The sequence below is a fragment of the Macaca mulatta genome, chromosome 11 (assembly GCF_049350105.2).
Source record: "Macaca mulatta isolate MMU2019108-1 chromosome 11, T2T-MMU8v2.0, whole genome shotgun sequence".
NCBI classification, from domain to species: domain Eukaryota; kingdom Metazoa; phylum Chordata; class Mammalia; order Primates; family Cercopithecidae; genus Macaca; species Macaca mulatta.
The window spans coordinates 8829855-8947696 of NC_133416.1; the positions used below are offsets into that span (position 1 = coordinate 8829855).

Sequence of the window (117842 nt, forward strand, 5' to 3'; positions counted from 1 at the left end):
GGGATTACAGGCTTGAGCCACCGCGCCCGGCCTCCTGGCTAATTTTTGTACTTTTGGTAGGACAGGGTTTCACCATGTTAACCAGGCTGGCAGTGAACTCCTGACCTCAGACGCTGTGCCCGTCTAGGCTTACTAAAGTGCTGGGATTACAGGCATGAGCTACCACATCCAGCCAACCTGGCTTGTTTTTGTATCTTTAGTAGAGACGGGTTTTGCCATGTTGGCCAGGCTGGTCTTGAACTTCTGGGCTCAAGTGATTCTCCCAATTTGGCTTCCCGAAGTGCTGAGATTACAGACATGAGCCACCATGCCGGGCCAGCATAATAGACACTAATGGCTTAGTATGTAAGTGTGGATTTCTATATCCACAGAGAGGGAATGAGGAAAGGAAATCAGATCCTCCATAATCAGAAAAACTCAGCAACTTGTTTTCAGTTTTAAAACAAAGGCCGGGCATAGCGGCTCACGCCTGTAATCCCAGCACTTTGGGAGGCTGAGGTGGGCAAATCATGAGGTCAGGAGATCCAGACCATCCTGGCTAACACGGTGAAACCCCGTCTCTACTAAAAATACGAAAAATTAGCCGGGTGTGGTGGTGGGCGCCTGTAGTCCCAGCTACGTGGGAGGCTGAGGCAGGAGAATGGTGTGAACCTGGGAGGCGGAGCTTGCAGTGAGCCGAGATTGCATCACTGCACTCCAGCACTCCAGCCTGGGCGACAGAGCAAGACTCTGTCTCAAAAAAAAAAAAAAAAAAAAAAATTAAATAAATAGTTGGGCATGGTGGCTCATGCCTGTAATCCTAGCACTTTGGGAGGCCAAGGTGGGCAGATCACAATGTCAGGAGTTCAAGACCAGCATGGTGAAACCTCGTCTCTACTACAAATACAAAAATTAGCTGGGTGTGGTGGTGGGTGCCTGTAATTCTAGCTACTCAGGAAGCTGAGGCAGGACAATCACTTAAACCCAGGAGGTGAAGGTTGTAATAAACGGATATCATGCCATTGCACTGCAGCCTGGGCGACAGAGCGAGACTCCGTCTCAAAAAAAAAAAAAAAATATATATATATATATATATATAAAAATCTAATGTGATAATCTTTTTCTGTTATTTGAAAAGCTTATTCCATTATTTGTTATAGCTTATATAATAAGATTTGTTTCTTTCATTCTATCATCGGTTTTCTATTTTGTACTGCTTTTTCTGTCTTTCTTCTCTTTCTAACCCCTTTCCTCTCTTTTAAAGGTGGTTGATTGTGTGGTATGTGCCTGTAATTCTAGCTACTCAAGAGGCTGAGGCAGGAGGATTGCTTGAGCCCAGAATTCAAGTCCAGCCTTGGCAACATGGCAAGACCCCATTCCCTTTTTTTTTCTTTTTTTGAGACAGAGTCTCAGTCTGTCGCCCAGGCTGGAGTGCAGTTGCACAATCTTGGCTCACTGCAACCTCCGCCTCCTGGGTTCAAGCGATTCTCCTGCCTCAGCCTCTCTAGTAGCTGGGATTACAAGTGCATGCTGCCACACCTGGCTAATTTTTGTATTTTTAGAAGAGACAGGGTTTCACCATGTTGGTCAGGCTGTTCTCGAACTCCTGACCTCATGATCCGCCCACCTTGGTCTCCCAAAGTGCTGGGATTACAGGTGTGAGCCACCATGCCCGGCCAACCCCATCTCTTAATAAGGATGGAGGCCACTACTACTCCTGCTGCCCTCCTTCCCCCACCCTGCCTAGCTCACAAGACAGGAGGCGAGAGAAAGCAAAAAGTTGGAAAAAAAACAAAAGTAAGGTAAATAGCCAGACAACCTTGGCACCACCACCCGGCCCTAGGAGTTAAAAAAAGTAATAATAATAACATCAACCCCTGACCTAAACTACTTGTAGTATCTGTAAATTCCAGATGCTGTATGAAAAAAACATTGTAAAACTTTTTGTTCTGTTAGCTGATGCGTGTAGCCCCCAGTCACGTTTCCCACACTTGCTCTATTTATCACGACCCTTTCACGTGGACCCCTCAAAGTTGTAAGCCTTTAAAAAGGCCAAGAATTTATTTTTTGGGGAGCTTGATTCTTAAGACGTGAGTCTGCCGATGCTCCCGGCTGAATAAAAACCTTTTCCTTCTTTAATATGATATCTGAGGAGTTTTATCTGAGGCTTGCCCTGCTACATTAAAAAACAAACCAAAAAAAAAAAGCTGGTTGGTTTTTCTTTCATAGTTTTTTCCCCCATGTAAAATATTTGGGATTTATCATCTCTAAGGCTTATTCATTAAATAGTGATTGAGTTTAAGCGATTCTCCCACCTCAGCCTCCTGAGTAGCTGGCATTACAGGTGCACACCACCAACCCCAGCTAATGTTTTTTTCTCTTCTCTTTTCTTTTTCTTTTCTTTTCTTTTCTTTTCCTCTCTCTCTCTCTCTTTCTTTCTTTCTTTTTTGAGACAGATCTCCCTCTGTCGCCCAGGCTGGAGTACAGTGACACAATCTCAGCTCGCTGCAACCTCCTCCTCCCTGGTTCAAGCGATTCTCCTGCCTAAGCCTCCTGAGTAACTGGAATTACAGTTGAATGCCACCACACCCAGCTAATTTTTGAATTTTTGTAGAGATAGTGTTTCACCATGTTGGCCAGACTGGTCTCGAATTTCTAACCTCAAGTGATCTGTCTGCCTTGGCCTCCCAAAATTCTGGGATTACAGATGTGACCCACCGACCCCAGACACATATTTCGTGTGTGTGTGTGTGTGTGTGTATATATATATATATATTTTTATTTTTATTTTTATTTTTTTTTGAGATGGATTTTTGATCTTGCCCAGGCTAGAGTGTAATGGCGTGATCTCGGCTAACCACAATCTCTGCCTCCCAGGTTCAAGCAATTCTCCTGCCTCAGCCTCCCAAGTAGCTGGGATTACAGGCATGTGCCATCATGCCCAGCTAATTTTGTATTTTTAGTAGAGATGAGATTTGTCCATATTGGTCAGGCTGGTCTCGAACTCTCAGGTGACCCACCTGCCTCGGCCTCCCAAAGTGCTGGTATTACAGATATGAGCACCCTGCCCAGCCTAATTTTTTGTATTTTTTTTTTTTTTTTTTTTTTGAGACGGAGTCTCGCTCTGTCACCCAGGCTGGAGTGCAGTGGCCAGATTTCAGCTCACTGCAAGCTCCGCCTCCCGGGTTCACGCCATTCTCCTGCCTCAGCCTCCGGAGTAGCTGGGACTACAGGCGCCCGCCACCTCGCCCGGCTAGTTTTTTGTATTTTTTAGTAGAGACGGGGTTTCACCGGGTTAGCCAGGATGGTCTCGATCTCCTGACCTTGTGATCCACCTGTCTCGGCCTCCCAAAGTGCTGGGATTACAGGCTTGAGCCACCGCGCCCGGCCAATTTTTTGTATTTTTAGTAGAGATGGGGTTTCACCATGTTGGCCAGGCTGGTCTTGAACTCCTGACCTCAGGGGATCCACCACCTCCGCTTTCTGAAGTGCTGGGATTCCAGACATAAGCCACCAAACCTCGCCTCGTATTTCATAATTTTGACTACTTTGAACTCTGAGTTGGACTGGCATTCCTCCAGAAAAGATTTATGTTTGCTTCTCTCAGTTGTTTAGAACCTGCACTAACCTAGAACCGCTTTAAGTTATATTTTCTGTTTGTAGATTTTTAGTCACACAGGTAGCATAAAATCAGACAACAAAACTGCATGGGGACCAATGTGTAGTTAAGAATTCTTGGGCTGGATGCAGTGGCTCATCCTCGTAATCCCAGCAGTTTGGGAGGCCGAGGCAGGTGGATCACGAGGTCAGGAGTCCGAGACCAGCCTGCCCAACATGGTGAAACCCCATCTCTACTAAAAACACAAAAAAATTAGCCGATGTGTTGCCGCATGCCTGTAATCCCAGCTTCTCAAGAGGCTGAGGCAGGAGAATCATTTGAACGCGGGAGGCGGAGGTTGTGGTGAGCTGAGATCAAACCACTGCACTCCAGCCTGAGCTACAGAGCAAGACTCTGTCTCAAAACAACAACAACAACAACAACAACAAAAGAATTCTTAGCGAGGTTTTTTTTTTTTTCCTCTTCTGTCCAGCACCAAGGTGAAAAAGCAAAAGACGACTGCTGTCTTCTGAACCATGGTTTTATCTCATGTTCATCCTTTATGCAGGGATCTCCTTTTAAATTACCTAGACTTTATCTTGTGGCCTCCACACTCTGTGACACCTTCCTGGGAAAACTCCAAGATCAATGAAGCTTCCCAAATCTGTGAAGAAGGAAAAAGCTACAATGTTTTAAAAAGAGAGATGATTGAGAATTTTCTAAATTTTTGTTGTGTGTACATATGTTTTTAAAAGTAGCAAAATATTTAAAAAGCAAGATGGAAAAAATTAAAAAGTAAAAGGTCTTCTCAATAAGATCTCTTTGCATTATTCAGAGGTAATTTTTTTTTTAATTTTTTTTTTTTTTTTTTTTGAGATGGAGTCTTGCTCTGTCACCAGGCTGGAGTGCAGTGGTGCTATCTCGGCTCACTGCAAAGAGTTAATCATTATTAACAATTTATTCAATATCCCTTGAGAAACTCTCTATATTTACATAAGCCTACATAAGTAAGATTCCTTTTCTTGTCTTCCTTCTTTTTTTATTTTAACAAATGGGGACATATTGAAGATGCTGTTCTCTAACTTCTTTTATTTACTCAGTGACACATCATGGATGTTGTAGCACCAAATATCTACCTAATTATGCAGAGTATCTGCATAGTACTACATTCCACGGACATTGCAAAATTTATGTTTACCAGTTTCCTATCAGAGGATATTTTGGTTTTATATCTTTTCTTTCCTTTTTCAAGATAGGGTCTCTCTCTGTCACCCAAGCTAGAGTGCAGTGGTGTGACCTGGGCTCACTGCAACCTCGACCTCCAGGCTCAAGTGTTCCTCCTGCCTCAGCCTCTCAAGTAGCTGGGACCACAGGCATGTGCCATCACGCCTGGCTAAATTTTTTTTTTTTGAAACGGAGTCTCGCTGTGTCGTCCAGGCTGGAGTGCAGTGGCGTAATCTCGGCTCACTGCAACTTCCGCCTCCTGGGTACAAACAATTCTCCTGCCTCAGCCTCCTGAGTAGCTGGGAACACAGGTGCGTGCCACCATGCCTGGCTAATTTTTTGTCTTTTTAGTAGAGACGGGCTTTCATCATGTTAGCCAGGATGGTTTCAATGTCCTGACCTTGTAATCTGCCCGCCTCAGCCTCCCAAAGTGTTGGGATTACAGGCATGAGCCACTGCGCCCGGCCTACATACCTGGCTAAATTTTATTATTTATTTATTTTTTTTTTTTGAGACGGAGTCTCGCTCTGTCGCCCAGGCTGGAGTGCAGTGGCCGGATCTCAGCTCACTGCAAGCTCCGCCTCCCGGGTTCACGCCATTCTCCTGCCTCAGCCTCCCGAGTAGCTGGGACTACAGGCGCCCGCCACCTCGCCCGGCTAGTTTTTTGTATTTTTTTAGTAGAGACGGGGTTTCACCGTGTTAGCCAGGATGGTCTCGATCTCCTGACCTCGTGATCCGCCCGTCTCGGCCTCCCAAAGTGCTGGGATTACAGGCTTGAGCCACCGCGCCCGGCCATACCTGGCTAAATTTTAATTTTTTTGTAGAGACTGGGTCTCCCTATATTGCCTAGGCTGGTCTTGAACTCCTGGCTCAAGTGATCCCTCTGCCTCAGCCTCCCAAAGTGCTGGGATTACAGGCGTGAGCCACTGCACTCGGCCCTCTCTGTGTTCTTCACCACCTCCTCTTCCCTTCCAAGGCCACCACTAACTCTGTCTTCTTTCTCTCTGTAGAATGGCCTATTTTGGAAATTTCATATAAATTGAGTAATATAATATGTGGTCTTTTATGACTGCCTTCTTTCACTTTTTTTTTCTTTTTCTTTTTTTGTTTGTTTGTTTGTTTGTTTGAGACAGAGTCTTGGTCTGTCGCCCAGGCTGGAGTGCAATGGCACAATCTCCGCTCACTGCAACCTCTGCCTCCCAGGTTCAAGAGATTCTCCCTCCTCAGCTTCCCAAAGTCCTGGGATGACAGGCTTGAGCCACAGCACCTGACCAATTTCCTTATTTTAAAAAATGAAATTTGCATGTAATCCCTGAAACGTATCCTAACTCAGCATTCAACCCTATCAAGTAACACAGCCTAGAGTAATCCAGAAAGGGCAGCTAAATTCACTTACCTGCATTTGAAGGTAGGTCAAGGTCACTGGGTTCCAGGTATATCCTGGGTCACAGCAAATAATATTAGTGATTATGAGCAAAACCAAGTAAGAATGACAGGGTTAGGCCAGGCATGGTGGCTCACACCTGTAATCTCAGCACTTTGGGAGGCCGAGGCGGGCGGATCACGAGGTCAGGAGTTGGAGACCAGCCTGACAACATAAGGAAACCCCATCTCTACTAAAAATACAAAACTCAGCCAGGCATGGTGGCAGGCACCTGTAGTCCCAGCTACTCAGGAGGCTGAGGCAGGAGAATCGCTTGAACCCCGGAGGCGGAGGTTGTAGTGAGCCGAGATAGCGCCACTGCACTCCAGCCTGGGCGACAAGAGCAAGACTCCATCTCAAAAAAAAAAAAAAAAAGGCCCGGCACGGTGGCTCACACCTGTAATCCCAGCACTTTGGGAGGCCGAGGCGGGTGGATTGTATGAGGTCAAGAGTTCGAGAACAGCCTGGCCAACATAGTGAAACTCTGTCTCTACTGAAAATATAAAATTAGCCAGGCGTGGTGGCAGAAAGAGACTCCGTCTCAAAATAAAAAAAAAGAAATACAAAAATTAGCCAGGCATGGTGGCAGGAGCCTGTAATCCCAGCTACTTGGGAGAATGAGGCAGGAGAATCGCTTGAACCCGGGAGATGGAGGTTGCAGTGAACTGAGATCCTGCCATTGCACTCCAGCCTGGGCGACAGAGCGAGACTCCGTCCAAAAAAAAAAAAAAAAGCCAAAAACGAAAACAGGGTTCCGCAGCTGCCCACGCCTGCGCAGTGAAGGGGACTCGCGGGGAAGACAGCGCGGCCCAGACCCAGCCTTTTGCAGGGTCTCCAGTTTTGCAGCCCTACCCCCAACCCCCCCAGTCCGAGCCTCCTGAGGCGCTGGGGCGGTGGGAAGTGGGTGATCGCGGCCGCAGCGCCAAGTCTGGAGCTGGCGGGCTCGGTGCTCGCTGGGCGCAGGGCGGCGAACTGGAGGAAGAAGGTGGACGTTGCTGAGAACCGCAGTTTCAGCCACGCCAGTGCAGCGAAGGCCCGCGATCAGAAAGACAGATTTGTTACTAGATGATTCATCGGTGCCATTCTTTGGGTATCTGTAGCTCATGATGAGAGAGGACGGCATGATGAAGGCCGACGGCGCAGAGCCTCACCTGCAGCTTGGCTCTTGCATCTTGCAGCTCTGAAGCCCCAGGCCCAGAGACGCTCCCTCCACCTTTTCCTTGTCTTACTTGCCCAACCCTGGGCAGGCGACCCCCTGGCCCAACCTCAACCAACTGGGACCACTTGGAACCTTGGCCAAATTTCTGCAACAAACACTTGATTCCAAAAAGAAGGAGGGGGGCTTCAGGGTTGGGGACAAGTTTTACCTTGAATTTTCTCTAAAAGCCCAGGTGGCTTTGGGAGGTTTGGAAGGGGGAAATCCCCTCAACCAAATCTCACTATTATCTACGCAGCCATCTGACACTTATTGTGCTAGTTATCAATTTACTGTCTGTCAGCTCCGAATTCATCCCTCAATACCTGCTTTTAAATGGATGGAATTCCTTTAAGCATTTCCTTTTTAGAGTACTAAGAACAATGCTTTCTCAGTAGATGGTGCTGGAAGGATACTCCAGGATGAAGGGGGATTCTCTTGCTGGTTCCAGTGGCTGCACCATAGGTCAGCAGTACAGATGAGAGGAAATTTGGTGGTGACCTGCCCCAGCCATGCCCTGGCCTGGTGGTCACTTTCCACAGGGATGCCACATTCCAGGCCTCCTACCCCTCTGGTGCGACTCCCTCTGCACATCTGCATGTCTGGTCACCAGCTGTGTGTTCCCTGCTTGCCCAGGGCCTGAACACCAGCACTGACCCAGGCAAACCACCACACTTCTCTGCTCTCCCGTGGACTGCAACTCTACATTCTCCAGTAGGGCGTGCACCTCAGTTTTGAGGAGATGGCAGTGGCCTTCCTTCCAAGTATGTCCTTTCTTGGATAATCTCCCTCAGCTCTAGGAAACTGCATTTTATCTTACATCTTACAGTTTTATTGTAGTTTGGTACTCTTTATATTAACCTTTCCCTGTAAAAACAAAACAACAACAAAAAAAGTGTGATTTTTGTCTTCTGATAGGACCCAGACTGATACACGTAATAAACATCAATTAGGGCTCACACCTGTAATCCCAGCACTTCCGGAGGCTGAGGTAGGTGGATAACCTGAGGTCAGGAGTTTGAGACCAGTCTGGCCAATATGGTGAAACCTCCTCTATACTAAAAATACAAAAATTACCCGGGCATGGTGACCTGCACCTGTAGTCTCAGCTACTCCAGAGACTAAGGCAGGATAATTTCTTGAATCTGGGAGGCAGAGGTTGCAGTGAGCCGAGATCGCCCCACTGCACTCCAGCCTGGGCGACACAATGAGCTCTGTCTCAAAAAAACCCAAAAACCAAAAACACAACAACAAAAACCACACAAAAAAGTCAATTAAATGTTAGATAGTGTTCTAGGCATGAATAAGACAACAAAGTATGCTTCTTATGACACTTATATTCTACAGAAGTTGTTAACTAAGACCTAATTCATAAGATAGATTCAGTCATGAGAAACGGAGGCAGAATATTCCAAGCACCAGGGGACAAGTGCAAAAATAACCTAAGTGATAATGAATATGATGTATATGACGACTGGAAAGACAAATGGGGCTTGACTTCAGTATGCAAGGAGGACAATAAGAGGTGAAATTGAAAAGGCAAACCTTTTAGGTAGGGTAACTGTAACAGGGAAGTTTTGAAAATGAATCAAGGCAGGCTGGGTGCGGTGGTTCACCCCTGTAATCCCAGCATTTTGGGAGGCCAAGGCGGGAGGATCACCTGAGGTCAGGAGTTGGAGACCAGCCTGGCCAACATGGCGAAACCCCGTCTCTATTAAAAATACAAAAATTAGCTGGGCGTGGTGGCATGCGCCTGTAATCCCAGTTACTCAGGAGGCTAAGGCAAGAGAGTCACTTGAACTCAGGAGGCAGAGGTTGCACTGAGCTGAGATCATGCCATTGCACTCCAGCCTAGTGAACAAGAGGGAAACTCTGTTTCAGAAAGAAAAAAAAAAAAAAAAAAAGAAAACGAAAATGAATTGAGGAAATTTAAACTGGGACCTAAGGTCACTAGATTTGCTAGTCATGGTGAAGGAGTCTGGATCTTATTTTAAGTGGTAAGGTGTAATTGGAAGGCTTTAAGCAGCAGAGTGACATGATTCAATTCTAAAAGATCACTCTGCCGGGCGCGGTGGCTCAAGCCTGTAATCCCAGCACTTTGGGAGGCCGAGACGGGTGGATCACCAGGTCAGGAGATCGAGACCATCCTGGCTAACAGGGTGAAACCCCATCTCTACTAAAAAATACAAAAAACTAGCCGGGCGAGGTGGCGGGCGCCTGTAGTCCCAGCTACTCGGGAGGCTGAGGCAGGAGAATGGCGTGAACCCGGGAGGCGGCGCTTGCAGTGAGCCAAGATCCGGCCACTGCACTCCATCCTGGGCGACAGAGCGAGACTCCGTCTCAAAAAAAAAAAAAAAAAAAAAAAAAAAAGATCACTCTGGGCTGGGCATGGTGGCTCACACCTGAAATCCCAGCAATTTGGGAGGCTGAGGTGGGCGGATCACTTGAGATAAGGAGTTCCAGACCAGCCTGGCCAACATGGCGAAACCCTGTCTCTACTAAAAACACACAAATTAGATGGACGCGGCCGGGCATGGTGGCTCACACTTGTAATCCCAGCACTTTGGGAGGCTGAGGCGGGTGGATCACCTGAGGTTAGGAGTTCGCGACCAGCCTGACTAACATGGAGAAACCCCGTCTCTACTAAAAATACAAAAAAATTAGCCAGACCTGGTGGTGCATGCCTGTAATCCCAGCTACTCAGGAGGCTGAGGCAGAAGAATCACTTGAACCCAGGAGGCAGAGGTTGCAGTGAGCCGAGATCGCACCATTGCACTCTAGCCTGGGCAACAAGAGCGAAACTCTGTCTCAAAAAAAAAAAAAAAAAAAAAAAATTAGGCGCGTGTGTTGGTGTGTGCCTGTAATCCCAGCTACTTGGGAGGCTGAGGCAGGAGATCACTGGAACCCGGGAGGTGGAGGTTGCAGTGAGCCGAGATCATGCCACTGCACTCCAGCCTAGGCGACACAGCGAGACATCATCTCAAAAAAAAAAAAAAAAAAATTGGTGATACAGAGAATAAATCATAAGAAAGCAAAGGTGGAAAAGAGGGAGCTATGACAATTGTGGAGAGGTGGGGTGCAGTGGCTCACGCCTGTAATCCCAGCACTTTGGGATGCCAAGGTGGGAGGATCATTTGAGCTCAGGTGGTTGGAGACCAGCCTGTGCAGCATAGCAAGACCTCATCTCTACCAAAAATTAAATTAGCTGGTGATGGGTATGGTGGCACTCCCCTACAGTCCTAGCTACTGGGGAAGCTGAGGTAGAAGGACCCCTTGAGCCCAGGGGGTCAAGGTTGCCAGTGAGCTGTGATTATGCCACTGCACTCCAGCCTTGGTGATAGAATGAGACCTTGCCTCAAAACAAATTAATAATTGTGTACTCACCAGGCACTTTTGGGACAGTCAGGGTATTTCATCTTTTCATTCTTTCTAATATGCACAATTTCACGGTGTAAGGAACATTTTGGGAATACGAAGGGCTTTATGGAGCACATGACTGGGGTAAATAGAAATAGAAAAGGTGGCTCCTCAAATATTTTCACTATGTGGAATGTCAGAACTTATAAATGAAGGCATGGAGGTGTGAATGAATGTGGTAATGGGGAAGATGTTTTATATAAAAAGGAGCTAAGAAATAAATGGTAAGTCAAACTGAAGAGGTAGCAGGGATCTTGTCTTAGAGGGGTTACATGATCCACTAGGGGGGTTAAGTTTTCTTCTGTAGTTAACTGGAAGCTATTGAAGGATTATTTATTTATTTATTTATTTTTGAGACGGAGTCTCGCTCTGTCGCCCAGGCTGGAGTGCAGTGGCCCGATCTCGGCTCACTGCAAGCTCCGCCTCCCGGGTTCAAGCCACTCTCCTGCCTCAGCCTCCCTAGTAGCTGGGACTACAGGCGCCTGCCGCCACGCCTGGGTAACTGTTTTTGTATTTTTAGTAGAGACGGGTTTTCACCGTGTTAGCCAGGATGGTCTCAATCTCCTGACCTCGTGATCCGCCTGCCTCGGCCTCCCAAAGTGCTGGGATTACAGGCGTGAGCCACCGTGCCCGGCCAAAGGATTTTAAGTAGGATAGTGATATACAGTCCGCCTTCTGTATCTGCAGATGCAAAGAACTACAGATGGAAAATATTTGGAAAGAAAGACAATACAACAATAAAAAACAATACAGTTTAACAATTATTTACATTGTATTAGATATTAAAAGTAATCTAGAGATGATTTAAAGTGCATGAGATGATGTGCATAGATTATTTGCATTTAAATCATCACAATAATAATTACATGTTTTTCTCTTTTTTTTTTTTTGAGATCGAGTCTTGCTCTGTCGCCAGGTTGGAGTGCCACCACGCCCAGCTAAGTTTTGTAATTTTAGTAGAGACGGGGTTTCACCATGTTGGCCAAGATGTTCTGGATCTTTTGACCTCGTGATCCGCCTGCCTTGGCCTCACAAAGTGCTGGGATTACAGGCATAAGCCACCGCGCCCAGACTATGTGCATTTTATGTAAGGGACTTGAGTATCCCTGAATTTTGATATCTAAGAAGGCGTCTAGGAACCAGTCCCCTGGGGACAGCAGGAACTATTGTATGTCACAAGGATGCCCTGACAGCAGTGTGGGATGAATTGTAGAGAGCAAAGACTGGAGGAGGAAGGAAGCGGAAAGGAACACAAGAGAAAAACAGAAAAAAACAAAACAAAACTAGTTCTCACTGGGGAAAGAAAGCAACGTAATTCATCAAGTATGAAAAGCAAGGCACAAAGGCTTTTTCACTTAATCTGCATAGTAAACACATATTGCTATTCTCTTTTTTTTTTTTTTTTTTTTGAGACAAAGTCTCACTCTCATCCCCCAGGCTGGAGTCTAATGGCACAATCTCGGCTCACTGCAACCTCCACCTCCTGGGTTCAAGCAATTCTCTTGCCTCAGCCTCCCGAGTACCTGGGAATTACAGGCGCCTGCCACCACGTCCGGCTAATTTTTTTGTATTTTTAGTAGAGACAGGGTTTCACCATATTGGCCAGGCTGGTCCCAAACTCCTAACCTCAGGTGATCCACTTGCCTTGGCCTCCCAAAGTGCTGGGATTACAGGCGTGAGCCACCGGGCCCAGCCAAATATTGCTATTCTCTTATATGTATGAGACTCTAAGAACAGAGTCTCATATGAGTATGAGGGTCTCATACAAGTCTCAAGGTCACAACAGGTACTGAGTAGTCAACTCAGGATTTAAAGCAGATTTTGTTGTCATAGGAACGGCAAATAATAATAATAATAATAATGTGTCCGTGATGTCATGTACACTCAGAATTTTTATTTTAAAACAAAGAATCAAACTAACATTAATAATGGAAAATCCATCTGGAAATATTCACAGTCTTCTCAGTGAGGAATAGGAAAACAATTTCCCTGCCTTACTGCCAACCTGTTTGAAGAGCCAGAAGTTGACGTGAAGTTGGAAGGTCACCTTTCCAGCTAAACCCCACTCCATAGCTAGGTGCATTTTTATTCAAAAGCTCCATGAGCAGAGGCAACAGTGAGAACTGAGAACCAAAATACTGTCATTGGCAAGGGTTTGGCTAAAGGTTCTGAGACGTGTAAACACCAAGAAGGGAAAGGGAGATTGAGCAACATATGAAAATGGGGCTGTAGGAACAAACACAGAGAAAATAAGTCACCAATAACGTACTTGCACCCAGAGCAAAGTGACAGTGCACATACATTCATCCTCTCAAGTGTGGCTACACTGCACATTGACTCATGCTATCTCAAACGTGGTTTATTGGAAAGATTCAAGTCCCCTAAGGGCACTCGGCATCGGACCACAGTGACATGGTAACAGACATATGCAAGCGTGCCGTGACCCTAAAGCCACAACACACTGTAGATAATAATCGCTCAGAAAAAAATCCTCTCCCAGAGCTAAAGTTACAAATTCCAAGTTTGCTGTAAACATTCTTTGGGGAATTCCTTTAAAGGTATGAGTTAAAATAAAACAGAAAATCAACACCTAAAATCTCCTAAAGAACAAAGTAGAGAAATAATGAATCTCTGCCAAGAACCAATTATTTTAGGTTTCTCATTTGGATGGCTCTCCCACAAGATAGGTGGCAGGATTACTTCAAAAGTCATGAGACTACTACAAGAAGAAGGAGTTATTTCGTCCAGTGAGGGGAACAGGCTTTCTAGAAATCACTTTCCCTTCCCTCAACTCTGTCCAAAATTAGAACCCATCAACTGCCATTAACTACAATGCCCATATTAGTTAATAATCCTAGATTTCAAGTACTACTACATGTAAACTATTACCTTAAATTTCCAAAGGAAATCAGTAGCTTTATTAAATAGGCATACAACTTTTCTGAGAAATTAAAGAGTTTCCATCTGAAAGACAGAAACTGGTAGTGGTAACATGCAGACCTCAGGCACCACATCATTTACCCTCCAATAATGAACTACATTTCTCCCTAAATTCTACTTATTGCACCTGAACCTCTCCAGCATCAAATCTTCTACTCTATAACCTCTCTTTAAACACCTCCCTCTAATCTTAATTTCCTTCTGTTTTTATTATTTGGCAAAATTACACTTAAAAAATAAATATTTATGTAATTAAACCAGAGGATGAAATAAATAAGACTCAAGTTAATTTGCCGTGTAGAGCTGTATCGAAGTGAGGAAGGTGCTCTTACATAAACCCCCTCTGCCTTCCACACTCATATGTGCATCTGCTTCCTGGTTAGTCTGAGCTTGGGGGAACTGCACCTTACTTTTCTTCTCCTGTATCCCCTAATGCGGCAATATTAGAACCCAAGGGAGGAAAAGCTGGCAAAGTTGTCATATGCCAAGTGGCCAATCCCTCCTGAAATGAAGGTAGGTTCACTCGGTCTCTCCTAAGCAGAAGAGAATGTCCAGGAAATAAAATCTTTAGAAAGCCATTGAAAATCCAACAAACTCCAGCCTTGGGGTGCTCATGGAGTGCGTGGGACGAGAAAGGAATCAAGTGGCAGCATTCAGAAGCAATCCTGGGTTCATCCTGATGAGGTCTCTCCTTGTTCAGGGAGAGATGGCTTTTCCCATGCTGGGAGGGAGGTGGAAGCGGGCATGACTTAGACATTGGTGGTGGTCTCCTTAGGAGGCTGGATGCTGTTCATCTCCATGACGGCGTCCTTCCCAGATCTATTTGCACCTTGCGCCTGCCCTTCAAAGGCCCGTGTGATATCCTCAAAAGTCCTGCCACGGGTCTCAGGGACTTTGAAGAAGGTAAAGATCAAGAAGGTAATGAGGAAGCCAGTGAAGATAATAAAAACGTAGGCTCCTAAATAGTGCTAGTGAGAGGACAGAAGAAAGGAAGGTTTTTATAAAAATCTGGTCATTGACAAACTCAATTTCCTTCACATTCATATTTCTAATATGCTTCAAGCTATAACCTTTCCATATTTAATAAAAACAGAGGCTGGGCACAGTGGCTTACGCCTGTAGTGAGCTGCACCCGGCCTTGAGTATTATTTTTAAAATCTGTGTTTCTGAGCTGGGTGTAGTGGCCATGCCTGTAATCGCAGCACTTTTAGAGGCCGAGGCGGGTGGATCACTTGAGGCCAGGAGTTTGAGACCAGCCTGGCCAACATGACAAAACCCTGTCTCTACTAAAAAGACAAAAAAAAAAAAAATTGCTGGGAGTAGTGGCATGCACCTGTAATCTCAGTTACTCAGAAGGCTGAGGCAAGAGAACCACTTGATCCCAGGAGGCGGAGGTTGCAGCGAGTCGAGAGTGAGCCACTGCATTCCACCGTGGGCAGCAGAGCAAGACTCCATCTCACATAATAACAAAATGAATAAAGTTCCCAGTTTTGCCATCCCATTTCAATCTTTCCTGCTGTCATTTTTTTTCCTATGTGTTATTGAAAATCTGGTTTACAGCCCTTGATGTCCAATCTTTCATGGCATCAGTAATTACAGTAGTCCCCAGTTACCCACAGGTTTTTTTTTTTTGAGATGGAGTTTTGCTCTTGTTGCCCAGGCTGGCATGCAATGTCATGAGTTCCATTCACCGCATCCTCCGCCTCCTGGGTTCAAGTGATTCTCCTGCCTCAGCCTCCCGAATAGCTGGGATTACAGGCATGTGCCACCACGCCTGGCTAATTTTGTATTTTTAGTAGAGACGGGGTTTCTCCATGTTGGTCAGGCTGGTCTCACACTCCCGACCTCAGGTGATCCTCTCGACTTGGTCTCCCAAAATGCTGGGATTACAGGTGTGAGCCACTGTGCCTGGCCACCTTTTTTTTTTTTTTTTTTTTTGAGATGGAGTTTCACTCTTGTTGCCAGGTTGGAGTGCAATGGTGCCATCTCGGCTCACTGCAACCTCTGCCTCCCGTGTTCAAGCAATTATCCTGCCTCAGCCTCTCAAGTACCTGAGATTACAGGCGCTTCCTGCCATCACACCCAGCTAATTTTTTGAATTGTTAATAGAGACAGGGTTTCACGATATTGGCCAGGCCGGTCTCGAACTTCTGACCTCGTGATCCGCCCACCTCAGCCTCCCGAAGTGCTGGAATTACAGGCGTGAGCCACCTCACCCATCCTCTTTTTTCTTCTTCACAATTTTATGGACAAAAGATACATTCTTAGGCTGGGCACAGGGGTGCATGCCTGTAATCCCAGAGCTTTGGGAGGCTGAGGTGGGAGGATCACTTGAACCCAGGAGGTTGAGACCAGCCTGGGCAACATAGCAGGCCCCCGTCTCTATTTGTAAATTTTTTTGTTTTGTTTTGTTTTTGAGATGGAGTCTAGCTCTGTCACCCAGACTGGAGTGTCATGGCAAGATCTTGGCTCACCACAAACTTCACCTCCTGGGTTCAAGTGATTCTCCTGCCTCAGCCTCCCGAGTAGCTAGGACTACAGGTTTGTGCCACCACACCTGGCTAATTTTTGTATTTTTAGTAGAGATGGGGTTTCACCATGATGGTCAGGCTAATCTCGAACTCTTTTTTTTTTTTTTTGGAGACAGAGTCTGGCTCTATAGCCCAGGCTGGAGTGCAGTGGCGCGATCTCGACCTCGGCTCACTGCAAGCTCCGCCTCCTGGGTTCACGCCATTCTCCTGCCTCAGCCTCCTGAGTAGCTGGGACTACAGGCGCCCGCCACCGCGCCTGGCTAATTTTTTGTATTTTTAGTAGAGACGGGGTTTCACCATGGTCTCGATCTCCCGACCTCGTGATCTGCCCGCTTCGGCCTCCCAAAGTACTGGGATTACAAGCGTGAGCCACCGCGCCCGGCCAATCTCGAACTCTTGACCCCAAGTGATCCTCCCGCCTCCGCCTCCCAAAGTCCTGGGATTACCTGCTTGAGCTACTGCGCCCGGGTGCAATTTAAAACTTATGGATTGTTTATTTGTGGAATTTTCCATTTAATACTTTTACACTCAGGTAACTGAAACTGCAGATGAGGAAGGACTATTGTATTATTATTATTATTATATATTTTTTGAGACGGAGTTTCACTCTTGTTGCCGAGGCTGGAGTGCAATGGCCCGATCTCGGCTCACCGCAACCTCCGCCTCCTGGGCTCAAGCGATTCTCCTGCCTCAGCCTCCCGAGTAGCTGGGATTATAGGCATGCACCACCACGCCCGGCTAATTTTGTATTTTTAGTAGAGACGGGGTTTCTCCATGTTGGTCAGGGTGGTTTCTATCTCCCGATCTCAGGCGATCCGCCTGCCTCAGCCGCCCAAAGTGCTGGGATTACAGGAGTGAGCCACCTCCCCCAGCCTGACTACTGTATTAATGTGTATCTTCAATATGTCAGCCTAAGTAGGCTGGTTTTAAGACAAGGTGAGTGGGACAGGCGCGGTGGCTCACACCTGTAATCCCAGCACTTTGGGAGGCCAAGGAGAGCAGATCACCAGGTCAAGAGCTGGTGACCATCCTGGCCAACATGGGGAAACCCCCTCTCTACTAAGCATACAAAAATTAGCTGGGGGTGGTGGCGCAGGCCTGTAGTCCCAGCTACTCAGGAGGCTTGGGCAGGAGAATTGCTTGATCCCGGGAGGTGGAGTTTGCAGCGAGCTGAGATTGGGCAACTGCACACCAGGGCGAGACTCAGTTTCAAAAAAATATAGATAGATAGATAGATAGATAGATAGATACATAGATAAGTTGAGTTTACTTACAGCAGCAGAGGGGAAGAGCAATCCGACTAGGAAGTTGGAGGTCCAGTTGGAGCAGCCGGCCACTGCCATCGCAGCTGGGCGGGGGCCCTGGCTGAAGAGTTCGGCCACAATAAACCAGGGAATGGGGCCTGGTCCAATTTCAAAAAAGGCCACAAAGACCAAGATAGCCCCAATACAGACAAAGCTCATCCCATTATAGGTATCCTGTAAGAGGAAGGAACAGAGAAAATTAAATTTAAAGACAGTGTAACCCAGAATCTAGGTTCCCAGAGGCAACTAATGGCAAGCTCCTCTTGTCTCTGATGTACAATACGATGAGTGGCTGTGGAATCAATAGGCTTGGATTTATTTCTGTTTTTATTTTTTGAGACAGGGTCTTACTCTGTTGCCCAGGCTAGAGTGCAGTGGTGCTATAACAGCTCATTGCATCATTGATCTCCTGGGCTTAAGCAATCCTTCCACCTCAGCCTCTCAAATAGCTGGGACTTCAGGCATGTGCCACCACACGTGGCTAATTAAAACACAATTTTTTGTTTTTCTTTTGTCTGGGCACTGTGGCTCACGCCTATAGTCCCAGCACTTTGGGAGGGTGAAGTGAGGGATTATTTGAGGTCAGGAGTTGGAGACCAGCCTGGCCAACATGGTGAAACCCTGTCTCTACTAAAAAACACAAAAATTAGCTGGGTGTGGTGGCGCGTGCCTGTAATCCCAGCTACCAGGGAGACTGAGGCAGGAGAATCAATTAAGCCTGGGAGGCAGAGATTGCAGCAAGCTGAGATGGCGACATTGCACTCCAGCCTGGGTGACAGAGCAAGACCCTGTCTCAAGAAACAAACAAACAAAAAATGTACTTTTTTTTTTTAGAGACAGTTTCTTGTCATGTTGCCTAGGCTGGTCTTGAACTTCTGGGCTCAAGCAATCCTCTCACCTTGGCCTCCCAAAGTGTTAAGATGACAGGAATGAAGCACTGCGCCCAGCCAGGCTTGAATTTTTGAATCCCATCTATGTGATCTCATATATATCACTTTGTACTGAGACCCTGTCATCATCTATAAAGTGTGATTACCTTGATATTATTTTAAGAATTAAATTAGGCCAGGCATGGTGGCTCATGCCTGTAATCCCAGCAATTTGGGAGACCGAGGCAGGTGGATCATCTGAGGTCGGGAGCTCGAGACCAGTCTGACCAACATGGAGAAACCCCGTCTCTACTAAAAATACAAAATTAGCTGGGCGTGGTGGCGCATGCCAGTAATCCTAGCTACTGGGGAGGCTGACACAGGAGAATCACTTGAACCCAGGAGGCAGAGTTTGCGGTGAGCCGAGATTGCACCACTGCACTCCAGCCTGGTCAACAAGAGCAAAACTCTGTCTCAAACAAACAAACAAAGAATTAAATTAGATAATTTATTTTATAGACTCTAACAATGTTCTATAAATGTAAGGATTCTAACAGTTTATCTCTAGTTCTCTGAAGACCCACGTTTCTTAAAAACTCTGGGCGTCCTGCTTCTCTCCTCTGACTTTGTTGACAAACTGCAACCTTAACAACCCACCCCTTGTGTCACAGAAGTCAACTGTAACCTCTCCTCCTTTCCCCCTCCCTCGCTTTTCTTCACTCAAAGAGCACTCACCTTTAATAACAAAGAAACAGTCATGAGCATGGAACAAACAGCCATCCCTCCAAGGCCTATCATATGCAGAGTCCTTCTTCCTGCCCTTTCCACCAGAAATAGCTGGAAGAAGAATATGACATGAAACTTCAGTTTTCCTTTCCATGAAAACAGTGTCTGAGCTACTTGGAATCTGCCTTACCAACAGCAGGACACTTGTTATGGATACACCTCCTGTGATTTATGATTTTATATACATACATATTGTGTTCCATTCACAGGTCCTGGCTCAAAATCCCCCTAGCCCTTGGTAGAGTCTTTTGTCATAATGTTGGGATGCCGCAGGCCTCAGAAAATAGAATTCTTCTCTGACTTTCTCCTGCCCTCCCACTTGGCAGGACACTAATCTGATTGCGGGTCATAAAACCCTCATTTCAGAGTGGGTCCTGCCCCACCCGAAACGCTACAGAGAGGCCAAAATAATCCAAACAGACAGGCCTGGCTGGGTTCAGATCATTCCCTTTTTGTCCAATCACGTTTCAGAACAGTTGTCCATGCTTCAATCATAGAGAACCAATTAAGTCTGCAGAAAAGGCCCAAAGGCAGGGTGTGGGGAACTTGCAGATATCTGAACCCGTGGAAGCTGACAGGAAGGTCAGCAACAAATCATCTATGCACTAGGAGTGCACCCCAACTCCACAGAGACAGAGGCTCCCACGCTCAGGGTCCCTCCAGACCTCGTCCTGTGAATCACTTCATCTGGTTGTTTATTTCTGTGCTTTAAAATATCCTTTAAATCAAACCAGGAAACATTTTTCCTGAGTTTTGTGAGCCACTGTAGCCAATTAATCCAACCCAAAGAGGGCGTGGTGGGAATCCCCATCTATAGCTGGTGGGTCAGAAGCACAGGTAAACAACCTGGAGCTTGTGATGGGCATCAGGAGTGGGGGGCAGTCTTGGGAACTGTGCCACCAACCTGCGAGATCCGATGCTATCTCCAGGTAGTGTCAGAATTAAATCACAGGACACCTAGATGGTGTCCACTGCAGAACTGATTGCTTACGTGATGGGGACAAATCCTTAAATATTTTGGGGGTCACAGAAATCTTCTGTTATTATTGTTGTTTCAGTGTAAAAACAGGAAAAACAGTTTGAAAGTTTTTCCAAAAACCTCTCCTCCAATTCCAAGTTCAAAGCATACTGCATAGTCCCTTCTATACTTCCTCTTTTCCCATCCATCCCATATTTGCTTGAAGAGTGAAGACTACATTCAGCATTGAATGTATCTCTTTTTTCCAAAGGAAAATTAAACAATAGTCTGGGCGTGGTGGCTCACACCTGTAATCCCAGCACTTTGGGAGGCCAAGGCAGGTGGATCACCAGAGGTCAGGAGTTCAAGACCAGCCTGGCCAACATAGCAAAACCCCGTCTCTACTAAAAATACGAAAATGAGTTAGGCGTGTTGGCGCATGCCTGTAGTCCGAGCTACTCGGGGAGGCTGAGGCAGGAGAATCACTTGAACCCAGGAGGTGGAGGTTGCAGTGAGCTGAGATCGTGCCACTGTACTCTAGCCTGGGCAACAGAGCAAGACTCTGTCTCAAAAAATTAAAAAAAATAAAAATAAATAAACAACAAAAAAGGTGTAACTAAATAATGGTGGAACTGTGCAATCCATCTTTGAACATCTGTAGCAAGGATTCTTTTCTCCCCCCAAAATTATCAAACCATCCAACTTACAGAAACTACAGTGAAGACAGTATTAACCACACCCGCGCCGATGGTGGCATAGATGGGCTCTTCAACACCTGCATCCTTGAAGATTCCTGTTGAGTAATAGAACACCTAGTAGAAAAGAAAACATGCAACTTTGATACAAACTTCATACCAGTTACACAGAACCCTCAAAAAATACTTAAGGCTGAGCATGGTTGCGGGGGCCTATAATCCCAGCACTTTGGGAGGCCGAGGCAAGCAGATCGCCTGAGGTCAGGAGTTCAAGATCAGCCTGGCCAATATGGTGGAACCCCATCTCTACTAAAAATACAAATATTAGCCAGGCATGATGGGGCACACCTGTAGTCCCAGTTTCTCGGGAGGCCAGACAGAACGAGACTCTGTCTCCATAAAATAAAATTTAAAAAATACTTAAAGGTCCCAGGAGGTAAGAAGTCCTTACGGTTTTTGTTCAATCCTAATATCCCTTCTGCAAATGAATTATCTTCTAAATCTTATCTCCTTTCTCTCTTTTTTTTTTTTTGACAGATTCTCAATCTGTCACCCAGGCTGGAGTGCAGTGGCACGATTTTGGCTCACTGCAACCTCCATCGCCCGGGTTCAAGCGATTCTCCTGCCTCAGCCTCCCGAGTAGCTGGGATTACAGGCTCCTGCCACCATGCCTGGCTAATTTTTGTATTAATTTTTTTTATTTTGAGACGGAGTCTCTTTCTGTTGCCCAGGCTGGAATGCAGCAGCGTGATCTTGGCCACTGCAACCTCCGCCTACAGGGTTCAAGCGATTCTCCTGCCTCAGCCTCTCAAGTAGCTGGGACTACAGGCATGTGCCACCAGGCCCGGCTAATTTTTTGTAGAGACAAGGTTTCACCGTGTTAGCCAGGATGGTCTCGATCTCCTGATCGCGTGATCCGCCCACCTCAGCCTCCCAAAGTGCTGGGATTACAGGTGTGAGCCACCGTGCCCAGCCAATTTTGTGTTTTTTTTAGCAGAGACAGGCTTTCGCCATGTTGGTCGGGTTGGTCTTGAGCTCCTGACCTCGTGATCCGCCCCCCTCTGCCTCCCAAAGCGCTAGGATTACACGTGTGAGCCACTGCACCTCGCCCTCCTTTCTCTTTTTAAATGTTCTCAATGTTAGCTACTAATTTCCATTGTTCCTTCTAACTATGCTTATTCCCACTGTTCCGTTTACTCTTGCTTATGTCCACTTCACCAACTTATATGAAGGTGTAATTCCTACTAACTGATTTCTTTTTTATAAGTTGAGACAGCAACTCTGTTGCGCACACTGTTCTCAAATTCTTGGTCCCAAGTGATCTTCCTGCCTCTCAGACTCCCAAGTTGCTGGGATTATAGGCATGTGCCATCACGCCCAGCTAAATGCTTGTTTAATTGACTCTTCCCCAAACCCTCAAAACATTGATAGGCACATTGATGTCTCAATTTGATAGTGAACTAATTGAATAACCTTATCCTGCTCATTGAATAAGCAGAGTTTGGGCTGTATTTCCTAGGCCTAGGCCCTTTTGAAGTGTTTTATGAAATAATACCAGCTACTATTGTAATTTAATATATATTAAATAAATTACTATGTTTGTTATTTACTAGGCACTGCGCTAAAATGTAAGTTTGCTGGCCGAGCACAGTGTTTCATTCCTGTAATCCCAGCATTTTGGGAGGCCAAGGCAGGCGGATAACCTGAGGTGTTCGAGACCAGCCTAGCCAACATGATGAAATCCTGTCTCTAATAAAAATTTAAAAATCAGCTGGGTGTGGTGGTGGGTACCTGTAATCCCAGCTGCTTGGGAGGCTGACGTAGGAGAATCGCTTGAGCCTGGGTGGTGGAGGTTGCAGTGAACTGAGATTGTGCCACTGCACTCCAGCCTGGGCAATAGAGCGAGACTCTGTATCAAAAAAAAAGAAAAAAAAAGAAAAAAAAATAAGGTTGCTACAACTACCATAGCTATGAGAAACTGGCCATGTGCGGTGGCTCACGCCTCTAATCTCAGCACTTTGGGAGGCCAAGGCGGGTAGATCACCTTAAGTTGGGAGTTCAAGAGCACCCTGACAACATGGAGAAACCCCATCTCTACTAAAAATACAACATTAGCAGGGCATGGTTGTGCAAGCCTGTAATCCCAGCTACTCGGGAGGCTGAGGCAGGAGAATCAATTAAACCCAGGAGGTGGAGGTTGCGGTGAGCCGAGATTGCACCAGTGTACCCCAGCCTGGGCAATAAGAGTGAAACTCTGTCTCAAAAAAAAAAAAAAAAAAAAAAGAAAAGAAAGAAATATTAAAATATTGGACTCAGACCACAAGTTAACAAGGGAACATTATCTAGGTTACCTAGGTTCGCTTCAGTTTGTTTCACCCAGAGTATTTGCCTCCATAGCAATATTTATTAGTCTTTTTGATGAATATGGACCTCTACATTGGGATTTACCTTCTCAAGAAATAACTCTCTAAATCCCTAAGATGTAAGATACAAACTATGTATATTTATATTTTCTAAAACAAGATTATAATTGGCCAGGTGCAGTTGCTCACAACTGTAATCCCAGCACATTGAGAGGCAGAGGCAAGCGGATCATCTGATGTCAGGAGTTCAAGGCCAGCTTGACCAACAAGGTGAAACTCCATCTCTACTAAAAATACAAAAATTAGCCGGGTGTGGTGGCAAGTGCCTGTAGTCCCAGCCACTCAGGAGGCTGAGAGAGGAGAATTGCTTGAACCCGGGAGGCAGAGGTTGCAGTGAGCCGAGATCGAGCTACTGAACTCCAGCCTGGGCAACGGAGCAAGACTCTGTCTCAAAACAAAACAAAACAAAATCCCAACATATTTTATGATGACATCAAGCTTGTGGGGAAAGATATTAGGTTGGTGCAAAAGTCATTACTTGAGCAGTTTAAATAAGCTATAAATAGTTACGACAATTCTCTTTATCATAATGTCTACACATCAAAAACCTAATGTACATGTACACATCTCAATAAAACTTCTTGGGCCAGGCAAGGTGTCTCACGTCTGTAATCCCAGCACTCTGGGAGGCATAGGCGGGCGGATCACTTGAGGTCAGGAGTTAGAGACCTGACTAACCTGGAAAAACCCCGTCTCTACTAAAAACACAAAATTAGCCAGGTGAGGTGGCACATGCCTGTAATCCCAGCTACTCAAAAGGCTGAGGCAGGAGAATCACTTGAACCCGGGAGGCGGAGGTTGCAGTGAGCCGAGATCGCGCCACTACACTCCAGCCTGGGTGACAGAGTGAGACTCCGTCTCAAAACAACAACAATAACAAAAAAAAAAAACCATCGTTTGCACAAAAGTAGGCTGGAAAAGTGATTTTCAAGCCTGCTATGCATCAGATGGATTGACTGATTGATTTTTAGGTGGTGCATACCACCACGCCCGGCTAATTTTTATATTTTTAGTAGAGACGGGCTTTTGCCATGTTGGCCAGGCTGGTCTCTAACTCCTGACCTCAGGTGATCTGCCCACCTCGGCCACCCAAATGCTGGGATTACAGGCATGAGCCACCGCCCCCGGCCCAGATTTATTTTTTTACAGACAATTTCCAGCCCTCTTATACACAGACTTTCCATTCAGCCGACTCAGGAATCCCATCCCCCATAATTCTGGTGCAGCCAGCTTTAGGTGATGATTATATGTGGAGCAAAATCCGCTCATTGACTAAATTGGGAGCCACCTTAGTCCAACAATAATTAATGTACAGGCCGGGCGTGGTGGCTCATGCCTGTAATCCCAGCACTTTGGAGGCTGAGGTGGGTGGATCACTTGAGGCCAGGAGTTCAAGACCAGACTGGCCAACATGGTGAAACCCCATCTCTACTAAAAACACAAAATTAGCTGTGAGTTGTGTCGGCTGCCTGTAATTCCAGCTACTTGAGAGGCTGAGGCAGGAGAATCACTTGAACCCGGGAGGCAGAGGTTGCTATGAGCTGAGATTGCGCTACTGCTCTCTAGCCTGGGTGACAGAGCAAGACTACCTCTCAAAAAAAAAGAGCCAGGTGTGGTGGCTCACACCTGTAATCCCAGCACTTTGGGAGGCCAAGGCAGGCAGATCATAAAGTCAGGAGATAGAGACCATCTTGGCTAACACGGTAAAACACTGCCTCTACTAAAAATACAAAAAATTAGCCGGGCGTGGTAGCACGTGCCTGTAGTCCCAGCTAATCGGGAGGCTGAGGCAGGAGAATCACTTGAACCAGGGAGGCAGAGGTTGCAGTGAGCCGAGATTGCACCACTGCACTCCAGCCTGGGTGACAGAGCGAGAAAGAAAAGAAAAGAAAAAAAGAAAAGAAAAGAAAAAAAGAAAAGAAAAGAGAAAAGAAAGAGAAAGAAAGGAGGGAGGGAGGGAGGAAAAGAAAGAGCAAGCAAGCAAGCACACACCATACTCTGAAGTGGGAGGAGTCTGTCTCTCAGAGTGCTCATGGATCGTCTGTAATTTCCCACAGGTGATTTTTTTTCTAATCCTGTTTTGCAGGGCCAGGACTGTCTTGAGGCAGGTAGGGAGTTGCCTCAGGCACAATCTTTTTTTTTCTTTTTTTTTTTTTTTCTTTCTTTTTTTTGTAATAGGCACAGAATTAATGCAAGGTACATTCTTTAAAGAGGTGCTCATTCTCAGGGCTACACTTGCACGTAGCTGCCTCACCTGCCGAGTCCCAGCTCTGCTGCTCTGGAAGGTCTCGGGAGCACATTTTTCTCCAGTAACACGTGTGGCCTACATTATCATTTCCAAATGAGGAATTTGAGACTGGGATTCATCAAAATCACCAATCACCTAGGAGGCTTTTTCTAACTACTGTGTATTTCCTTCCAAGTTTTTTTTGTTTTGTTTTGTTTTTAAGACAGGGTCATGCTATATTGCCCAGGCTTGACTCCTGGACATAAGTGATATTCCCACCTCAACCTCTGAGTAGCAGCCACCACATCTGGCTCCTTGTACGTTCTGATAAAACAGCCTCTAACCCCTCACAAGAAGCACTGCCACTTCAAATACAAATATCCTGGTGTGCTAGGAAGGAGAAAAGGCCAAGAACCAACTTGGATCAGGTGGATCAGGAGTTGGAGACCAGCCTGGCCAAGATGGTGAAACCCCATCTCTACTAATTTTGAGCATTTTGATGCTCACAATAGTAAGTTTTGCAAAATGCTTTGTTACAAAATTATTTAATCTCATTGATCAAAGACTAATGGAAAACCCTCAGGGGATGAAGCACAAGGGTGCTCTTCATATCCATATTTTATCCACGATCCACTAGAAGGCATAGGAATACTCTCTTCCCGCAACCCACATTCAATAGCAGGAAGCTGATATTTGCATGGAATACAAGGGCTACCTGCCAAATGCTAGCTCTTTAAACAATCATTGCCTATTCTAGTTGTAAACACATACAGACTGGTAAAGTCAGCTCAGTCTGAAGTTGCCAGTGTCCTTCCAGGCTCTTTTTTCTTTTCTTTTCTTTCTTTCTTTTTTTCTTTCTTTCTTTCTTTCTCTCTTTCTTTCTTGTTTTCCTTCCTTCCTTCCCTCTCTTTCTTTCCTTTCTTCTCTCTCTTTTTTCTTTCTCCCTTCCTTTCCTTCCTTCCTTTCTTCCTTCTTTCCTTCCTGCCTGCCTTTCTTTCTTCTTTCTCTTTCTTTCTTTCTTTCTTTCTTTCTTTCTTTCTTTCTTTCTTTCTTTCTTTCTTTCTTTCTTTCTTTCTTTCTTTCTTTCTTTCTTTCTTTTCTTTTCTTTTCTTTTCTTTTCTTTCTGTCTTTCTTTTCTTTCTGTCTGTCTTTCTTTTCTTCTTTCTAGAAGGAGTTCTGCTCTGGTTGCTCTGGCTGGAGTGCAATGGCTCAATCTCCACTCACTGCAACCTCCACCTCCCAGGTCCAAGCGATTGTCCGGCCTCAGCCTCCCGAGTAGAGCACCACCACGCCCAGCTAATTTTTGTCTTTTTTTTTTTTTTTTTTAGATGAAGACTCCCAGTCTGTCACCCAAGCTAGAGTGCAGTGGCGCAATCTCAGCTCACTGCAATCTTTACCTCCCGGGTTCAAGTGATTCTCCTGCCTCAGCCTCCTGAGTAGCTGGGACTACAGAGGCACACCGCCACCATGCCCGGCATTTTAAGTGAAATTTTGTAAGACACCTTTGACCCTAAAGTATCATACTCACAGCATTGATCCCAGACAGCTGCTGAGAGAGCTGGAGCACAATGGAAATGATGATGGGCTGTCGGTAGCTGGACACTCTAAAGAGCTCCAGCACGGTGACTTGCTTTTCTTGTGACATCCTTACACTCTCATCTTTCATCTCCTGGATGTCTTGAAATACATCCTGGGTGCCCCACAACCGCTGGAGGACTGGTGAAAAGAAGAAAGAGGAAAGGATAAAGACAATGTGCTGCCCCAAATTCATTCTTCCTGTAAGGCAGCCAGGAAAGGGCTGCATGAGATGAGGTGATCGATAGCATGCATTCCTGAACCTGCCTTCTCACCTCATTCTTTAGGGGCTGAAAATTTTACTCAAGAGTAATCAGAGCCCAGCGCGGTGGCTCATGCCTGTAATCCCAGCACTTTGGGAGGCCAAGGCGTGTGGATCACCTGAGGTCAGGAGTTCGAGACCAGCCTGGCCAACATGGTGAAACCCCATCTCTAATAAAAATACAAATTAGATGGGCCAGGCATGGTGGCTCACACCTGTAATCCCATCACTTTGGGAGGCCGAGGCAGGCGAATCACAAGGTGAGGAGTTCGAGACCAGCCTGGTCAACATGGTGAAACCCCATCTCTAATAAAAATTAGCTGGCGTGGTGGCACACACAAAAAAATTAGCTGGCGTGGTGGCACACGCACCTGTAGTCCCAGTTACTTGGGAGGCTAAGGCAGGAGAATCACTTGAAACTGGGAGGCAGAGGTTGCAGTCAGCCGAGATTGCACCACCGCACTGCAGCCTGGGCAACAGAGCAAGACTGCGTCTCAAAAAAAAAAAAAAGTTGCCCAGGCGCGGTGGGTCATGCCTGTAATGCCACCACTTTGGGAGGCCAAGGCAGGTGGATCACGAGGTCAGGAGACTGAGACCATCCTGGCTAACACGGTGAAACTCCATCTCTACTAAAAATACAAAAAATTAGCCAAGCATGGTGGTGGGTGCCTGTAATCCCCGCTACTCAGGAGGCTGAGGCAGGAGAATGGTGTGAACTTGGGAGGCAGAGCTTGCAGTGAGCCGAGAGCATGCCACTGCACTCCAGCCTGGGCGACAGAGGGAGACTCTGTCTCCAAAAAAAAAAAAAAAAGCACAAAATTAGCTGGGCGTGGTGGTGGTGGCACACGCCTATAATCCCACCTACTCCGGAGGCTGAGACAGGAGAATTGCTTAGAACCCAGGAGGCGAAGGTTGCAGTGAGCTGAGATCGCACTACTGCACTCCAGGCTGGGCAACAGAGCGAGATTCTGTCTCAAAAAAAGAAAAAACAAGGAAGAGTAATCAGAACCGTCTTCACTTGGATTCTGATGGTCAGGGAAAGGGTACGACAGAAAATAGGTCCAGTACCCTCATCCTTAAAACAAACCACAACCATATACTTCGTATACTAAAGAGTGAAAGATACTCACTCCACTTAGCATTCTCCTCTTCTTTTCTGTTAATGAGCAAAAATCTGGGACTTTCAGGGCAACATGGAAGGGTTGCACTTTGTAGGATAGCAGGAAGGATGGTGAAGCCTAATAGCACGGGCCATAGCTCTTCAGACCCAAGGATGAATTCCAGACCAAAGATCTAGAAACCACACAAAGATAATGCTATAAACCCCATACTTCATAGGCCACAAGTTCATTAAAAAACAAGTTGGCTGGGTGCAGTAGCTGACACCTGTAATTCCAGGAAGGCTGAGTCAGGTGGATCAGGAGTTCAAGACCAGGCTGGCCAAGATGGTGAAACCCCGTCTCTACTAAAAATACAAAAATTAGCCAGGCGTGATGGTGGGCACCTGTAATCCTAGCTACTCAGGAGGCTGAGGCAGAGAATTACTTGAACCCAGGAGGTGGAGGTTGCAGTGAGCCGAGATCATGCCACTGCCCTCCAGACTGGGCGACAGAGTGAGACTCCGTCTCCAAAACAAAACAAAACAAAAGTTCAGAAAATCATACATTATTTTACCATTGGAAAAAATAAAAAAATTGCCAGGCACAGTGGCTCACGCCCGTAACCCAGCATTTTGGGAGGCCGAGGTGGGTGGATCACCTGAGGTCAGGAGTTTGAGAACAGCTGGGCCAACATGGTGAAATTCTGTCTCTACTAAAAATACAAAAATTAGCTGGACGTGGTGGTACGCACCTGTAATCCCAGCCACTCGGGAAGCTGAAGCATGAGAATAACTAACCCAGGAGGCAGAGGTTGAGCCGAGATGGTGCCACTGCACTCTAGCCTGGGGGACAGAGTGACACTCCGTCTCAAAAAAAAATAAATAAAAAATAAAAAAGGAAAAAAGAAATTGTGTTTCTTTTCCTTTCTCTACTCAACCTGCTTCTTGAGCTACTATCTATGAGCTATAGTAACAATATCTAAAACTTCCATATATAATTGAACATATGCCAGATATTCTTCAGTGCTTTATCTATGTTAACTTTTTTAATGACCCATGAAACTAACACTCATTAAGTATGAGAAGTTCTAGAGTACCTGGGCCACCAGAATTCCAATTACGATGCCCAGCTGGTTGAGAGTGCCAAAGGCACCCCGCAGGGCAGTAGGCGAGATCTCTCCGATGTACATGGGCACAAAACCTGTGCACAGTCCACAGAAGAGGCCAATAACTAAGCGGCCCAAGATCAGCATTTCAACCGACTCAGCTATTTTACACAGTCCCATAAGGCAGCCACCAGCGACAGCCAACAGGTTGACAATCAGCATTGAATTACGCCTGTAAGGTTAATCAAAGACAAAGTGGAATTAGCAAAGTGAGAGGCTCCTAACCTCTCCTCTTCTGTCCTCATTATTCTGCTCTTCTCCAGGCTCATATCAACTCCTTTCTTGGTCTAACTTTTCTTTTTCACTTTCTTTCTTTTCTTTTCTTTTTTTTTTTTTTTTGAGACAGAGTCTCGCTCTGTTGCCCAGGCTGGAGTGCAGTGGCGTGATCTCGGCTCACTGCAACCTCTGACTCCCGTGTTCAAGCAATTCTCTGCCTCACGCTCCTGAGTAGCTGGGATAACAGGCACCTGCCACCATGCCCAGCTAATTTTTTTTGTGTTTTAATAGAGATGGGGTTTCATCATCTTGGCCAGGCTGGTCTTTAACTCCTGACCTCATGATCCGCCCGCCTCGGCCTCCCAAAGTGTTGGGATTGCAGGTGTGAGCCACCACACCCAGACCTTTTTTACTTTCTATTATCAGAACATTTCTAGTTGGGAGTTAGGCATGATGGTGCCCACCGGTAGTCCCAGCTACTCAGGGAGCTGAGGTGGGAGGATTGCTTGAGACTGGGAGGTCGAGGCTATAGTGAGCTATGATCGGGCCACTTCACTCCAGCCTGGGTGACAGAGCAAGACCCTACTTCTTGGGCAGAGGGAGGGCACAGGGGGAAGAACATTAGCAAGTAAATTAGGTTGCCTTATCAGTTTTTAAACGTGAGTTCCACTCCATTTCTAGAATATCTAATTGGCAAATTAAAACAGTTCCTTCGTCAGTCATAACTGAAAATATATTCTACCTTCTAAAATAGGTTACTACGCTAGTATAAAATAAGAAGATTCCGTTTTCAGCCAGGTGCGGTGGCTCATGCCTGTAAGCTTAGCACTGTGGGAGGCTGAGGTGGGCGGATCACCTGGGGTCAGGAGTTCGAGACTAGCCTGGCCAACATGGTGAAACCCCATCTCTACTAAAAATACAAAAATTAGCCGAGTGTGGTGGTGGGTGCCCGTAATTCCAGCTACTCAGGAGGCTGAGGCAGGAGAATTACTTGAACCAGGGAGGCAGAGGTTGCAGTGAGCCAAGATTGCACCATTGCACTCCAGCCTGGGTGACAAGAACGAGACTCCGTCTCAAAAAAAAAAGAAGATTCAGTTTTCTTTTTTTGGCCATTATCTACATTTGCCAGAGACTAAAGATAATTCCTACCAATCCTGTGTAAGATAACAACAACATTTATATGAGACCCCATTTTTTTTTTTTTTTTTTTTTTTTTTTTTTTTTTTTAGAAAAGTAGTCAACTTTGGACCTTGTAAATTAAGTATGTTTCTGGAAACTCCATAGTTGAGCTTACTAGGGAATAATTCTGAACTAGCCCTAGCTGGACTGCAAAGGCCAATCACTCACACAGTTCATTTCTTGCGTAGCTGGGCGGGAGCTATGGAGGGTAGAAGAGCAGTCATATTCGGGGCCAGTTGGACTAGGTTTCCCTTGATTAGAATTCAAGGTGTTCTTATTCAAAGGCATCATCATCTCCCTGCTCTAACTCTCCACACTTGTCCTCAGTGCAGCTGTAGAGCCCACTTCCTTGCCCAGTTTCTAGTCAATACCTGCCAAAGCGGTTGACAAAGAGTCCGACGGAAAAGGAGCCGATCATACCCCCGACGGAGAATATGGCCACAGACAAGGACCAGAGAGACGTGAGCAGCACCTCAGAGGGAAGGGCATTTGCCTTTTCCATCAAACTTTTCTTGATAAATTCCTTTATGATCTGCAAAATAAAAGGGTTGGTGGGAGGACACACCATTACAATTGGACGAGAACAAAAGATACAAATATGCTGGGAGCAGGGGTTCACACCTGTAATCCCAGTACTTTGGGAGGCTGAGGCGGATGGATCACCTGAGGTCAGGCGTTGGAGACCAACCTGACGAACATGGTGAAACCCCGTCTCTACTAAAAGTACAAAATTAGCGGGTTGTGGTGGCAGGCGCCTGTAATCCCAGCTGTTCGGGAGGCTGAGGTGGGAGAATCGCTTGAACCTGTGGGGCGGAGTTTTGCGGTGAGCCGAGATAGCGCCATTGCACTCAGGCCTGGGTGACAGAGCGAGACTGCGTCTCAAAACAAACAAACAAACAAAACAAATATTAGGGATCATTTCCTCCCTAGAGAATCAAGGGAATAAATAGACGGGAATGGGAGAGGCAGACAACATATTGGAGTTAATGTTAACTCTCCCTGGAATAGTAATTTTTCATTTGTCCTGAATATCCCAGTAGGTGGCAGCACTGATGTTCATTCACCTCGGCCCTCGCAAAGCGAATCCAGCTTCTTTGTACCTAACCCCTAAGGGATAATACAGGAAGTCTATCACTGTGGGTGAAAGAGTGGGAGGAAGAACAGCACCGCCCAGGGTTCAGGGAGTAAATGAGCTTTTTGCTTTGATTAAATGAACCCACTAATTTTCCCCACCAATATTGTCTCCATCTTCAGTCTTGGACAGGATAGATATAAAGTTTGTCTTAAAATCCCCTAGTTTGGGGAGGGACCCTCACTAACTGTGTTGCCCAGGATGGTGTTTAACTCCTGGGCTCAAGTGATCTTTAGGCCTCAGCCTCCGGAGTAGCTGGGACTCCAGACAGGTGCCACCGTGCCTGGCCTTAAATTCTGATTTCTTGAAACTCTGCTTAAAGGAGTAACTTCCCTATTCCAGATTCTAATTCTTGTGGCCTGGTACTCACTCTCTCAGGAGCATTGATGACCCCAGTGTTGTAGCCAAACTGGAAAGAGCCGATTGTAGCAACTGTGATGGCAAAGATCAGAGCTGGGGTGACCTGGAGGGAGGGAAGACAGGGAGGAGAGAGTGGTCCTTAAAACTTGTGATTGGTGACTGTTTCTTATTAATTATGGAGCTGTATTAGGAGAATTTGACCTGTGAGTGGTATGAAAAGGACAAACATCAAATGAGATTTAGGTAATTAATGGGGAAGACAAAGGAATAGATTATACTAAAGAACTTATCTGGAGATAAGAATGTGAAGTTAACTTGGTGAAAGTGGAAAGAAAATTGGGGAAGGAAGAAGTTAAGAGAAACTGGGTTGGTCAGTTTGGAAATATTTAAAAACTTGCATCAGGTAAAGGTAGGCAAAGAATTCCACTCAAGAACTGGGAAGGCAGAGGACAACACAGCCTTGGGTAGGATCACTAAGAATTGATCATTTTGGAAACAAACACAGTACAGTCTGATCTGTACCCAGACTCCACAGAAGCCCAGGGGTGGTGGTGGGGGAGGGTGGTGGTAGTTTGTGTCTTCACTGCTGGGCAGCTCTTTGAGTCTCTTATCTCTCAGGGCCATGTAACCTACTGGATCTACCCACTGCATCCTGTTCCCATTTGAGTCTTCTGGTTTATTAAATACTGTTCTGCTATCCCTAACCTAACCCCTGGATGGGGGAAGAAAGAACACTTGGCTCACTACAAACCTAACAAATAAGACATTTCTGGCCAGGCGTGGCGGCTCATGCCTGTCATCCCAGCACTTTGGGAGGCCGAGGCAGGTGGATCACCTGAAGTCAGGAGTTCGAGACCACCCTGGCCAACATGGTGAAACCCCATCTCTACTAAAGATACAAAAATTAGCCGGGCATGATGGTGTGTGTCTGTAATCCCAGCTACTAGGAGGGGCTGAAGCAGGAGGATCGCTTGAACCTGGGAGGCGGAGATTGCAGTGAGCCGAGACCGTGCCACTGCACTCCAGCCTGGGCAACAGAGTAAGACTCTATCTCAAAAAAAAGTGAAAATAAAAAAAAGAGAGACATTTCTTAGTGGGGGGAACCAGTCATCTTCACCTTGCCTGGAATAATTCAGCTGGGGAAGTGGATATTATTTTAGATTGCCACCTTGGGGCAGCTCAATTTGTATACCTAAAGCCATCTTCTATGTCCTTTCCCGCAACCCCACCAATCCCTTCAAACTTTCCTATCTTAAATTCCTTTCCTTTCAGGTCGACAGGGTAGATAGCAGGCTGGAAGCTTCAGTAGGAGAACTGACCTTGCCTGCAGCCTCCCAGATGTCTCAGTCACAACTAAGCATCGATACCCTGGAGGACCCTGCCAGTACAATGCTGTTACATCTTTTCCCTTTAGTAAAAGTCCCTTCTTTCTCCCCTCATCATTCACTATCTTTGAGAGATTAACTGGGATTACAGGCACCCGCCACCACACCCACACCCGGCTAATTTTTGTATTTTTAGTAGAGACAGGGTTTTACCATGTTGGTCAGGCTGGTCTCAAACTCCTAACCTCAGGTGATCCACCCACCTGGGCCTCCCAAGATGCTGGGATTACAGGCATGAGGCACTGCACCCGGCCTGTGTTGTTTTGTTTTGTTATAGCAGCATGAACAGACTTAGATTACCCTCTAAGTCTGGTTAGAATGGAAACATTTCAAGAAAAAAAAAATTGTCTTCTAGTGGTGACAGAATTGAGGGTGAGTTTCTCCCTTCTTTATTTATGTCTTTTCCTTTATTTTTTCTTCTTTACTGAAGTACACATACAATAAAGCAGATAAAAATGCACTAATCTGGAGTTTACAGTTGGGTGAATATTTACATCTGTATTCACAGATACAACCATTACCCTGATCAAGATCTAGATTCTTTAACATTTCTTGCTCCTCAAAAAGTTTCCTTGTGCTGGTTCCAGTCTATAGCCTCCCCTCCAGAAGAAACCACTATTTTTACTTCTGCCATCATCAATGAATTTTATTGTTCTTGACCTTTAAATGGAACCATAGAGTATGTACTCTTTTGTGCTCATGTTTTTTTCACTGAGTGTAGTGTCTATGAGTACTATGTGGTGGTGTTGGCAGTTCATTCCTTCTTACCGCTGAGTAGTATTCCACTTTTGGCTATGCCAACATTTATTTATCTATTCTCCCACTGATGTACGCATCATTGTTTCTAGTTCGAGCTATTATAAACATTCCTGATATTTGCTCAATGTATGAATTCTTTTCTCTTGGGTATATACTGAGGAATGAGATTGCTGGGTTGCTATTTTTTTTTTGGCGGTAAATAATAAATTCCTTTTTTTTTTTTTTTTAAAGACAGGGTCTCACTCTGTCGCCCAGGCTGGAGTTCAGTGGCACACTCTCAGCTCATTGCAGCCTCTACCTCCCAGGTTCAAGAAATTTTCGTGCCTCAGCCTCCCAAGTAGCTGGGATTACAGGCGCATGCCACCACGCCCAACTAATTTTTACATTTTCAGTAATGAGGGGGTTTCACCATATTAGCCAGGCTGGTCTCGAACCCCTGACCCTCAGTTGATCCACCCGCCTCAGCCTCCCAAAGTGCTGGGATTACAGGTGTGAGCCACCACACCTGGCTATAAATCGTAAATTCTAAGCAAAAACAAGTGAGCTACATCTTTGTCTTAATATGCATATGGTATTTTAATAATGTTTTTATACATTATTTCAATTGATCCTCAAAACTTTTGTGGGAAGTAAGTAGTTAATCTTATCACCATTTTATGGGTATAAAAACTGAAAGATAATTTAAATGACCAATTTAAGGTCAGAATATTAATAAGTTGTGAATTATGATTAGAAACTGCATTTTTTGGCCGTGCACGGTGGCTCACACCTGTAATCCCAGCACTTTGGGAGGCCAAGGCGGGCGGGTAATCCCAGCACTTTGGGGTGCCAAGGAGGGCGGATCTCCTGATCTCAGGAGTTCCAGACCAGTCTGGGCAACCTGGCAAAACCCCATCTCTACTAAAAATTAAAAAATTAGCTGGGCATGGTGGTGCACGCCTGTAAACCCAGCTACCCAGGAAGCTAAGGCAGAAGAATAGCTTGAGCCTGGGAGGTCAAGGCTGCAGAGAGCCGAGATGGTGCCCCTGCACTCCAGCCAGGGTGACAAAGGCAGACCTTGTCAAAAAGAAAGAAAGAAAGAAAGAGCCGGGCGCGGTGGCTCACGCCTGTAATCCCAGCACTTTGGGAGGCCGAGATAGGCGGATCACAAGGTCAGGAGATCGAGATCATCCTGGCTAACACGTTGAAACCCTGTCTCTACTAAAAATACAAAAAACTAGCCGGGCGTGGTGGCGGGCGCCTGCAGTCCCAGCTACTCGGGAGGCTGAGGCAGGAGAATGGCGTGAACCCAGGAGGTGGAGCTTGCAGTGAGCCGAGATCGCGCACCGAACTCCAGCCTGGGCGACAGAGTGAGACTCTGTCTCAAAAAAAAAAAAAAAAAAAAAAAAAAAAAAAAAAAAAAGGAAGGAAGGAAGGGAGAAAGAGAAAGAGAGAAAGAAAAGAAAGAAAAAGAAGAAATAGAAATGCAAACTCAAGCCCCTCCTATCCCCTCAGACCTACAGAATCAGAATTACTGAGAGCAGAGCTCAGGAATTTGTGTCTTAACAGGCTCTCCAGGTGGAGGTCAAAGGAAACAGTGGAAAAAGGGAGCTAAAGTTTGAGGGAAAACTGATCTAACCAATTTTATTTACAGATATATGAGTATATAGTTTAAAGATCTCTGAGCAGAATTATTCCATTGCTTTAACTCACTCGGTAACCCTTCCCTACATGAAACAAATCCCATTATTGGTTAAAAAAAAAATATATATATATATATATATATATTTTTATCCTTATTAAGTCTCTTATCTAACATTCTGGTGCTAAACGACGGTGAATAATATCATTTCAAGTTGTTTTTTTTCTTTACTGGTCTTTTTTAAAGGCCATTCCAAGTGTATTTCATGTACCACTTAAAGTATGGTGTCCAGAACTAATCTTCGTGAAAAAACTATAGTTTATCAAAAGAAAGACCTTGTGGTTACAATGTGAATATTCATAATTATATATATATTTTTGAAACGGAGTCTCGCTCTGTCACCCAGGCTGGAGTGTAATGGCGTGATCTTGGCTCACTCCAGCCTCTGCCTCCTGGATTCAAGAAGCTGCAGACAGAATCTAGCTAAACATAGAGACCGTTTCAAGGCAGTGTTTGTTTATCCTCATCTGCCTCCCTGAGTCATTTCTATCTCCAAGGAATGAACCAGTGGGAGGTTATAAAGGGGTTACCTTCACTTCCTTATTAGTTCCCACTTTCCTTTCTTGCCTGTCATCTTCTGACGTGCACAGAACGTAACCTCCCTAGGACAATCAAAACCTAGAAATATTTCCCTTAGACACAACTCTTATGTCTTGACTGTTCTCCTTCCAGCTCTTCAATATTTGTATCTCAGTTTGTCTTTTTTTTTTTTTTTTTTTTTTGAGACGGAGTCTCGCTCTGTCACCCAGGCTGCAGTGCAGTGGCCGGATCTCAGCTCACTGCAAGCTCCGCCTCCCGGGTTCACGCCATTCTCCTGCCTCAGCCTCCCGAGTAGCTGGGACTACAGGCGCCCGCCACCTCGCCCGGCTAGTTTTTTTTGTATTTTTTAGTAGAGACGGGGTTTCACCGTGTTAGCCAGGATGGTCTCGATCTCCTGACGTCGTGATCCACCCGTCTCGGCCTCCCAAAGTGCTGGGATTACAGGCTTGAGCCACCGCGCCCGGCCTTTTTTTTTTTTTTTTTAAACAATTCCCTTTCTTGTTCTTTTTTTCCTTTTTCCATTTGCCCCAGGTAGCCACCAACTTAATGCTCCTATGTCTATTCCATCCTCTTTTCCAGTCTCTATTACCTAAGCATCCTTGTCCCTGCCCATCCTAGCCAAACATTTTGCTTTTTCCAATTCCATTATTTTTTTTGAGACAGAGTCTTGCTCTGTTCTCCAGGTTGGAGTGCAGTGGCACAATCTGGGCTCACTGCAAACTCTGCCTCCCAGGCTCACGTGATTCTCCTGCCTCAGCCTGCAAGTAGCTGGGACTACAGGAACCCGCCACCTCACCTGGCTAATTTTTGTATTTTCAGTAGAGACAGGGTTTCGCCATGTTGGCCAGGCTGGTCTTGCACTCCTGACTTCAGGGTGATCAGTCCGCCTCTGTTTCCCAAAGTGCTGGGATTACTGGCCTGAGACACTGCACCCGCTTTAACTGAGTTCTTATTTGGACCTCTCAATCTTCGGACAATATAACATCTTGATAAAAACATCCATAGGCTGGGCGCAGTGTCTCATGCCTGTGATCCCAGCACTTTGGAAGGCTGAGGTGGGAGGATTGCTTGAGTCCAGGAGTTCAAGACCAGCCTGGGCAACATGGCAAAACTTCATCACTACAAACAATACAAATAATTAGCCAGGCATGGTGGCGCTCACCTGTGGTCCTAGCTACTTGGTAGGCTGACATGGGAGGATCAGTCAAGCCCTGGAGGTTGAGGTTGCAGTGAGCTGTGATCATGCCACTACACTCCAGCCTGGGCAAGACAGCAAGACTGTTACATACGTACACATAAGTCAATCAAGAAATAACAGCTTTCTAATCCCAGAAAGAATTGAATGAGCTTTTTTTTAAAGGTGATTAAAAAAATTAAAATATATATGGATATATACTGAAAAAGCCTGGGCCAGGTACAGTGGCTCACGCCTGTAATCCCAACAGTTTGGGAGGCCAAGGTGGGAAGATCACGAGGTCAGGAGATTGAGACCAGCCTGGCCAACCTGGTAAAACCCCACCTCTACTAAAAATACAAAAAAAAAAAAAAAATTAGCTGGGTGTAGTGGGGTGAGCCTGTAGTCCTAGCTACTCAGGAGGCTGAGGCAGGAGAATCACTTGAACCTGGGAGGCGGGGTCGCAGTGAGCCGAGAACAGGCCACTGCACTCCAGCCTAGGTGACAGAGCAAGACTCTGTCTCAAAAAAAAAAGAAAAGCAGAAAGCCTACAAAATGCACAACACTCTGCTGTATGATGCAGGGAACCCAAAGTCTCTGACCTCAAGTTATAATCTGGTGCTGGAGGACAAGACAAGAAAGTGCTAAAAAAAAGAGCCAAGAATCATGAGATTTTATTCACATGGAAACACCGAGAAAGGCTTCTTGAAGTTGGTATTTGGAATGGATCTTGAAAGATGGGTAGACTAAGAAAGAAGAGATAAAGATTAGAAAAGAGCATTTCAGCAAGGCGGAATGGCCTGGGCGCATGTCTGGTGGTGGGCAGTCTGTGGGAAGGCTGGGGAATGGTGCTTAGTCCAGTTTAGCTGAGGAATAAGGCAGTTACAGGAGTCTAGTAAAGGATAATGCTGGAAAAACAAGTTTGAGGATGCTGCCGCAGTCTTTGAATACCAGTAGTGCTACTTCAAGTGTAAGCCCTCAGGTAAGGAATGAACTAATTTATTGATTTATTTATTATTTCTTTCTTTATTTTTTGAGACAGAGTCTCGCTCTGTCACCAGGCTTGGAGTGCAGTGGCATGATCTTGGCTCACTGCAACATCCGTCTCCTGGGTTCAAGCAATTCTCCTGCCTCAGCCTCCCAAGTAGCTGGGATTACAGGCACGTGCCACCACACCCGGCTAATTTTTGTATTTTTAGTAGAGACAGGGTTTCACCATGTTGGCCAGGATGGTCTCAATCTTTTGACCTCATGATCCACCCACCGTGGCCTCCCAAAGTCCTAGGATTACAGGAGTGAGCCACCAGGCCAGGCCATTTATTTATTATTTATTTATTTATAAGGCTAGTCAAGTGAAGCTGTGAGAGTGGAGAAGGAACAAAGAAATTTGTTACTGGTTGTGATCAATTAGTTGTAAAGACCACCGCATTCAGACCAGCTACGAAGTAAACTCTTAGGGCGTATTTTTCTCTGTCACAGCACCTACATACTACTTGTATTCCAGATACATCAAATATGTCTCTTTTATCCTAGATGCTTTGCCTCAATTAAAATGTTTTTTCTTGGTCTGTGCTTTTTTTACTTTTGCTTTTCCATTGCTTTCCTCGACCTCAACCCTGAACCCCAACTTGGTTGCTTCAGAGGCTTTCTGGAGAGAAACACGGTACAACGGTGGAAAGCATTTTCTGTAAACAATCTTCTCTCACCTCTGTTTTTAGAACAAAGACAAGGTTAGAAGTGAGAAAACGTAAGTATCAGCACAGACTGTGGTACAGACTATCCTACAGACTGTGCTGAAAACTTAAGTCATTAAACCTGTGTCTCAGTTCTCTAATTCTAGAAGGTGGTCTTATGGCCGAAGAAAGATACTAGCTATTTTATTCTGTGCAGTCTCAAGGGTTCTACAAATACACTGCCCTAACAAATACTTCGTGATTCATGCATCTGAAGTAGTCATTACCCCAGAAGAAAGGTGAAAAATTATATAAATATTTCAACTACTAATCAGGTATTCACTTATCAATCCTCTTTCAAATATATACTTGAAACTGCCAAGTTTTTGGAGCCTTTCCTTGGTTCATGTTTGGGTCTGGAACATACAGACATAGCCAATATATAATTTAATAAATGACTAGCTGATTGAATAAATCTCTAGCTCTAAATATAAAAGCATTGAGATTAGGAAACATTATTGTTCTCTTTTTTTTTTTTTTTTTGAGACGGAGTCTCGCTCTGTCACCCAGGCTGGAGTGCAGTGGCCGGATCTCAGCTCACTGCAAGCTCCGCCTCCCGGGTTCACGCCATTCTCCTGCCTCAGCCTCCCGAGTAGCTGGGACTATAGGCGCCCGCCACCTCGCCCGGCTAGTTTTTTGTATTTTTTAGTAGAGACGGGGTTTCACCGTGTTAGCCAGGATGGTCTCGATCTCCTGACCTCGTGATCCGCCCGTCTCGGCCTCCCAAAGTGCTGGGATTACAGGCGTGAGCCACCGCGCCCGGCCTAACATTATTGTTCTCTATCTTAAAAAATACTAAAAACGTAGTAAGTAAAAAAGCATTAGGAAAAGATCATTTTTGCCACTAGATTCTAAGTGGTAACGTAGAATTTGAAAAATCAGAAGCATGTGAAAAGAGTGACTTAGTTGTATCTGGGTATGGCTGAGAAAATCTGTTTCTCCCCTTTCATCTTTTAATCTCCATCAGACCATACTCCTCTCAGGTAGCCTGAGAATGAAGCTATTTGCTTTTGTCTCATTAGTTCTTCTTTGATCCTGACAGCTACAGTCAATACAAAAGAAATACCACAGCCCCAGGAAAAGATTCCAATGTCCCCAGGTGGAGGACGTGCAGAGAACAGCATCATTCTTTGTCTCCCACATTCTTATCTACCTGGTGACAGGACAGTGACTTCTGCCCCCGTCTCTCTCACTAATAAGTAACCAGTCAACATGATTAGTATAGCCTCGTTCCAAAATAGCTACATGTCTCACTAGGGTTCCTAAAAGATAAGAACAGAGCTTCTAGTTTAAGTTGTATTGTATTTACGTAGTTTTTAGAGATGACAGAAGAAAATCAGGATTACTTACCTCCTCAAGAAAAACCTTACAACTGCGACAAATGAATAAACATGGGGAAGAGAAACAAAAGGCCACAAAGGGCAATGAGATATGGTGAGAGTATAATTTTTCTTTAAGTAACAGTATATGAACATAGTGTCCAAATTTAATCACTGGGCACTGTTAATATTTTAAAAATTATGGAGATTGAAAATGGTGACAGAAAAATGTAAACTTTTCCATTTTACAAAAGTGGAAAAAAGCAGCGCTTCATTTTTTTCCCACTAAAGTCTAGAAAGATTATTCAGAGATGATTTGTATGTACTAAAAGAAGAGGGCAGTGGAAGTGGAATTATTTCATTAAGTTTAAAACTTATCTAACTTTTTGCCATAAAGTTAATAAAATCAGAGAAATACCATAGTCCTAAACATAAGTATTACTGACATTTGGGGCCAGACCATTACTTGTCACAGAGGCTTGTCCCATGCATTGCGGAATGTTTAGCAGAATCCCTGGCCTCTCCCCACTAGACGGATGTAATCCTTTTCCTACAATCATGACGACAAAAATATCTCCAGACATTGCCAGATGCCCACTGGGAACAAATCACCGCTGTTTGAGAACCACCGCCTCAGACACCATGCACCTTGATTTCAGCAAGACATCTCAGAAAATCTCCAGTGAGATCCTCTGCAAAAGGCTGAAATACCTCACCCATCTGACACTCAACTGTCTGGGAAACTCATTTATTTTATATATAGTCTAGAGGAAACAAAGAAAAAAGAAAGGTTTTCTCGCTAAAATTCAAAGCATAACTCATAGAAAGGCTTTGGTCTCCTCAGGAAGCACTTACTCTCTCTCTCCTTTTAAATTATTACAAAATATCCTAAACACACAAAGCAAAATGTTAACATCTGATAGCTTCAATTGGTTATTTGATTTCCAAATCCAACAACGGATTAGACGAAAATAAGAAGAGACAGGTAGGAACACTGACACACTAATGACAATAAAAAAGAAAACAGGGCCGGGCACGGTGGCTCATGCCTGTAATCCCAGCACTTTGGGAGGCCGAGGTGGGCGGATCATGAGGTTAGGAGTTCGAGACCAGCCTGACCAACATGGTGAAACCTGTCTCTCCTAAAATTACAAATATTAGCCAGGCATGGTGGCGCGCGCCTGTAATCCCAGCTATTCAGGAGACTGAGGCAGGAGAATCGCTTGAACCTGGGAGGTGGAGGTTGCAGTGAGCCCAGATCGTGCCATTGCATTCCAGCCAGGGCAACAGAGAGACTCTATTTCAAAAAAAAAAAAAGTTAGCCAGGCATGGCAGCATGCCTGTAGTCCCAGCTACTTGGGAGGCTGAGGCAAGAGAATCTCTTGAACCCAGGAGACGGAGGTTGCAGTGAGCCAAGATCTCACCACTGCACTGAAGCCTGGGTGACAGAGCAAGATGCTGTCTTAAAAAAAGAAAAAGAAAGAAAACAGATAAACTATAAAAGGCAAACATATTTCTGAAAGAATGGCAAATCTGAGGGATGATAGTCCTACATTTTGTGTATGATTATTCTGGTCACGTTAGTCCTTGGCATCCTACCTTATATGGCATATGACCAACCAGAATGATAACATGTCTGGAAATAGGTCATGAAGGACAGCTGGAGAAACTAGAATTGTTTGTTTAGCTCAGAAAATAGAAGATGTTGGGAGAGAATGTGATAACTATCTTCCAATATTTAATGCACTTAGAAAAGTGTGTACTTTTCAGGAACCCCAAATGGAAATGGGCATCAAATCTATATAACATTTACAGTTACCTTAGTGTAACAGCAAGAACTTTCTGATAACTAGAGCTATCCAAAATATAATGGGCTGTCTTGTAAGTTAGTTAACTTTTTCACTGATGGCTTTTTCCCTGACTTCCAGAGTCATATATCACTTGATCTTGGCCAAAAGGCTAAGAAGCGATTAGAGTCATATATCTATAGCCTGTCTTATTTGTACCTGGGTGGTCAAAAAGCCTCTCAAATTATGCATAGCCAAAGGAGAAGTCCTGTTTATCTTTCAAACCCCCAAATCTTTCCTTCTCTAGTCTTTTACATCTCAGTAAATATTTTATCACTATTCACCAAATTGCAAAAGCTAGGAGTTATTCAGGATTTTTCTCTTTCCCACATCTTCCATATCTAATCCACCAACAAAAACTGTTACTTTTATCTCCACAATACTCTTAGATTCCTTCCACTCATTCATGCCTGCTACACCATACTTGTCAAAACCATTATAGACTGTCCCTTGATGTATTGAAGTAGTCTCCTAATGAGTCTCACTGATTCCTCTCTCTTCTTCTGTTTTTTGTTTTTTTGTTTTTTAAGATGGAGTTTCGCTCTTGTTGCCCAGGCTGGAGTGCAATGGCCCATGAGTGCAATGGCTCACAAGGGAGTGACATCTCTGCTCATGGCAACCTCCGCCTCCCACGTTCAAGCGATTCTCCTGCCTCGGCCTCCCTGAATAGCTGGGATTACAGGCATGTACCACCACACTCAGCCAATTTTGTATTTTTAGTAAAGATGGGGTTTCTCCATGTTGGCCAGGCTGGTCTTGAACTCCCGACCTCAGGTGATCCGCCCACCTCAGCCTCCCAAATGTGCTGTGATTACAGGTGTGAGCCACTGCACCCGGCCACTAGTTAATGATCTTCAGCAATAACTTCCAAAGGAAACATGATTTTTGCTCAAAGGTTAAAGCACTCTTACCCACATTCCATTGCAACCACTCTACTGAAGCTTCACCTGCAAAAGACACTGCCCACTATAAATCTCAACATGGATATCTTGTAAGCACTTAAAACTCAGTATGTCCAAAACTGATCTTCCAAAAAAAGGCCTGGTGCGGTGGCTCATGCCTGTAATGCCAGCACTTTGGTTGGCCAGGGCAAGCAAATCACGAGGTCAGGAGTTCGAGACTAGCCTGACCAACAGGGTGAAACCCTGTCTCTATTAAAAACGCAAAAATTAGCTGGGCATAGTGGCACACGCCTGTAATCCCAGCTACGTGGGAGGCTGAGGCTGGAGAATTGCTTGAACCCAGGAGGCAGAGGTTGCAGTGAGCCGAGATCAAGCCACTGCATTCCAGCCTGGGCAACAGAGTAACACTCCTGCTCGGGAGGTGGGGGGAGGGTGGGGGAGGGGAGGGGAATTGTTATCTAACCTCTCATCTTGAACTTTCACTTCTTCCTATTTGCTAGTTCCAACTGCATTGATACTTTCTCAGTTCCTCAGGCACACCAAGCTCTTTTGTATCTCAGGGCCCTATATATATGTTCCCTCTGCCGAAAATGTTATTTTCTCCCATGGCTAGCATATTATTTTAGACCTCAACTTCAATGTCACTACTTAAAAAGACCTTCCCTAAACACTCTTTCTTTCTTTCTTTTTCTTGAGATGAAGTGTCGCTCTGTCTCACTGGGGTGCAGTGGTGCGATCTCGGCTCACTGCACTGCAGCCTCCACCTCCCAGGTTCAAGCAATTCTCCTGTCTCAGCCTCCTGAATAGCTGGGACTACTGGTGTGTGCCACCACATCCGGCTAATTTTGTATTTTTAGTAGAGACGGGGTTTCACCATGTTGGCCAGGGTGGTCTCCAACTCTTGACCTCAGGTAATCCTCCCGCCCTGGACTCCCAAAGTGCTGGGATTGCAGGCGTGAGCCACCGTGCCTGACCTCCCTAACCACTCTTTCTAAAGAAGTTCCCTCTCTGTCAATTTCTTTTTATTATATATATATATATATATATATATATTTATTTTTTTTTTTAATTTTTTTTTTTTTGAGACAGAGTCTTGCTTGGTCTCCCAGGCAGCAGTGCAATGACACAATCTCAGCCCACTGCAACCTCCACCTACTAGGTTCAAGCAATTCTCATGTCTCAGCCTTCTAAGTAACTATGATTGCGCCAGAACACCTGGCCCATTTTAGTATTTTTAGTAGAGACGAGGTTTCGCCATGTTGGCTAGGCTGGTCTCGAATGCCTGGCCTCAAGTGATCTGTCCACCTTGGCATCCCAAAGTGCTGGGATTACAGACATGAGCCACTGAACCTGGCCCCTCTGTCAATTTCTATTTTAAGTTCTTTGTTCCTTCAATCCAGCCTGGTGCCTGTTATAGAGTAGCCTCTCAATAAGTGTAGAATGAATCAATGGTGTTGTCATACAATGAAATACTATGTAGCCATTAAAAAGAATGATGTATCGCAATATATATTGATGTGAAAACATCTAGGTATATATTTATTATTATTATTATTATTATCTTTTGAGACGGAGTTTCACTCTTGTTGCCCAGGCTGGAGTGCAGTGGCACAATCTCAGCTCACTGCAACCTCTGCCTCCCAGGTTCAAGCGATTCTTCTGCTTCAGGCTTCCAAGTAGCTGGGATTACAGGCGTGCACCACCACGCCTGGCTAATTTTTTGTATTTTTAGTAGACATGGGGTTTCATCATGTTGGCCAGGCTGGTCTCGAACTCCTAACCTCAGGTGATCCACCCACCTCAGCCTCCCAAAGTGCTGGGATTACAGGCACGAGCACCATGCCTGGCCAATTCATTGTGTGTGTGTGTGTGTGTGTGTGTGTATACATATACATATACATATACATATACATATACGGTTTTTTTTGTTTTTTTTTTTGAGATGGAGTCTCGCTCTGTTGCCCAGGCTGGAGTGCAGTGATGCGATCTTGGCTCACTGAAAGTTCTGCCTCCCGGGTTCACACCATTCTCCTGTCTCAGCCTCCCGAGTAGCTGGGACTACATGTGCCCGCCACCACACCCGGCTAATTTTTTTGCATTTTTTTAGTAGAGACGGGGTTTCACCGTGTTAGCCAGGATGGTCTTGATCTCCTGACTTCGTGATCCATGCCCCTGGCCTCCCAAAGGGGCTGAGATTACAGGTGTGAGCCACTGCACCCGGCTTATTCATTGTATATTTTTAAAAAATAATGTTGGCTGGGCGCAGTGGTTGATGCCTGTAATCTCAGCACTTTCGGAGGCTGAGGCGGGCGGATCACAAGGTCAAGAGATTGAGATCATCTTGGCTAACAGTGAAACCTTGTCTCTACTAAAAATACAAAAAATTAGCCGGGTGTGGTGGCGGACTCTGTAGTCTCAGCTACTTGGGAGGCTGAGGCAGGAGAATGGCGTGAACCCAGGAAGCGGAGCTTGCGGTGAGCGGAAATCACACCACTGCACTCCAGTCTGGGCGACAGAGCAAGACTCAATCTCAAAAAAATAAAATAAAATAAAATAAAAAAAAATAATAATTGGCCGAGTGAGGTGTTTCACATCTGTAATCCCAGCACTTTGGGAGGCCAAGGTGGGCGGGTCACCTGAGGTCAAGAGTTCGAGACCAGCCTGGCCAACATGGTGAAACCCCATCTCTACTAAAAATACAAAAACTAGCCGGGTGTGGAGGCAGGTGCTTGTAATCTACTCAGGAAACTGAGGCAAGAGAATCGTTTGAACCCAGGAGGCGGAGGTTACAGTGAGCCAAGATCACGCCATTGCATTCCAGCCTGGATGACAAGAGCAAAACTCCATTTCCAAATAATAATAATAATAATGTTTATTATAAAAAAAATCAGGCCGGGCACGGTGGCTCACACCTGTAATCCCAGCACTTTAGTAGGCCGAGGCAGGTGGATCACGAGGTCAAGAGATAGAGACCATCCTGGCCAACATGGTGAAACCCTGTCTCTACTAAAAATACAAAAAATTAGCTGGGTGTGGTTGTGTGAGCTTATAGTCCCAGCTACTTGGGTGGCTGAGGCAGTAAAATGGCTTGAACCTGAGAGGCAGAGGTTGCAGTGAGCCGAGATCGCACAACTGCACTCCAGTCTGACGACAGAGTGAGACTCCGTCTAAAAAAAAAAAAAATTAGAATGACACAAATGGAAAAAATATATAAAATTAAAGATATTCTCAGCATGCCTATTCAATATCAAGTTTAATTGTGACTAACAAGTTTGAGAACAGGCTGGTCACAGTAGCTCACGCCTGTAATCCCAGTACTTTGGAAGAGGCAGGAGGATCACTTGATGCCAGGAGTTAGAGAACAGCCCGGGCAGTAAGCAAAATTTCATCTCAGGTGTCGTGATGCGTGCCTGTAGTCTCAGCTACTAGGGAGGCTGAGATGGGAGGATGGCTTGAGCCTAGGAATTTGAGGTTTTAGTAAGCTATGATTGCAGCACTGCACTCGAGCCTAGGCAACAGAGAAAGATCTTATCTCAAAACAAAACAAAAACAGAAAAAACTTTTGAGTATGTGTATACACATGTATTAGCACACATATTATGTAATGTACCTATATATAGATGAATATAGACACATATTCTCTTCTTGTATACATGTATAATTTTTTTTTTTTGGAGACGGAGTCTTGCTCTGTTGCCCAGACTGGAATGCAGTGGTGTGATCTCAGCTCACTACAGCACTGCAACCTCTGCCTCCCCAGTTCAAGCAATTCTCCTGCCTCAGCCTCCCGAGTACCTGGGACTACAGGCGTGTGCCACCATGCCCGGCTAATTTTTTGTATTTTTAGTACAGACGGGGTTTCACCAGGTTAGCCAGGATGGTCTCGATCTCTTGACCTCGTGATCCGCCCACCTTGGCTTCCCAAAGTGCTTGGGATTACAAGTTTGAGCCACAGCGCCCAGCCCTACGTGTGTAATTTTACAAAAATGACATTATATAAATATATATATCATTTCAACATTTTTACATTTTTCTCACCCAATAATATATTATGGACATTATTTACATCAGTACATTCAGATATGCTGCACAATGGTATGTGATATGGCAGGGAACACTATAATTTACCATCCATTTAGGTTGCTTTGCTATTACAAATAATGCTGCAATAAACATATTTGTGCATTTATCCTTGTGAATTTCTTTTATTTATTTATTCGTTTATGTATTTTGAGATGGAGTCTCACTCTGTCACCCAGGCTGAAGTCCAGTGGTGCAATCTCAGCTCACTGCAACCTTCGCCTCCCAGGTTCAAGTGATTCTCCTGCCTCAGCCTCCAGTGTAGCTGGGATTACAGGTGTGCGTCCTCACACTCCGCTAATTGTTCTACTTTTAGTAGACATAGGGTCTCACCGTATTTTCCAGGGTAGTCTCAAACCTTTAGGCTCAAGTGATCCTCCCGTCTCACCCTCCCAAAATGCTGACATCACAAGTATGAGCCGCTGCGCCTAGCCTCCATATCCTTGTGAGTTTCTGAGGTCATTTTGTAGAAAAAACTTGTAGATATGGAATTGCTAGTTCAAAGGTAGGTGTATTTTAAATTTCAGAAAGAATTGCTAGATTGCCCTCTCTTAACGAGGGCAATTTTTATTCCTGCTATTATAATTATATAGAGTGCTTTTTTTGTTATAGCCCTGCCAAAACTGATATTAATCTTTTTTTAATTGTGCAAGCTCATAGGTGATATAGAATATTACTTCTATGTTGATTATCAGCAAAGTATATTCACACATGTTCATGTTTTTGCTGTGATTGTTAACATTTGCGTGGTTTGCTTCCTCATACAAGATACTCACCATTACTTCAAAAAAAGGCAGTGGCAAAAAGTATGTTTAGAATGGTCTAACTTTTTTTCTTCTTTTTCTTTTTTTTTTTTTTTTTTTGAGACAAGGTCTCAGTCTGTCACCCTGGCTGGAATGCAATGGCACAATCTCGGCTCACTGCAACCTCCACCTCCCAGGTTCAAGCGATTCTCCTGCCTCAGCCTCCCGAATAACTGGGATTATAGGCTCCCACCATCATGCCCGGCTAATTATGTATTTTTTTGTAGAGACAGGGTTTCACCTTGCTGCTCAGACTGATCTCAAACTCCTGAACTCAAGTGATAGACACGCCTTGGCCTCTCTAAGTGCTAGGGTTCCAGGTGTGAGCCGCTGTGCCTGGCCCTAAATTTTTTTTTTTTTTTTTTTTTTAGACAAAGTATCTTGCTCTGTCACCTAGGCTGGAGTGTAAGGGCACGATCTCAGCTCACTGCAACCTCTGCCTCCCGGGTTCAAGCAATTCTCGTGCCTCAGCCTCCCAAGTAGCTGGGACTACAGGCGCCCACCACCATGCTCGGCTGATTTTTTTTCTTTTTGTAAAGAGGTGGTTTCGCCATGTTGGTCAGGCTGGTCTCAAACTCCTGGCCTCAGGTGATCTGCCCACCTTGACCTCCCAAAATGCTGGGATTACAGGATTTCATTTCTTCGTTTCATTTCACTTATTTCATTTCATTTCTTTCAGATGGAGTCTTGCTCTGTTGTCCAGGCTGGAGTGCAGTGGCGTGATCTCAGCTCAATGCAACCTCCGCTTCCCGTGTTCAAGCAATTATCTGCCTCAGTCTCCCGAGTAGCTGGGATTACAGGTGCTCACCACCACGACCGGCTTATTTTTGTATTTTTAGTAGAAATGGGGTTTCACCACATTGACCAGGCTGGTCTTGAATTCCTGACCTTGTGATCCACCCGCCTCGGCCTCCCAAAGTGCTGAGATTACAGGCATGAACCACCGCATCCAGCCAAGCATCTCCCTTTATATATAGCTTGGGAAATCAATGAGCATCATCCGCCCAGTAAGATGTCTTCATCACTTCCCAGAGTAACCCCTTGATTCCCACTCTGGACATAAGGCATTTCATCTTTACATCCTCTTGAGACAGTTATGTCAATTTCAATTTCTTTTCGGGGGGCAGATAAAACAAAAGCATGCTTCCTCCATTTGTTTTCATTTTTTATTTCTTGGAGATGGGGTCTCCCTATGTTGCCCATAGTCTGGTCTCGAACTCCTGAGCTCAAGCCATCTTCCTGCCTCAGACTCCAAGAGTGCTGGGATTACAAGCATGAGCCACTGTGCCCAACTCTCTGTTTTTTGATGACCACCCCCTTGCTCCCCAAATGGCTGTATCAGCAAGTTGGGAGGTTTTTTTTTTTTTTTTTTTTTTTGAGACGGAGTCTCACGCTGTTGCCCAGGCTGAAGTGCAGTGGCGCGATCTCGGCTCACTGCAAGCTCCGCCTCCCGGGTTCACGCCATTCTCCTGCCTCAGCCTCCTGAGTAGCTGGGACTACAGGCGCCCGCCACCGCGCCCGGCTAATTTTTTGTATTTTTAGTAGAGACGGGGTTTCACTGTGGTCTCGATCTCCTGACCTTGTGATCCGCCCGCCTCGGCCTCCCAAAGTGCTGGGATTACAGGCTTGAGCCACCGCGCCCGGCCTAAGTTGGGAGTTTAAGAAGAAATTTAAATAGGCTATTACTACCCCTGCAGCCGCCTATTCTCCTCAACCAGTGTGACGCCCCCCTTATCCTAAACGTGTCTCACTCTGATGTCCAGGCTGGAGTGCAGTAGCACGATTTCAGCTCACTGCAATCTCCACCTCCCAGGTGTGGACACTAAGTCTGGCATCAATATGATAATCTCCCATGAGGGGGGACCACAAGGTTACCTAAGGAGAAGTGAACTAGCTTCTCCACAGAGCATGGCCCATATAAGTCCCGTGCTGATCCATAGTGGGATGGCGCCTGTGAATAGCCAGTTATTGCACTCCCACCAGAACAATATAGCAAGACCCTGTCTCAAAAAATAATGTGTGTGGTTTGCTCATTTTTCTTTTCTACGTTTCATTACTTTCTTCTACTTTGCAAAAGAAAAGCTATCTCTAACCCACGTTAAACTTTTACTGTGGTGCAAGATGCACAATTTAAGAACGCGTAGCCACTGTGGAAGAGCACTATTGACAGCATCGATGGAAATTATTAAATGGAGCAGCACCCTACGTTAGCCAAGTGTGATTGTCTGTGGACGAATGACATCAGCATCTTTAGGGAGTCTGTTAGACACATAAATTCTCAGCTCCACCCCGGGCCTGCTGAGTCAGAATTTCAGCAGAGTGGGAACAGGAAATCGGTACTGACAAGCCTTTGCAGTGGGTATTAATGAGGGCTAAATTTTTTTTTTTTTTTGAGATGGAGTGTCGCCCTGTCACTCAGGCTGGAATGCAAAATTTTAGAAGGATCAGATGGTAAACAAACCCTAAGTAAAGTTCCAGAGTATATCTGTCTTAGAATTAAGAAGATGGTTGGGCCAGGCATGGTGGCTCATGCCTGTAATCCCAGCACTTTGGGAGGCCAAGGCAGGTGGATCATGAGGTCAAGAGATCAAGACCATCCTGGCCAACATGGTGAAACCCCATCTCTACGAAAAATACAAAAATTAGCTGGGTGTGGTAGCACATGCCTGTAGTCCCAGCTACCTGGGAGGCTGAGGCAGGAGAATCACTTGAACCCAGGAGATGGAGGTTGCAGTGAGCCGAAATCTCACTACTATACTCCAGCCTGGGCAATAGAGCAAGATTCTGTCTCAAAAAACAAAAACAAAAACAAAAAAACCATAAACAAAAACCATTCGTAAAACACATATAGGCCAGACACAGTGACTCATGCCTATAATCCTAGCACTTTGGGAGGCCGAGGTGGGTGGATGACTTGAGGTCAGGAGTTTGACACCAGCCTGGCCAACATGGTGAAACCCCATCTCAACTAAAAATACAAAATTACCCGAATGTGGTGATGCACACCTGTAATCCCAGCTACTTGGGAGGCTGAGGCAGGAGAATCACTTGAACCTGGGAGGTGGAGGTTGTAGTGAGCTGAGATCGCACCATTGCACTCCAGCCTGGGTGACAAGAATGAAACTCCATCTCAAAACAAAACAAAACAAACACATATATTCTTTTCTAAAAGTTAAATAGTTCTCTTAATCTTACCTTTAGCTTCAGAGGATAGAATAGTACCCTGTATCTGTGATCCCTTTTATTTATTTTTGACAGAGAGTCTCCCTATGTTGCCCAGGCTGGTCTTGAACTCCTGGGCTCAAGCAATTCTCCTGCCTCAGCTTCCCAAGTAGCTGGGATTACAGGCAGGCACTGCTGGACCTGGCCCATATAGTCCTTTTTAAAGCAAAATTCCAGGCCAGGCGTGGTGGCTCATGCCTGTAATCCCAACAATTTGGGAGGCCAAGGCAGGAGGATCACTTGAGGCCAGGAGGTTGAGATCAGCCTGGCCAATATGGTGATACCCTGTCTTTACTAAAAACAAACAAACAAAAATAAATTAAAATTAGCCTGGTGTGGTGGCTTACACCTTTAATCCCACCTACTTGGGAGACTGAGGCATGAGAATTGTTTGACCCCAGGAAGTGGAGGCTAGAATGAGCTGAGATCATGCCACTGCACTCCAGCCTGGGTGACAGAGCAAAACTCTTTTCCAAAAAAAAAAAAAAAAGTGAAATTTCTTCATTTCCTTAAATAATTCCCTATTGAACCTATACCAGTAAGGCATTTGCCCCATTTCTCTATTTGAACCATTCCTGTCAGTCATCAACAAACACCATCTTATGAAATCCAATGGTCCATTCTCAAGCCTTCTTACTCAACCACTCAGCATCTGACAAAACCAATCATTCTCTCCTTGTTCAAATAAATGGGTGGTACTTTATTACTGAGTTGCAATAGGACTTTACATATTCTAGATACAAGCCCCTTATCATACACATGATTTGCTATAATTGTCTCCCATTCTGTGGGTTGTCTTTTCACTTTCTTGGGTATCCTTTGAAACACAAAAATTTTAATTTTCTTTTCTTTTTTTTAATTATACTTTAAGTTCTAGGGTACATGTGCACAACATGCAGGTTTGTTACATATGTATACATGTGCCATGTTGGTGTGCTGCACCCGTTAACTCGTCATTTACATTAGGTATATCTCCTAATGCTATCCCTCCCCACTCCCCCGCTTGTTTTTTTTTTTTTTTTTTTTTGAGACGGAGTTTTGCTTCTGTTGCCAAGGCTGGAGTGCAATGGCACAATCTCAGCTCACCACAACCTCTGGCTCCTGGGTTCAAGCGATTCTCCTGCCTCAGCCTCCCAAGTAGCTGGGATTCCAGGCGCGCACCACCACGCCTGGCTAATTTTTTGTATTTTTATAGAGATGGGGTTTCTCCATGTTGGTCAGGCTGATCTCGAATTCCCAACCTCAGGCGATCCGCCTGCCTCAGCCTCCCAAAGTGCTGGGATTACAGGTGTAAGCCACCCTGCCCAGCCCAAAATTTTAAATTTTGAATATATCCAATATATCCAGTTTTTCATTTGGTCATGCTTTGGTTGTCATAGCTGAGAAATCATTAGCCAATCCAAGATCACAAAGATTAACATTTATGTTTTCTTCTAAGAGTTTTATGGTTGTAGCACTTTTCATCCATTTTGAGGTAATTTTTATATATCGTGTGAGGTAAAGGTCCAATTGCATTCTTTGGCATACGGTTATCCTCTTGTCCCTTTACCATTTGTTGAAAAGACTATTCTTTACCCCATTGAATAATCTTGGTGCCCTTGTCAAAAATCAGTTGAACAGGCTGGGCGTGATGGCTGGTGCCTATAATCCCAGCACTTTGAAAGGCTGAGGAGGGCGGATCACCTGAGGTCAGGAGTTCGAGATCAGCCTGACCAACATGGTGAAACCCTGTCTCTACTAAAAATACAAAAAGTTAGCCAGGCGTTGTGGCGCACACCTGTAATCCCAGCTACTCAGGAGGCTGAGGCAGGAGAATCACTTGAACCCAGGAGGCAGCGGTGGCGATAAGCCAAGATCGTGCCACTGCACTCAAGCCTAGGTGACAGAGAAAGACTCCGCTGTCTCAAAAAAAAAGAAAGAAAGAAAGAAAAAAATTTTGGAAAGGAGTGATAGTCAATGTGAGGTGCAAAATATACAGGTTTTGCAAGGAGCCCGTTTATTATAAATGACTAGGGTATTAACCATGGGAATAAATGACTGGGGTGGACTGGAAAATGAGATGATTGGAAATGAGTGGACAAGAAACTGAGGGCCAGCCATCTCCATGCATCATGGAATAGCCCGGACTGATGACAGTAGGAGTGGTGTAAACCAAGAAAATCAATCAGACTTCTAAATTTTCAGGGAATGTGGGGAAAGTGACCCAGGAGATCAGCAGATTATTACAACATCCTGATGCCATGCACTTAAAAGGAGCTGAGTTTTTAGGGGGTCAGCAACAGTTTGAAGTAGGCAAAGAGCAGCATCATAAGAGTTACAAGCGAAATGCTGAACCTACCCTATAGTACTTTCAGAGAAGTGAGATCCTCTAACTTGAAAGTTCAGGAAGGCGATTATGGGAAACGTGGCATTTATATGGACCATGAAAGATGAAAAGAATTTTGAGAGAAATAGACTAGGAAAGATAATTACAGGCAGAGAGATGCTATTACCAACCAAAGAGCTGACACTGCTCCGCGCACGCCTAGTGGTTTTGCAAATCCGCCTCCAGAGCCCATTGCTGTGGTGCTAATAGCATCCTTGGTATTACCAGAGCTGGTTAGCAGTTGGCCACCAGGTGGCAGTGTATATCTTTGCGCCATCCCTCCCAGTACCGCCCCTGGAGAAAAACTGGAAGTGAGAATTAGCATAAGTACAGCTGAGGTGGCTTGTGGATGGTGTTATTTAGTTAGGCCTGAAGAAGCAAGGCCCTCGGAGAAGAGGATAAATTTGGGAACATTTAGGGAAAAGATCATGGAGAAGATAAAAGGAAAGGAAATTGCCTCAGGGCGAGAGTATAATGAGGTCTAAAAGGTAGTAGAGGGCTCTTGGAGGGAGAGCCATGTCCTCCTGGCCATTCCTTGAGGAACTAGTTGGTCAGGATAGCCACACCGCCCTAGGCTTTACAAAACTCCGGAAATACACTCTTGGATCCAGAGGTGACAATTCACTGAATGAGGATTACCCCAACCAGCCACAGTGTGAAATCCTTGGAGAAGGTGTGTGCTGACTTGATCAGAGGCACAAAGGGAAAGAATCCCAGCTTGAAGGACCAGTTCGAATGCCAAGACTCCATAAATCACTGCAAGAAAAACGCCTTGCGGTGAGGGTTCTAGGATTTGGGATCGTTTCCAGATGAGAACCCACAAATGACTCACTGCCTTACACAGGCCTTCTGAGGTTGTTAAACAGATTGCTTCCATCAGTATTGAGTCAGGAATTGAGGCCGCTCACCACCACACTTACTTGTTAACTCTTTTTTTTTCTGAGACGGAGTTTCACTCTTGTTGCTCAGGCTGGAGTGCAACGGCGCGTTCTCGGCTCACTGCAACCTCCGCTTAAACCTCCTGGGTTTAAGCAATTCTCCTGCCTCAGCATCCCGAGTAGCCGGGATTACAGACATGCACCACCATGCCCCGCTAATTTTTTACTTTTAGTAGAGATGGGGTTTCTCCATGTGTCCCACCCCCCGTCGATGGGTACCCCAGCCGCCGTGGGGTCGGGTGGGGGCGGCTGCTGGGGGACCCATGGTCCCCAGCATGGTCTCAATCTCCTGACCTTGTGATCTGCAAGCCTCAGCCTCACAAAGTGCTGGGATTACAGGCGTGAACCACCGCGCTTGGCCACCACGTTGTTTTGATTACAGCTTACTGTTGAATTCTGAGAGTGCTTTACATTCTCTAGAAACAAGTCTTTTGGGATGTGTGGTTTACAAATATCTTCTCTGAATGTAGCCCGTCTTTTCACCATATACATGGGATCTTTTGCAGAGCAGAAGCTTTTCATTTTGATAAGCCCAAATTTATCAATTTTTCCCCTTGTGGCTTGAGCTTTTACTATTTTTTGTTGTTGTTGTTGTTTTCTTGAGATGGAGTCTCCCTCTGTCACCCAGGCTGAGTGCAGTGGTGCAATCTCAGCTCACTGCAACCTCTGCCTCCCGGATTCAAGCCATTCTCCTGCCTCAGCCTTCCAAGTAGCTGGGACTACAGGCACGTACCACCAGGCCCGGCTAATTTTTTGTATTTTTAGTAGAGATGGGGTTTCACCATGTTAGCCAGGATGGTCTAGATCTCCTGACGTCATGATACAATGGCCTCAGCCTCCCAAAGTGTTGGGATTACAGGTGTGAGTCACGGCGCCCGGCTGAGCTTTTACTGTTAAGTCTCTTTTACTATAACATAGACATGCTCACTTGTTTATGTAATGAACCTGGCTGCTTAAATGCTATGACATTTGAACTGAGTAACTGGTGACTGAGCCGCTATGGCCCACAAAGCCTCTATCTGTACAAAAAGAGTCAGCTGACCCAGGCTCTACTCGGATAAGCCTTCAAACTCTAGGGTATTTTCATATGCTGTTTCCTCTACCTGAAACACTCTTTCTCCAGATCTCCTCATGGCCGGCTCTTTATGTATTCTGGTTTCTGCTTAAATTTACCGTACAGAGGCCCTCCTGACCACACCACAGGCATATCTCACTGTATTGCACTTCGCTTCATTGCATTTTGCCCCTATTGTGCTTTTTTACAAATTGAAGGTTTGCGGCAATCCTGTGTTAAGCAAGTCTATTGGCCTCAGTTTTCCAACAGCATGAGCTCACTTTGAGTCTCTGTGCCACATTCTGGTAATTCTTGCAATATTTCAAACATTTCCTTATTATTATATCCCTTATGGTGATCTGTGATCAGTGATCTTTGATATTACTATTGTCTTTGTTTTGGCATGAACCACAGCCACACAAGACAATGAATGTGGGCCGGGCGCGGTGGCTCCCACCTGTAATCCCAGCACTTTGGGAGGCCGAATCGGGGGGATCAGGAGGTCAGGAGATCGAGACCATCCTGGCTAACATGGTGAAACCCTATCTCTATTAAAAATACAAAATATTAGCTGGGCTTGGTGGCACATGCCTGTAGTCCCAGCTACTCGTGAGGCTGAGGCAGGAGAATCTCTTGAACCTGGGAGGCGGAGGTTACAGTGAGCTGAGATTGTGCCACTGCACTCCAACCTGGAAAGCAGAATGAGACTCTGTCTCAAAAATAATAAAAATAAAAATAAAAATAAAAATACAATAAATCTAATCAATAAATACTGTATGCATTCTGACTGCTCCGCTAACTGGACATTCCCCGTTTCTCTCTCCTTCTCTCTCTTCTCAGGCCTCCCTATTTCCAGAGACAATAATATTGAAAATTAGGCCAATTAAAAACCCTAAATGGCATATAATTATTGAAGTGAAAGAGTCAAACATATCTCACTTTAAATCAAAAGCTAGAAACGAGTAAGCTTAGTGATAAAGGCATGTCAAAAGCCAAGATAAGCCAAAAGCAAGGCCTGTTGCACCAAACAGGTAGCCAAGCTATAAACACAAAGGAAAAGTTCTTGAGGAAAATTAAAAGTGCTACTCCAGTGAACACACAAATGATAAGAAAGTGAAACAGGGGCCAGGCATGGTGGCTCACACCTGTAATCCCAACACTTTGGGAGGCCCTGGTGGGTGGATCATGTGAGGTCAGGAGTCTGAGACCAGCCTGGCCAACATGGCGAAATCCCATCTCTACCAAAAATACAAAAATTAGCCAGGCATGGTGGCGTGTGCCTGTACCCACTTAATCCCAGCTACCCAGAAGGCTGAGGCAGGAGACTCGCTGGAACCCAGTGGGCAGAGGCTGCAGTGAGCTGAGATTGCGCCACTGCCTCCAGCCTTGGCAACAGACCAAGACTCTGTCTCAAAAAAAAAAAAAAGAATAAAAGAAAGAAAAGAAAGTGAAACAGATGTTTGCTGATATGGAGAAAGTTTTCGTGGTCTAAATATAAATAGACCACTAAACATTTTCTTAAGCCAACGCCTAATCCAGAGCAAGGTCCTAACTTTCTTTAATTTTTTTTTTCTTTGAGACGGAGTCTTGCTCTGTCGCCTAGGCTAGAGTGAGTGCAGTCGCGTGATCTTGGCTCACTGCAACCTCCGCCTCCCAGGTTCAAGCTATTCTCCTGCCTCTACCTCCCAAGTAGCTGGAACTACAGGTACCCACCACCACGCCCAGCTAATTTTTGTATTTTTTAGTAGAGACAGGGTTTCACCATGTTGGCCAAGCTGATCTAGAACTCCTGGCCTCAGGTGATCCACCCGCCTCAGCCTCCCAAAATGCTGGGATTATAGGCATAAGCCACTGGGCCCAGCCAAATTTCTTTCATTTTATGAAGGCTGAGAGAGGTAAGGAAGCTGTAGAAGAAAAGTTAGAAGGTAGCAAAAGTTGGTTCATGAGGTTTAAGGAAAAAAGCTGTCCCTATAACCTAAAAGTACCAGGTAGGTGATGCAGCAAATGCTGATATAGAAGCTACAACAAGTTATCCAGATCTAGCTAAGATAATTGATAAAAGTGGCAACACTATACAACAGATTTTCAGTGTAGATGAAACAGCCTTATATTGGAAGAAGATGCCATCTAGGACTTTCGTGGGGTTTTTTTGTTTGTTTTTTTGTTATTTTTTTTTTGTGAGACAGAGTTTTACTCTTGTTGCCCAGGCTGGAGTGCAACGGCTCGATCTCGGCTCACTACAACCTCTGCCTACTGGGTTCAAGCAATTCTCCTGCCTCAGCCTCCTGAGTAGCTGGGACCACAGGCGCGCAACACCAAGTCAGGCTAATTTCTGGATTTTTAGTAGAGACGGGGTTTGACGATGTTGGCCAGGCTGGTCTCAAACTCCTGACCTCATGATCTGCACACCTCGGCCTCCCAAAGTGCTGGGATTATAAGCATGAGCCACCGTGCCTGGTCTATGCCATCTAGGACTTTTATGGCCAGAAAGGAGAAGTCAATGCCTGGTTTCAAAGCCTCAAAAGACAGGCTGACTCTCTTTTCAGGGGCATTAGTTTCATTATGTAAATCTGCTGTGCTTATACCATATAAACGGAAGAACTTAGCCTGGATGACAGCATATCTCTTTATAGCATGGTTTACTGAATTTTTTTTTTTTAAATTTTTAACTTTTTGGCTGGGCATGGAGGCGTATATCTGTAATCCTAGCACTTTGTGAGGCTGAGGCGGGAGGACTGCTTGAGCCCAGGAGTTCAATACCAGCCTGGGCAATGGAACAAGACCCCATCTCTTAAAAAAATTAATTTTTGACTGGGCGTGATGGCTCACACCTGTAATGCCAGCACTTTGGGAGGCAGAGGCGGGGGGATCAACTGAGGTCAGGAGTTGGATACCAGCCTGCCCAACATGGCAAAACCCAGTCTTTACTAAAAATACAAAAAAATTACCCAGGCATGGTGGTGGGTGCCTGTAATCCCAGCTACTCAGGAAACTGAGGCAGAAGAATCGTTTGAACCCTGGAGGCGGTGGTTGCAGTGAGCCAAGATCAAGCCACTGCACTCCAGCCTGGGTGACAAGAGTGAAACTCCGTCTCTCTCAAAAAAAAAAAAAAAAAAAAAAATTGCTATGGGTATATACTAGGTGTATATATTTATGGGACACAAGAAATGTTTTGATACCAGTACACAATGTGTAATAATCACATCAGGGTAAATGGGGTATCTATCACATCAAGCATTTATGATTTCTTTGTGTTACAAACTTTCAAATTATACTTTTTACGTTTCTTTTTTTTTTGAGACAGACTTTCCCTCTTGTTACCCAGGCTGGAGTGTAATGGTGCGACCTAGGCTCACTGCAACCTCTGCCTCCTGGCTTCAAGTGATTCTCCTGCCTCAGCCTCCCAAGTAGCTGGGATTACAGGGATGCGCCACCATGCCTGGCTAATTTTGTATTTTTAGTAGAGACAGGGTTTCTCCATGTTGGTCAGGCTGGTCTCGAACTCCTGACCTCAGGTGACCCACCCGCCTTGGCCTCCCAAAGTACTGGGATTACAGGGTGAGCCACTGCACCCAGCCTATATATATATGTATTTTGAGACAGAGTCTCACTCTGTCGCCCAGGCTGGAGTGCAGTGATGCAATCTTGGCTCACTGCAACCTCCACCTCCCAGGTTCAAGCAATTCTCATGCCTCAGCATTCCTACTAGCTGGGACTACAGGCGTCACCACCAAGCCAGGCTAATTTTGGTATTTTTAGTAGAGATGGAGTTTTGCCGTGTTGGCCAGGCTTAACTGTATCTTTGTACCCATGAGCCATCCCTACTCCTCCCACCTCCATTACTCATCTCAGCCTCTAGTAATCATTATAGGCTGGGTGTGGTGGCTCACACCTGTAATCCTAGCACTTTGGGAGGCCAAGGTGGGTGGATCACCTGAGGTCAGGAGTTCAAAATCAACCTGACCAACATGGTGAAACTCTGTCTCTACTAAAGCTACTAGGGAGGCTGAGTCAGGAGAATTGCTTGAACACGGGAGGCGGAAGTTGCAGTGAGCCGAGATGGCGCCATTGTACTCCAGTCTGAGTGACACAGTGGGACCTTCTCAAACAAACAAACAAAACAAAACAAAAAATCATGATATACCCTTATCTCCATAAGTTCAATTGTTTTAATGTTTAGCTCCCACAAATGCATAAGAACACGTAAAGTTTGTCTTTTTGTGCCTGGCTTATTTCACTTAACATCATGGCCTCTAGTTTCATCCACGTTGTTGCCAATGACAGGATCTCAGTGTTTTTTGCGGTTGAATAGTACTCCATTGTGTACATGTACCACATTTTCCTTACCCATTCAACTGCTGATGGACACTTAGGTTGATTCCAAATCTTGACTGTTGTGAATAGTGCTGCAATAAAAATGGGAGTCCTCATATCTCTTCAATATACTGATTTTCCTTCTTTTGGGTACATACCTAGAAGTGGGATTGCTGGATCATATGATAGTTGTAGTGGCTGTATTAATATCTACATTCCCACCAAGAGTATAGGAGGGTTCCCCCTTCTTCACATCCTTGCCACCATTTGTTATTACCTCTTTTTTGGATAAAAGCCATTTTAACTGCAGTGAGATGGTATCTCATTATAGTTTTGATTTGTATATCTCTGATGATCAGTGATGTGGAACACCCTTTCATATAACTGTCTGTCATTTGTATGTCTTCTCTGAGAAATGTCTATTTAGATCTTTCGCCATTTTTAAGTGGGAATTTACTGATTTTTTTATTCTTTTTTTTTGAGAAAGAGTCTCACTCTGTGGACCAGGCTGAAGTGCAGTGGTGCGATCTCGGCTCACTGCAACCTCAGCCTCCTGGGTTCAAATGATTCTCCTACCTCAGCCTCCTGAGTAGCTGGGACTACAGGCACGTGCCACCACACTCTGCCTAATTTTTGTATTTTTCAGCAGAGAGGAGGTTTCACCATATTGTCCAGGCTGGTCTTGAACTCCTGACCTTGTGATCCGCCCACCTCGGCTGCCCAAAGTGCTGGCATTACAGGCACGAGTCATCGCACCCGGCCCGTTGTTGTTGTTGTTGTTTTTTGAGACGACTCTCGCTCTGTCACCCAGGCTGGAGTGCAACGGCAGGATCTCGGCTCACTGCAACCTCCACCTCCCAGGCTCAAGAGATTCTCCTGCCTCAGCCTGCTGAGTAGCTAGGATTACAGATGCCCGCCACCATACCCAGCTAATTTTTTTGTATTTTTAGTAGAGACAGACTTTCACCATGTTGGTCAGGCTGGTCTTGAACCCCTGACCTCAGGTGATCCACTGGCCTCAGCCTCCCAAAGTGCTGGGATTACAGATGTGAGTCACTACACCCAGCCCTATGAAATATTTTTTAAGACTAATGTTGAGACTTACAGATCAGAGAAAAAGTTTCTTTTCAAAATATTACTGTTTATTGGCAACACCCACACTCACCCACGAGCTTTGATGGAGACATACAAGACTGATGTTTTGTTTTCGTACCTGTTAACACTGCATCCATGCGGCAGCCCACAGATCAAGGAGTAATTCTGACTTTCAAGTCTTATTATTTTAAATATATATTTAATATGGCTTATAACCACCATATATAGTGACTTCTTGGATGGGTCTGGGAAAAATAAATTGAAAATCTTCTGGAAAGGATTCACCACTCTAGATGCCATTAAGAACGTTAGTGGCAGGGCGTGGTGGCTCATGCCTGTAATCCCAACACTGGGAGGCAGAGGCAGGTGGACTGCTTTCTTGAGTCCAAGCTGGGCTTAAGCCCAGGAGTTTGAGACCAGCTTGGGCAACATGGTGAAACCCGGTCTCCACTAAAAATAGAAAAAATTAGGTCAGGGGAGGGGTGGGACACGGTGGCAGACGCCTGTAGTCCCAACTACTTGGGAGGCTGAGGTGGGAGGATCACCTGAGCCTGGAAAGTTGAGGTTGCAGTAATCTGTGATCGTGCTACTGCACTCCAGCCTGGGCGATGGGAGTGAGACTCTGCCTCAAAAATAAATAAATAAAAATAAAAAGAATGTCCTATCTCTAAATAAATAAAAAAAAAGAACATTCATGCCGAGTACAGTGGCTCACACCTGTAGTCCCAGCACTTTGGGAGGCTGAGGCTGGTAGATCACAAGGTCAGGAGATCGAGACCATCCCGGCTAACACGGTAAAACCCCGTCTCTGCTAAAAACACAAAAAATTAGCTGGGCGTGGTGGTGGTGCCTGTAGTCCCAGCTACTCTGGAGGCTGAAGCAGGAGAATGGCTTGAACTCGGGAGGCAGAGCTCGCAGTGAGCCGAGATCGCGCCATCGCACTCCAGCCTGGGTGACAGAGCAAGACTCCGTCTCAAAATAAAAAAAAAAGAACATTCGTGATTCATGGGAGGAGCTGAAAATGTCAACATTAACAGGAGTTTGGAAGAAGTTGATTTCAACCCTCATGGATGACTTTGAGGGGTTCAAGACTTGAGTGGAGGAAGTAACTGCAGATGTGGTAGAAATAGCAAGAGAACTAGAATTAGAAGTGGAACCTGAAGATAAGACTGAATTGTTGCAATCTCATGAGAAAACTTGAATGGGTGAGGAGTTGCTGCTTATGGATAAGCAAAGAAAGTGGTTCTTGGCCGGGTGCAGTGGCTCACACCTGTAAAACCAGGACATTGGGAAGCTGAGGCAGGTGGATCACAAGATCAAGAGTTTGAGACCAGCCTGGCCAATATGGTGAAACCCCATTTCTACTAAAAATACAAAAATTAGCCAGGTGTGGTGGTAGGTGCCTGTAGTCCCAGCTACTCGAGAGGCTGAGACAGAAGAATCGCTTGAACCTGGGAGGTGGAGGTTGCAGTGAGCTGAGATTGTTCCACTACACTGCATTCCAGCCTGGGCTACAGAGTGAGACTCTGTCTCAAAAAAAAAAAAAAAAGAAAAAGAAAGTGGTTCTTGACAAAGAATCTACTCCTAGGAAACATGTTGTGACTACTGAAATGACAGCAAAGGATTTTGAATATTACATAAATTTAGTTAATAAAGCAGTAACAAGGTGTGAGAGAACTGACTCCAATTATGAAAGAAATTCTACTGTGACTAAAATGCTATCAAACAGCATCACATGCTACAGAGAACTCCTTAGTGAAAATAAGAGTCTATAATAGATGCAATAAACCTTACTGCTGTCTTACTTAAATAAATTGCTACAGCCATCCCAGCCTTTAGTAACCACAACCCTAATCAGTCAGCAGCCATCAATGCTGAGGCAAGACCCTCCAGAGGCAAAAAGACTATGACATGTTGAAGGCTCAGATGATTGTTAGCATTTTTTAGCAAGAAGGTATTTTTAAATTAAAGTATATACATTTTTTTTTTTGAGACGGAGTCTCGTTCTGTCACCCAGGCTGGAGTGCAATGGTGCAATCTCGGCTCACTGCAAGCTCCGCCTCCCAGGTTCATGTGATTCTCCTGCCTCAGCCTCCCGAGTAGCTGGGACGACAGGTGCCCGCCACCACACCTGGCTAATTTTTTGTATTTTTAGTAGAGACGGGGTTTCACCCTGTTAGCCAAGATGGTCTCGAGCTCCTGACCTCGTCATCCTAAAGTATATACATCTTTTTAGACACAATGATATTGTACAGGAAACACACAACAGTATAGTGTAAACATAACTTTTTTTTTTTTTTTTTTTTTGAGACGGAGTCTTGCTCTGTCCCCCAGGCTGGAGTGCAGTGGCCGGATCTCAGCTCACTGCAAGCTCCTCCTCTCGGGTTCACGCCATTCTCCTGCCTCAGCCTCCCGAGTAGCTGGGACTACAGGCACCCGCCACTTCGCCCGGCTAGTTTTTTGTATTTTTTAGTAGAGACGGGGTTTCACCGTGTTAGCCAGGATGGTCTCGATCTCCTGACCTCATGATCCGCCCGTCTCGGCCTCCCAAAGTGCTGGGATTACAGGCTTGAGCCACCGCGCCCGGCCGTAAACATAACTTTTATATGCACTGGGAAGCCAAAATATTTCTGCGACTCGCTTTATTGGATATTAGCTTTATTTCAGTAGTCTGGAACCAAACCTGCACTATCTCTGAGGTATGCCTGCATTTAGAATAATCAAAATCCTCCCTGCCCATTCCAACATTTTCTATCCCCTTATCTTGCTTTATTTTTCTTCTTGGAATTTATCACTTCCTTCTCTATCAGGGCAGTCCCAGGCACCAACAGTGCCTGTAGTATAATAGCTACTTGAGAAATAGTTCAGTGAATAAATGAACTATATAAATAAAGAACTACTACATCTTCCCAGAAAAATGCTGCATATTAGCCTGTAAATTGTTTTGCTAGAGAAAAAATACCTGAATAAAAGAATATGTCTGGTCAGGCACAGTGGCTCATGCCTCTAATCCCAGCATTTTGGGAGGGCGAGGCGGGTGGATCACCAGAGGTCAGGATTTCAAGAATAGTCTGGCCAACATGGTGAAACCCTATTTCTACAAAAATACAAAAACAGCATGCCGGGCTCACTGGCTCAAGCCTGTAATCCCAGCACTTTGGGAGGCCAAGGTGGGCGGATCACCTGAGGTCGGGAGTTTGAGACCAGCCTGATCAACATGGAGAAACTCCATCTCTACTAAAAATACAAAATTAGCCGGTGGTGGTGGCTCATGCCTGTAATCCCATCTACTTGGGAGGCTGGGGCAGAAGAATCGTTTGAACCTGGGAGGTGGAGGTTGTGGTGAGCCGAGATTGCACCATTGCACTCCAGCCTGGGCAACAAGAGTGAAACTCCATCTCAGAAAAAAAGTGTTGACTAAGTATGCTCTGCCTCTCTAAGCGTGACTACTAAAATGTTCAGAAAAAATCTGAGAGTCAGAGATGCAAGGCATTCAAGATGTGAGTGAGTTCCCAGAAAACAAGCTTAGTGAAAGTGTTTCCAGAGGTGAGCACATGCGATAAATTAGGCATTATATAATTTAAATACCAGATGCTGCCTATCCTATCCTCCAGCCCAATCCAAAGGCTCATATATTGCTGAATACATTTTCTGGATCTTTATCACAGTATGCAAGTACAATGACTCAGTTACACTCTATGGTCTGCTCTATAAAGTTATTATTATTGTGTACATTCATATATTACTCTACGTTACTCTTCACACCTATATAGCCATGGTTCTTTACAAGGAAATTCCCTCAAAACCAGTTGCGTATGATTATTACTGAGGCCTGTTTGCAATTACAATGCTGATCATAAATATTTTATCATTCGTCTTGTTCTTGATAATATTAAAGCACAAAAGGCTGCAAATGGCAAATAGTAATTACTTATGAATAAAAAGATTTTGGGAATGTACCAAGTCTACTGGCTGCAATAGTCTCTCCCACCACCACTTACATCTATTACACATCAAGACAAGAAAAGTTTAGGCAGATGGGAGGTATTGGGATTATCAACATAACCCTGACCAACCAATTTGATATCTGACATCAGTTTTAATACTCACATGCGGTCTGTTGTCCATCTCTCTGCTATCCTAGGAATTGACTCCCTCTCCAATTTCTCTCCAAGGTACTGCTTCCTGTAAATTGTAATTGTCTAGTTATTCATTTACTCCATCTACTTAAGCTCCTTGAGGGAAGAGGCTGTGGTTTAGCCCCCTCGCCAATGGACACTCCAATAAATACTTCTGGAAGAAAGTGAAAATTTATATAATACTAATGATGTTTTAGATTAACTCAATTCTGGGATCCTCAACAAAGCTGATTCTACTCATTCAGAAGCCATTGAGAAGCATTTTATCAAATAAGGGTTCTGGGGAGAGACAGCTGAAGGTAAGGCAAAAATGTCTCTCCTATATTTTGAGTTGTTTCTCTGTCACCAACTAGCAGTTTCCCCATCTGCAAAATGAGCAACGATTGGATTAGGTAATCTTGCTGTCATAAAATTCTGTAATTTGTGGTTTACCTTGCCACATAAAATTTAAAACACTTAGAACAAGCCACCTCTCCTCATAGCATCACCTTAGCCTAAACTGCTTCAGTGAGCCACAGGGAAGTTGGAAATCACGATTCTGCTTAACCAGTTATCAAATGTGACTCTGTTTCCTCCTCTACCAGCTCTCCTGACTTGGATTGATAGTTCTGAAGGTCTGCTGAGATACGTTATGTTGAACCTGTATTATTTCCTATTAGGAGGAGGAGGAGAATTAGGACAGACTGTCCCTTCCACTATTCCACAGCCTCCTTATTTCATTTTCATTTCTCTCTGCTATCTTCCCCACCCTGTGCCTCACTCTATTTGTTCCTGTATCTAGAGTTCTTATCTTCTAGATCATTCACACTTGGGAAAAACAAAGTCAAACAAACAAACAAAAAAACCTCAGAAGCCTTTTAACTCAAATAAATATACTTTTCGGAAAAAGTAAAGTCGTATGGTCAGCCCAGCTCCAAGCACCCAGTGAAGCCCCACCCACCTGAAGCCAAAATGTCCAGCAAGTGGACCAAAGTCAAGACCACCAAGAAGCGACTACAGCGGGCCACATCCAATGTCTTCACGATGTTCGACCAGTTCCACAGCCAGGAGTTTAAGGAGGCTTTCAACATGATTGACCAGAATCATGATGGCTTCAATGACAAGGGGGACAGCACAACAAGCTGGCCTCGCAGGGGAAGAACCCCAAACATAAATACCTGCAGGGCATGATGAGGGAGGCCCCAGGGCCCATCACCTTCCACCACTTCCCTCACCATGTTTGGGGAGAAGCTGAATGGAACAGAGCCCCAGGATGTGATCCAAAACGCCTTCACCTGCTTCAGTGAGGAATCCTCAGGTTTCATTCATGAGGACCACCTCCAGGAGCTGCTCACCACCATGGGTGACAGCTTCACAGATGAGGAAGTGGATGAGATGTACTGGGAGGCGCCCATTGATAAGAAAGGCAAGTTCAACTAGGTGGAGTTCACCTGCATCCTCAAACATGGCGCCAAGGACAAAGATGACTGGGCCACCCCAGCCCTCCTGATGCTCTGGGCCCCCAGCCAGTCACCCCTCCCTGCGGTCTGTACCAGCTCTCTGCCCACGACCCTCTCTCCGGGGATCCTCCCTTTGAGGGCTTCGGGTCCCAGCTCCCAGTGGAGAAATCAGGCCAAGAGAAGTGCAGTGCAAGACTGAGGCAGGTGTTCTCACCGTGACTCTAGAGCCCTGGGCAGGAGTCTCTGACCCCTCCTCCAAGGAAAGACGACCTTTTGAAGAGATGGGACTCCAGGTCCTGGAGGCACTAAGGGAAGACTCCAAGACAGCCATTCCTGGGCTGCTCCCCAAGGAGGAAGGGAACCTGTGTGCCCCCAGGAGGAAGGGGCCCCGAGTCCTGGGATCCAATACCACTTCACGTGCATCCCTACCGAAACGCAAGTTCACCAAAGTTCCCTCTCAGAGGACAGGACACTAGACCCCTACCCTACACCCTGTTGAGCCACCAGCGCACACCCACCCGGGGCAGCCACCCACCGTGGGAGTGTGCTCAAGAGGACATCAGTCCTAGGGGAGGCAGAATCTCCAATAGAGGGCTGAGCACGGAAAAAAAAGAAAAGAAAAAGAAAAAAAAGTGAGGTACTGTTTACTTATATGTAAAATTAACTCAGATTAGCTCTTCTTAAAAATCAATGGAAATTCTAAATTTAGTTTGTGTATTAAACTGGGACAAAACTAGTAACAGTATTTTGCCAAGGGCACTTGGCCTTACTCCCATTCTCTCACGCTTCAGATATAAATCACTGAATGAATCCAGCACTGAATAAATGAATGATCGATCCATAATTTTCTAAGACAATTCCAATTTTCATCTCGCACAAATCTACAAAGCTGAGCCACCCGCACAGCACTTAAACTCCTGGTAGGTATCTTTCAAGGCCAAGGAAGTTCCGCCTCCGGAATCCAGTTCCCTCCGCCTGGATAATGCTCCCAAGGCTCCCTCACTTCATTTCAGGTCTCCTGCCAAAAGACTTCCTCACAAAGGCCTCTCAGACCGACCCCTTCCCCACTCCCAACTTTACAGTCCACTCCCTTAGCCCTACTACATTTTTATTCATGAAAATTTACGGCATTTTGTTACATATCTATACATTTTCTTGTCTTGTCTATATATATACATATACAGTCTAGGAGGGCAAGGGCTGGGGTGGCTTCGTTTGCTATGGGATCCCAGCACCTAGAGTGGCGCCCAGGACATAGTAGGTGCTCAGTAAATCACAAATCGCTTCTCCAAGGGTCCAAGGCTAGTTTCCCAGAGCCGCAGGACACTTCTCCCTTAGCCCGGCCCACCTCCGAGTAGCCGCCCACCTCGACTCCAGCTCAGCCACCTCTACCCCAGTTCAGGTCCTCATTCCCGCAGCCCCCGGCCTCAGGGACGGCGCGGCGCACCCACCTCCCAGACCCCGTGACTGCGGTTGGGCCCCGCGGCTTCGCTCAGCGCTCACCTCCCGGGCCGCTGCGCCTCTGCGCTGGCCCCAGGCCGCCGCCGCGCCGGGCAGTAACAGCGACTGCCCCACTGCGCTCCCGCCGGCCCCGCCCGCAGCCGTTGGCACCCACTAACTGCCTCGAAAAGCCTAGGATTCGACTTTGAATGGTCCGTTAATGTGGTCGCAAAACGTGACTCGGTTCATCGGGCGCCCTCCGTAAGCAAGACAAGCACCCACCTGCGCTCGGGGTGGTCCGGCCCCTCCCGGCTTTTCAACTGCGCACCGCAAGGTCCAGCCCTGGAGGCCGCTTGGGATCCCTCCGAGCGCCCCCCTCAGGCGTCTTCCTGCGACCGGGGCAGGAGAACTCTTGACGGGGAAACAGTTTTGGGCCCCACCACCCTTGGCGCCGCTGTTAGGAGGGTGTGAGCGTATCTACATTGAAAGATACCCGAGCCCCTCACTGCCTGCGGCCGGGAGGTAGTGCCTCGGCTATTCCCGCGGGCGGGCCCGCTCGGCTGGGAAGGCCCAGGGCGAGATCCGGTGAAGAGTTCTTTAAGGCCGCGCACGGTGGCTCACACCTGTAATCCCAGCACTTTTGGAGGCCGAGGAGGGCGGATAACTTGAGGTCAGGAGTTCTAGACCAGGCTGGCCAACATGGCGAAACCTCGTCTTTACTAAAAATACCAAAATTAGCGGGCGTGGTAGTGGGCTCCTGTAGTCCCAGCTACTTGGGAGGCTGAGACAGGAGAATCGCTTGAACCCAGGAGGCAGAGGTTACAGTGAGCCGAACTCCACCATTGCATTCCAGCCTGGGTAACAGATCAAGATTACGTTTCAAAAAACAAAGAAAAGAAAAGAAAAAGAAAAAAGAGTTAATTCGGACTCAGGGGGTCTTTTTGGTTGAAAAGCCCCGTGGTCCTTCTCTCCACCTCCTGGAAAAGACTTTCTAGGGTTTTGGGATTTGGAGTAATAAAGGTCATCCTCTGCTGCCTCATTGGTGCTATCCAGGGTAAGGCCCCTACGGACAGCACAAAGGTGTTTTGGAGAGATTGTTCTCCCCCACCCCAAGCATGAGGCTTACCTTGGAGTTACCTGGAGCCTCACCATGACAGTGTGGCCTTTAGTAAAGGGTTGATAAGTCAATGGCAAATAAGGGCCATTAAAAGGGTCTATACTGCACTTCTCAAATGAGGATATTCCAGTCAACAATAAACATGTCAAAAGGTGTGCAACTGAATTGTTGATCAGGGAACTTGACATTTAAACTACATGAGATACCAATTCGCGCCCACTAGAATGGCTAAAACAAAGACAGGAATTGCGGTGTGGAGAAAAAAGGAAGTGAATGCCAAACCTGGGGAATGTGGAACATTCAGAACTTCTCACACATTTGTCAATGGGGTACAAATTGATAAATTGTTTGGCAATATTTATTAGAATATATGCCTATCCCATGATCCAAGGATTCCACTCTTAAGTATACACTCAACAGAAATGCATACATATATTCACCAAAAAGTAGGTACTAAAATGTTCATCTCAGCCTGGCCTTTGAGTTGAGTATTTTAAAAGTGTATTTAGGCAGGATGTGGTGGCTTATGCCAGCACTTTGGGAGGCCAACGCAGGCAGATCATGAGCTCAGGAGTTCAAGACCAGCCTGGCCAACAGGGTGAAACCCCATCTCTACTGAAAATACAAATATTAGGTGGGCGTGGTGGCATGTGCCTGTAATCCCAGCTACTCCGGAGGCTGAAGCAAGAGAATCACTTGAACCTGGGAGGGGGAGGTTGCAGTGAGCTGAGATTGTGCCACTGCACTCTAGCCTGAGCAACAGAGCAAGACTCCATCTTAAAAAAAGAAAAAGAAATATGTCCATTCAAGTACAATAAACTTATATTTCCTTCATGGTAATATTATTTATGCGTGCATTCTTTTTACTTGGTCAGTCTTTGCAGATGATTTTATTAATCTCATCAAAGAACCAACTTTTGGCTTTATTGATTATCATTTTACTATGGAGTTTTTTGTAAATTTTATCGGGGCAACCAGCCCCCAGTATTTCAATGTAGGTTCTTTCTATTTTCCATAAGTGTCAGCCAGCTGAGAAATAAAGAGAAAGAGTACAAAGAGGAATTTTACAGCTGGGCCTCCGGGGGTGACATCACATATCTGTAGGACCATGATGCCCACCTGAGCCACAAAACCAGCAAGTTTTTATTAAGGATTTCAAAAGGGGAGGGGTGTACGAACAGGGAGTAGGTCACAAAGATCACATGCTTCAAAGGGCAAAAGGCAGAACAAAGATCACATGCTTTTGAGGAAACAGGATAAGGGCAAAATCAGAACTACTGATAAGGGTCTGTGTTCACCTGTGCAGATATTGTCTTGATAAACATCTTAAACAAAAGAAAACAGGGTTCGAGAGCAGAGAACCGGTCTGACCACAAATCTACCAGGGTGGAGTTTCCCAATCCTAGTAAGCCTGAGGGTACTCAGGAGACCAGGGTGAATTTCAGTCCTTATCTCAACCACATAAGATAGACACCCCCAGAGTGGCTGTTTATAGACTCCCCCACCAGGAATGCATTCCTTCCCCAGGGTATTATTAATATTCCTTGCTAGGAAAAGAATTTAGCAATATCTTCCCTACTTGCACATCCGTTTATAGGCTCTCTGCAAGAAGAAAAATATGACTCTTATTTTGCCCGACCCCACAGGCAGTAAGACCTTATGGTTTTCTTCCCTTGTTCCCTGAAAATTGCTGTTATTCTGTTCTTTTTCAAGGTGCACTGATTTCTATTGTTCAAACACACGTTTTATAATCAGTTTGTACAGTTAACACAACAGTGGTCCTGAGGTGACGTACATTGTCAGCTTACAAAGATAACAGGATTAAGAGATTAAAGTAAGATAGGCATAAGAAATTATAAAAGTATTATTTGGGAACTGAAAAATGTCCATGAAATCTTCACAATTTATGTTCCTCTGCTGCAGCTCTAGCCGGTCCCTCCGTTCAGGGTCCCTGACTTCCTGCAACAAAATTTGTTGCATCTCATGATTTATTCATTTCAATGTCATTTATTTTTGACTAATATCACAAGGAAATTTATTAATTTCAACAGATAGCTCCTTTCTTTCCTTTGTCTTTCTTTCCTTTTTGGAGATACAGTCTCACTCGGGCACCCAGACTGGAGTGCAGTGGCGTGATCATAACTCACTGCAACCTCAACCTTCTGAGCTCACACAAACCTCCCATCTCATGTGGTCCCATGTAGCTGGGACCACAAGTGAATGCCACAATACTCAGCTAATTTTTTTATTTTAGTAGAGATGAGGTCTTGCTATATTGCCAAGGTTGGTCTCAAACTCCTGAACTCAAGCAATCCACCTGCCTTGGCCTCTAAAGTGCTTGGATTACAGGCAGGAGCCACCGTGCCCAGCAGGAAACTATTATTTATTTATTTATTTATTTATTTATTTATTTATTTGAGACACAGTTTTGCTCCTGTTGCCCAGGCTGGAATGCAATGGCAAAATCTCGGCTCACTACAACCTCTTCCTCCCAGGTTCAAGTGATTCTCCTGCCTCAGCCCCCCAAATAGCTGGGATTACAGGCACTTACCACCACACCTGACTAATTTTTGTATTTCTATTTTTATTTATTTATTTTTGAGATGGAGTCTGGCTCTGTCACCTAGGCTGGAGTACAATGGCGCAATATCAGCTCACTGCAACCTCTGCCTCCCGGGTTTAAGCAATTCTCTGCCTCAGCCTCCCAAGTAGTTGGAATTACAGCTGCCCGCCACCACACCTGGCTAATTTTGTATTTTTAGTAGAGATGGGGTTTCACCATTGTGGCCAGGCTGGTCTTGAACTCCTGACCTCAGGCGATCCATCCACTTCAGCCTCCCAAAGTGCTGGGATTACTGGCATGAGCCACCATGCCTGGCCTGGGAAATTATTTTTAATTTTCTGTTCTTTTTATGAAAATCTTCACTAAGTTTTGGTAAGTTTACTTTTTCTTTGCTCTATGTTTTCCACCAATGTACAACATTGCTAATTTAGGAAAATCAAAATATTCTTATATGAAAAATTGTTGACTATGATCTGAAAGTCAAATTTAGCTGCAGCTTGATCTTATTCCACAGATCTTTTTATACAGAAACAACCAGCTATGCCTTGGGATCAAAATCCAGAACAATCAAATGGAAATTACAGTGAAAATGAACAAAAGGGAGAGCAGAAATGGAGAGAAGGAGGAGGAGAAGCAGGCGGAAAGAGAGAGCGAGAAAAAGAAGAGGAAAATGAAAAGGAGCTGGAAGATGAACTGGAAAAAAGGAAAAGGGAAAATAAGAAACAATATTCCAAGGGTAGATTAGTCAGCAAATCCCTCATGGACACTCTCTGGGCAAAGTTTAAGTTAAACAGGTGCCCCACAATACAAGAGAGTCTATCACTCTCATTTGAATTTGGCATGACACATAAACAGGTATGACGACATTAATAGACATTTCTTCATTGATAGACAAAGTCACTTCTATAGTACTGTTACTCACATAGACCAATATCCTTATTCCTTTATTAATCACCTCCCTCACCTCATTTTTTGCAGATAAGTCAATGGTTTTGTAAAAAGAGGAAGAAATACAATAGAGAAATGTCCAAGAGAAAGCATAAAGAAAAACAAACTAGGTAAGAAAGTGTTTCTTGTAAAATAACAGGAAGTAGAAGGAATATATTGACTTCCGGAGATGATTTGTGTTTCCATTGTTGTTGGGTGTGCCTATAAACTTTTTCGTGTTCCAGCCAGTGGTAGAAAAACCATTTACTGCCTTATTTTTCACTCCACTCAAAACACACACAGGCACACACACACAGGCACACACTCACATATACATGCCACCATTTAACACGTAATCATATTACCAAATGTACAAATACAGACATTAGCTTTTTATTGATTGCAGTACAGAATTAATAATTTTGTCCTTTTTGTTCCTTCGATGCTAAATATATCTGATGATTGTCCTTCCGCTCTAGTTATTGGCAGAAGCTCACGTGAGTTTTGGAAGGAATTAAGGACAATATCAAGTCTTTTTGTTTGTTTCTTTTTGTTGTTGTTGTTTTTCTTTTTTTTTTAGACAGAGTTTCGTTCTTGATGCCCCAGGCTGGAGTATAATGGCAGAGCTCAGCTCAGTGCAACCTCCGCCTCCAGGGTTCAAGCGACTCTCCTGCCTCAGCCTCCTGAGTAGCTGGGATTACAGGCATGTGCCACCATGCCTGGCTAATACTGTGTTTTTAGTAGAGACCGGGTTTCTCTGTGTTGGTCAGGCAGGTCTCGAACTCCCTGCCTCAGGTGATCCACCTGCCTTGGCCTCCCAAAGTGCTGGAATTACAGGTGTGAGCCACTGCACCCAGCCCAATATCAACATTTTTAACATCACTAGACTGTATATAGAATTTTAATATATGGTGTATATTTATGTAGAAATGTTTAAATATTATCTCACTTGATCATTGTTTTTTGTTTGTTTTTTGAGACAGAGTCTCACTCTGTCACCCAGGCTGGAGTGCAATGGCACGATCTCTGCTCACTGCAACCTCTACCTCCTGGGTTCAAGCAATTCTCTTGCCTCAGTCTCCCGAGTAGCTGGGGTTACAGGCACCAGCTAATTTTTACTATGCCTAGCTAATTTTTGCATTTTTAGTAAAGACCGGATTTGACCATGTTGGCCAGGCTAGTCTCAAACTCCTAACCCGAGATGGTCCGCCTGCCTTGGCCTCCCAAAGTGCTGGGATTCCAGGTGTGAGCCACCACGCCCAGCCTCACTTGATCATTAAGCAAAATATGGTGCCCCCGGTTGTCAATCCCAGGAGAGCAGAACACTGAATGCTGGTTACCAACACCAAGGGAATGACTCCTACCACATGGAGGATTGCAAAGATCATCACTGTGCCAACCAACAAGAATAGAAGTCCAGCCGGGCGTGGTGGCTCACGCCTGTAATCCCAGCACTTTGGGAGGCGGAGATGGGCGGATCACGAGGTCAGGAGATCGAGACCATCCTGGCTAACATGGTGAAACCCCGTCTCTACTAAAAAATAAAAAAAATTAGCTGGCCATAGTGGCGGGTGCCTGTAGTCTCAGCTACTTGGGAGGCTGAGGCAGGAGAATGGCGTAAACCCGGGAGGCGGAGGAGCTTGCAGTGAGCAGAGATCGCTGCCACCGCACTCCAGCCTGGGTGACTGAGCAAGACTCCGTCTCAAAAAAAAAAAAAAAAAAGAAGTCCAAATGTTTCCACTCAATGCACCTCGCCATCAGAGTTGTGCAAAACAATGCAATCAAGCCATGGGTGGAGCAACACTTTACTTACAGAGCAGGATCAGCTTCCTGGCAGCCAGTGCAGGAAATTGGCTATGCGTACCCCTCTGGCGCATTGGGCTTGCCACAGGGAAAGACAGTCTCACAGAGGCAATAAACCAGCACAGGTCACTTGGGCTCTTTTTTCTTTTCTCTCTCTCTTTTTTTTTTTTTTTTTGAGATGGAGTCTTGCTTTGTTGCCCAACTGGAGTGAAATGGCACAATCTCGGCTCATTGCAACCTCCACCTCCTGGGTTCAAGCGATTCTCCTGCCTGAGCTTCCTGAGTACCTGGGATTACAAGCACCTGCCACCATGCCCAGCTAATTGTTGTATTTTTAATAGAGACAGTGTTTCACCATGCTGACCGTACTGGTCTCAAACCCCAACCTCAGGCGATCTGCCTGCCTGGGCTTCCCAAAGTGCTGGGATTAGAGGCATGAGCCACCATGCCCGGCCTCTTGTTTTGAAATTTGTGACAGGGTCTTGCTCTGTCACCCAGGCTGGAGAACAGTGGTGCAATCTCAGCTCTCTGCAACCTCCATCACCCAGGTTCAAGCAATTATCGTGCCTCAGCCTCCTGAGTAGCTGGGACTACAGATGTGTACCACTAAACCGGGCTAATTTTTGTATTTTTAGTGTAGATGACGTTTCACTGTGTTGGCCAGGCTGGTCTTGTACTCCTGGCCTCAAGTGATCCACCTGCCCCACAAAGTGCTGGGATTACAGGCGTGAGCCACTGCACCCGACTGGGCTCTTTTATCTCTTGGTAAAGAAGTATTCCAGGCCCACGGTCTATTCTTATGAGGCCAAGTCAGGATTGAAAGACTACATGCATGAGACTGCATTTCCCAGCAATCATCACTCTAAATTATAAATGAGGAAGCTAAATTGCTGGGAAATAACGTGATTTCATCAATAAATAACAATTACTGACTGTCTGAGCCTGAATTTGTACTCTCATCTCTTAGTTTCATAAGCTGTATATTTTCAGTTATAACTTGAGACATAGTCTAGGCTCTATCAATTTGTTTCATAAGTAGTGTTTGGATGCTCTTAGTGTCCTCTGTTAAAATCCCACTGTGACAGTTTTTTGGTTTTTGTTGTTGTTTGAGACAAGTTTTGCTCTGTCACCCAGGCTAGAGTGCAATGGCGCAATCTTGGCTCACTGCAACCTCTGCCTCCAGGGTTGAAGTAATTCTGCCTCAACTTCCGAGTAGCTGGGACTACAGGCACGTGCCATCACACCTGGCTGATTTTTTTTGTTTTGTTTTGTATTTTTAGTAGAGACAGGGTTTTACTGTGTTAGCCAGGATGGTCTCGATCTCCTGACCTCATGATCTGCCCACCTCGTCCTCCCAAAGTGCTGGGATTACAGGCATGAGCCACTGCGCCCAGCCAATTTTGTATTTTTAGTAGAGACGGGGTTTCACCATGTTGGTCAGGCTGGTCTCGAACTGCTGACCTCAGATGATCCGCCCACCTCGGCCTCCCAAAGTGCTGGGATTACAGACATGAGCCATGACGCCCGGCTGTTTTTTGTTTGTTTGCTTTTAAGAGACGGGGGTCTCACTGTGCCGCCCATGCTGGTCTCAAACTGCCGGGTTACAGGGATCTTCCTACCTCAGCCTCCCGAGTAGCTGGGATTGCAAGTGTATATTACCATACCCAGCTGGTGTGATGGTGTTTCTAATGGTCTTGCACCATTTCTGCCTCTACAACTTTCTTACCCCTATGAAATTTTAAAATGTATGTTGGAAAGATTACCTTGCCCTTCAATAAAAATTGCTTTCCAGATTTAACATATTTTGATGTATATTAAATAAGTAGACTGTGTTGTGAAGCTTTTCTTTACATTTTTTTTACAGACGGGGTCTCTACGAGTTGCCAAGGCTGGTCTCGAACTCCTGCCCTCAAGGGATCCTCCCACCTTGGCCTCCGGAAGTGCTGTGATTACTCGCATGAGCCATTGTGCCTGGCTAAGATGTTTTTTCTTTTTTCTTTTCTTTTTTTGAAACAGAGTCTCACTCGGTTGCAGAGGCTGGAGTGCAGTGGCTGGATCTCAACTCACTGCAACTGCCGTCTCCCGGGTACAAGCAATTCTCCTGCCTCAGCTTCCTGACTGTGACTAAGACATTTTATATAAAACCATTCTCACCAATAAATGGAGTTCTGAAAGGATAAACAAGAAAATATTAACAATCATTAATTCCGTGGAGTAGAACTAAATGAGAGGAGTGCAAAGAAGTTCCTATATATCCTTTTTTTTTTTTTTTTTTTTTTGAGATGGAGTCTCGCTCTGTCGCCCAGGCTGGAGTGTAGTGGCTGGATCTCAGCTCACTGCAAGCTCCGCCTCCCGGGTTCACGCCATTCTCCTGCCTCAGCCTCCTGAGTAGCTGGGACTACAGGTGCCCACCACCTCGCCCGGCTAGTTTTTTGTATTTTTTTAGTAGAGACGGTGTTTCACCGTGTTAGCCAGGATGGTCTCGATCTCCCGACCTCGTGATCCGCCCGTCTCGGCCTCCCAAAGTGCTGGGATTACAGGCTTGAGCCACCGCGCCCGGCAATATATCCTATTTTTATACTACTGTGGTTTTAAATTTTTACAGTGGACGTTGATTTTATTTCAGAAAAAAAGTAAATAAATAAATTACCAACCTCTGGAAATGTCTTGAGACTGAAAGGGAAATCCATTGTAGAAGCTAATGAGTTCAGAACATTCTGCAGTTTGTCAATATATCTCTAAATATCCCTTCCACGCCTGGTACGGTGGCTCACGCCTGTAATCCCATCACTTTGAGAGGACGAGGCAGGAAGATAACTTGAGGTCAGGAGTTCCAGACCAGCCTGACCAACATGGTGAAGCCCCATCTCTACTAAAAATACAAGATTAGCTGGGTGTGGTAGCGCATGCCTGTTATCCCAGCTACTTAGGAGTCTGAGGCAGGACAATTGCTTGAACCTGGGAGGCAGAGGTTGCAGTGAGCTGAAATCATGCCATTGCACTCCAGTGTGAACAACAAGAAAGAAACTTCGTATCAAAATAAATACATAAAATAAAATAACCATCCCCTCCAAACATGGCATTTCTCTATAAACCTGATTATGCTCCGGGAAAGTTGATTTTTTTTTTTTTTTTGGAGACAGTCTTGCTCTGTCACCCAGGCTGCAGTGCAATGGCGCAATCTCAGCTAACCACAACCTCCAACTTTCGGGTGCAAGCAATTTTCCCTGCCTCAGCCTCCGAGTAGCTGGAATTACAGGCACCTGGCACCATGCCTGGCTAATTTTTGCATTTTTAGTAGAAACGGGGTTTTGCCATGTTGGCCAGGTTGGTCTTGAACTCCCGACTTCAGGTGATCCACCTGCCTCAGCCTCCCAAAGTGCTGGAATTACACGCCCAGCCAAAGCCTTCTATTTATACTTCCCTGACAACATCCCTCTTCCCATAAGAATAAACTTACCTTGCGTTTTGCATTTAGCATTTCCACACACTTAATATTTTACTATGCCTGCATGTCTCCTAAAGCAATATATAATACTGTATTGCATGTCTTGAAATGTATATGAATGTTATATCTCATTCCTTTGCACTTTATACATAAATACTGGTTTTTTTGTTTTGTTTTGTTTTTTTCTGAGATGGAGTTTTGCTCTTGTTGCCTAGACTGGAGTGCAATGGCGCGATCTCGGCTCACTGTAACCTCCCCCTCCCGGGTTCAAGCAATTCTCCTGCCTCAGCCTCCCAAGTAGCTGGGATTACAGGAGCCTTCCACCATGCCTAGCTAATTTTGTATTTTTAGTAGAGATGGGGTTTCACCATGTTAGCCAGGCTGGTCTCAAAGTGCTGACCTCAGGTGATCCTCCCTCCTCGACTTCCCAAAGTGCTGAGATTACAAGCATGAGCCCGTGTGCCCAGCCTTTTCATTTATTTGTTTGTTTTTAAGACAAAGTCTTGCTCTGTTGCCCAGACTGGAGTGCAGTGGCACAAACACAGCTCACTGTGGCCTCAAACTCCCGGACTCAAGCGATCCTCCCACCTCAGCCTCCCCAGTAGCTGGTACCATGGGCACAAGCCACTATGCCTGTTGGTTTTTTTGTTTGTTTGTTTATTCAGAGACAAAGTCTCATCATGTTGCCCGGGCTGATCTTGAACTCCTGGGTTCAAGCAATCCTTTCAACTTGGCCTCCCAAAGTGCTGGGTTTATAGGCGTGAGCCACCACTCCCTGCCTGAAATCTAACTTTAAAAAGAGCTTTATTGAGATATAATTCAAATACATAAAATTCACCCATTTAAAGTGTATAATTCAATAGCGTTTGAACATTTCATTATGTTGTGGGGAATCTAAATTTTTTTTTTCTTTTTTGAGATGGAGTCTCACTCTGTCTCCCAGGCCGGAGTGCAGTGGCATGATTTTGGCTCACTGCAACCTCTGCTCCCCAGGTCCAAGAGATTCTCCCGCCTAAGCCTCCCAAGTAGCTGGGATTACAGGCCCCACAGTGGCTAACGCCCATAATCCCAGAATTTTGGGAGGCCGAGGCAGGCGGATCATAAAGTCAGGAGATCGAGACCATCCTGGCTAACACAGTGAAACCTCGTCCCTACTAAAAATACAAAAAAATTAGTTGGGCGTGGTGGCGGGCACCTGTAGTCCCAGCTACTCGGAAGGCTGAGGCAGGAGAATGGCCTGAACCTAGGAGGTGGAGCTTGCAGTGAGCAGAGATTGCGCCACCGCACTCCAGAGCCTGGGCGACAGAGCGTGACTCCGTCTCAAAAAAAAGAAAAAAAAAAAAAAGAAAAAAGAAAAAATATTTTCTTCACGGGATGGTTTCCTTTTACATAGCCTACTATGAAAATTTCTTTTCTTTTTTTTTTTTTTTTGAGACAGTCTCGCTCTGTCCCCCAGGCTGGAGTGCAGTGGTGCGATCCTGGATCATTGCAACCTCTACCTCCTGGGTTTAAGCTATTCTCCTGCCTCAGCCTCCCAAGTAGCTGAGACTACAAGCGTCTGCCACGAATCCAGGGTAATTTTTGTATTTTTAGTAGAGGCAGGGTTTCACCATGTTGGCCAGGCTGATCTCAATCTCCTGATCTGAAATGATCCACCCACCTCACTGTCCCAAAGTGCTGGGATTACAGGCGTGGACCATGGCGCTGGGCCAAAAATTTATCTTATGCAGTCCATGGCCCCTCTTCCTCAAACACTGCATTAAGAATATTGTTACTGTGGGCCGGGCACGGTGGCTCACGCCTGTAATCCCAGCACTTTGGGAGGCCGAGGCAGGTGGATCATGAGGTCAAGAGTTCGAGACCAGCCTAGCCAACATGGTGAAACCCCGTCTCTACTGAAAAGACAAAAATTAACCGGGCATGGTGGGGGGCGCCTGTAATCCCAGCTACTGCAGAGGCTGAGGCAGGAGAATCGCTTGAACCCGGGAGATGGAGGTTGCAGTGAGCTGAGATCATGCCTCTGTACTCCAGCCTAGGCCACAGAGCAAGATTCCATCTCAAAAATAAATAAAATATATATATATATATGTGTATATATATATATGTGTATATATGTGTGTGTATATATATGTGTGTATATATATGTATATATATATGTATATATAGTTACTTTGGGAGGCCAAGGCAGGTGGATTACCTGAGGCTAGGAGTTCAAGACCAGCCTGGGCAACATGGCAAAACCCCATTTTTACTAAAAATACAAAAATTAGCGAGGCATGGTGATGCATGCCTGTAATCCCAGCTACTTGGGAGAATGAGGCCTGAGAACTGCATGAATCTCGAAGGCAGAAATTGCAGTCAGCCAAGATCATGCCACTACACTCCAGCCTGTGTGACAGAGTGAGACTCCCTTTCAAAAAAAAAAAATTTTTTTTAAAATTATTGTTACAAATTGAATGTTTCTACCCCCTCAATATTAATATGTTGAAATCCTAAACCCCAATGTGATGGTAATAGGATATAGGACCTTTGGAATGTGATTAGGTAATAAGAGTGATGTCTCATAAATGAGATTAGTATACTTCTAAAAGAGACACCAGGTCCAGGCTCCATGGCTCAAGTCTGTAATCCTAACACTTTGAGAGGCCAAGGCAGACAGATTACCTGAGGTCAGGAGTTCAAGAACAGCCGGGCCAACATGGTGGAAAACCCCGTCTCTACTAAAAATACAAAAAATTATCCGGGTGCAATGGTGCGTGCCTGTAATTCCAGGTGATCTGGAGGCTGAGGCAGGAGAATCTCTTGAACCCAGGAGGCGGAGGTTGCACTGAGCCGAGATCATGCCACTGCACTCCAGCCTGAGCAAGCCTTCGTCTCAGAAAAAAAAAGAGACGCTAAGCCGGGTGCGGTGGCTCATGTCTGTAATCCTAGCACTTTGGGAGGCCGAGGTGGGCAGATCATTTGAGGTCAAGAGTTTGAGACCTGCCTGGCCAGCATTGTGAAACCCATCTCTCCTAAAAATACAAAAAAAATTAGCCGGGCGTGCTGGCGCATGCCTGTAGTTCCAGCTACCTGGGAGGTTGAGGCAGGAGAATGGCTTGAACCTGGGAGGCGGAGGTTGCAGTGAGCCGAGATCGTGCCATTGCACTCCAGCCTGGGTGATAGAGCAAAACTCCATCTCAAAAAAAAAAAAAAAAGAGAGAGACAACAGAGAGCTCTCTCCTGGACTTTTTCCTTGTGAGGATGCAGCAAGAATACAGATACCTGTGAACCAGGAAGCATGCCATCCCCAGACAGTGAATTTGCTGGGGCCTTGGTCTTGGACTTTCCAGCCACCCAAATCAAGTGTTGGTGCTAAGTGGAGAAAAGAAGAAGTGTTTACATTGGTGGGAATGTAAATTGGTGCAGCCATTATGGAAAGCAGTATGGAGATTCCTCAAAAAATTAAAACAGAACTACCCTGTGATCCACTTCTGGGTATATATCCAAAGGAAATGAAACCAGCCCTTGTAAAAATAACTGCATCCCATATTCATTGTGGCATTATTCACAATAGCCAAGATATGGAAACAATCTAAATGTCCGTGAAGAGATGAATGGTAGCCCAGCCAACTTAATGAGACCTAAGCTCTGTCAAAAAATTTTAAAACTCACTGATGCCAGGAAAGTTCTGGGTACAAAGAAAAAAAAATTAGGCGAGTATGGTGGCATACACCTGTAATCCCAGCTACTCAGGAGGCTGATGTATTTGACTGTTCCTATATCCCATATATGAGAGAGATCATGTAATATATTCTTTTTCTGTCTGGCTTATTTCAATTATCATGATATCTTCCATGCTGCTGTGAATGGCAAGATCTTGTTTTTTAAAGCCGAATAATATTTTTTATTTTCTTTCTTTCTGTTTTTTTTGATCCGGAGTCTCGCTTTGTCACCCAGACAGTAGTGCAGTGGCGCAATCTCGGCTCACGGCAACATCCGCCTCCCGAATTCAAGCGATTCTCCAGCCTCAGCCTCGCAAGAGCTGGGATTACAGGCACATGCCACTCGGCTAATTTTTGTATTTTTAGTAGAGGCAGGGTTTTACAATGTTGGCCAGGCTGGTCTTGAACTCCTGACCGCAGGTGATCCACCCGCCTCGGTCTCCCAAAGTGCTAAGATTATGGGCATGAGCCACATATGGGTGCCACATATGGGCATTCTGGCCAAAGCTGAATAATATTTTAAAATTTTGTTGACACAAAGTCTTGCTCTGTTACCTAGGCTGGAGTACAGCAGCATGATCATAGGTCACTGCAGTCTCAACCTCCTGGGCTTAGGAGAGAGAGTACGAAAAAAAAATTTTTTTTTTTGAGATGGAGTTTTACTCTTGTTGCCCAGGATAGAGTGCAATGGTGCAATCTTGGCTCACTGCAACCTCCACCTTCCAAGTTCAAGCGATTATCTCACCTCAGCCTCTGGAGTAGCTGGGAATACAAGCACGGGACATCACGTCCAGCTAATTTTTGTATTTTTTTTTTTTTTTGAGACGGAGTCTCGCTCTGTTGCCCAGGCTGGAGTGCAGTGGCCGGATCTCAGCTCACTGCAAGCTCCGCCTCCCGGGTTTACGCCATTCTCCTGCCTCAGCCTCCCGAGTAGCTGGGACTACAGGCGCCCGCCACCTCGCCCGGCTAGTTTTTTGTATTTTTTTAGTAGAGATGGGGTTTCACCGTGTTAGCCAGGATGGTCTCAATCTCCTGACCTCGTGATCCGCCCGTCTCGGCCTCCCAAAGTGCTGGGATTACAGGCTTGAGCCACCGCGCCCGGCCTAATTTTTGTATTTTTAGTAGAGGTGGAGTTTCACCATGTTGGCCAGTCTGGTCTGAAATTCCTGACCTCAGGTGATCCACCCCACTCGGCCTCCCAAAGTGGTAGGATTACAGGCGTGAGTCACCACACCCAGCAAAAAAATGTTTTAAATTTTTGTTTTAACTTATATTTATTTATTTAGAGATGAAGTCTCACTCAGTTGCCCAAGCTGGAGTGCAGTGGCGCCATCTCACCTCACTACAACCTCCATCTCCGGGTTCAAGCAATTCTCCTGCATCAGCCTTCCGAGTAGCTGGGATTACAGGCACATGACATCATGCCCAGCTAATTTCTGTATTTTTAGTAGACAAGGGGCTTCACTATGTTGGTCAGGCTGGTCTCGAACTCCTGAGCTCATGATCTGCCTGCCTCAGCCTCCCAAAGTGCTGGGATTACAGGTGTGAGCCACCGCGCCCGGACTTATTGTTTTTTTTTTTTTTTTTTTGAGACAGAGTTTTGCTCTTATTGCCCAAGCTGGAGTGAAATGGTGTGATCTTGGCTCATTGCAACCTCTGCCTCTTGGGTTCAAGGAATCCTCTTGCCTCAGCCTCCCAGGTTGCTGGGAGAACAGGTGGCAGCCACCACACCTGGCTAAGTTTTGTATTTTTAATACAGACGGGGTTTCACCATGTTGGCCAGGCTGGTGTCAAACTCCTGACCTCAGGTAATCTACCCGCCTCAGCCTCCCAAAGTGCTGGGATCACAGGTGTCAGCCACTGCACCCAGCCCTGGGTTCAAGCGACTCTCCTGCCTCAGCCTTCCGAGTAGCTGGGACTACAGGCACCCACCACCATGCCTAGCAAATTTTTGTATTTTTAGTAGAGACAGAGTTTCACCATGTTGGCCAGGCTGGTCTTGAACTCCTAACGTCAAGTGATCTACCCACCTAGGCCTCCCAAACTGCTAGGATTATAGGCATGAGCCACCCTGCCCAGCCAGTTATAAAGATTTTTAGACGGTTAAAGTATATACTGTGGATGAATATTTGTACTCTTGCAAACATCTTACCAGAAAAAAATAAAAACATAGTTAAATATCTTTCTCAAGTAAAATGAATGTATTAATATGGAAATTGGGCCAGGCAGGGTGGCTCAGGGTCATAATCCTAGCACTTTGGGAGGCCAAGGTGGGCGGATTACAAAGTCAGGAGATTGAGACCATCCTGGCCAACACGGTGAAACCCCGTCGCTAATAAAAATGCAAAAATTAGCTGGGCATGGTGGCACATGCCTGTAATTCCAGCTACTCGGGAGACTGAGGCAGAAGAATCACTTGAACCAGGGAGTTGGAGGTTGCAGTAAGCCGAGACCCTGCCGCTGTACTCCAGATAGAGACTCCGTCTAAAAAAAAAAAAAAAAAGGAAAAAAAATCAATTCCCAATACCTTACAGTTCCCAGTAACACTAAGTAGGAATAAAGACAGATTAGAGCACAGCACATTTAAGGATTTGAGAATTTACTTGGAACCATGGATAACTCCTATTTTAAACATTTCTAGCCGAGACATGGAGCCTCACATCTGTATTCACAATACTTTGGGAGGCCTAGGCAGGAGGATCACTTTGTTGCGGCAAACTGAGGAATAGAGAGACCAGTACAGGGCAATAAAAGAGGATTGTTCATGTAAGGTACACACCGGCTCAGTGGATTCAAGTCCAAAAAGCTAAGCCTTGAACAAAGACAGAGCGGGAGTTTTTATAAATAGGCTTACAGCCGGGCGCGGTGGCTCAAGCCTGTAATCCCAGCACTTTGGGAGGCCGAGACAGGCGGATCACAAGGTCAGGAGATCGAGACCATCCTGGCTAACACGGTGAAACCCCGTCTCTACTAAAAAATACAAAAAACTAGCCGGGCGAGGTGGCGGGCGCCTGTAGTCCCAGCTACTCGGGAGGCTGAGGCAGGAGAATGGCGGGAACCCGGGAGGCGGAGCTTGCAGTGAGCTGAGATCCGGCCACAGCACTCCAGCCTGGGTGACAGAGCAAGACTCCGTCTCAAAAATAAATAAATAAATAAATAAATAAATAAATAAATAAATAGGCTTACAAAAGCAAAACAAATGCAGTTAATCATATAGTGTATAACTTACGGCCTTGCTTAGCTGGTGGTCTTGTAGATATTTGGAAAGGAAAACAAGAACTGGCTAAATACAGACATTTGTAAAACATAGTCATGCTTAAGAGACCAAGGAAAGGAGTGTCAGTAAGAAGAATTTATCTTTCTCGGCCGGGCACGGTGGCTGACGCCTGTAATCCCAGAACTTTCGGAGACCAAGGCGGGTGGATCACGAGGTCAGGAGATCGAGACCATCTGGGCTAACACGGTGAAACCCCTGTCTCTACTAAAAATACAAATAAATTAGCCGAGCGAGGTGGTGGGCGCCTGTAGTCCCAGCTACTCAGGAGGCTGAAGCAGGAGAATGGCGTGAACCTGGGAGGTGGAGCTTGCAGTGAGCTGAGATTGTGCCACTGCACTCCAGCCTGGGCAACACAGCAAGACTCCGTCTCAAAAAAAAAAAAGAAAAGAATTTGTCTTTCTTTTATTTCCTCAACCTTGCCCTAGAAGGCAGGGTTATCTAGAGCCCATTCCTTTGGCCTTGGCTTTTCGGACAGTGTTATCTTATAACTGTCCTTGAAGTGAGCTGCTAACAGAGGAAAACTTGTTCTTCTTTTCTTTTTAACCCTTGCCTTGCCACATTCTAGGCCTTAGCTCTTTTCTTGGAGTGAATAAATGCAGTACTTATTATTATTATTTTAACGTCTGCCTCAGCTTGAGTCCAGGAGTTTCAGACAGCCTGGAAAACCTAGCAAGACCTCAACTCTGCAAAAAAAAAAAAAAAAAAAAAAGTTGCACTCCAGCCTGGATGACAGAGCAAGGCCCTGTCCCAAAAACAAAAAAACAGGCCGAGTGCCATGGCTCACGCCTGTAATCTCAGCACTTTGGGAGGCCAAGCAGGGTGGATCAACTGAGGTCAGGAGTTCAAGGCCAGCCTGCCCAACATAGCGAAACTACATCTCTACTGAAAATGAAAAAAAAAAAAAAGCCAGGCGTGCTGGCGGGTGCCTGTAATCCCAGCTGCTTGGGAGGCTAAGGCAGGAGAATCGCTTGAACCCGGGAGGTGGAGGTTGCAGTGAGCCAAGATCATGCCACTGTACTCCAGCCTGGGCAACAAGAGTGAAACTCTGTCTCAAAAAATAAATACACAAAAATATAAGAACAAGTTTTTAGGCCAGGCACAGTGGCTCATGCCTGTAATCCCAACACTTTGGAAGGGCAAAGCAGGAGGAACACTTGAGCCCAAGAGTTCAAGACCAGCCTGGCCAACATGGTGAAACCTCATCTCTACTAAAAATATAAACAATTAGCCAGACGTTGTGGCTCCTGCCTGTAATCCCAGCTACTAGGGAGGCAGAGACAGGAGAATCATTTGAACCTGGAAGGTGGAGGCTGCAGTGACCCAAAATGGCACCACTGCACTCCAGCCTGGGCCTCAGAGTGACATCTCCAAAAAAATAAGAAACAACAGCCTGGGCATGGTGGCTCACACCTATAATCCCAGCACTTTGGGAGGCGAGGCGGGTGGATCACTTGACGTTGGGAGTTCAAGACATTCTGACCAACATGGAGAAACCCCGTCTCTACTAAAAATACAAAATTAGCCAAGCGTGGTGGCACATGCCTGTAATCCCAGCTACTTAGGAGGCTGAGGCAGGAGAATAACTTGAACCCGGGAGGCAGAGGTTGTGGTGAGCCAAGATCGCGCCATTGCACTCCAGTCTGGGCAACAAGAGCAAAACTCCATCTCAAAAATAAATAAATAAATAAAAATTTTTAAAAAGAAACAACAACAACAACAAAAAATATCAAGGCTGAGGCAGGAGAATCACTTCTGGAGGTTACAGTGAGCCGAGATCACACCACTGCACGTCAGCTTGGGCAACAAAGCAAGACTCTGTCTCAAAAAAAAAAAAAAAAGCTGATTAATCAATATTAACCAATATTGATAACAGAATTCCATAAAAATTACTATTGAGGCCGTGCAGGGTGGCTCACGCCTGTAATCCCAACACTTTAGGAGGCCGAGGCGGAAGGATTATGAGGTCAGGAGATCAAGACCATCCTAGCCAACATGGAGAAACCCTGTCTCTACTAATAATACAAAAATTAGCTGGGTCTCAAAAAAAAAAAAAAAAAAAAAAAAAAGGCCGGACATGGTGGCTCACGCTTGTAATCCTTGCACTTTGGGAGGCCGAGGCAGGTGGATCACGAGGTCAGGAGTTCGACACCAGCCTGGCCAACACAGTGAAACCCTGTCTCTACTAAAAATACAAAAATTAGCTGGGAGTGGTGGTGGGTGCCTGTCATCCCAGCTACTCAGGAGGCTGAGGCAGGAGAATCCCTTGAATCCAGGAGTGGGAGGTTGCAGTGAGCCGAGATTGGGCCATTGTACTCCTGCCTGGGCAACAGAGCTAGATTCCGCCTCAACAACAGCAAAATGAGCTGGGCGTGATGACACATGCCTGTAATCCCAGCTACTCGGCAGGCTGAGACAGGAAAATCGCTTGAACCAGGAAGTCAGAGGTTGCAGTGAGCGTAGATCGCACCACTGCACTTCAGTCTGGCAACAGAGCAAGACTTCGTCTCAAAAACAAAAAGATTAATATTGATTAATCAATTGTGACAAATGTACGATGCCTATGTAAATATTAACAATGACAGAACAAGGTATGAGGAGTATGAGAATTCTGTGTACCATCTTCTTAATTCATCTATCAATCTAAAATAAAGAGCTTATTTTAAAAATTATCAGCCTGGGCTGGGTGAGGTGGCTCACACCTGTAATCCCAGCACTTTGGGAGGCCGAGGCAGGTGGATCACTTGAGATCAGGGGTTCAAGACCAGCCTGGCCAACATGGCGAAACCCCATCTCTACTAAAAATACTAAAATTAGCTTGGCATAGTGGCGCACACCTGTAATCCCAGCTATTCGGGAAGCTGAGGATGGAGAATAACTTGAACCCAGGAGGCAGAGGCTGCAGTGAGCCGAGATCCAGCCATTGCACTCCAGCCTGGGTGATGAGTGAGGCTATCTCAAAAAAACAATATTTACTTCAGACTTGTTCACCATATGGGGGTTGTTTCTCAATTCAAATTAAAAAAACAAAAAACAAAACTAGTACCCTTAACAAATGCTTTCTTAGCTAGGAGCAGTGGCTCATGCCTGTAATCCCAGCACTGTGGGAGGCTAAGGCGGGTGGATCACCTGAGGTCAACAGTTTGAGCCCAGCCTAGCCAACATGGTGAAACCCTGTCTCCACTAAAAATACAAAAATTAGCCGGCCATGGTGGCGTAAACCTGTAATCCCAGCTACTTGGGACGCTGAGGCAGAATTGCTTAAACCCGGGAGGCAGAGGTTGCAGTGAGCCAAGACTGTGCCACTGCACTCTAGCCCTGTCAACAGAGTGAGAGTTCGTCTAAAACAAAACAAAACAGCCGGGCGCGGTGGCTCACGCCTGTAATCCCAGTACTTTGGGAGGCCGAGGCGGGCGGATCACAAGGTCAGGAGATCGAGACCACGGTGAAACCCCGTCTCTACTAAAAATACAAAAAATTAGCCGGGCGCGGTTGTGGGCGCCTGTAGTCCCAGCTACTCGGGAGGCTGAGGCAGGAGAATGGCGTGAACCCGGGAGGCGGAGCTTGCAGTGAGCCGAGATCGCGCCACTGCACTCCAGCCTGGGCGACAGAGCGAGACTCCGTCTCAAAAAAAAAAAAAAAAAAAAAAACCAAACCAAACCAAACCAAAACAAACAAACAAACAAACAAACAAACAAAAAACAGGGCTGGGAGCAGTAGCGCCTGTAATTCCAGCACTTTGGGAGGCTGAGGAGGGCAGATCACAAGGTCAGGAATTCCAGACCATCCTGGCCAACATGGCAAAACCCCTGTCTCTACTAAAAATACAAAAATTAGCTGGGCATGGTGGCCAGCGCCTGTAATCCCAGCTACTGGATAGACTGAGTGGGGAGAATCGCTGGAACCCAAGAGTCGCAGGTTGCAGTGAGCCAAGATCATGCCATTGCACTCCGGCCTGGGTGACAAGAGCACGTCTCAGTCTCAAAAAACAGACAAACAAAAAAACCCAAAACCAACCAAACCAAAAAACCCACAAATGCTTTCTTTTTCTTTTTTTTTTTTGAGATGTAGTCTTGCTCTGTGTCCCAGGCTGGAGTGCAGTGGGGTGATCTCAGCTCACTGTAAGCTCCGCCTCCCGGGTTCACGCCACTTTCCTGCCTCAGCCTCCGGAGTAGCTGGGACTATAGGCGCCCACCACCACGCCCGACTAATTTTTTGTATTTTTAGTAGAGACGGGGTTTTACCATGTTAGCCAGGATGGTCTTGATTTGCTGACCTCGTGATCCGCCTGTCTCGGCCTCCCAAAGTGCTGGGATTACAGGCGTGAGCCACCACACTCGGCCCACAAACGCTTTCTTAAATCTGAATTTCCTTTTCAACATCACACTGTGTGCCACAAGTTTGAGCTCTTTCTTTCACATAATTAAACTCATTTACTCCTGGAGGCTGGGACCTCTTACTCCCTCTTCCTCCAATCCCTTTACAGTAAATGAAATACTCTGATGTCCTGTCATATTTTAAGTATAATATTTATTTATTTTTGTAAAAAGCTTTTAATACTAGTCAAGTGCAGTAGTTGAAGGGGAGGGGGGAAGAATAGAACAAGCAGTTTGATCTGTAACTGACCCTGAACAATTTTTTTTTTTTTTTGATACGGAGTCTCGCTGTGTCGCCCAGGCTGGAGTGCAGTGGCCAGATCTCAGCTCACTGCAAGCTCTGCCTCCCGGGTTCACGCCATTCTCCTGCCTCAGCCTCCCGAGTAGCTGGGACTACAGGCGCCCGCCACCTCGCCCGGCTAGTTTTTTGTATTTTTTAGTAGAGACAGGGTTTCACCGTGTTAGCCAGGATGGTCTCGATCTCCTGACCTCATGATCCGCCCGTCTCGGTCTCCCAAAGTGCTGGGATTACGGGCTTGAGCCACCGCGCCCGGCCGGGATAACTCACTATTTAGATAATTCACTCTTTGGATGCTGTATGATTAGGGTCAACAGCTTTATTTTATCCCACATCAGCTAACTGAGGCGACACCTAAGGTCAAGATAAGAGAATTGTCATAGGTGCTGGACTTTTCTCTCCCCAGGAACATCATCACCACTTCACTTTCTTCAGCTCCACCCACACGTTCTTCTTCCTCCTTCTCTAACACCTACTGAGAAATTGAGGAGGCGACTGTCTTCGGGGTCAGTAACATCTGTTCCAGAGCAACGTTCTATTTTTGTTTGCTAAACTTTGGAACTCATTCTTAGATATTCCTCCTTCCCATGCGGGCTAGACTTACCAGGGGTTCAACAGAAATCCCTTTTTATATTGGGTCAAAGATCCCCTGAGGGTAGAGTGGGAAAGAGGAAGTCAGAAATACCTTGGCAACACTAGTATTCAAGGTCAGGACATTTTTTTTTCCTCATATTTTTCAGGAAGCAAAAACAGGACAATTTTTGACAATGCGGTTTGATGGTTTAGTCTTCCGAACTCTCCAGTAGATCTTAGAATTTGGTATAAATAATAATTCAGTCCTTGAGTATTAAAAAGCCTTTAGTTAGAGTACAATCTGACAAATCCAAAGCTGAACCATGAGTCAGAAATTTTTTTTCTAGCACCATAGGAAAGAAAAAATAATAATTAAAAAAAACCAGGTGCGGTGGCTCAAGCCTGTACACCATTTCGGGAAGCTGAGGCGGGCGGATCACGAGGTCAGGCATTGGAAACCAGCCTGGCCAACATGGCAAAACCCCATCTCTACTAAAAATACAAAAATTAGCCGGGTGTGGTGGCAGGCATCAGTAGTCCCAGCTACTTGGGACGCTGAGGTGGGAGAATCACTTGAATCCAGGAGAGGGAAGTTGCTGTGAGCCGAGATGGTGCCATGGCACTCCAGCCTGGACAACAGGAGCAAAACTTCATCTCAAAAAAAAAAAGTTATTGTAACTCTGCAATTTTCTGAATGTCAATGTTTTAGCTATTGGAAATGATTCATTAATTTGATAAATTGGTAAGTTTTTTTTTTTTTTTTTTTTTTTTTTTTTTAATGCTGCCAAGCACTGTAGTTTGAGCAGTGCTTCTCTAATTTAGTATATGCAAAAACCAGAGATTCTTTCAAGCTCTACATCATGGGGCAGGAAAAAAGAAAAGTAAACATACAAACAAATAAAAATCAGAGATTCGTAAAGAACAGATTTCTGGGCCCACCTACAGAGATCTCATTCCATAGGTCTCAGTGATGCCTAGCCCAATAAGAGATGCTCATTGTGGAAAAAGGAGTTGGTGGTGTCTCACATATTTTTCTGTTAGTTGAATCTTTTATTCAGCTTCAAAATTTCTTCTCATGGTAAGGTCATTGATGAAACAGCCAGGAGCAAGTTAATTAAAACTAGATGATGGATACATATGTTAACATATGTTAAGATTTATTATATTGTTCACTATGTAAGTGTGAAATTTTTCTTTCTTTCTTTCTTTCTTGTTCACTATGTAAGTGTGAAATTTTTCTTTTCTTTCTTTCTTTTTTTTTTTTTTTTTAAGATGGAGTCTCGCTCTGTTGCCCAGGCTGGAGTGCAGTGGTGCAATCTCAGTTCACTGCAACCCCCGCCTCCCAGATTCAAGCAATTCTCTGCCTCAGCATCCCAAAGTGCTGAGATTATAGGCCTGAGCTACCTCCCCCAGCATTTTTTTTTTTTTTCCATTCTCACAGGCTGGAGTGCAGTGGCGCGATTTCGCTCACTGCAACCTCCACCTCCCAGGTTCAAGGGATTCTCCTTCCTCCTGAGTAGCTGGGATTACAGGTGTGCACCACCACGCCCAGACAGCCCCCTTTTTTTTTTTTTTGAGACAAGGTCAGGCTGTCACTGAGGCTGGAGTGCAGCGAAGCAACCACAGCTCACTGAAGCCTTGACCTTCTGGGCTCAAAGGATCCTTCCACCTCAGCCTCTCAAGTAGGTGGGACCACAGGCATGTGCCGCCTAGCCCAGCTAATTGATTTTTTGTTTTGTTTTGTTTTTGTTTTCGAGGCAGTGTTTTTCTTTGTTGCCCAGGCTGGCCTCAAATACCTGGGCTCAAAGCAGTCCTCTTGCTTTAGTATCCCAAAGTGCTGGGACTACTGGCGTGAAGCACCACAGCTAGCTACAATTTTTCATAATAAAATGGTTCTTTTAGGGAAAAAAGTATGCTTGTGTTTTTATAGGTATAATAGGCAAAATAAGTGAAGAATATGCCGTATAATTCCATTTGTTATTTCTTTTTTTTTTTTTTTTTTTTTTTGAGACGGAGTCTCGCTCTGCCGCCCAGGCTGGAGTGCAGTGGCCGGATCTCAGCTCACTGCAAGCTCCGCCTCCCGGGTTCACGCCATTCTCCTGCCTCAGCCTCCCGAGTAGTTGGGACTACAGGCGCCCGCCACCGCGCCCGGCTAGTTTTTTGTATTTTTTAGTAGAGACGGGGTTTCACCGTGTTAGCCAGGATGGTCTCGATCTCCTGACCTCGTGATCCGCCCGTCTCGGCCTCCCAAAGTGCTGGGATTACAGGCTTGAGCCACCGCGCCCGGCCTCCATTTGTTATTTCTAAACTAAGTAGTTTCAGTAGCTGTGGGGTTCATATTTCCATCATTGGTAATTGGAGAGTAACTCTACCTCCCAGAGGAAGGATGACTGTTTATCAGCAATTAAAGACTCATTGTTCAAGGCTCATTGAATTGTCAGTGTAGGGGACCTGAGGCAAAGAGCATTGTTGTTTTTAAGAGTTATTTTGCATATCACATTGATGTACAGTTCAATATTTAAATGTAAGAAAATGACTCCTACCCTCTATTTGTTTACAAACCTTAGTTCTCATTTATGCCCCTTCCTTCATCAACAAACAATGATTTTCTACTTTTTGCCTGGTTCTCTAGAAGAGTAGTTCTTAGCATTCAGAGTATTCAATAGCATTCAGAAAAATCACCTGGTTTCAATGGTAGGCTGTCATGAAAATAAAAAAAAAAATCACAGGGAGAACTTTAAAACACAGATTCCTGGTCCCTACCACCAAAGATTCCTGTTCTGTGGTGAAGCCCATCAATCAGCATCTCTAACAAGCTCCCAGGTGGTGCTGAGGATGCTGGTGAATGAACCATACATACTCTTCTAGGGTTGCAGACAAGGCAATAAATAAAACAGGCAAAAAATGAAAATAATTGCCCTCACAGAGCTTATATTCCAGTGATAGTAGGGAGATAAATCAGATAGGTAGGTAGATAGATGGGTAGATACATAGATGGATACATAGACAGAATGTGTATTACTTACCTGTGTTGCCTGGCCAAAGGATAGGTTCATATTTGGCATGTATGTCAACCCAAGCTGCACTTGACCTTTTCTAATCATCTCCAAGGCTACCTATTGCGCTATCCAAATCCTATCACTTGAGTTATTCAAAAAGTCTCCCAACTGTCATCTCTGTTGGCACCCATGCCCTCCTATAATCTAGTCCCAATGTATCGGTCAGAATGATTTTTCGTTGTTGTTTTTTAAAGATGGTCATATCAAGATACTCCTTAGATCAAAATCTTCCTTTGGCTTTTTCTCATTCAGAGTCACAAGTCAAACTGCTGAATCACAGAATCCTTCCTCTAGTCCTGTACTTTACACTCTGTCTTTGTCTCCTTGGGTTCTCCCATAGCACCATTAAGTTGGCCCCTTAGTGATGTGGGAAGAAGGCAGGAAATCTCCAGAATCAGGGCTTTTGCCACCAATGTTTTGTCTCTGGTTCTTCCTCCAGAAATCTACCTAGCTTTAATATGACCTCCTTAATGAAGTGTCCCCCTCCCTATCCTACACTTGATTCTTCATTATAGCACTTAGGAAAGGTCAGCTGCAGCTTGGGTTGGCACACATGCCAAATATGAACCTACTCTTTTGGCAAGAGAAACAGGTCATCTCCAGCCCAGCAGTCCTGTGATACAAGCAGTAATGAAAGAAATAAAGAAATGCATGTTTTTAAAAAGCATAATCATTTTTTGACACTCTGCTGGTTCACCAAGCCCTTTTGTTCATGTGATGATCAAAAACTCACTCAACAGTGGAAAACAGAAGCATATGAAAGAAATCAAATTACAAGAAAGATGCCATTGAATTCTAGATATATTTTGAAGGCATAGTTGACAAAGATGGCTTTAAGATTTTGGACTGGCCGGGCACAGTGGCTCATGCCTGTAATCCTAACACTTTGGGAGACTGAGGCTGGTGGATCACAAGGTCAAGAGATCGAGACCATCCTGGCCAACATGGTGAAACCCTGTCTCTACTAAAAGTACAAAAATTAGCTGGGTGTGGTGACGCACGCCTGTAGTCCCAGCTGCTCTGGAGGCTGAGGCAGGAGAATCGCTTGAACCTGGAAGGTGGAGGTTGCAGCGAGCCCAGATAGTAGGAGAAATACCAGGAGAGGCCAGACGTGGTGGCTCACACTTATAATCACAGCACTTTGGGAGGCCGAGGTGGGTGGATCACGAGGTCAGGAGTTTGAGACCAGCCTGGCCAAGATAGTGAAACCCCATGTCTACTAAAAATACAAAAAAATTAGCCGGGCACGGTTGCGGGCACCTGTAATACCAGCTACTCAGGAGGCTGAGGCAGGAGAATCGCTTGAACCCGGGAGGTGGAGGTTGCAGTGAACTGAGATCGTGCCACTGTACTCTAGCCTGGGCAACAGAGCAAGACTCCGTCTCCAAAAAAAAAAAAAGAAAAGAAAAGAAATACCAGGAGAATATAGACTAATTAGAAAATACTTAATTTAAAGTGTACAGTCTTTTTCTACCTGTGGTCACCTATTACTTCTCAGGTCTCTGGACTCTAATTTCCAATGACCAATTTGACATCTCCATCTCCATATAAACCAACATGATCAAATATATACATACACAGGTATCAGGCCCTGGGCTAGATATAATTAAGATGGCTACAATATGGACAAGACAGTGCCTCATGCATATTAATATTACAGGAAAAGGATCCCGATCCAGACCCCAAGACAGGGTTCTTGGATCTAGCGCAAGAAAGAATTCAGGGCAAGTCTGCAAGGCAAAGTAAAAGCAACTTAAGAAAATAAAGCAAAATTAAGAAAGTAAAGGAATAAAAGAAAGGTTACTCCATAGACAGAGCAGCTCAGAGCGTTGCTGGTTGTCTTTTTTTTTTTTCTTTTTAAGACTGAGTTTCGCTTTTGTTGCCTAGGCTGGGGTGCAATGGTGTGGGCTCACTCCAACCTCTGCCTCCCCAGTTGAATTGACACTCCTGCCTCAGCCTCCCGAGTAGCTGGGATTATAGGTGTGCACCACCACACCCGGCTAATTTAGTATTTTTAGTAGAGATGGGTTTCTCCATGTTGGTCAGGCTGGTCTCGAACTCCTGACCTCAGGTGATATACCTTGGCCTCACAAAGTGCTGGGATTATAGGTGTGAGCTACCGTGCCTGACCTGGTTCCCCCACTTTTTTTTTTTTTTTTTGAGACGGAGTTTCGCTCTTGTTGCTCAGGCTGGAGTACAGGAGCGTGATTTCTGCTCACTGCAACCTCTGCCTCCCAGGTTCAAGCGATTCTCCTGCTTCAGCCTCCTGATGGGATTACAGGTGTGTGCCACCACGCCCAGCTAATTTTTGTATTTTTAGTAGAGACAGGGTTCCATCATATTGGTCAGTCTGGTCTCGAACTCCTGACCTCAGATGATCCACCTGCCTTGACCTCCCAAAGTGCTGGGATTACAGGCATGAGCCTGGTCGCCTGGTTCCCCTTTTTTATGGCTATTACTTGATGATACGCTAAACAAGGGGTGGATTATTCATGCCTCCTCTTTACAGACCATATAGGATAACTTCCTTAGGTTGACTTGGCATTCCTAAACTGTTGTGGCGCTGATGGAAGTGTAGTAATGAGGATGAACAGAGGTCACTCTCTCTGCCATTTTGATTTTGGTAAGTTTTGGCTGGCTCCTTTACTGCAACCTGTTTTATCAGAAGGTCTTTATGACCTGTATTTTGTGCTGACCTCCTGTCTCATCCTGTGATTTAGAATGCCTTCACCATCTGGGAATGCAGCCCAGTAGGTCTCAGCTTCATTTTCCCCAGCTCCTATTTAAGATGGAGTCGTTCTGGTTCACAAGACTCTGATAGTAATCTGCTCACTAAGTGTTAGTTGCCGTGTTCTCTCCCACAACTCCCTCCTGTTGCCCCCCTGCCTTTGAGTCCTGCTAAACAACAGTATTGGAACCCATCATTTTCTCTGGTGCCTTTACCCAAACTGTTAATTTTCTGGAATTCTCTTCTCTCCACGTTTTTCCTTCTCAGATCACTGAAGATTGTCCAGTCTTCCCTGCCCATCCCTCCCCCACCCCAACCTCTATTATTTGTACTCTCTTAGCATCCAGTGCACTTTTTTCAGTACTTATCACACAAGATTATAATTGCCTTTTTGGTCTGTTTTGATCTACTCTACTAAATTGCTAGCTCATTTTAACACATCCTTACGCCAGCCTGTTCCAACAAATCTGAAGTCAGACAGCTTCCTAAACCTCAACTGTATTCAAATGGCTTTCCTTGGCAAAGAACTAGTAAGTTGGCCTTCCAGCCACCAGCCCCCTTCCCTTTGATCTTTCACTCCCTAGACTCTTACCCTAGACACAATGGGACAGGGAGCAGGGGATGGGGGAATTCAGCTCAGACTTTAATGCAAAGTCCCCCTTCAGCAAAGAACAAAGCTTCTGGTACCTGCCCTTTGGAGAGCTGCGGGCAAGCTCAGCCTTGGTGAGTCTTGATGGTCTTGACAGCCCCCACTTACCAAACTGTGCTAATTAAGAAAGACAGGAGGGCATGTTTTTCCCTTTTAAAATAAATCTTCCTATTTCTAATGAGACATGGACTACCTGCCTGAAGCATGATATACCTAGTTCCACTTACCTGCTCCCCGATGACCCTGTTCTGACTGTTCTCCAGAATGGAGGTCTGAGAAGAAAAAAGATTACGCCACATTTCATCTCCTTGCTTCTCACCCAGCAATACTTTTACTCTCAACAGTCGGAGTCTTTGCATGACAAAAGTCAGCTTGTGTGGGAGCAAAGCCAACTGCTCCGGGTACAGACCTTAGGGGCAGAGTGCAGAGGAGAATGAGTCAGAGTTGTGTCTTCAAAAATTACATAATTGAGACTTGCTAACAGTTTACATTTCTGGGTGGGAGATTGGAAAAGAGAAAGAAATCTTAGGTTTCTTTTTCTTTTCTCGCTCTCTTTTTTTTTTTTTTTTTTTTTTTTGAGACAGGGTCTCACTCTGTCACCCGGACTGGAGTGCAGTGGCACGATCTTGGCTGACTGCAACCTCCGCCTCCTGGGTTCAAGCAATTCTCCTGCCTCAGCCTCCTGAGTAGCTGGGATTACAGGCACCCACCACTACAGTCCAGTTAATTTTTTTGTGTGTTTTATTAGAAATGAGGTTGCACCATGTTGGCCAGGCTGATCTTGAACTCCTGACCTCAGGTGATTCACCTACCTCGGCCTCCCAAAGTGCTGGTATTACAGGCGTGAACCTCCGTACCTGGCCAGGTTTCTTGAATGTTGGGTTTGGGAATAGAAAGGACAATGGAAAACTTTAGACTTTTTTTTTGAGACAGAGTCTCACTCTGTCACCCAGGCTGGAGTGCAGTGTCACGATCTCAGCTCACTACAACCTTCACTTCCCGGCTTCAAGTGATTCTCCTGCCTCAGCCCCCTGAGTAGCTGGGACTACAGATGCATGCCACCATGCTCAACTAATTTTTTGTATTTTTAGTACAGACGGGGTTTCACCATGTTAGCCAGAATGGTCTCGATCTCCTGACCTAATGATCTGCTCACCTCAGCCTTCCAAAGTGCTGGGATTACAGGCCTGAGCCACTGCACCCGGCCACTTTAGACTATTTATGACCGTAAATGTTAGTGCTGGAATCCAACTCTAAAAACTTTATTCCTTTGGAAAACACACCTCCCTCCCACCTCAAAAAAAACCCCCAAACACACAAGATGGGCATGAGGTAATATTGAAAGACATGACAATATCATCATTCCTGATTTAAAAGTTGGAAACGTGGTGAACCTAGAAGTATTTATTGCTGGATTTGTCTTCAGGTTCTGTTGTCCAGTTTTCTAGTGCCCGACCTCGTCTGGGTTACTCCACAGCTACTTTTGCATTACAATGGCCTTGGTGAGACTGGCAGACGGGATTAACTGAGAATTCACAAGGGTGGGGGTGTGCTTGCCAGGAGGGGTGGGTCGAAGGGTGATAGAGCTTTCTTTATAAATCTAGAGACTCCAGGCTTTTAACATTTTGCTGGACTGAGCTGGTTGCCTCCTGTTGCTGTGAAGGCGACTCACTTCATCCCAAATTCTTGATACTTTCGCTCCTGGAGGTCATATTTCTCTAAGATCTTCCAGAAAAAAGTCTTAAAGCCATCTTAGCCTTTTTTCCAGTCCACTTCTTAAATTTTTCCTACTCTTCTCCAATAATGACATGAGTGTGAATCCAGCTTGTCCATAAAACCTGCCTTGCTCCGAAGCATCCGACTGTAAAGACTGGTCACCTCCACCTGCGGTTTGTGGGTCTGAAGAAAACCATCCATCCTTGCAAATGTCTTCTGCTGAGATGCCTCACACAGAGACTGGTAAGAAAGACATTTATCCTTGAAAGGCCAAGTTCCTTAAGAGAAAAGGGAAGTAGAGAGGGTTAAGGGATCATTTCCCTCTTGAGCATTAATACCCTATTACTATAAGCAAGTGGTTAATATCAACTAATCCTCTGGAGAAAAAACCCATTTCAATTGTAACTTGGTGGCACCTGCCCTTTTAACTGTGTCCCAGGTCTCAGGATTATGCACTGAGTTGAAGGACACAGAATTTGGCAGTTGAACAGTGCAGTAAATTTGAGAACCTACGGGCTTAGGCATGGTGGAAACAAAGTTAAATGAAGGTGATGCGTACACCTTCACATAGCACTGGACACACAGCTATAGAAGATGTTACTGCTAATTAACCAGAAGACCTAACATCATAGCTCAGGGACGAGCATGATGTTTTTGTTTTGCCAAAAATGGCATGGCAGATCATGATGAGATTTCTGTGATTAATATATAATTTGTGTAATTCTTTCTACGTCACTAACGGCTGGCTCTTCTCCATTCTCTGGGTTTGTGGATGTTACTGGGCAGCTCTGAGTTTGGGAGCACCTCCCATGTGTACTTCTCCTAAGTCCTGGGAAGTGTTGACCCAACTTTACCGTAAAGATAATTCCAGAAAGTTTAGTCTACTGACAGTCAAATAGAACGTAGCTAGAAGTCCAGTTTGCCTTCAAAACCTGTGCTAGTACTCGGGCTTCTGACTGGTAGCTGCAAAGGGTGGGGGATACTCGGGATACTCATTAAGCCACTACCACTTTTTTGAAAATCAATTTTTCAGTAGTTTTCAAAAACTTAAGAATGAACCAACTTTACCAAGAATGCCATTGGTAACACTGACACTGTAAAATAGCTTAAAAAGTGCATTTACATTATGACTAATGTTGCAAAGAGTAGGTTGTGGAAAAGGAGTAAGTAAACACGATTGCTATATTTGAGCCTTAGATTTGAATGTCACCCTGCTTTTCTCTTTTTGAGAATCAGGGACTCGCTCTGCCACCCAGGCTGGAGTGCAATGGTGTGATCATGGATCACTGCAGCCTCAACCCTGGGGTCAGTGATCCTCTTGCCTCAGCCTACCAAGTACTAGGAAGAGAGGCGTGCTTCACTGTGCCCAGCTAATTTAAAAATTCTTTTTGTAGAGATGGGGTCTCACTTGGTAGCCCAAGCTGGCCTCGAACTCCTGACCTCAAGTGCTTCTCCAGCTGGGATTACAGATATTGAGCCACTGCACCAGGCTATTCACTCAGTTTTTCTAAACTTCGTGTTAATGTTCTTGCCTTTATAATTTCAAATGTTAAAAATACAGTGCTGGGTTTGGGAATGAGCATGTTTTCTTTAGCACACTTCAAGTGTCAGTTTGGATAGCTAGCTAATATTTAAGATTTCCCCCAATTCTAATCAATAGTTGACAACTTCCTTTGCTTTTCAGGTCTACTTGCAAGAAGCAGGAGACTGAATTTTTGCTGCTTTAGAGCTTTTTCATTTGTTCTGTGACTGCAGGGTAGAATTGAGAGTTGAACACTGGGGTCACCACAGACCAAATACATATTTAAGTGACAACTGAAACTATGTAGTATAGAAAATTAATTTCTAGTTACAAAATCAGTATATGCCAGGCCCTATGCTAGACCATTTTAATTGGTTACCTCATTTTAATAAACGAAGGAATAATTTTGGAGATGAGGTCAGAGGGCTGGTAAAGGAAAATCCTGGATTGAAACAGAAGCCTATCAAAATTCACATATCCTGCTGGTTCTAGCATTGAGAGCTGGGCAGTGAGTTGCTGGCTTTATTTTTTATTTTTTGAGACAACAGTCTCATTCTATTGCCCAGGCTGGAGTGCAGTGATGCAACATTGGCTCACTGCAACCCCCGTCTCTACGGTTCAAGTGATTCTCCTGCCTCAGCCTTCCTAGTAGCTGGGATTACAGGCTAGTGCCACCACTCCTGGCTAATTTTTGTAATTTATAGTAGAGCTGGGATTTCACCATGTTGGCCATGCTGGTCTTGAACTCCTGACCTCAAGTGATCTGCCCGCCTCCACCTTCCAAAGTGCTGGGATTACAGGTGTGAGCCACCACGCCCAGCCAAGATACTGGTAATATAGGATCCCCAGATCCATGTCATTTAAAAAATCACTTAGGTGGCAATGAAGATCATAAACAGAAAGTGATTTAAGGTGAGATGCAATAGGCGGGAATTGGTGGATCTCCATTCTGACCGATTAACAGCCAGTGTGTGGGCTTTTGAGCATCAATTTAAAGCAAAAAGTGGTATCCCTGCTTAGCAATGATATTGGCCATGCCGTTACAGATCTCTCCCAACTCGGTCCACTACGTGCAAAATACCGATAACACTTCTTGGCTCAATACGGTAGAAAGCTTGCCGAAGTGTCCAGGGTTGGTTAAGAAGGTGCTTATCGGCCGGGCATGGTGGCTCACACTTGCAATCCTAGCACTTTGGGAGGCTGAGGTGAGCAGATTACCTGAGTTCAGGAGTTCAAGACCAGCCTGGGCAACACGGCAAAACCCCCATCTCAACTAAAATACAAAAAATTAGCCAGGCGTGGTGGCGTGCACCTATAGTCCCAGCTACTCGGGGGGCTGAGGCAAGAAAATTGCTTGAATCCTGGAGGCAGAGGTTCAGCGAGCTGAGATTGCACCAATGTACTCCAGTCTGAGCGACAGAGTGAGATTCTGTCTCAAAAAAAGAAAAAAAAAATGCTTATCATGGGCCGGGTGCGGTGGCTCACGCCTCTAATCCCAGCACTTTGGGAGGCCTAGGTGGGCAGATCACGAGGTCAGGAGTTCAAGACCAGCCAGGCCAACATAGTGAAACCGTGTCTCTACTAAAAATACAAGCAAATTAGCCAGATACGGTGATGCGAGCTTGTAGTCCCAGCTACTCGGGAGGCTGAGGCAGGAGAATCGCTTGAACCTGGGAAGTGGAGGTTACAGCCAGCTGAGATTGCGCCACTACACTCCAGCTTGGGCAACAGAGTGAGACTTTGTCTCAAAAAAAAAAAAAAAAGGTGCTATGGCCGGGTGCAGTGTCTTACGCCTGTAATCCCTGCACTTTGGGATGCCAAGGCGACTAGATCACTTGAGGTCAGGAGTTCAGGACTAGCCTGCCCAACATGGTGAAACCCTGTCTCTACTATGAGAATCTCTCTCTCTTTTTTTTTTTTGTTTTTTTTGAGACAGTTTTGCTGTTGTTGCCCAGGCTGGAGTGCAATGGCACGATCTCGGCTCACCGCAGCCTCCACCTCCCAGGTTCAAGCGATTCTCCTGCCTCAGCCTCCAGAGTAGCTGGGATTACAGGCATGTGTCACCACACCCGGCTAATTTTGTATTTTTAGTAGAGACGGGGTTTCTCCATGTTGCTTAGGCTGCTCTTGAACTCCTGACCTCAGGTGATCCACCTGCCTTGGCCTCCCAAAGTGCTGGAATTACAGGTGTGAGCCACCGCACCTGGCGAGAATCTCTTGAACCTGGGAAGGGGAGGTTGCAGTGAGCCGAGATCACCGCACTGCACTCCAGCCTGGGTGTCAGAGCCAGACTTTGTCTCTAAATAAATAAATAAATAAGAAGGTGCTTATTACCTAGATCTCGGGTTGTGGGAATTATCAAAGTACTTTGAAAACAATTTTTTTACCAGGATATTTTAATATTTGAAGAAAGTTTTAGAGAAGAGCATCCTTTTATTTGTTCCCAACAGTCTCTCCTCTTCCTTCCTCCACGGATCTGCTTATTCAGGACAGCCCCGATTCTTCCACCAGTCCCGAAGGCAAACAATCCGCTTCTGCAGAGAATAGTGCCACAAAAAAGGAAGACAAGGTCCTGGTCAAGAAACAGAAGGCCAGAACTGTGTTCTCTTCCCCCCAGCTGTGTGTATTCAATGATAGATTTCAGAGACAGAAATACCTCAGCCTCCAGCAGATGCAAGAACTTTCCAACATCCTGAACCTCAGCTACAAACAGGTAGGCTTGTTTTGTCATTGCAATAAGGTGAACAAAAATCAGACTAATTTGCATGGCTAAGATCTCTGTGGATGCACATAGATATGTGTGGTATGTGTTAGCACACCCTCTCTTGCAATAATTTAAGTATGAAGATGATGTATGTTACAGCTTAACCCTTCGCCTTTCACCTTAATAGAGTTTTTATTTTATTTTATTTTATTTTATTTTATTTTATTTTATTTTATTTTATTTTATTTTGAGATGGAGTCTGGCTCTGTCATCCGGGCTGGATTGCTGTGGCACTATCTGGGCTCACTGCCTCAGCCTCCCAAGTAGCTGGGATTACATGGTCCTGCCACCACGCCCAGTTGATTTTTGTATTTTAGTAGAGACAGGGTTTCACCATGTTGGCCAGATTGGTCTCAAACTCCTAACCTGAGGTGATCTGCCTCCCTTGCCCTCCCAAAGTGCTGGGATTACAGATTACAGGCATGAGCCACCATGCCTGACTTCAACAGTTTTTTTAAAAAATGAGCAACGCCTCCCAATCCCAAACAATAGGAATATATCTTCATCACACCAATTTGTACTTTTATTTCTTATCCTTGAGGTTAGATTCTAAGCCCTAAAGATATCCAAACTAGTATTAGATCCAGTTATCTATAGCCAGAGACAGCTTCTATCAAGTTGTCCTTAGCAGCCAAGGTTTTCAAAATGTCTTTTCTCAGGGAAGATCCAATAGGAAAAAAGAAAGAAACCTCTCTGATTAGGCTCCAACCATTACCCCACCCTTCATCAAACTCACTGGATAGGCATAATGGAAGCCAGAACATGTGGTTTCCAAACGAGAAACATCCTATCAGGGAGGGGAGGAGGGGAGAGGAAGGATTCAGCCAGTGCCCAGACTGAAATTGAGTAATATCATTTTCACTCATCTTCACACATCTTCAGGTTGCATGTTCGTGGAGTAGTTTAGGAATAAATCCACGGTTTGTGGAGTACTACAATACCTAGTCGTCAGCTGTATTACATTAAGGCCTTCCCCAGCAGCTTCCAGGGCAGCCTCCAAGTCACTGGCAGGAGAATTTGGCTGGAACTGCAAGCAGGACTGCAGAGATTCCTCTCCACAGTTAGAGAAGGGACTGTTCCAGGCCTGATTGTTCCAGGACTGGGTGCACCAGGTCTGAGCGTTCCAGGAGTGGTTGCTCCAGGACTGGATGTTCTGGGTCTGGTTGCTCCAGGATGAATTGTTCCAGGTCTGGTTGCTCTACATCGGAAGGTTCTTCACCTCTTTCTTTCATTATATATCTATTATGTGAATGTGATATAACTTAACCAGTTTCTTTTCTTGCACAGACCAATATTGTGAAAATCTTTCCAACATTCCCTTTATCAAAAAGAATTATGGACTGGGCACGGTGGTTCACACCTGTAATCCCAGCACTTTGGGAGGCCAAGGCAGGCAGATCACCTGAGGTCAGGAGTTCAAAACCAGCCTGGCCAACATGATGAAACCCCCGTCTCTACTAAAAATACAAAAAATTGCTCGGCGTGGTGGTGGCTGCCTGTAATCCCAACTACTCAGGAGGCTGAGGCAGGAGAATTGTTTGAACCCAGGAGGCGGAGGTTGCAGTGAGCCGAGATCTTGCCACTGCACTCTAGCCTGGGCAAAAGGGCAAGACTCCGTCTCAAAAAAAAAAAAAAGACGTAACTCCACTTTTCAGGTTAGGACAATTCCTAACTTACACTGGTTCTCATTAAAATAAAAACTGTCTCTTCTTTTTCCTTTTTTTCTTTCTGCCAGCAGCCTCCAGTTTCTTTTGTTTTTAACCTTTATTTTTTATCGAAAATGGTCATTTCTCTTTTTTCTTCTTTTTTTTAAGACACTCTTTCTCTGTTGCCCAGGCTGGAATGCAGCTGTGCAATCTCGGCTCACTGCACCCTCCACCTCCAAGGTGCAAGTGATCCTTCCATCTCTGTGCCTGAGTAACTGGGACCACAGGCACACACCATTATGCCTGGCTAATTTTTTTTTTTTGAGAGGGAGTCTGGCTTTGTCGCCCAGACTGGAGTGCAGTGGCGTGATCTCGGCTCACTGCAAGCTCCGCCTCCCGGGTTCAGGCCATTATCTTGCCTCAGCCTCCTGAGTAGCTGGGACTACAGGCGCCCGCCACCACGCCTGGCTAATTTTTTTTTTTTTGTATAATTAGTAGAGACAGAGTTTCACCGAGTTAGCCAGGATGGTCTCGATCTCCTGACCTCGTGATCCGCCCGCGTCGGCCTCCCAAAGTGCTGGGATTACAGGCGTGAGCCACCAAGTATGCCGGACTAATTTTTTAAATTTTTGTAGAGACCGGGTTTCACCATTTTGGTGAGGCTGGCCCGAACTCCTAGGCTTAAGCAATTCGCCCAGCTTGGCTTCTCGAAGTGTTGGGATTACAGGTGTGAGACATGGCGCCTCGCCAGGAATAAAAGTTAGTGATATTCTTTGATTCAAGGAACATCTGTATTACTAATATTTTGTAATTTCTGTCACTTTTTCCTGCAGGTGAAGACCTGGTTCCAGAACCAGAGAATGAAATCTAAGAGGTGGCAGAGAAACAACTGGCCAAAGAATAGCAATGGTGTGACTCAGGTAACAGGAAACTTTATTCTGTTCTTTCCCTTCAGTGATCTTTCAATCTTGTCCATCCCTGAAACACACAACTCCAGTCACAGACAGTTGTGGTTGTCTTTGTACCCTTTCCATTAATCCCTCCCTCTCTTTCAGAAGGCCTCAGCACCTACCTACCCCAGCCTCTACTCTTCCTGCCACCAGGGATGCCTGGTAAACCCGACTGGGAACCTTCCAATGTGGAGCAACCAGACCTGGAACAATTCATCCTGGAGCAACCAGACCCAGAACATCCAGTCCTGGAGCAACCACTCCTGGAACGCTCAGACCTGGTGCACCCAGTCCTGGAACAATCAGGCCTGGAACAGTCCCTTCTCTAACTGTGGAGAGGAATCTCTGCAGTCCTGCTTGCAGTTCCAGCCAAATTCTCCTGCCAGTGACTTGGAGGCTGCCCTGGAAGCTGCTGGGGAAGGCCTTAATGTAATACAGCAGACGACTAGGTATTGTAGTACTCCACAAACCGTGGATTTATTCCTAAACTACTCCACGAACATGCAACCTGAAGATGTGTGAAGATGAGTGAAAATGATATTACTCAGTTTCAGTCTGGGCACTGGCTGAACCTTCCTTTTCCCTCCTCCCCTCCCTGATAGGATTTTTCTTGTTTGGAAACCACGTGTTCTGGCTTCCATTATGCCTATCCAGTCAGTTTGATTGAGGGTGGAGTATGGTTGGAGCCTAATCAGAGAGGTTTCTTTCTTTTTTTTTTTCCTATTGGATCTTCCTGGAGAAAAGGCATTTTAATAACCTTGGCTGCTAAAGACTACTTGATACTAGCTGTCTCTGGCTATAGATAACTAGATCTAATACTAGTTTGGGTACCTTTAGGGTTTAGAATCTAACCTCAAGAATAAGGAAAAAAATAAGAATAAGAAATAGAAGTACAAATTGGTGTGATGAAAATATATTCCTATTGTTTGGAATTGGGAGGCTTTGCTTATTTTTTAAAAAACTCTACTGAGGCCGGGCGCGGTGGCTCATTCCTGTAATCCCAGCTATTTGGGAGGCCAAGGGAGGCAGATCACCTCCGGTTAGGAGTTCGAGACCAGTCTGGCCAACATGGTGAAACCTTGTCTCTACTAAAATACGAAGACTAGCTGGGCGTGGTGGCAGGCACCTGTAATCCCAGCTACTCAGGAGGCTGAGCCCAGATGGTGCCACAGCAATCCAGCCTGGATAACAGAGCCAGACTCCATGTCAAAATAAAATAAAATAAAATAAAATAAAATAAAATAAAATAAAATAAAATAAAAACCTTATTGAGGCGAAGGGTGAAGGGTTAAGCTGTAACATACTTCATTGATTTCCTCAGCCCTTTTTGGCTCTGTTTTACTATAGCCCCTATTTTGTTGATTATGCTAATATTTGTGGAAGAGGTCTTGTGTTTGCTGCATTATGACATCAGTACTACTTTGGCTGGTTTAAGCACTAATGAATAAAACAACCATTTTTCCTTTAGTTGACTTTGGCCTGAATTCTCCTAGTGTTTCAATCAGTAAAAATACAGCTTAAACAAAAATCTTTGTTAAGTTTTTGGTTGGGGTGAGGGAGTAAATTAGCTGAGAAGACGGCTATCTTAGAAGTAAATAGAAAAAGCTGAACGTGGAGGCCCATGGTAGTCCCAGCTACTTGGGAGGCAGGAATATCGCTTGAGTCCTGGAGGGCTCACTCCAGCCTGGGCAGCAGTGAGTCCCCTGCCTCAAAAAATGGATAGAATTGAGTAAGTGGCTGGGCAAGGTGGCTCATGCCTATAATCCCAGCACTTTGGGAGGCTGAGCTGGGTGGATCACACGAGGTCAGGAGTTCGAGACCAGCCTGGCCAACATGGCAAAACACCGTCTCTACTAAAAATACAACAATTTGTTGCAGGAGGTTGCAGTGAGCTGAGATCACAACAGATTGAGATTCCTGACTTTGAGTGATCTGCCTGCCATGGCCTCCCAAAGTGCTGGGATTACAGGTGTGAGCCACTGCACTCCACCTTTTTTGTTTTTGAAGATGGTGTGTCACTAACATTTTAATAAAATTATTGATTCTTACAAAGGACAGATAATGAAGCTCTAATAAATTTGAGGAAATATTAAATGGTAATTCAGAGCCTAGAAATTTTGGAAAAAAATTTGAAAAAAAAATAGAAATATCTTCTCTTTGCTTCAGATTGTTCAGCTACAAAACATGGGAGTAGTTTATATTTCTATTATCCTGATGAGAAATCTGATGTGGCAGATACCACCCTCCATCTGCTGAAAGGATAATCTTTTTTTTTTTTTTTTGAGACGGAGTTTCACTCTGTTGCCAGGCTGGAGTGCAGTGGTGCAATCTCGGCTCACTGCAAGCTCCGCCTCCCGGGTTCACGCCATTTTCCTGCCTCAGCCTCCTGAGTAGCTAGGACTACAGGCGCCGGCCACCTCGCCCGGCTAATTTTTTGTATTTTTGGTACAGACGAGGTTTCACCATGGTCTCGATCTCCTGACCTTGTAATCCACCTGCCTCTGCCTCCCAAAGTGCTGGGATTACAGGCATGAGCCACTGCCCCCGGCCGAAAGGATAACCTTGAGTAGATAATGGAGCCAGTTTTACTGACCTAATGAGCACAGGAATTGTTCAGGGACCCGGTGGGAATTAACACGTGTGTGATGGCTGTGTGGGCAGCACTGATGGAATCTACAAGGCCTTCCCTGGTTTGGGGGATATTAAGTATGACTGTAGGGTTACTGAGAGGCTGAGGAAAGATACCTGGCTTGAGGTCTGAGATCTGAGAGAGGGAAGATTTTGAGTTGCACATAGGCTTGAAGCATCTCTTATGATGAAAGCATCAAGCTGGGGGCTGAAGAAAGGAAGTGAGAGATGAGCGAAAAAAAAGAGATTGGTGTCTGGTTTTCACTGTTTAATTTGCTTTTGGAAATTAACTATTAGTGGAAATAACGACTTGTTTTCTATATCCAATAGGTCAATATTCAAGTTGAGGTGAAGACCTAGGGAAGAAGGTAGTAAAACCCACAGTCACCAAGAAACCAAAGAAAGGCTGTGTGCAGCAGTTGACACCTGCAATCCCAGCACTTCGGGAGACTGAGGTAGGCGGATCACTTGAGGTCAGGAGTTCAAGACCAGCCTGGCCAAACATGGCAAAACTCCATTTCTGCTAAAAATACAAAAATTAGCCGGATGTGGTAGCTCACACCTGTAATCTCAGCTACTTAGGAGGCAAAGGCAGGAGAATCACTTAAACTCTGGAGGTGGAAATGGCAGTTAGCCGAAATGGCACCACTGCACTCCAGCCTGGTGGAGAGTGAGACTCCTTAGAAAAAGAAAAAAGAAACCAAAGAAAATCTTGATTTTCTTTCTTTATTATTATTATTATTTTTCTGAGATGGACTATTGTTCTGTCACCCAGGCTGGAGTGCAGTGGCACGATCTTGGCTCACTGCAACCTCCACCTCCCGGGTTCCAGGGATTCTCCTGCCTCAGCCTCCTGAGTAGCTGAGATTACAGGCGCGTGCCACCAGGCCCGGCTAATTTTTGTATTTTTGGTGGAGACAGGGTTTCACCATGTTGGCCAGGATGGACTCCATCTCTTGACCTAGTGATCTGCCCACCTCAGCCTCCCAAGGTGCTGCGATTACAGGCGTGAGCCACCACGCTCTGCCCCGATTTTCTTTTTTTTGAAGAATCTTGGCTTTTGGTTGCAAGTCCAAAATAAATTTGCTCTTAAAAACGAATTTAAGCAATAGAAAAATATATGATGAAGTTGATCTAGTAATTACACCTACTCAGATATAAACGCTAAATAATTCAGCATATGTTCTTACAGATTTTCTTTTTTTTTTTTTTTTTTGAGACGGAGTCTCGCTCTGTCACCCAGGCTGCAGTGCAGTGGCGGGATCTCGGCTCACTGCAAGCTCCACCTCCCGGGTTTACGCCATTCTCCTGCCTTAGCCTCCCGAGTAGCTGGGACTACAGGCGCCGGCCACCTCGCCTGGCTAGGTTTTTTTTGTATTTTTTTAGTAGAGACGGTGTTTCACCGCTTTAGCCAGGATGGTCTCGATCTCCTGACCTCGTGATCCGCCCGTCTCGGCCTCCCAAAGTGCTGGGATTACAGGCTTGAGCCACCGCGCCCGGCCTTCTTACAGATTTTCAAAGATATTTTAGTACATATAGTGTAGATGTTAATGGGTGGTTTTGTAAATTATAACACTATTATATTTTCTGGGGGTTTTTTTGAGATGGAGTTTCACACTTGTTGCCCAGTGTAATGGCGCAGTCTTGGCTCACTCCAACCTCCGTCTCCCAGGTTCAAGCGATTTTCCTGACTCAGCCTCTGGAAAGCTGGGATTATAGACATGCGCCACCATGCCCAGATAATACTGTATTTTTAGTAGACACGGAGTTTCTCTGGATAATACTGTGTTTTTAGTAGACATGGAGCTTCTCCATGTTGGTCAGGCTGGTCTCAAACTCCCGACCTCAGGTGATCTGCCTGCCTTGGCCTCCCAAAGTGCTAGGATTATAGGCGTGAGCCACTGCGCCCGGCCTTCTTTTTTTTTCTTTTTTTTTTTTGAGACGACGTTTTCCTCTGTCGCCCAGATGGCTGGAGTGTACTGTGCGATCTCATCTCACTGTAACCTTCGCATCCCCGGTTGAAGCCAATTCTCCTGCCTGAGCCTCCCAAGTAGCTGGGATTATAGGTGCCCACCACCACGCCCGGCTAATTTTTGTAATTTTAGTAGACACAAGGTTTCACCATGTTGGTCTTGAACTCCTGACCTCAGGTGATCCACCCACTTCAGCCTCCCAAAGCACTGGGATTACAGGTGTGAACCACCATACCCAGCCTGACTAGTCTATAAAAAAAAAAAAAAAACTTACAGAGCTTTAGAGTCTTAACACACAAATGGTAACCTCAGAGTATAGCTTACAGTTCAAGTGAAGGACAGTTTATTTTCTATTTATTTATTTATTTATTTTGTGAAGTGCAGTTTATAAATATTTTCTATGTAATTGTGTGCTGTGTAAATCTAAAGTACTCTTAAAGGTATTTACCTCCAAATTGGAACTCACTTTATTTTTCACTGTTCTTTTTGTCTTTTTTTTAGAGACAGAGTCTTGCTCTGTCACCCAGGCTGGAGTGCAGTGGTAGGATCTTGGCTCACTGCAAACTCTGCCTCCCAGGTTCAAGTGATTCTCCTGTCTCAGCCTCCAGAGTAGTTGGGATTACAGGCACATGCCACCACACCCAGCTAGTGTTTGTATTTATTTATTTATTTATTTATTATTTTTTGGAACAGAGTCTCACTCTGTTGCCCAGGCTGGAGTGCAGTGGCACCATCTTGGCTTACTGCAACCTCTGCTTCTCAGGTTCAAGCGATTCTCCTCCTGCCTCAGCCTCTCAAATATCTGGGATTACAGTCATGTGCCACCACGCCCAGCTAATGTTTGTATTTTTAGTAGACACGGGGTTTCTTCATGTTGGCCAGGCTGGTCGCAAACACTTGACCTCAGGTGATCCGCCCACCTTGGCCTCCCAAAGGACTGGGATTACAGGTGTGAGCCAATGCACCCGGCCTGTTTTTCATCATTCTTTTGGAAGATGTGAGTGACATAAGAGACAGAGTAGGCCTGCTGTGGTGGCTCACGCCTGTAATCCCAGCACTTTAGGAGGCTGAGGCAGGTGGATCACCTGAGGTCAGGAGTTGGGGAGCAGCCTGGCCAACATGGCGAAACCCCATCTCTACTAAAAATACAAAAATTAGCTGGGAGTGGTGGCAGGTGCGTATAATTCCAGCTGCTCAGAAAGCTGAGGAAGAAGAATCTCTTGAACCCAGGAGGCAGAGGTTTCAGTGAGCCGAGATTGTGCCACTGCACTCCATCCTGGGCGACAAAGCAAGACTCTGTCTCAAAAAAAAAATAAAAAGAGGCAGATTATTCTGACCTATAGAACTGTAAGAAAAAAAAGGAAAAAACATGTTTTTTTTAAAAAGACATAATAAAAAGACGTTGCTAAGTTAAGAATAATGATCATCTCTCTTATCCTGGCAAAGACTGATGTGGCCAGGAGTGGTGGGTCATGCTTGTAACCCCAGAACTTTGGGAGGCCGAGACAGGTGGATCACAAGGTCAGGAGTCTGAGACCAGCCTGATCAACATGGTGAAACCCCATCTCTACTAAAAATACAAAAATTAGCTGGGTATGGTGGGCAGGTGCCTGTAATCCCAGCCACTCAGGAGGCTGAAGCAAGAGAACTGCTTGAACCCGGGAGGCAGAGGTTGCAGTGAGCTGGGTGACAGAGGGAGACTCCAACTCAAAAACAAACAAACAAAACTGATATGGCAGATACTTAAAACATAGTCTTTTTCCCCCGATAGAGGGACAGCAACTCTGAATAAAAAGGAGTCATTTTTATTGTCCTAGTGAGATAGGAATTGACCAGGAAGCAACTGAGCAGGATCCGTGTGTGACAGTTGTGTGGATGGCACTGAAGGAACCTACAGAGGCTTACATAGCTTGAGGGCTAAGTATGGTTGCTGGCCTGGCGCAGGGGCTCACACCTGCAATCCCAGCACTTTTGCAGGCCAAGGTGGGAGGATCCCTTGAGCCCAGGAGTTCGAGACCAACCTAGGCAACATAGTGAGAGCCTGTTTCTACAAAAAATAGAAAAAAAAAAATTAGCGTGTGATCCCAGCAACTAGGGAGGCTGAAGTGGGAGGATCTGTTGGACCCAGAAGGTCAAAGTAGCAGTGAGCAATGATCGTGCCACTACACTCCAGCCTGAGCAACACAGCAAAATGTTGTCTCAAAACAAAAGAAAAGTATGACTGTAGGATTAGTGAAAGGCTGAGAAAGGACGAGACTGAAGAAATGAGATTTGGGGATGGGCTCAGTGGCTCACACCTGTAATCGCAGCACTTTGGGAGGCCAAGGCGGGCAGATCACGAGGTTGGGAGTTCAAGACCAGCATGGCCAGTATGGTGAAACCCCGTCTCTACTAAAAAAACAAAAATTAGCCTGGTGTGGTGCGTGCCTGTAGTCGTAGCCTCTCAGGAGGCTGAGCAGGTGAATCGCTTGAACCCGGGAGGCAGAGGTTGCAGTGAGCTGAGATTGCGCCACTGCACTCCAGCCTGAGTGACAGAGTGAGACTCTGTCTTAAAAAAACAAACAAAACAAAACAAAAAACCAAAATGAGATTTGGGATGTAGGAGAGGCTAAGAATTAGGAGATTCGATTTACAGAAAGGACATAGATTGTATGGCTAATGTGGTGTGATGCACGTTGGCTGTATTGCCTGAAAATGTTCACCTTGACTATGGAAGAAAAAACAAATGAAATTTGTATAACTCATAAGACATACTAATTATACATAATTGATAAATGGTAAGACAGACTAGATTTAGCTAAGCAGAGCACATGTACACAGAACACAAAAAGGGTGAAGAAGCAAGAGGAACCTAATACTGTTATTTAGCCTAATGCAAAATATCCTATGGTTACCAGAGGGCATACAACAGGGTAACTCTTGAACTGGCCACCATTGAAGACACCCACTCCAGCCTTACATGTATGCTGCCCAAAAAATGCAAATAAATTTCAAAGCTGCTCAGTGAGGCCGGGCCTGGTGGCTCAAGCCTGTAATGCTAGCAGTTTGGGAGGCTGAGGCAGACAGATCACAAGGTCAGGAGTTCAAGACCAGCCTGGCCAATATGGTGAAACCCCGTCTCTACTAAAAACACAAAAATTAGCCAGATGTGGTGGCGTGCGCCTGTAGTCCCAGCTACTCGGGATGCTGAAGCAGAAGAATGGCTTGAACCCAGAAGGAGGAGGTTGCAGTGGACCAAGATCATGCCACTGCATTCCAGCCTGGGCGACAGAGTGTGACTCCACCTCAAAAATAACAACAACAAAACCAAAAAACTGCTTAATTAGCCAAGGAGAACTATTTCGGGGCCAGGAATACCTACCCCTTTGTCCCTCTGATAAGAGCACATTCATACCCATGTTCCAGGTACATCTGTTCTGCAGATCCCTGGCCCTAAATGAATCTCAACTTCTCACCCTTGGTTCTTGTCCTTAGCTCTCGTGACTACACCAGTGTATCAGAGGACATATAAACACTGCTACCCTTTCTACTCTGCATGCACCTTATCCTAAATAGATTAACATATCCCATCTTTTTTGACTGTGTTTTGTGCCATGTATTTAATTGATTTAATATGCTTCTAGCATCTCAATTTGATCGGTGAGCTTTTCTGTTTCTTAATAGCTTGCTTGTTAGAGTCATCGGAGGTAGTGCTACTATTCATTACATTGAAGTGATTTTCCAGGTGCTTAACCTTACAAAATTCTCAAGGACGTTTTATTTGAGGACCACAGAGTTTATACCAACTATCCAGAAGCCAGGAACACTTAAGGAGAGACTCACCACCAGCAGCTTCTTTTCAGTCAAGTTTCACTTCAACCTCACACCCAGGAATTCCTACATTCAAATTCCCTACATTTCAGTATCCTTAGTCAAACTAACTTCCTGTGCCAGAAGCTTTTGTCTGTCCCAGTGACTTCTTTAACAAATACCCTTCATCTCCCCCTTGAGTCAAAGCCCATGGGGGCCCCAGAAGGCGTGCGATATTTACCAAGGGTCCTCCCCCATTTTCCTGCCTCTATCTGGCAGTTGTTTGCCTTTACTTTCAGGTTTGTAGTCACAGCCTGTTTTTTTTTCCTGTAGACACACCAGGTTTTCTGAATGGTAGGATTATTTAGAGTAGAATTAACCTTGTGCTTCACCCTGAGAAATGGGTGCTTGAAATTCACTAATCAAAGCCTGCATTCCTACCACTTCTGAGCTTTGAATTTATATTATGAAATTCACAAAACCCAGGCAAATTCAATCCATGCTTCTCTCCTTCAGGTACAAACTGAAATGGAAATGGAATCTGAAAAATCAAGAAAATGAATTTTAAAAACTAAAATATGGTAAAGTTACTACAATATAATGTTGGAAGTAACACACACCTCCTTTTGGGAAAAGAACAAAGAAAGCAAAATTTTCTAGGGGAAAGGAAGAGATGTAAAAAGGAGAGCCTGACACGTGAACTTACAATTTCCTTTTTACTTAATCTCCTATTATTACATTTGTTTATATATTTGGTGATCCTGTGACCCATAAAGGATAAGTTGAAAAGCCTTAAATTAGGTTGGCACATCTCCAAGTTCTTTTTTTTTTTTTTTTTGAGACGGAGTCTCGCTCTGTAGCCCAGGCTGGAGTGCAGTGGCCGGATCTCAGCTCACTGCAAGCTCCGCCTCCCGGGTTCACGCCATTCTCCGGCCTCAGCCTCCAGAGTAGCTGGGACTACAGGTGCCCGCCACCTCGCCCGGCTAGTTTTTTGTATTTCTTAGTAGAGACGGGGTTTCACCGTGTTAGCCAGGATGGTCTCGATCTCCTGACCTCGTGATCTGCCCGTCTCGGCCTCCCAAAGTGCTGGGATTACAGGTTTGAGCCACCGCGCCCGGCCTCCAAGTTCTTATTGGCAACTTTTCAAGCCTCTTCTTGAGGTGTCTTAGGTATTGTGAATTTTGCTTTAATGTTTATTTGCTGATCTTTCACCTTCTTAGGCATTAAGTTTTTGGACCATAAACACAACATAGAGCTTACGTTTTTTATCTTTTAATCACTTGGCTAACGGTAGTTAGTGATTAGTTCTCATTTAGCCATGAAGTGTGCAGGAACATAAAGAATGGCATCTTTTAATTTTTAAAAACATGTCGGCTGGGCCACGCCTGTAATCCCAGCACTTTGGGAGGCCAAGGCGGGTGGATCATAAAGTCAGGAGTTCAAGACCAGTCTGGCCAAAATGGTGAAACCCTGTCTCTACTAAAAATACAAAAGATTAGCAGGAAGTGGTGGTGGGTGCCCGTAATCCCAGCTACTTGGGAGGCTGAGGCAGAAGAATTGCTTGAACCCAGGAGGCGCAGGTTGCAGTGAGCCCAGATCGCACCACTGTACTGCAGCCTGGGCGACAGAGGGAGACTCTGTCTAAATATATATATCTCCAGGCATGGTGGCTCATGCCGGTAATCCCAGCACTTTGGGAGGCCGATGAGGGCAGATTACCTGAGGTCAGGAGTTCACGACCAGCCTGACCAACATGGAGAAACCTGGGGACATGGGACGGAGGGTAATGCCAGGAATGGGGATGGAGGGTAACACCAGGGACAGGGGATGGAGGGATAGAGGGTAACACCACTTCTCCAGGTGCCTTTGGGGGATGCTGCCGCCTCTGGAACCCCAGAGTGAAGTCAACAGGATTCTGTCCCCAGGAGCCCCAGAGCCTGGCAGCTGGGATTGGCGCAGTATGAACTACCGTTCACTGGCTCTGCACCCTGGTTTCCCATCTGGACAGTGGGACCCTGAGTGTCCCCGTCACAGCTGCGCCTGGAGCCCTGGACTCCAGTGTGTCCTAGGCACTCGTTAGTGTTTCTTTTGTCGTGGTCCACGGACAAAGTGGCTCTTTCTTTCTGTGTTCACAGCCCTCCTGCTCACTTTACCTTCTGGGAACACTTTTTAACATAACTTCGTATGTGGGGAGGACTCGAGTGATTAATCGAATGTTTCATCAGGTGCGGTTCTTCTGTTTCCCAGTTTTGACACAACATTTGGTGAAATTTCCAGGGACTCCTGTGGTCAGCCTCAGGGTTTCACTCTGTCACTTTCTAATGCAGTATTCTTTGGGAGTCTTTTACATTAAGCACCGTCATTTCAAAATAAGTTTTATAATATGCAGTTTCAGGTTAATTCTTTACCTTTGTGTCTCAGGCAGTGGCTCCCCACCTGTGAGTAGCCAGAAAGGTTCACGCAGTTTTCCAGGGCGGCCTTTGCATTTACTGGAACTATTAAGAGCTCGTTCGGGCTTCGGCCGTGATTGACACGCAGTGGGCATGAGGCCGTGCGTGGCTTAGCGTCTTCTGTAGGCTTAGAGGTCACTTTCTGTTCTTCCCCAAGCCTGCTCTGCAAACCAGGGTGGCGAGTGTTCACTGCGGGCGACGGTCACACTGTCTGGCACAGGCCACCGAGGCCACAGGGCAGACTCCACGTAGCGGAGCCTGTAGAATGGCAAAGCCCAGCCTCCTCGCCCCCCTTCACAGGGAGCAGAAAGCGCAAGCCTGTGATCAGAGTTGTGCTAGCCCAGAAAGCCTCCGAACAGGTTTAATTGAGGAATCGGCTCCTGCCAACTGCCCATGTTTAGGATGTGTTTGAGTTTTTGTGATTTTTCCTGCACTGAAGCTACTGGGCTGGCTCTGAGTCACTGTCAGGGGACTTCACGTTGCCCCCCACGGGAAGCCCCGGGGGAGGTGGGCCGCACAGAGTCTTGAGGCGGTGATAATGAAGGGCTTGTTGCCTCTTGGGACAGCGAGTTCAAGCTCTTTGTAATTGTCAACGTAAATAGTGACCCGCTAAGGACACGGCTGTAATTCAGGGTGGCATGGTTGATTGTCATCGTTGATATCAGGTACCTGCCTGTAAAATGACGGTACCCCCTAGTGCGGCTCCAGGAGGGCAGCTCCTGCCAAACACACGTGCTCCTGGGCCCCTGCAGCCAAGGTCCTGCTGCCAGCCAGGCCTGCAGGTGTGGGTGCAGCGGGGTCTTCATGGCACTGAGCGCCTCCCTAGTTTGCTTGTGGGGCCCAGCCCTCCGTCCCTCCCAGTCCCCAGTGCGGCTCCTCCCTGGGTTCTCCCAGCCCTGTGCACACCTCCGTCTTCACAGCTTCCCTTGTTTTCTCCTGGGTGCCCCAGGTGGGCGCCTGGGCAGGATTCGTGTGTTCATCGAGTTCTCTCCAGGCTTCCCTGGCTGGTAGTTCAGCAGGTCCCTTCAGATGAGTCAGCCAGCTGTGTGCCTGCATGTTCAGGATACTTGTCAGGGGCCTTCCTCAGGTCAGAGCAAG

At 45.5% G+C, this 117842-nt stretch overlaps 1 protein-coding gene, 1 long non-coding RNA gene and 2 pseudogenes across 23 annotated transcripts; 3 read left to right on the forward strand and 1 right to left on the reverse strand.

The window, feature by feature from the left end:
* Positions 1-12710: 12710 nt before the first annotated feature.
* Positions 12711-97731, reverse strand: LOC715795 (solute carrier family 2, facilitated glucose transporter member 3). Of its 22 annotated transcripts, none has more exons than XM_077953535.1 (12): positions 69070-69112; positions 65880-65954; positions 60708-60766; positions 32569-32661; positions 31438-31598; positions 29603-29843; positions 28537-28699; positions 27098-27285; positions 20932-21036; positions 19216-19317; positions 17582-17785; positions 12711-14744 (listed from the first exon to the last, which is right to left on the reverse strand). In XM_077953535.1, the coding sequence occupies exons 5-12, from the start codon at positions 31566-31568 to the stop codon at positions 14526-14528; spliced, it is 1353 nt and encodes a 450-aa protein (XP_077809661.1). In that variant the 5' UTR covers positions 31569-31598; positions 32569-32661; positions 60708-60766; positions 65880-65954; positions 69070-69112; the 3' UTR covers positions 12711-14525. The 22 variants fall into 22 exon arrangements, with proteins under 22 accessions (XP_077809661.1, XP_077809657.1, XP_077809652.1 ...); XM_077953531.1 differs by having other exon boundaries at positions 68851-69077; XM_077953526.1 differs by lacking the exon at positions 60708-60766 and adding an exon at positions 66849-67065 and having other exon boundaries at positions 68851-69077.
* LOC107000727 (myosin regulatory light chain 2, smooth muscle major isoform pseudogene) lies at positions 66737-67401 on the forward strand (annotated as a pseudogene).
* On the forward strand, positions 90259-92162 carry LOC144332769 (uncharacterized). Its single transcript, XR_013400851.1, has 2 exons — positions 90259-90539; positions 91298-92162. It is a non-coding gene; the product is annotated as an uncharacterized LOC144332769 (long non-coding RNA).
* Positions 97732-99114: 1383 nt separating the features above from the next.
* Positions 99115-106736, forward strand: LOC107000728 (homeobox protein NANOG-like; annotated as a pseudogene).
* The last annotated feature ends 11106 nt before the right edge of the window (positions 106737-117842 follow it).

What these genes read in the sequence shown, in the direction of transcription:
- LOC715795 (XM_077953533.1), bottom strand. Translation starts at nt 31,985, where the DNA reads ATGATCCCTAATATTTGTTTTGTTTGTTTGTTTGTTTTGAGACGCAGT. An exon ending in CTGTCTTCACTGTAGTTTCT is followed by an intron (nt 19,318 to 20,931) that starts GTAAGTTGGATG and finishes TTCTTCTTCCAG; the next exon opens with CTATTTCTGGTGGAAAGGGC. An exon ending in TGCTCTTCCCCTCTGCTGCT is followed by an intron (nt 14,745 to 17,581) that starts GTAAGTAAACTC and finishes TCCTCTCACTAG; the next exon opens with CACTATTTAGGAGCCTACGT.